This window comes from Cornus florida, unplaced genomic scaffold, assembly GCF_030987335.1.
Source record: "Cornus florida cultivar Cherokee Brave unplaced genomic scaffold, ASM3098733v1 CherokeeBrave_3.0.0_Hap2_Chr08, whole genome shotgun sequence".
Classification (NCBI taxonomy): domain Eukaryota; kingdom Viridiplantae; phylum Streptophyta; class Magnoliopsida; order Cornales; family Cornaceae; genus Cornus; species Cornus florida.
This window is the reverse complement of record NW_026775578.1, coordinates 52,230,724-52,374,902: the sequence shown is the minus strand read 5'-3', so window position 1 is coordinate 52,374,902 and position 144,179 is coordinate 52,230,724. Positions and strand designations below refer to the sequence as shown.

Below are 144,179 nucleotides of genomic sequence, written 5' to 3'. Positions count from 1 at the left end.
GTAACAGAAGGCTGCCAGCGCTGAAGCGACTTGGAAGTTTGGGGTCAATGAAACAAGCATCATCCCAAGGTAAGTGAAGTAGAGAGCATTGTACAAAACATTGTGTAGAAGTACCAAAATACTTTGTCTACCGAGAGGTCGAAATTTATTGCTGGATATGTTATTATCACAAATAAAATTGCTTGAAGAAATATATATGGAATTTCAATAGTCACCTGCAATATAAGAAATATTATGTTCGTATGAAAATATGCAAATTTATTATTATTATTATTATTATTTTATAATAATTATTGTTATTACTTGTATTTTATTATTTGTATTCTTGACCTTTAGAAATTCTAAAATATGCTTATGAACATTTTTGAACCTGTGCAAATGAGTAGGCCCATGAGGAGTACATTCCAGTGAACCTCTCTCTGTATACAATGATGCGCTCAGTAGCTATAAATGGTAGAACTGATGAACAGTTGCCTATTCCCAGGAATTGTACTAATATGAACATTGCTCCTAGGATATTGAACAAATCCTGTTCTCCATTTCTTCAGAACAAAGATAACAAAAATCAGCATTTAAGATGTTAAAAATGTAAATGCGTATAATAGCAGGTTGCTGTAAAAATAATTAAAAAAAAAAAAAAAATGAAAATGTAACTTTTATGTTGTGTCATGAAGAACTGGTCTGTGTTATCTCAGAATTTTGAAAGAAACTTCTTCTTTTTAAATCATATCTCCCCCTAAAACGAACAGTAATAGCAACGTACTGCCTGTTTATTGACATGTTATTATATGCAAATCAGTTGGATCTGAAAAACGATGGCTTACATTTGCTTTCCTTTTTGCCAAAGAAGTGCTCCAAATACCAAAGAAGCCATGGTCATAAATGGTAATCGCGCCAAGTTATATTTGGGACTCCTCCAATAGGTGAGGTGATGTTTCCAGAGACATGCTTTGAATTTTTTCCATCCATTTTGCGAAAAGCGAGTAGAGAAATGTAAAGCATTTGAACCTTGTGCTGGGCAGTTCAGTTCATTAACCAGTGCTTTGGTTTCCCTACATACAAAAGAACGTTATTACCTGATTTATTTATTTTTCTAGGTTTTCGTATATCAACCAATGTGAAAAACCAACATCTTAAAGAGTGTCAATGAGAGTCTCATAAATAATGCTTATGCTTACCGACATAGATGAGACTCTTTGTAGAGTTGGGCAAAGTCTAAACCATGTTGTGCTTCTGAAGATGTACTTGTAACCTCTAACATCCACGCAGGGATGTAATTTTCGTGGATTTTTGGCATTTCATCAATGCTCTGCCATAAAACACTCTAGTTCTTTAGTGATTATGGTTTTCATTTCTCTGGGTTATGATTAAATGCTAGTTATGGAGTAGTTTGGTATAAGTAGTATATTTTCGTTATTGCAATACCACCTTTGTTCTTTATTAAAGGGAAGAATCAACCTGGTTGCAACTATAGAATTATTTGGAACAAAGAAGGCCATTGTCTAGTGTTAGTGTAATTTGCACATTGGCTGCTTTAATTAATATGGAGAAGGAAAACATAAAGTTAGAATGAGGGAAGAGGTGCACGTCATTGTTGCTTACCTGAAAATATTTTATAAGTTCACTTGAATGCTGCCCCAACTCTCCGGAATATATTATTTGTCCTCCTCTCTTCATTAAAATTAGCTGCAAAAATAATAAAAATAATAAATAAATAAATCAGATTTTTCCAATGATATTACTCTTATTTAGTAAGTAATAAGTAATCGTATCCAGAAAAAAAGGCAAACCTAGTGCACGGGGGTTAGATGTACTCAGCCTTACCCTCGCATGCGGAGAGGCTGTTTCCTTGTTTCGAATCTGTGACCTCCAGATCACAATGGAGCAACCTTACTGTTGCGCCAAAGCTCACCCTCTAATCGTGTCCAGAATTAATTTTCTGTTCATTTAATCAGCTGGAGATACTGTAATGAGTACTAGTTGAGGTAAAAGTTGACTCATGTAGTAAATTGTCCCTACCAACTAATTTTTTTGTGATTAGAAACATGTAACTAACAACCTTAAGAGTTTGGTCTAGTTTCCCTGCAAGTGCCATTAACAAAGTGGTCTTCCCACAGCCTGGAGGCCCCAGTCATAGTGTCAACCTGCCAAAAACTATGTTTACGTGAGGTAATTTTGTTTTACAAAGAAGACAACAAAGAATTAATTAGCGCTAATGATAACCTTGAAGGCTTGATGATGCCACGGACATCTTGAAGAATTTTGATCCTATTTGCATGAGAATTGCGTCCAACAATATTTGTGATAGCCTGTTCAACATTATACATCTGTTTTAGTGTCCAATGACCAACAATTCTGGTATAGAAAAATATGCTAAACTGTCAGCTTTGGATGTATTGCATTGCACAAAAACTGTGGTAAAAGTATTTTTCTTACCTAAACTTCTGAGTCATATAAGCAACTGAATTTTACTCACTTTCTAAAGACATTTTTAATAGTTATTTTTTCAATTCAAAGAACGGTCCGACAAACTGCTTAAGCTAAAAATAAAGTTGAAAGGCAGGATTTGATAATATAGGGCAGAGAATTGTGTAAGAGGCCTCTCGTCTCTCTCTTTCTTTTTTTTTTTTTTCTTTTTTTTTTTTTTTAATGGATGTATCTGAAACTTGGAGACCAGGAAACGGAAAAATAAAAACAAATTACTGAACTTCATTTTTTAATGTTTGCCTTGGAAAGTTAAAGGGAAAAATATGAAAGAGAAAAGGAGGAATGTTTGTGACTTTGAATAATTCTATTTTTCTTGTAGAACAACGAGGAAACACCGGAAGTTGTGAGGAAAGAAAATACAAATCTTCATGACGAGTTCTCATCTTAGAAGGACAAATCAAAATAATAAGAAACAAATAGTTAGAATAGCAACATGGTATCTAGGAACATTAACTGGTAAGAAGAATTAATTTATACAGTTGTAATGAGAATGTTTGTTTAAGTGATATGAGTGTTTACTTGGAATAGAGAATGGAATATAAAGTTCATGTTTCTAACCCCATTCATAACGATGATGATGAAACAGAGTATTCTGTTTAAAAAAGATTAGAAAAAAAGCGAAAGAAAACCACTTCCACTGACAATGCTTTTTAGGGTGTTCCATAATGTTGGGAAGGGCTTCCCATGAACTACTTCACAGTCTGCTTCTACAAACAAATTCTGGTATCTCACTTCCACAGTGGGCAATTCCAGTCCAACTCTGAAGAGCGAAGGACAAATTCATTCTATTATATACATAATAACTGCATGTATGAACCTATTTCTTTTACTAGAGACTTGTGATATATTGTATGATTTGTGCATATAAAAGACCAGGTTTTCTGCGCTCATAGCAAGTACCTATTTCTTTTACTAGAGACTTGTGATGGAGTCCTGCCTTCTAATCTAGGCATTAAATAACAAAGACATACATTGGTTTATGTCCTTTCTATAATGGGTGTTGGAGTGTGACTAATTTTTTCATTATTATGCACAAGAGTCCTGCTGCTTCGTCCGAATTCGGCCCAGAAATAATTTAATTTTCCTATGCACAAAGCAGCTGCTCTCAAGACTTGAATTCGTGTTCTTGCACTTTTCAATTTGAGGCTTTAGCATTTTACCAAGTAATGACCCGTTAGTCTAATTATTAAAACAAAAAAAAATTGAAGGTACCGATCACAAGTTCAGGTAAAGATAGGTTCACAATTAATTATTATTATTATTATTATTTTTTCTTTCTATGCAATATGCATGAATGACTATAACTATGACTACGAGTATGACTATGAATGAACAATATATTTAAGGGTAGAAATTAAAGGATGGACAAAATTAAATGATTTATGTTTTCCTGTCAATTCTCTCTCATTTTTCGTAACAACTGGTGATTATCTTGCTCGATTTTCTTTAAGAGCTTCTCAATGAATACATGCCGTTCTAGAGCTCCAAGGTTGGCGATGTCAATCGCTGCCTTACTCATCTCCCCTTCCTTGCCGAATAATCATGTTCTCTAAGTCTTTTGTACGTGGGTAATCTTTCAATTGCAGCCCACTGCAACTCTATTTCGTCGTCATTTTCTCTAAATGGCATTTCATCTAAAGTAAGATTACTATTATTACTCTTCAAACTTGATGCCTGCAGGTGACCAAAGGACGATCTGCTGTTCCTTTCCATCTCTGCCAGCTCTATACTGAGGAATTCTGTGTTATCTGATCTTTCTGTATGCTCTGCCATTCTCTTTTTTTCGTTGACTATATTATAATGTAATGTTGCTTCTTCGCAACTTTGAGTTGTACAGCAAAGGCATGCATTTATAGAATTCTGACTCCCATGTTTGCATGTGTTAGTTTTCTATTGTGGTACTCTTCTCTATATATATATGTATGAGCGTACAGCTCATAAACGGAACAAACATCCGTAGTAGGCTAGTAGCCATTTTGCCTGTAAGTATAGGCAAATTAACTCTGCTGAATAAACAATAGACACACTTATGCATGCAGTGATCTTGATTTTTTCGTAATTAATTAACCTTCGTTTTGTTCAATGTATGCTAAATTTAATGATCACATGACAGTGCTGTGGAAAATTTACGGCTTGAGCATGAGTTGTAGATCTATTTGTAGATGAGAAAGAATACTTACTTTTACAACTCATATTTGGATGGATTTGTGTGTCTGCACTCTCTTAGAAGCTCTCCGTATCTTGAACCATACTCACATGTGGTTTTGACAAATTACACGCTGGTAAATCATTTAACGTTTGTTATTTTGACCATTTCTGAGATTTGGCGACACTCCCTAGCCTTCTTTTTTCAACAGATAATATTGCCAGTCCTTTTATGAAAAACAGGGAATTACTGACTTTTCACACAAAGTCAAAATAATAATTGTTTAACATTCTATTTGTGTGTAATTTGCTCTAATATGAAAGTTCTTTGTAAATTTGTAAGTGACTCTAAATTTTATTGTTAAACGAGAAATGTAAAAATGAAATAAAAATGTGAATGAAAATGAGTTTGCATGCTTATTGCATTTTGGTTTGGATGTTACTAGGATACATATGCACACATAATTGAATACATGCACGTATTATATATAAATGAGTTTGAATGCTTGAGTCAATTTTAGAACTATTTTAAATGTCGAAGTGCCTTCAAAAGTGAGAAATTATTGAATGATTTTGGTCTATTTAACATTTGGTGGACTAATTTAATGAAAGTCTTTCAATCATGACACTTTATAATATATTAATATACTCTTGTAAATATATATATATATATTTTGTTAATCTCGAAGTTTGTATTTAATCGGTCCTCCAATTGTCATCTAGTAATTTCTCCTTCAAAGTACCTAAACATATAGATATGTGGACTAAAATCATATTTATATATACACACACATATTCAATTATTTTTCGATGTTGCTTAATGAAAAGTCCGTAAAATAAATAAAATAATAATAATTATTATTAAAAAAAAAAAAAAAATTTGAAGTCGTTGTTTGAATATAAAAGCAGGCTCTTTGTCGAAATAATATTAAGATTAAATCTGCCTTTGTTCTTTTTCTCCTAACATCTTATATATAGGTTGTATATATGGCACTGCATACACTTTTTATTTTTATTTAGTCATTGATTTTCGTTTAGACCTAGAATTGGGTGATCTATTTTATATTCCTCATGGTTTGCATTTTTATGAATAAATAATAAGATACCTTAAGAACAGATTGTCTATACTTGCTTTTTTGGTTTCTCAAGATTTGGTCAACTTTATACTTTAATAACGTACTTATTCAACATTATATTCACTTAATTTTTTTTTTTTCTTGGTTTGTGAGTTCATACGAGATCTAAAATTACCGAAGAAAAAAATTAAAAATGAAAATAAAAATAAAAAGAGATGCAGCCACATAATTTCCTTATTTACAGGCAAAGAGCAGTTAAAATATGTGTTTTAATTGCTTTCAATCTACTATGGCACTATTGGCTGAGAAATAAATGGCCTTTTGATGTTGAGTGCTACTGATGATAGGAAATTGATGCAAGAGAATGATGAAAGCATAATTCAATCATCTATGTATGTAGAAAATCACAGATTACATTATAGATTAATAAAGATCACAATTTTTATTTATGTTGCTGTATCATCCACATGAACATATAACGCTATGAAACTTATACCAGATATTGTCCATGAACTGAAAACATACAAATCTCCATGACTTGTTAAACAGAAATGGACCAACTACACCCCAAAAGCCCACCACAAATCCTAGTGCCATACTAACATAGAACCAGTCCACTGCAAATCTATGGCCTGTTTTGTCTGCTCCATTTTCAATAGCAGATGGTGTATCATTAACACCGCAGTTGTTATTAACAGGAGGTCCACATAAACTGTTTCCAACATAACTGAATGCATCGAAACTTTGAAGTTGAGTGCTTGATGGTATTTTTCCACTCAAATTGTTGTAGGACAAGTTCAAGTGACTAAGAAATGTCAAACTTGACATGCTTGGAGGGATTTCACCAAAAAGATGATTCATGGAGAAATCAATGGCTTCTAGTTGTTCCATAGCACCAATATTCTTTGGAATTCTTCCTATCAAAAGATTATAAGACAAATTTAATGAATGAAGCCCTCAGAGACTCGTCAATTCCTCAGGGATCTCTCCTGATAAATTGTTATCTGAAAAATCCATGCTCGTAACCAGTTGAAGAATTGTGCTATATCCCGTCATTTGTCCTTTTATTACCAATAATGCATTCTCTAAAAAACCTTCAAAAGAGGATGAAAAGGTAGAATTAGACAGGTATAACATTTTTCTGCTTGACTTTTGTTGTATGGCCATAGAGCAAAAATTCATGAAACATGCTGGTATACTTCCCGAAAAATTATTATGTTCAAGGTCCAAGATTTGAAGTGAACTGAGTGCACAAAGTTTCTTAGGAATATGGCTTAGAAACTTATTTGATCTTAGGATTAGAATCTTGAGATTTGAAAGCCTTTCTCCAATCCATGTGGGTATACTTCCTGAAAATTCATTTTCACCAAAATCAATAGCCACTAAGCTTGTGCAATTTTGCAGCGACAGAGGTAATTCCCCAGATAGGCTATTGTTTCGTAAATGCAACGATTTGAGAAAATCTAGAGATCCCATGGAGCTTGGGATTTTGCCGCTTAGATTGTTATTTGCTAAATTTATGAACTCCAATCTATTGCAGCTTGTCCAACAGTTTGGCAATTCTCCTGACAAAAGATTTCTTTCCAGATTAAGAAGTTGCAGGTTCTTAGATTCATCCATCTTATAGCACAGAAATTGAGAAATAGATCCAGAAAATAAATTGTTCGAAAGATCCAGTGTCTATATATTTGACGACAAACGAGGTAATGTACCATTAAAGTGGTTGGAACTTAAGTCAATTGCACTGAATGGCACAGATGTGGCTAAAAACTCATCTACAATCTCACCATGGATATGATTGTGAGAGATATTTAAATAGATAATTTGAGATGATAAGCTCCAAAACCACCTAGGAATGGTATCCGAAATTCCAGTACGTGATATGTCTAGAATCTCTAAATTTTTCTGTGAGTGAAGCCAATGGGGAAATTGTGGACCTAACCGACATGACCTGAATGACAATTCCCAAAGTTGGAATGGAGGAACCCAATTTGAACTGACACTCAAGAACAATTGATTCCCAGATCCATCGAGATACCTCAATCGTGTGAGGTTGGTGAAGTGGACTTCAGAGATGACACATTGTAATGAATTTTGTGACACAGAAAAACTCTCTAGATGTGCAAGTTCACCAAGACTTTCAGGGAGAGGTCCAGAAAGAGAATTATTAGAAAGATCAAGGCTAACCAATTTTTTAGATTTTTGAAGTTCGGGAAAATGGCCCCAAAGTTTATTGGAGCTTAAATCTAGAGTTTCTATTTCATCTAAAATGCAACTAGACAAAATGTTTGAAATCTCCAGTATATCACCGCTCAAGTTATTCTCGTAAAGTTTGAGTACTTTCAAGTTGCAAAGATTTTCAAAGGATCTTGGCAATCCCCCTGTGAAGAAATTCCATGACAGATCAAGATATTCAAGATGACTGAAATTAGATAGCCACTCAGGTATTGTAGAATTGAAGAGATTGGAGGACAGATCAAGGTGTTTAAGAAGGCTAAAATTAGATAGCCACTCAGGAATTGTAGAATTGAAAAGATTGGAGGACAAATCAAGGTATTCAAGGCGGCTAAAACTAGATAGTCAATCAGGTGTTGTAGAATTGAAGAGATTGTAGGAAAGATCAAGATATCTAAGAAAGGTGATGTTTCTCAGACCGCTTGGAATTGATATATGTAAACCACATGATCTCAAACCGAGATGATCAAGGCCATGAAGACTAAGCAGCCAATCAGGTGGGATGAAGGATTCAAAAGGGTTTTCAGAAAGATCAAGGACGGCAAGAGAAGTAAAATTAAGAATATGTAAAGGAGGAAAGTGATGAATCCCGCAATAGACCAAGTGTAACTCTACCAAAGAAGGGAGCATGTTGATTTCATGTGCTTTGCTGAGGTTCACGTACTCCAGATCAAGGTGCTGCAACAAGGAACTACCAGAAATCCATTGAAGAGTATGAGCATATAGATTGCCCCAACCTTCAAGTCTGAGATGGTGCAAATTGGAGAGGTTCCCCAGTTGATGAGGAATCACTCCTTCAAAATCTCCCCTAAGATCAAGGGAGTGCAAATTGGAGAGGTTCCCCAGTTGATGAGGAAACACTCCTTCAAAACCTCCCCAAAGATCAAGGAAGTGCAACCCAGAGAGGTTTTCTAGTTGAGTTGGGATGACACCTCCAAATCCAGCAAAGGAGAGATTAAGATATCTTAAGCTCCCAAAGGAACCAATGAAGCTTGGAATCTGAATCCCATTAAAATTGTTGCCGCTAAGATCCAAGTAAGTCAGATGCTTCAAATCCTGTAAGGATGGGTTTAGCTTACCTCCCAGAATAGATGCTTCAAAAGCTTCATATTCATCATTACTTAGATATTGGACATTGAATATAGCGTCAAGAAAAGGATTTTGAAGGTGGAGCTCCTGGACATTGCCTGTTAAATTGTTACAGACAACTCCAACCCATTCGCAACAGTTCCCTCCTGATTGATCAGCAACCCATGAGAAGAGACGATTTGAAGGATCACTTAGATCTTGCTTGAATTTCAGAAGGGCTCGTCTTTCATTCTCCACGCAAACCACATGATGAGAGCTGTTGTTTCCACTACAAAAGACCACAATTGTATCAAAAGTTAGTACTACCGAAGTAATCAGAAACACAATTGCAAGATTAATGCTAACATCTGTCATGGATTTTGCCATAATCATGCAAGGATATGAGCAACAGCTAGTAACTAATACTAGCTATATATATATATATTGAACTTATAATACTATATCAAAAGATTTTATATATATTGATGATGATGATGGATGAGAATGGAATTGAAGGAAGATGTGGAATGTATTTATAGCAGCAGGTGGCAGGTGCGAACCATCAAGGGAAGTTTCCTAGTAACCACATACTGTCTTGACTCTCTTTTCATAAAGTCTTTTGCGTGTTGACTCTCTTTATAACCCCACCAAAACCAACAAACACTTCATTAAACTATTCCCCTGTTTTGACTCTCTTTCAGTAATCCAGGGTGTTTTTACCAACTTCTAGAAAAATTTTAATTATTTTGAATACTTGCAATTACCCTTAAATTATTTGAATATTTGTAATCACTTCCAATTTAAGAGTAATAGGAAAATTCAAATGTAGGTTTAAATTTAAAGGTTTAGATTAAACTATAATTGCTAAGATCGTATGACTAAACTTTTTTTATTTATTTATTTTTTTATTTGAAGTTAAATGATTTTAATAGGTGTACACATGGAAATATTTACAATTCAAAATAACAGATAATCTTTTAGAATTATGAAAATAATTTACAATTCTATAAAACTTAATCATAAAAATAGTTTACAATTCTATAAAACTCTCTATTATTATTGAATATTTTCTACCGACAACAGTTTTTACGAGCTCTCTAATATACAAAATTTCAAACTCTCCAGCATTCCACAATATAAAATGTAAAATATATGTGACGTGCTAAAATACTCACTTGATTAACGAACGGGAAGCCGAAAGTAATTGTAATCAAATGTTTTTTTTTTCATCTTAACTCAAGCCTTTAATAGAATACAAAATGTGAATATTTATACATGAATATAATTCTCCAATATACTTTTATTTTTCTTTATTCAAAATTTTTATGTAAAGCTTTGTACAAGCAATCAAAAAAGTTTAAAATACAAAATGCATTTTTTTTATAATGTTTTACCCGAAACAAATGAAGCCTTTTGTTTGATGTTATCAATATGTAAGCTAGACAACAATATTTTAAGCAGCCTTATTGTTTTCTAGTCATTTTATGAACATATTTAATATCAACAGCCAATAAGTTCAACCGAAGCCAAACTGTGGTTTTTATTTTATTTTAGGATTTACTACTTTAATATTTTGCAATTGGGAATTTGGGATATAAGAAAATTGAGTAAATTCCACGTCATCTGATTTAGCTATCTATCTTCGGTTTTGGAAGTGGTGACACTGGAAATCAGTAGTTCTTATTTTGAAAAATTCTTATGAGACTTGCAAAGTCAAGTGATAATAAAAAAATAATAATAATTTGATCATATAATTCTTGTTTGTATCAATTTTTTTTTTTAATGACATAAATTATACAATATATTTATATCACTTTTTTTTATGACATAAATTACACAATATTTTCTAACTTCTCTTCTACTCCTAATTTTTTTTTGAATTGCAACAGTATAATAACAAATACTGTTTTTGACATGAAAAATGTCAAAACACAATACAATTCCTAACAAAATATGTCAAAGCACTGATTTTAAGGCGCATGTTCTTCTTCGAATCGCATGAGCCTCTCCTCAATTATTTCAAAATCCATAAATAATTAATGGTAGGGAGTTTATCTCCAAAATCATTATCCTAAAACGGTAGAATGAGATGTTGTTCAATATCTTTTGCTTATGAGTAATGATAGGGATCTGAGCCCACCACCTAAACCCTACACCACCACTGTCATCTGAAGTTGCAATTCAAATTTTTTTTGAGAAACCAGTGCTTTGACAATTCTATAAAACTTAATCGCTACCATTTTTCTAAATACTTTAGAGTTTTTGCAATTGCGAAGTCTTTGTTAGACATAACGGCTATGTCGAAAGTCTTTGCGTGTAATCTAGGCAACCCGCTTCTATAATTCCACATAAAAAATTTATTTCATTTCAACGTGCCGTTTAAGTTTTAAACAAACAGCCACTACTTAATTGGAGTCTTTCGTAGAACAAAGTAAGATGAGATCATGATATAAGTGTGTGACAATTTCTACCACTTCATTGACTTGGATGGCGATGGTTAATTCTACTTCTTATGTTCTGTTTTGTGACAAATTTGGAGTCATACCCTACTGTGCAAAGTTGGGTACAAATAATTGACGTTATGTGATTGACCAAGACCACATAGTCCTACACTACCTACTAATTTTTCCCGAATAAGGTCCAATGATTATGGAATAATTTCTAATATCTCAGTGACTCTTAATAAAAATAAAACTAGTGTTTCATTATGGTGTCCAATCACTTCACAGTAAGAGTGTTTCCTCATAATTTTTTCTTTTCAAATTTTCTCTACACGTAATGTGATCGATATTTTCTGAAGCAATCTTTCTACAAAATTGTCAAATTTTCTTAACAAAATAGGCTCCATCGGGTGCTAGGGACGTAATTGTTATAGGACGATATATGTCACAATGGGATCCATATCACTCACTAGCTATTTTCCCTATTGCGTCGAAGACTTTGCAATTGCAAAGTCTTTGGATTATATATATTAGACGCGACCTCTTTAACCTCTTTGCAGAAAGTCTTCGCGTGTGATGCGGGCAAAAGGCTTCCATAATTCCACATAAAGTCTTTTGTGTGTTGTCCCACCAAAACCAATGAACACTTATTATTCCCCTCTTTGAACTCTGTTTTGACTCTATTTCACAAGGCTTTGGATTATATATATATTAGACGTGACCTCTTTTCCCTCTTTGCAGAATGTCTTTGCGTATGATGCGGGCAAAATGCTTCCATAATTCCACATAAAGTCTTTTGCGTGTTGTCCCACCAAAACCAACGAACACTTCATTAAATTATTCCCCTCTTTAAACTCTGTTTTGACTCTGTTTCACAGGGCCTTTTGTAGTCGTATTTCAAATTAGGCACAGTGCTTTAAAAAATACTTTCTTTCATGTACGAGGATATGAGTTCCACCTACACCCATCAATAACTAACTAATGCAAAATGACCAATTAAAATGTTCAAATTTTGTTATCACACAAGCTTAACTAATCTTTTCATAACAAATACATTTTTTTTTTTTTAATATAAGGGCACGACTCGTGGATATGAGCTCCTAATAATTTTCTTTCGGTATTCAAGGGTGTTTTTATAACAAATACCTATTGTTCAGTAAAAGGGAAAATAAGAGGGGAGAAAAAACATAGAAAATAATACTTTTCTATATTTTCTTGAAAAATGAATAATAAACTACTTAAATGTTCATTTAGAACCCTCAAATTTTACTTATATATAATAAAATTTTAAACTTATTATTATTATTATTATTTCCACACCCCTTCAAAGAATTATTTGTGCCTACCAAGATTCTATCCTGATTATTTACTATATTTATAAGTAGGTGGTTTCATTGAACAATTTGATTTGTTGGGTGCCAGTAATTAAAATCACAATGGTGTTTTTGTATCCATTTTCAATTTGGTATATGAAGTTCATTCTAAAAATAATTTATTTATTGATGTATTTTTATTTGATGTATGAGACATGCTATTATTTTAGTGGGTATTTGAATTATCATTTGCTTAGGCTAGAGAATTCAACACCACCACAGCCTGCGCGAGTGACTCAATATATAAGTGATCTTTTGAGACAAATTGTAAACTCTAATGTATTAATTTCAACTCTAACAGAATGCAAAATATCTGAACTTGAACGATGCACATAATTTGCAGACGATTACGCATATTTAAATAAATAAAATAAAGCAAATGATAAAGTCGAACGTGTTAATTTTGATTTCCAATAAGATTCATCTCATTCATTGGCTACGATCTTTCCAATTGCACCAAGGTCTTCACAACTGCAAAGTCTACCCATATAAGTTAGACATGACTGTTTTGCCAAAAGTCTTTACGTGTGATCCGGGCAAAACGCTTACATAATTCCATTTTAAGTCTCCATTGTTACACGGAATATAGATTTTAAGTCTCCATTGACGTCTTAATTATGATTTCTTGGTTTGATATTGAAATTCATGGACCAAAGTAAAATGAGATATTGATACAAGTGTATGACAACCTTTACCACTTCATTGACTTGGCTGGAAAATTGCTAATTCTATATATTATTATTTTCTGTCAGTGATAAACTTGGATTCATAGGTGCAAGGTTGGGAGAAAAACTTAATTGAGCAGGTTGGAGCGAGGATATGGTATTACTAGCTTATTAAATATTGTCATGTAGTGATGAGACTCACTAAAATAAAATATTTTTATTTAGGTGATATGATACAATTGGTTGATGGCACAAACAACGAAGTATTAAAGGTGCAAGAAAGTTTTTCTCTAAGTTGGATATATATAAGCGTTTCTTGATTGGTTAGGACCACATGATTCCGAACCACTTAATAATTCAATCTTCCTATGCAAAACTCAAATTTTATTAATGAAATAGAACCCATTCTCTACAGACAGGTGTTAAGAACGTAATTGTCATCCAATGATATATCGATATCACAATGGGATCCATCTCACTTACTCGTTATTATCTTCCTAGTTACACCAAAGTCTTCCTAATTCCAGAAAGTCTTTGTGCGTGGTGCAGACGTTATTATCTTCCTAGTTACACCAAAATCTTTCCAATTCCAAAACGCCTTTGTTCGTGGCGCAGACAAAACGCTTCCATCCATTTCAAGTTTGAAAATATATGGTCTTTGGATTTGCATAAATGAAAGGACCACAAACCCTCATTTTTCGTGTCCATCATTCCATAACTTGCATACTTCATTAGTTCCATGGAATATATATATATATTTCATTTTAGCATTTAGTTTAAGTTTTTATTCATACAGCCACTATTTAATAGGGCTCTTTATTACAATTTCATAATTTGAAATTGCAATTTGTGGGACAAAGTAATATGAAATGATGATAGATGTATGACAATATGACAAATTAAATTTTTAAGATTTTAAATTATATTTATTTCGTAATTTTTAGTGATCTTATTTAATTTTACATGTTCAGTTTAGAATTTGGATTTGTTGCTCTATATATATATATATATATATATGTTTGTTGGGAGCCGGCTGGCCGAAGTGGCAAGAAGGAAAATTAGTAATTGATTTAATTTTAATTTTTTATTTTGAGGTTATTTTAGTGGAGGTGTAGTTTGTGTATATAGTTTATATTTATATATATATATATATATATATATCTTTGGATTGCGTCAGTTGGAAAGGGAAGCAAAAAAGAGAATTGTGATGGTTTTGGTGCGGGACTCGTGAGATATTTTGTGGTTTTTGATTTAGTTGGTTACTTTTTTGAATATATATATATATAATGTATACGTAGTATAATGGAATGAGTGAAGAGAAGAGAGCAGCCGAGATTTAGAGGTGATGGCGGGGCCCACGAATAGACTTTTTAGCAAAATTATTGCTTTGGTTTGAGTTCTCACGGGGCTTTGTATGAGAAGAATGGAAAGATAAGAAAAAGGTGGAAAAGAAGAAAGAGAAAAGAAATGATGATGGGGAAAGAAAGTGGGTGGTGGGATCCACCAAAAATGATGCTTCCTTGATTTTTGTTTTTTTCCTTGTCTCAGTGGTTTTGCCTTTATATTGAAAGAGTTGTGCACTAAGCGAATACAATGGCAAAAAAGAAAAAAATTTAGAAAAAGACAGGGGGAACCGAAAGTTTTGAGGAGTCACAGAGAGGAGCCGAGTTTGCAGAGGAGGTTGGAATTTGAGGCTTTGATGATTCAGTGAGGAAATATTTATTTTTTAGTATAAGATTTTTTATATTTTGAATGGTTTGGAATAATTTTGCTTCAAATAATTTTATTAAATATTTTAATTAAATGCATATATATTTTATTTATACTCATCTGTATATGTTTATCTTGTGAAACTGTTTTATTAAACCTTCATGAAATTTTTGGTATGATTTTTCTTACTAAAACTTTTTTTCTCACCACTCTCTAATTTCAGGTACCGAAGATGTACGAAACTTGCTAGATTCGAGTTTAGGTGGAAGAGTCGTCGTTGCAAGATTTAATTATTTATTTGGAGTTTTTTTTTTTTATGTATATTGAAGAAATTAACTTTGTATAAAAGAAAAAAAAAAATTTTATGATCCTAAATATATTTTGCTGTATTTTGATTTGTATAAATTGAGAATTTTATTAAAATTTTCGAATCGTGACAAAATAGTATCAAATGATATTAGAGCATTTTGTTAAAATTTTTAGGTGTGACAAAAATGATATCAGAATATTTTGTAAAAATTTTTGGGTCGTGCCAAATAACCCCTATTGCTTCTGGTCGTGACAAACAACCTCTGTTGCTTGGCTTCATTGACTTGGCTGGTGGAACGACTAATCTACTCTTTAGTCTTTGATGTTTGTGTTTTGTGACACTTCAAGTCATCATAGCCCACCTTGCAAGTTTGGGTATTATCAAAAGTGTCCAAATAATGTCCAATAGCTAAATGACAAGTAAATGACAAGTAGAATGACATTTTTTTTGTAAATTTGGTGACTATTTAGTAATTTTTCAATAAAAAGAAAAATATAAAGAAAAAAAAATACAAACTATTATTTTTTTACATCGGTTGACAAATGAATAATGAACCACTTAAATGTTCATTTAGGGTCCTCAAATTGTAGTTATACTAAAATTTTAAAGTTTTGTGTGTGTATTTTTTTTTTTTTTTTAGGTGGCACGGGCTTCACCGATGAAAATAGTTAAGTACGGAATTTTAATCAGGCATAGTTTCAGAATTCAAGATATGAAACAAACCAATTGGTCAATTGTACGTAATAAGTAGTGCAAAGGGCCTAATAATTTAAAAACGGAAATATACACACACACAAAGATAGGATTTGTTTGGTTAGATGGAATCAATTAGAAAAGAAAGGAAAAAAAAAACTTTCCAATTCTTTTTTGGAGTTTAGATAGAAGGAGAGAAAAAGTATAAGAAAATTTAGCTTCTTGCACTTGTCTATTTTCTCTCAAAACGTTTCTGTCCAAAACAGGCGAAAATAATATTTTCACGTAAAAAAAGTTCCTCTTTATTCAAAATTCTTATTTCATTCAAAAATTTAATGGTGCAAAACAATTTGCCAAAAAAGAGAGAAGTTTGTTTTGTTGTTACGTTCTTTCTTTTTTAGTGAGTTTCTTTGTGTATGTGTAAGCCATAAACTACTATATAGATGGAAGGCTCATCGAACTCTTTTATTCAATATTTTTCTGATCTATACTTGATAATAATAAACTTGGTAACAACAATATATAATTTTATCGGAAAGGAAAAATAACATGCAATCAATTATTTATTTATTTATTTATTTTTATTTATTTAAGTTTACTCTCTCTCAAACTAATAATTAGTTCTACCCAAAAAAAGTATTATGAAGCCTTATTTTAAATGTAAATAATAGAAATAAAAATTAAACAATTATATTATTAAAAAATTGTTTAATTTTTATTTATTACCCTCATGTGTCATGGTCTTCATTCCAGAATTGCATACTTTATAAGTATACTAGGAATATTTATTTCATTTCAGTGTTTAGTTTCAATTTTTATTCATAGGACCACTATTTAATTGGGTTCTTAATTATGATTTCTTAATTTGAAATTGCAATTTGTGGCACAAAATAAATATGAAATGATGATACAAGTGTGTGACAACCCCTATTTAAAAAAGAAAATGAAAAAATAAAAATTCCCTGTTTATCAAAAGTGTCCATATATAACAAGTTCTGTTTTACACCTTCTGTTTTTCTCTCCTCTCTCCTCATCTCGGTTGTCAACACCACATCTTTGACAAATATAACAATCACCAGATACAGAATCATAAATTCCACACATTCTTTTCCATTCTTCTGCATCTCAAACTTGGAGGAAGGGGAAAAAAATAAGAATTTTACCTGTCCCATCCACAAGGAGGTTAGAATATATCTAAAATAGCTGAAATGTAAAAGAACTCCAAAAAAAGGCTATTACCTGTCCCATCCACAAGGAGTGTTGGAAGGGGAAAGACTAGAAACATACATAACCTTTAGTGCCATTCATGCTTGTTAGTCTGAGCTTTTACCATTGTATCCAATAATAACCCCCAGTGCTCTCTTTACCATACTAATTTGAACTTACTTCATAAATTAGAGGTAATAAAACCAATAATGATGCATAAATAATCATTACCCACCCTTTTGCTCATCTCCTTTTTCACTAGTAACTCAGAATATTAGTAGTTCAGTATGAATATATAACAACAGGTTGCACGCTTGCATGCGTTTGTTTTTGTTGTATATATATGTAGAACTCTTCATACTAAAAGCAAAAGTTGCAATTTTAATAGGATGGCGACAAAATAATGCATGAGTTGAAGTTTTCAGAATTGGGGCTTAGAACAGTTTCAGAAAAGCTGTTCCTGATCTATATTGTAGGACTGGTGTATGTGTGTGTGTGTGTGTGTGTCGCAAAGATATGGAGAACTTTACATACTAAAAGCAAAAGCTGCAACTTGGACACGATGATCTCAATAAACTAATGTATTTGAAAAATGTTTGGTGTCAGGGCTTGGAATGGGTTAAGGATATTGTTCCTGATATGTGGTTGGAACCCAAAGCTGTTAGATAATGAGGAACCACTTTAACTATAATGGAGCCACAAGTGAGTAAAGGCGTAGGTGAAAGTCCAAGCTGACACATGAGGAGCACCTTCGAGGGCACAAGGAAGAGAGTGGGGACTACTTTTGTCGCAAAGATGGCTATATCGCTAGAATGATTATTCCTTTAAGTGTTGAGATAGAAGAAAAACTAGAGGAACTCGAAGATTTAGAGAAAGATGTTACTTTGTTACAGTTTTTGTATCTTTTCATGCACTGTTTTTGTATCAGATTGTACATGCACTATTCTACCATGTTGCAATTGAAATTTGGTGTTTTACTGTTTTTGTATCAGAACTGAAACTAGTTTTACTGTTAGAACTGAATACATGCACAATTCTGCCATGTTGCACTTGAAGTTTGGTGTTTCAATGTTTTTGTATCAGAACTGAAACTAGTTTTTCTGAGCAGAACTTCCTAGCTGTAAATGCAACATCTGAAGTTTGGTGTTTTACTATTTTTGAAGCTAGTTTTTTATGCAGTATTAGGATTATTCAGCTGTAAGTCTGCATTTGGTTTACAGTATGTGATGAGGACTGCTATATCTTTCCTTAGTTGAATCATATTTTGTATGACATGTTTGTTTAGCCACATAAGAGGAGTAACTGGTATCACTAGTTTTGTTGTGTGGTTGAAGACAATGCATTAAAGTCCAAAAAAACAAAGAAAGGAAAACAAAAAAAAAACCAATATATTACAATAGATTACTAATTTTAGAACTCTTCTGGGACCTTCAAAAGCGTATTACAATTGACTAGTACATCACTAGTTTTTTTTCTTCTCTCCAATTAGGTTAGTAGCGCAACACATACACATACATGCTTGTCTAAATTTTTTTTATTTACACACATCTACCTTTTCAGGGATGCGTTCCCCTTTTGATCGCTTCTTAATACAATCTTACTTATCAAAAAAAAAAAATTTTGATTTACTGCTTGTGAATATATTGGTTTATCACTGTTTCAAGAGGTGGACCCAAGATGTATAGTAATGGACTCTTTTAAGTTATCCCTTATATTTTTTAGGTTTGGTGAACAAACTTGGAGCTTGCACCACTGGAGAGTCATCTAGAAAATTTTAAGAGAGGTAGTATTATGGTTATGTGAGATAATTATCATAAATGATTTATATATTCCATAATTTTTTCCAGCTTCTCCGTATCTTCATATTGTCATGTTCCTTTTGTAGAATGGAGGATCTGATGTTGCTTAGCCTTGAACAAGATCCAACGACTTCCTTTTTGTTGTTTTGTAATGATATTAATGTTGGTTTATGAGGGCTTCTATATGTAAACTTTGTTCTAATTTAGGATTTACAATATTGCACTTTTAGCTTTTGTGTTTTTGCCTATGGACCATGTAATGTAATAGCATAATTAAACTTGGAAGCTTGATCCATTGTTATTATGTCATGCCAATATCTTCATTATTAAGGTTATTCCATTTGTTAGTACATCAACCCGAAGTATCAATCCGAGTTGGAAGCCCGAGTTCAACCTGAGCTTAAAAAATTAAGAATGGGTTGGGCTCGGGTTGGGTTAGGGTTGAAGATTTTATACTTTGGGTTGAGCCTCTAACCCGCCCGAGTTGCACCGCTAGTTTGTTACCTCTTGCTCGTGGTCCAAGATGGAATTCAAGCTACATTCAAAGGTAAAAGCATATAGGGAGTTTGGAGAGTGTAGAGTTGGATTTTTCTGTGTAGTTCTTTTTTGGTGTACTCTGCTTTGAGCGTCCTTGAATGAATTTAATTTATATATATATAAATAAAAAAAAGCGTAATCTTCCAGACCAAGGATATACGGGTACGTTGACACTTCTACGTGGTCAGCAAATTAGAGTTCATGCATTCATACACCAAGGTTTTGAGATTTTATGATTTGATGTGGAAAATCCAAATTGATACACATAAAGTGTTAAGGAAACTACCTTTAAAAAAAAAAAAAAATCTAAGTATAGGACTGCAGAATGCTTCAATCAATCGAGGTATCGATCAAGGGCTTCTGAAGTCATATCGATCGATCCACATCTCTCTCAATCGATCAAGCTATTCAAAACAGCAGTTTCATTTTCTGCTTATGACATTAAAAAGCCTCTCTCTATACTGTTTTCTCTTAGGAGGGCTCCCCTTTTGAGCGCCTTTAATGAATTCTTACTTATCAAAAAAAAAAAAAAAAAAAGAGCCTTCTCTCTCTACAACACTGATTTGTCTACAAATACACTACCATAGGACAAATCCATTACACACAGAGACTTTATTTTTGAGAGGTTTTGAGCAAAATTGAGTGCATATTTTTCTTTTCAATTTCATTAGATTGGCGATTGTGGTTTGAGTGTGTTGACAATGTATTTGCTGCGGCGCTGATTTGAACAAGTTCAACAACAGCAGTTATTCAATTAAACAGAGATTGATGTGGCCGACTGGTCATTGTAGACAAAATCACTGGCTGAAGAAGCGAACCGCGTGAGGAGCGGGTCTGTTGAAGAACGGATTGTGCGCATGAAGACTCGAATGGAGCATTTGGTGGATCAGCCTGTGTCAAGAGGGCTTTGGAATTGTTAACCTAGGTGTAACTTCTTTCTCATAGTGGGTTTAGTTTGCCTGGACTAGGTCCCGTCCTCGTAAAATTTTTGTTGTCCTGTCTTCATGCTTTTTACTGCTTTTAGGTTTTACTAATCGAACAGCATGATTTTTAGCATGATGGACTGACTGAATTTCATTACTTAGTTTTAATTTGAATTTGAAGTTCTGATGATTTAGTTAAGAATTCAAAAAATGGTAAAAATTAGGTAAAGTTACAGGACCCATTCACCTCCCTCTAGGTGTAGATCACAGACTTTGTGCAACTCTATATCAGAGCCCAGGGTTCCGGTCTTTATCCCATCATAACCCCTACGTGTCAATCCATATTTCAAAGAACAGAAAATAAAATTATAGATGTAGATAGGGGAAAAAATAATGTTTCTATGGGTGTTTAATGCCATGGAGACACGAAGAACAGTAAATTCCATATTTTTAACAATTTAAGACAGACAAGAGAACCTTTCTTCACCAAATATCTATTGGTCATGGTTTTAAAGACCCAAGAAAAAGAAAATACAGAAATTTTATGGAATGCTTCAGCTTTGCCTAGAATAAAAATCTTGTAAGGGGAGTGGATCATAAACGTGGGTGATCGCATAATTTTACAGGTGTGACATTTCAAGGTCTAGGTCAGAATGCTTATAACAAACTTCATTTTTACAAATAGCATGCCAACAACCAACTTTACTTCCTCAACGAGCCCAACTTTTGCACTGATTTCCTTTCCTTTTGGGGAAAAAGGAAGGAAGGAAAGGAGGAGGACCATTTGGACATGTACCAATGTCACTTCAAAAATTTACGATGTTTGAGAGAGAGCTTACCATCCAACTTCCGCCATCCCCATAAAAAAAGGGGCAAAATGGGTAAATTGCAAAAAAAAAAAAAAAAAAAAAAGGAACCTGAACTATCAATATTTTGCAACAAACCCTAGAACTATTTTAAAGAGCCAAAAAAAACTCCCTCATCTTTCAAAATCTTGCATAATGTCCATGTCGTTAGACAACCTTTAAGTCTCCGTTAACTAACGATGTGAAATTACTAAAGTGTTCCTAATAAACTTGAAAAAATAATAAGAACAAAACAATGTCATATTGAATATAATTAATTAATTTGGGAATCTATTATTTTGTTTTAATTTTCTCAAGTTCAGCATTAAGGGATGTTTAGTGATTTCACATCACAAACTAATGAAGACTTCACGGTTGTTTAAGAGGAGGGGGTTTTATGTACGAATTTAAAAGTGTGAACTACCATCTACTCTAAAAGCTTAAGTTCTTAGAGAAGGTGTAACTTAAATATATAAATCCTTCAACACGCTCTCTCACGTGTGGCATTCTTTTAGTCCAACACGTGTTTTTCAATATTTAAATTAGGGTGACGGTGAGGTTTGAACTTGAGATTTGGCTCTAATACCATGTTAACAACCATCTACTCCAAAACTTAAACTATTAGAGATGGTGTAACTTGAATATATAAATTCTTCAACAAAAAGATAAGCAGATTTTGGGGTTAAAAATAGTTCAAGAGGGTTTGTTGCAAAAGATTGATAGTTAAGAGGGTTTTCTGCAATTTGTCCCCAAAAAAAGGGTAACCTACACTGGCCTCCCTAAGTTGGGCCTAATTAAACAAGGCATAAAATAGAATGGTCTTAACTACACCAGCCTCTCTTATGGATGTTAGAAAGTTTATGGACATTAAGTAATATCATGAAATGTCTTTTATACCCTTATTTGATTTAATAATATTTTAATAGAAAAAATCATGTCAAGCCAAAAGGCTATATTACCCTCTTTTTTTGGTAAATACCATGTCACCCCCTTAGTAATAACCACCCAAACCCCCTTACACTCCTCTCTCCTATCCCTGACTCTGCAATCTCTCCCTCCCCTATCCATCTCCTCCAACAACCGTCACCTCCTCTCACCACTAACACCTCTTCCCACCACTTGCATTGTCATCTCCATCACGACCACCTCTCTCTCTCTCTCTCTCTCTCTCTCTCCACCACCGCTGCCTCCTCCCACCACTTCCACCATCATCACCACTATAACCCTCTCTCTCTATATCCTCAATGGTGGTATCAAACATCACAATCACATGCCAAACCTTAAACCCACTGCATTTCAGATCTCATATCTCCACTATGAACTTGCCTCGTGACAATTTCTGCTTTACAACTTCTGTTTTTCTCTCTTTTCTCTGCTCAATGGTGGTATCAAACATGACAATCACAAGCAACACCTTAGACCCGCTGCATTTCAGATCTCAGATCTCCACTGTGAGCTTGTGTCTTGACAGGTTCTGTTTTACATCTTCTATTTTTCTCTCTTCTCTCCTCTTCTCTGTTGTCAACACCACATCTTTGACAAATTTAACAATCACCAACTTTGGTTCCCCTCGACCATTATGCCCAAATCGATCCCTCTCTAATCTAATTCACTCTCTCACTGTGCCCCTCTCCCCATCAATTTCAAAGGCTTTTAACTTAATCTCAAGGGTAAATTGGTCCGTAAATAATCTGTTCTCCCAACATATTTAAAATGGTAAACTACCAACTATTTATTCAAAAATGTAATAATTTCCATTTCATGATCCTTGATCTTCCACATATTTGATAAAACCAGCTCACCATGCACCACTATAACTTCATAGAATCTACAAGGAGTGAAGCAGAAGAAATCTTAAAAAGAAGTTCATACTTCATAAAAAGCTATTATGACCCAAAAAATGAATTGTAGTCACAGACAAAAGAAGTTCACCATGCACCACTATAACTTCATAGAATCTACAAGGGTAAATTGGTCCGTAAATAATTTCCATTTGATGAGTGGCAAACTAAGATATTATGTACACATAAGTTATCACTTTAAATTAATTTTTTTATGTAAATAATTCATTGTTTATATGAATGAATAAGTAATTGAATTTAAAATATTCCTTGCTACCATTCTTAAAGGTCTTGAATTCTTAAACATCTTGATTTTTTTTTTTTCTCTAATAAATTGATTTTGAGTAATAAGTAATTTGAATATAATTTTTTTATAGTTTAAGATTTGTTCTCAAATTCAATTATATATTAGTATAAAAATTGACATTATCTAGAAAATGGGATCTTCACTCAAATTTACATTTAAATTGTAAATCCTCTTCCTACGAAAAAAAAAAATAATAATTAAATATAATTAAATTAAAAAAAAAATCCATTATCACTCTATTTACAAAAATAAATTTGTTAAAAGTACCTCTTTGCTCAGCCATCCTTCAACTTTTAGTTTATATAGTACCTCTTTGTTCAACTTTTAGTTCATAAGCATCTCCACATCGAAATAACTCTAAATAATAAAAATTTGACATGCTCTAGTGTGCCCAATTGTTCAAATGCTCCTCCACATTTGGAATCCCAAAGGATCAAGTATGATCATATATGTGAGAATGATAGTGTTTTTCATTATTATATTTTTATTGTGAAAAATGATAAATTAAAATTTAAAATGTATGTTGAAGGTCATGACACGCCATTTTTCATTAAAAAATAAAAAAATAAAAATAAGAAGAAGAAAAGAACTAATTTTATAAATAAAAATCAAGTTTTATACTATAAGAAATTCCGGTTTTTAGTAAAAACTCAAAATATACAATTTTATTTTCAAATTACTCAAGATGACTTTACTTTTATCTTTTTGCATCTCAAAAATGAGAAGGATGGATTGTTAACCAAAGAAATCGTGACAAACAAGGATAGTGCGCTGACATTGGAATACTGGATGCTGTACAAAGAAGGAAGTGTGCTATAGATTATAAAAATATATATTTGTTTTTATTTATTTCATTTATGTCTTCATGTTTTATTTATTCATTAAAAATAATTTCAAAATAGTATTTAAAAGAAGTTATCAATCAATTTATTATTTTGTACTTCAAATTAAGAAAATACACATTTCATAATTTTAGAAAAAAACTAGAAAGAAATAACTAATTATTTCTATGTTTAAAAATTGTTACCCCATGAATATCTCGCGATGCCGATTGAATATATGTGTAATGACAAATAATGGAATAGTGTTGGCATGTCTGAAATTTCAATATTATTATTTTTATTAAATTATTATTTGTAATTTTTAGATTAATTAGAGACAGTAGAAGTTTGTATTCAAAATCACTCCCAAAAAGTCATTGAAGGGTATAAATATTTTGGGGCTAATATTTATGTATTATTTAGAGTTTAATTAAAAAACCATAAATGAGGAGGAGAGAGAAAATAAAAAATTATTTTAAGATATAAATTTTGGAAGCCCACTACTAAATTTTTATATTGATTAAATTTTAATAATATTAGAAAATAATTATAACATAATTTATATAAAGAAATTTAAAATTTTGAGTAGGGCTTTTAAAATTTATATACAGAAATTTAACATGTATCTTAATTAGGGTGTAATTTTAGGAATCCTAATCGATTAAGAAGTGCAACACATAACAAGGGCACTATTGTCATTTAACACTCCTAAGGAACAACAATAAAATATAGTCCCCGTCTGCGTTTTCGAGAGCGACGAGGAAATAAAATCCTGGACTCATCCTAGTTCAACTTCTATTAGGATTTTACGAACTTTCTGATTTAGAGAGGAATTGCCATACCTCTACCTCTCTCCTTCTCTCTCTCTCTCTCTCTCTCTAGATATATATATATAATATAGAGATAGGTCAGTACAGCGTCATAAATCTCACTTTCTTCACTTTATTTTTGGGTCGGTTCTCTTTACCGGTTGTTGTATTGGTTTGCATCGGCAGTTGTGAATTAAGATTTTTGCGGACTACAGTCTGGTGAGTTGTTGTGATTATTCATATTCATATGTTTATGCACTTTTTGAATTAATTCATGTATCTCTTTTAAATTTTATAATAGATAACAATATATTTAAGTGGGTCATTACACCTAAAACTAATTCAAACTATATCCTGATTAACTAGTTTTTGTATTCTTTTGTTTTTTCTCAATAATTTAGTTTAAGATTATGATTATTGTAGTCATGATGTAAGTTATTGTGATTATTTAGACGTTGCAGTGTTATTGGTTATGGATATGGGGTCATTAGAGAAGTCAGATTGGGCATGGTTGCCGAAGCACTTATTGGATATGATTCTGGACAACTTAATTTCGCTATCCGATCATGTTCGCTTTGGCGCCGTTTGTAAACAATGGTAGTATGTGGTAATGGAGAACAAAGTTGAATTCTTTCAAAAGAAGTGTTGCACACAAGTTCCATTCTTGATGGTCCCTACGGAAGATAATAAAGATAATAGCGAGGAGAGACGTAGTTTATACAGCATTACTCACAATAAAACATATGATTTTCAGTTACGAGTACCTTACAAAAAGAGGGTTTCTGGTTCTTCACATGGTTGGTTGTTTACTGTTGAAGAATCCTTTGCCTTAACCCTAATCAACCCGTTCTCTGGTGCCACCATTGAGCTTCCTCCTATTATAGACCACTCAGAATTTGAACATGATGGTGGTGATCATGAAGATGGTATGGAACTCGGATTCCAATATGTTGTAACTCCTCCCGAGGTAGAGTTTGAAGTTATGAAGGCTACATTGTTTGCCGACCCTGCTTCATCTCCTAATAACTATATCGTTAGCGCTATCTATGATGATTTCAGAGGTCTGGCATTCATTCTGCCCGGAGACAAAGCTTGGACTTACATAAATCAAGAGAAATGTAAAGCTATCGAAGATGTCATATATTATAAAGGTCAGATTCTTGCTGTTGATTATTTTAGTGAAATCATACCGGTGGATCTTAATAGAAGCATTGGGGAAAGTAAGGTTCCCCAAGTGAAGGTAATTGCACCGCGGATTCGTCAAGGCTCTCAAATACGGATGTATCTTGTGGAATCGTATCTTAATGCACGTATTTAATTTATTCGGAGCTATTAGAGCGGGATCCACTTTTTGGGGAATATGAGTCGAAGCAATAACAAGAATATTTCTAGTGGAACATCTTTCACAATCCCTGGAGAGATGGTTCACTAATAGACCGAGTGTGGAGGGAAAAAAACTCCCTCCAATAAAAAACACACATGTCACCACTATCCATATCTACTGGCCAAGGACATATAAGGCCCATCATGCTCAAGCCCAAGTTGAGGGTATTTACAGCCCAAGATCATTCCATCAAGGCCGAATCAAGAAGCTATCAGCCCAGCTTGTCGTCAGCCCAGATATGAGTATTTAACATCCGGCCTGTTACCCAAGCCCAGCCGGATCAAAATATATTCAGCCCAAGAATGCACAAATCCTACCATTTGAAGAATTTACCATAGAAGGAAAATTCGGATAGGAAGTTCTGTACAAGGCAAGTTTTATGTATGGAAAATTCAACAATGGAAAGAACTCTATTAGAAAAGAATGGTATATAGAAAGAATTGGAGGGCAAGCAACGCGAGTCCTACCATAATTCTGCAATCTTTTGTATATAAATAGAGGCTAAGACCTCCAATAAAGGATCAAGCAATTCCACACTTCTCTACACATTGTTCTTATTTATTTTTATTGTTTTTGAGTGAGTTGTTTTATTTTTCTCAGTCATTATTGGTTGAGCGAAATTTTGCACCTACACCGAGGGATAAGTAATTCGACTCATTCACATCCAGATCATGAATGTTTGGAATCCATATTATGCAAGGAGACATTGCTTGGTATAAATAACTCACTTCTTGGTCTTCACCCCCTCAGTCACTACGAACGCCCCCAATCAGTGCAATGGGATGTGTCTATTTATCTATCTCTTGACTTGAAATGGGAGCAGGTTTGAAAAAGAATCTTAGAGTGTCTAGAGTTGGGCCAGGAGCGGAGATTTACTTCTTGTAGAAAGGTTTCTAAAAATTGATAAAGATGATTGCACACATGCAACTTCAAAGTTTAAGGTTTTCAAGATTCTTTTACAGCAAACAGAGAAGGGTATGGCTAAACGGGTTGAAGTGGAGAGCTTGGGTGGAGACAGCCTATTTCTTGGAGATAACAATTCAATTTGTGTTTTAGCTTTCAAATGGCCCGGGTGCCGGCCGAATTGCATATACTACACAGATGATTATATTGACATTTTAGTGCATCCCCCATATGGGCGTCGCGACATTGGCATCTTCGACATAGAAAATGGAAGCTTTGGGACGCATTACATTCTTGATCCTTCACATAACCATATGCCACCCTCAATTTGGATTGTGCCAACCGTGTTAGGAAATTGATCAGTACATTAATAATTTCTCAAGTTTCTCTTGGTCTAATCATATTTGTTTATTTATTTTTTCTCCAATCTATTTGTGGGTTGATCATGTTTGTGAGACTTACATGTAAATACTACTTGTCGTAGTTCTCATAATCTATTTATGATAACAAAATATGACCTGAGATCAATTATTATTATTTTATTTATTTTTAATTTTTTGTGGGTAACAAGGAAGTGCCTGTCTTTTTTCTCATTCAGCATCATGAATGTCATTCCTTAAAACCAGGGTTGATTGATAATCAACATATTTGTTGTTTGATCTACTGGGAGTGCATTCAAGTAGCCTTATGAGATTAAATGAAGTCGCAAGAGTACCGCATGGCAGTTTCTTGAGGTAGCTTGTGTATCAATAAGTAGTAAGTCGAATATGAATTAATTCAATTGAAAATTCTATGGTTATTTGCATTTATTCTTGAGGACTCATTCATGATACCAGATCTGAGTCTGGTTTAGCTCCATTGATGAGTAGTATAATTGGCTTTATTTGTGATTCTTGTACCGATCTCAGTGTTAGAGGATTTTTCTAGATAATGTTTATATACTCATTACAATAATTCTTTTAAGCATGCAAAGGCTGCTTGGATATTCTTTATTTAGATGAATTGTCAAATTTATATATTTCATATAACTCATATGTAGTTCATTTGATAAATCCCTCGAGCTCGAACCCTCAATCCAGAAAATTTTCACCGTCAATCTGACCCGCATGTGTTAGGAATCACTTCACTTTATCCTTTAGAACTCTAATTTGTTTCCTAGAGAGTTTAATTTGCGTTGATTTTATCCAATTAATCAGTAAAATTTTAGTTGTTTAAAGCTTCTGCCTTTACTTCATATTTATATAGCATGTTTTCAATTCAATTATCAGGTAGAGGTTCTTGAACTTTTGAATTTCGCTCTTAAGAAGATGGCTGGTATGAACTTAGTTGTATTGTATGCTGCTGAGGTATTGATTCTCTGCCAATTTGATCCTTAACAAGTGGGATTGCAAGGAAACTAGATAAGATAAAACTGTCATCAACCACAAAACTATGTGACATTCATGAAAAATTAAATTGTTTGGAGATACAAACAATTTATGTTGATCGTTTGTTTAGTGCTCAAATGTGGCGTCTCTCCTCGGTGTACTCTCTCTCTCTCTCTCTCTCTCTCACACGCACAAATACATACATTTTATGTACCTAATATACATAGTTCTTCATCTTTTGCTCCACTTAGGTCTGTACTCTTAAAATTTTAGATTAGGGTTTTGATCTGCACTATGTTTCTAAAAATTGTATTTCCCTGTAACTGATTAAGCAGCTTATTCATGTATATTGTTGATGTCATTTCATCTTCCTTGATATTTATAGATGATTATGTCTAATGTAGATGTTTCTTGAAACTTGAGGGAATTAATTTTGAATACACACATACATACACACGTCTCCACATATCGGTAGTTATTTGTTTGTGCATTTACTTTAAAATGCAAGGTCAACTGGACCGAACCCCTTTTAGACTTGTCAAGTCTACTTGTATTGATTTTTACATTTGGTCAGTGGGTTTTACGTTGTACTACTAGTTACCAGAGTATCTTTACTTTTGTGCGCGGTCGTGTATAGTTTTCTCAATGATTTTAACAATCTCTGGGTGATATTTAAGTGGCAAATGAGGTGAGCAAATTAGCATTGACTCTCACTTGTTCCGCATGACTAGGATCATGTTGTCAGTACTGACTACTAACTAAAAGAAAATGTTTATTACGACTAGACATTTTTGAGGTAATCTTACCGAGCTAAATGAGTTAAAACTTTAACTATTGCGTCTATATTTCAGTTCCTTCAGTTCATCATCGCCGTGTAATAGTAAATTTTTTTTGCCCTTTTCCAGAACAGAACTTTTTGGTGAAGTTTGTGCAAAGAATGAAAATAAAATATGTGTACATATACCAACCGCCTAGCGGTATTAGCCTCTTACTTTTCTAAACGGAGGTCAGAGGTTCAAGTCTAAGAAAGAGACAAGTGTGTGTGAGTAACAACTAAAAATTATATATATATATATGTAGACGCTTTAATTTTCCACAGCATGATGACATAAATAAGTTGCTCCTTTTATGTTTGTATGTAGACGTTGCCCTGCAATGAAGTTTGCAAACTCGTCGTTTTAGTTACCAAGATCACATGAATGGACAAAGACGGTTCCTTGTTTAAACATACAAGGAGTTTTGGTAAAGGTTAACTTTTTTATTTGTTTTTCAATTAATTATGCATGATAACTAGTATTTGATGGACATGCTTCTACAATATTTGTTATGCTCTAATATTAATTTTAGGATTAATTACAATGACATCCTATAAGATTTGCTATAATGATAGCTATATACAAATTGAACATTTTTTAAACAATGACACCCCCTTAATTTGAATAAAGTTTACAAAGACACCCAATTGAAAACTGAGGCATGTGATACATAATGAAATGACATTTTTATCCTTTGACTTATGTATTGACCTATATAAATAATGAAATTACTTTTCTAACCCTAATATAATATTTATATAAAAATAATAAATAAAAAAATATCAAACCTGTTAAAAATGAGCATGAATGTTAAACCAATAATTTTGTATATAATCCTTAAAATGATAGAACACAAATCCATTAATTTCAAATCCTCGAAACCAAATGGAAACGAATATAACAGAGATCGTCTACATAAATCCTTCATCTCCATTCAGATCAATAACAACTGCCAAATTTTTGGAAAAAGGACTCGTAAACCCTCTAATAATCCATTTCCAGTTTTCTTCTCTCCTGTCTCTTATTTAGAGTAAGGGAAGAGACAGAAAAAATTGAAATAATTTAAACATCCACATAACTCAGGTTCAAGTTTTTAATAACAGAGTTATAGATCATTAGATGTAGATTGAAAGATGTGAACCAACGGCAAGCTCTGGTTTGATCCGGGATTTAATCATCTATGAAGATATTTGGCCCCTTGACTGAAATAGTTCTCTCTCCTCAATAAATAAGTCAAAATAAACATTCAAAGGCAACGACTCCACTCCGAATTTTACTTTAGCCTTAACTACAAGGCTTGGCCTTTCCAAAGGTATTCTACCAGGGCAGCCACCTTTTAACCAAAAAACATATAATTTTGTGTGTGTATATATATATATATATATATAGATTTGGGTTTTGAACTCAGTGAAGTGGTGATGGTGGCCCAAATCTATATATATATATATACGCCTTCAAGATCGTCCAGGCACGACTTCAACGGTGGCCGCGACAGAGGCGGCACTGACACCACCGCAACCTTCACGATCTGAAGAAGCGTGGCGAAGGCTCCGCGGCAATGGCTTCAAAGGTTCTAATGAGGGTTACGCTTCTTTGTTCGGCCATAGATTCGGTCAATGGGATTCCCCTCCCGCTGGACCTGTCGATCGAGGGATCAAAAGGGCTCACAGCCTCAGTGTATGTATATATGTATTGATGGTCTTTAATTGGTTTAGGTGCGACGGAGATGGCTTCGCGGCCGGTGGAGAATCAACGGCCAGCAAGGCATCAAGATATGTGATGACCGACGATTCACCGAGATCTCTTTCGACGTTGTTCTTGCCCAAAACGTATGAGCTTGTTGATGGATCATACAACCGATGACATGATCTGGTGAAACGAAGACGGATCAACCTTAATCGTTTGGAATCTAACCGAGTTCGCTGGAGATTTTGCTGCCTTAATTCGCTAGAGATTTGCTGCCTTAATTTGGAATGGGTATGAATGTTAAACCAATAATAATAATAGTGAAAATAGATGAGTTGAGAGGAGGGAGAGTGTGTGGTGAGGTGTTCTATATAAGGGCAAAATTGTCATTTAAGAGTTTTAATATTTTACATTTTAATTTAATAAAATATTGAAGGGCAATCTTGACTTTTCACCTCTTTTAAAGGACTGTTTGGATCCAAATTTGAACAAGGGTATCATTGTTCGAAAAAAAGCTTAACTTCTATATGGTTGTCATTGTGACAAATTTTAGGGATGTCATTGTAATTAATCCTTAATTTTTAGGTACAAGAAAACGAATTCTGTCAAAAAAAAAAAAAAAAAAAAAAAAAAAAAAAAAAAAAAAAAAATTGGTAATTGCATGATTTCTAAATTCTGCCACCATTGTGAAGTGATTCAGGAGGTAATCACTTTTCTCATATTTCTCAATCAGTTGGCACGAACAAGCATTCATATATGCATAGTTAAATTTTTGTACAAGCTGTACAACCTGTACTCAAGCACTTCACATTCTGTTTCCTGTTCTTCTTTTTTCTTTTGAAAGAAATATGATTGCTATCATTTCATGTCACACGGGACTAATAGAAGCTAAATTAATGTATCAGGCAACACTTTATGTTGTACATTTCTCCATTTATCAAATTTATGAACCTCTGGCAGGCAAGACTAGGGTATGGACCAAAAACCCTAGGCTCTAATTGAGTGTATGTGCAAGATCTGTGAGTTGTCTTAACCGATATTAACTACTTATTGAATTTTAACTAACTTGTTAAAAATTCAATTTTAAATTAACGAAAAGTATTGATTATCTATCAATCTTCATGCTTAACACATGCAACCATAGGTAATCTAAATAAAGTAAAGGAAGTACAATGAACGCACAGATTTTTACTTGAAAAATTCCAACATGAGAAACTACGGACCTAGTCGATCTAGTCCGATCAAAATCCACTATAAGAAGAGATAATATACTAGGTTAACAGTTCGAACCCCATAATCCCTAGTTATTCTTAATACAAACTGATCCACCAAACTCACCTCCGAGGCTTTACGCACACAGTCCACTCCATTAACAGACTTCGCTCCTCTCAAATCTGCGTCTTCAACAGCAATTCTAGTGTCCGAACTAGTTATCTTAACAATCTCAGTTGATTGATTGTTTGTTAGTGTTGATCTCTAATTCAACTTCGTAGCAATTTCGATGTCAGCACTGATATATCACACTAGCCAATCTACTGCAATCTGATTGATGAATGCTTAAACAAATGTATTCACAACAATGCTGAAAATTTCTCTAAATTAATAATAGAGTATAGAAAGTTAGAGAAACAACCGGGCTTTAGTGTTTCAACCCCAAATGGAAACTGTTGTTTAGGACAAATCGGTTGATTAAGAGTTATCAACCAGTAGCCTTCAATTGATCAGTCGGTCGATCAAATTACCATGTTATCTATATTTAGAAAATTTTCAGTTTTTGCAAATTCTCGAAAGCACTTTTATGCAATTTAATTTGTATTTTCCAAAACAAAAACATATAATCATGAACATGAACCATAATTTTGGTGAGTGCATGATGTAGGGGAAGGGAGTAGCCTTAAATAGTTAAGGACTTAAAGAATTCAGATGCTCATGAAAGTTCAAAGAACTAGGGCTGAAATTTGGAGGTTTGATAATAGAAATGTAGGAAATCAAGGGGAATAAAATAAGAGCTGCCTATTGGCATCACACCAGCAGGGTCAGAGAAACATATTATGGTTCAAGAGAGATGAAGGATTTGAAAATAAGAAAAAGTCTATTGGCATCACACCAATAGAAAACAAAATTAAACCTATTGGAATCACTCCAATAGGGCCTAGGTATCACACCTAGAGAATGTCTCACACCCTCAGAATTTGTGAATCACTCACAAAAAAATCTCAAAGATATTTTATTCATTTATTCACTACCTCACCAAGTTTACATCATACCCTTCTTATAGCAACTTATGACCCTGAGATTACCCCATAATTGAGGTAATCAAAAGTTGACTCTGTAGCAAAATAAAAGAAAGTAATCAACCCGTAATTGAGGTAATCATTATTTAACTCCATGATTACCCCATAATTGAGGTAGTTAATTATCATAATTAAAGTAACTAAAAGTTGACCAAATGTCCTAATTATTCAAATATGTGAACCCATTATATAGCTTATGTCAGCTCGAATCTTAGAATCCTCCTTTTGGCACCTTTTATACACCTTTAAAGATTTTTGCCATTGATCAACATCAATTCTCTCCAGCTTGGAAAAACTCGACTCCGACGAGTTAAAGGAATGAAATTGCTTATAAAGGTCAGGAGCTGGATATTAGAACTCACTACTCAGCAATCCAAGTATAATAAAAAATTGGGCGGTCCCTCCATCTACCAAGGAACTTCTGATAACCACTCTGAAAATCAGCTTGTGCTCTGTGTCTCTAATTGCTTATTGCAATCTTCCTTAGAACTTCTGCATGAATATCTTGGATATGCTTACTTAAAGCATTAGTGTCTCATTGCTTATTACAATCTTCCTTTGAACTTCAGCATTAATATCTTGGATATGCTTACTTAAAGCAACAGTTTCAGCACTAGGGTGTGCCTCAATTGGTAAAGGTACTAAGTCAATTGGCTTTCTAGGATGTAAGCCTATCACAATCTCAAAGGGGCTGCACCCAATGGTACTATTTACAGAACTGTTGTACGCAAATTCAGCAATAGGAAGAATTTGATCCCAACTTGTAATATGGTCACCAACAAGAGAATGAAGTAAGTCACCCAAGCTACGATTATTGACATAGGTTTGGCCATCAGTTTGTGGGTGAAAAGAAGAAATTTTCAGTCTATATTCAGCAACTTCCATAATGTCCGCCAAAAATAACTTATAGAATTCATATCTCAATCAGAAACAATGGTGTTGTGCAACCTATTAAACCGGAAAGCGTCTTGAAAAAGAAGTTTGGAAATGTGGACTGCATCGAAAGTCTTAGAATAAGAGATGAAGTGCTCCACTTTCAAAAAATGATCCACAACAACAAATATAGCATCATGTCTTTGACTTGGTCTAGGCAACACAATAACAAAATCACCTTCTGATTCATCAACCTCATTTTAACATCCACTTTGCTGCAACTGTGAAATAAAGTGAGTACATAATACATCAGTTGTACCATGAAGTTTGGATATCTAGTACCATTCCGCAAATAGTGCAGAATTTTGAATACAAAAACCGGTAAGATCTGCTTCCTCAGACGATCGGCATTGAGATAGCTGACCCTGCTTGTAATAGCATGGTCAAATCCCTTCTTTTCTCTGGATTACTTGACCTATCACCTTTGCCAGCAGCAAATCCAACAAGAACTGCAACATTCACAGTAAAATTACTAGCAATCTCAATCAATTGTTGTAAAGACTCACGAGATCTAGGTTTATTTGTAAGCTTTGCCAATGCCTCAACCAAATTGGGAAGTGCTGATACACTTACTCTTGATTCCTGAACCAAAAAAGTTCGTTGAAGAGAGATTGCAAACTTTGGAGCAGCTTTATTCCTCCCAACATCAAGAACATTTTCCATGTGCATGCTGTATTCTGTAAGGTTTAGCAAGTCATTATGAATAAGGCCAAGAATTATAATTGTGTTAAACTTCCTCTCCTCTGACTAAATCATTGGAATAGAAGTACCATCTACCCAAGCCACTTTGAACGGTTTTAGACGTGGTTGGATTGAAAATTTGAGGTGCTTAATCGTGGATGTGGAGACAACACTTGTGCAGCCATCGCCATCAATAATAGGCTTCTGAGCTTGGTTTCCACAACGAACTTGGATCTGAAAATTAGATGTGTGCCACCTATCTTCGTCTTCTACTTTAGGGTCTTCAAGGATGTGCCTCACAACGGAGATGGATGAAACATTCTCTTCATCTTCTTCGCGATAATCAGTGTTGCATGTCTTATTGTCAAGCAGGTTCTCATTATCCTAGTTAGCCACCATACTCTTTCCTTTAGGATCAGCCATGTTATAAAAAATGCATTTAATCCACCATTTGGCAGCATTGTTATTGTCGGTGTGCTGCACGTTCCATCACTTGACTTCTTTGGAATATCTCCAGCGGCATCATATGGCTCATGATGATTCACCTCTAAAGTTTTTTTTTAGAAACTCCAACATAGGATGTAGTGGTGGATCTGCCTTCAAACTACACCATTGCTAAGGGTTTGAAGGCTGTTACTGCTGCCACTTTCTGCCATCATTAGTACCAATGCAAATCCTTGTTCAAGGGCTGCCGATTTGTTAAAAGGCTGTGAAATTCGAGCTCCTATCTTATCGCATCAAGCATTTAATCCTTTAAGTTGTTCTAGAATATATGACAACAACTCAATCTCCTGATTATCATCCATGTTTTATTGCCAGATCGAGTAAACATAATGTCTACTTAGGCTCTGATACCAAAAATTGATGTAGGACAAGGGAGTACCCTTAAATAGTTAAGAACTTAAAGAATTCATGAGGTGAAAGTTCAAAGAACTAGGGCTGAAATTTGGAGGTTTGATAGTAAAAATGTAGGAAATCAAGGAGAATAGAATAAGATATAGAATAAGAGCTGCCTATTGGCATCACACCAATAGGGTCAAAAAAACAGATTATGATTCAAAAGAGATAAATGATTTGAAAATAAGAAAAAGTCTATTGGCATCACACCAACAGTAAACAAAAACCTATTGGAATCACTCCAACATGGCATAGGTATCACACCTAGAGAAGGCCTCACACCCTTAAAATTTGTGAATCACTCCCAAAGAAATCTCAAATATATTTTTATTTATTCATTCACTGAATCCCCAAGTTTTACATCATACCCTTCTTATAACAACTTATGACCCTGAGATTATGCCATAATTGAGGTAATCAAAAGTTGACTCTAGCATAATAAAAGAAAGGGGATAATTTCACTTACCTCCCCTGAGGTTAGGCGTAATTACAGGCAGTACCCCTTATGTTCCAAAAATTACACTGACCACCCTCCAAACTGATCGGCATTTTATTCCGGCCATTGACCATGTTAAATGGCTAAAACACCCTTCAATATTTTATTAAAATTACATGAAGAATATCTTTCTTTTTGAAATTACTAGATTGCCCCTAATGGTTTTGGAGGGAAAAAAACTGACGGCCAAGTCCCATCATCTGCAACCCTTTCATTTCACTCATTATATCAGGCAACCCATTCATTTCCTTTATTTATATCACTGAACTTTTTTTTATTTCCTTTACACATCTCGTATAGCAGGTTCGAGAGAAAATAGAAGAGAGAGATGGAGAAGCACATAGGCGAAGAGTTTGATGCGTTGCCTTTCAAACCCTAGATTTCTAAAGACTTTGACCTTCTGTTCTCTTTGCTAGCCGTTACATAACCCATAATCGTTCAACAACCAAGCATCGGTACAATATTTTCAGAAGTAGGCATCGCTGGTGAAGGTAAGCCAAATTTTTTGAAAAAAATAAGGGGTTTTGCTATTCTTGTTGATGTCTTAGGGTTTTTGCTTTATAGATATATAATAGGTTCCTATTCATTGCTATTTTGTTATGCATGTCTATTTTCGCAGTGATTTTTAGGGTTTTTGTTATAGTTGTTCATAGCGTTTTGTTTCTATATATATATATATATATATATATATATATATATTGCCTAATTTGTATTCTGATTTTGCCTAATTTGTTTATAGTATGAATTTTTTTTTTTTTGAATCTGGATTTTGTTTTATATGCATCCAATTTTTTTTTTTTTAAGTCTGGATATTGTTGGATAGGTTCTTCGACAAGACATAATTAACACTTATATCTGGTATGTAATTATTGTCAGAGATTTTTTTTCGTATCAACACTTATATCAGTTGTTGGATAGGTTTTTTTATATGCATCCTAATTTTTTTTTTTTTTTTTTTTTTTTTTATGCAACGAGTATAGTTGTTTCATAATCTGGATTTTTTTTTTTTTTTTTTTTTTTTATTTACAGTATAGTTGTTCACGATGTTTGGTTTCTAAAATTTTAGTGAAAATTACCATAATGAAATAATTTAGTGAAAATCCATTATATATATAGAATTTTTTTTTTTCCCATATTGATATGTGTTAAGATTACCATATCAAAATAATTTAGTAAAAATTCATTATATATATAGAATTTTTTTTTTTTCTAAATGTTTTTTGTATTCTATATATATAATGAATTTTCACTAAATTATTTCTATATCCTTTTTTTTAGATTACCATATATATAATGAATTTCCACTTACTGTATTTTTTTTTTATAGTTATCCTAATGTTTTTGTATTTTGATTTTTCCATATTAATATGTGTTGATTGAGAAAATTGTGCTGTTATTTTGAAATATGCATGTGATTTTGTTATATGTATCCTAATGTTTTTTGTTATGTGGTATAAACAGATGGCCGATTCTGAATTGCATGACATTATTATGCACTACAAGTCCATTGTGAAAGGAATTTATAATGTTGACCCTGATAGGTACTATTTTATTAATTTGATGGATGATGTTTTACAAGTGTCTTTAGAAAATTTACCTGCACAATTAGGAGTCTCAATTATCATGCATTGTGATTTGCCTAGAAGTCATGAGAAAATGGTAGTGCAGAGTGATGCTGATATGTTACAAGTTTTTAGCTTTCATACTAATCCTTATAAAAAATGTGTTCATATTCATGTTGAGTTAGAAACTGTTGAAAATTTAAACATGGTATGTGAGAGGAATGGTGCTGTGAGGGATGGTGAAAGGGATGGTTGTCCAAGGGGTGCCATGTAAGTGGTGGTGAAAGGGATGGTGATGAGGAAGATGAGAATGATGGAGATTATATATTTGGTTTCAGTTCAGAAGATGAGGAATGGGAAGATGAAAATGAAGGGTATTCTAGTGATAGCGGACTAGTAGATGAAAGTACTATGGGGGGAGTTCAAATAAGTAGTGATGATGGTTTGTCCAATTATGGGTCAGGGGATGAATGTGGATCAGAATCAAGTATTGAAATATTGGGTGATATTGATAAAGAAGATAGGTTTAAAGGTAAAGCCTTTGATCAATGTTTATTTAGGATAGAATTTCAAGAGTTCCAGGACAAAAGATAGAATTAGTGAAAGGTCACATATTTGACAATACTAAGAAATTTAGGGAAGTGTTGAGGGATTATGCAATTCAGGAGTGTTTTAAAATGGTTAGGAAAAAAAATGAAAAAGCTAGAATAAGATGTCATTATGCTGCTCCAAGTTGCCCATGGATTATACATGCATCACCTCTCTTTGATAAAATCACCTATTAGATTAAAAAAAATAAACAAAGAGCATACTTGTGTGAAGGAGAGCACTTCTAGGGAAGCAACATCAACATGGATTACTATGAAGTTTGCAGATAGGATAAGAAAGAATCCTGAGATTAAAATAGCATCTTTGGGAGCTGCAGTGAAGGCACAATATGGAATTGAACCTAGTAGAATGCAGTTGTATAGGGCAAAGAGAAAGGCACTAGAGGAAATTAGGGGTAATCATGCTAAAGCTTACACATTACTTCCAGCTTATGCATATGAAATTGATAAAACAAATCCAGGAAGCTTGGCTAAAATTAGGAGGTTTAGGGCAAATTTGTATGTGAACCCAGTCTTTAGTAGAATTTTCATCTATTTTGAGGCACTGGCCACTGGTTTGAAAAAAGGATGTAGACCATTTATTGGTCTAGATGGCTGCCATTTGAAAGGACCCTATGGTGGTGTTCTACTTGCAGCCACTGCACTAGATAACAACAATGGCCTTTTCCCAGTGGCCTATAGTGTTGTGGAAAGTGAAGGAAAGGAAAGTTAGGGTTTTTTTCTAACACATCTGCAGACTATGATTGGCAAAGATTTTGAGGATAACCCATGGACTTTCATGTCGGATCAACAAAAGGTATTTTCATATTGAATGTTATTTAATTTTTATTTTATTATATTTGGTAAATTTAATTGTTGACATTGTTTTAACTGTTTTATATAGGGACTGGATTCTGCAATTTCTTATATCTTTCCTAAGGCCCACCATAGATATTGTTGCAGACATTTATTTAATAACTTTAAAAAGAAGTACCCTGGTTTGTTGTTAAGGAAGTACTTTTGGAAGGCTGCAAGAGCTTATAACCAAGCTGACTTTGATATTGCTATGGGGCATTTGAGGAATCTTACAGAAGAAGGGTATAATAATATGATACCCCAGGATCTCCGGATGCGGGTTGGCCAGGCGCACGCCCGATTACCCGGGGATATCAAACCAATTAGCAATAAATGAACATATAATACAGTTAAGATAAAACAAGAATAAATAAAACTGCTGAAACGAAACTAGAATGAAAATCCTTTATAGAAAAACCCTCAGAATAAAATTTTATAAATAAATAACTAGTCTGATACAACCAACTTCCCCAATTCTAATACAACTCGGGAATCCATCTCTAATGGACCCCTAATAATAATCCAAACTGAAATGAAAGCTACTCAAAGAACATCCAGAGTAAACCATGGAGAAAAGTCCTACATCGTCGGAAAAGTAAGTAGTAGTCTCTGCTCAACACGATCAAGTCTAAGTTTGGAACTGACAAGTACCTGAAAAATAGAGGTGGGTCAGGCCCACGAACAAGTTCTAACCTACTACAATTCAAGCAGAGACTCGATACGCATATACATTCTAACCAACTCAACAATAACTAAATAGTCCGTAGATATATATATATATATATATATATATATATATATTCACACTACAGGACTCTCACGGGACTACAGGCCCGTCTCAACCTGACTAATAGGCACCATGCAAAATGCACCAGAAGTGGGCATGACTACCTAGACCTAGCAGGGTACACATCTAACCATCATACCCAGCTATGCATCCCAATGCATATACGCTCCCTAGCCAACAACTCTGAGACTCTGGTTCATATCGTGGCACCATAACATAAATATATAAAGTCCGTTTCCAAGTGTGTCATTCAAAAAGTTTATTGACCTGACACCTAGTTATAAGTAGGACTTAACTTTTATAGTTAATCCATCTTATTTCGATATAGGTAGGACTTAGTGTTTGAACTAATCCATCCCCAATATAGGTAGGTCTCAGTATTTTGAACTGAGCCGTCCCTAGTATGCCACCGTCCCATACCGGTGCATAAACATCCATATAAGTAGGACTTAACTTTTTATAGTTAATCCAACTCATTCCAAAATAGGTAGGATTCAGTGTTTTACTAATCCATCCCTAATATGCCACCGTCTTATACCGGTGCATACAATCCATCCACCCAGTAGTTGACAATACAAATATATATATATGTAAATACCAACTAATCTATAACAAAAATAACAAGAGTCCATCACATGTATAACCAGTATATGTGTATAACATGCTTGTTCTGTTCTACCAATACATGATTCTCCAATAGAATTAAAACACGGAGAACATGCATAATCCATTCTGTAATTCACTATGAGCATAATAATAATATTATCATAATTAACATGCTCACTTTAAACCATCCCAAGATATTCAGTAAGTTTATAAGACACAATACTGTATATTTAGCAACTAGGTTCCCATTAAGCATAACAAAGTAACTAAGTTCCAGTAATTGATCATACATGTCATACATATAAACATCAATTTAATTCCCAAAATAGCACAATAGAATATACCAATTCACATGCTACTATTATACCAAACCAACATTAACTGAAGCAAGTCGTTAAATTCTATACGTCAGTTAATCCGTAGCTAGCAGTAGTTAAAGTTTAAGCATATTTGTTCCTACCACTGTTCCATGATTAACATGGGGTAACCATCCATAGTAATCCGCTAAATTAGTTTTTAAGCAATTAAACTCTTCATCTCCAACGACAGTATCCGGATTTTCATATACTGACTTATGTTCTGTATTACCCTGAACAATGGTGTTTTAATACACAGTAATCAACTCTTGAAAGTTATAATATGAACTTAGATCATCTCAAAACACCTCAATATAGCTCTTTCCAGAACTTATAAATCCCAAAATACGAGCACCACAGCCTAAACAGTCGCCCAAAAATCCAAAAAACTGAAGAACTGAAGAGAGACTGCTCCAAACAAGTTGGAGCTGCCTCCAACCTAGATGGAGCCGGCTCTAAACCACTTTGAGCCGCCTCTATCTCACTTTGAGCAGGCTCAAAGTCACTTTGAGCCGCCTCCAAGTCCCTTTGAGCCTCCTCATTCCTCCTCTCTTCATATCTGCTTGTTTCCTTTAACTGTGTCCTCTCCGGTGACATCCAGTTCATCCGTCCTAAATTGCTAAGGCTACTACTGGTTAAAGTTATGTTCCAGTGTGATCCAGAATAGTCTAATGCCTTAGTCATTCATCGACAACAATCGGAACAAGAATTATGCAATTGGAAGTTAGACCGATCAGTTTACCCTTCAAGAACACACACGGTTCTAACTAAATCCACCATGTGAACCAGAGTAATATTAAGGCTTCTCAGAGTGTTATAAACTAATCTCAACACGTTATATAGCAATTTACATGAATTAAACATCCAATTACGTGAATTAATTTATGAGTTAAACACGAAAGATCATAAATCAAGCAGTATAACTCATTACTACATTCAGTTTTAAAACAACAGAGACATGTAAACTAGTTTACTTTTAATCCTTATACGTTCCTGAAGTTGCGTTAGAATGCAAAGAACACAAGCCTAAGGAATAGAGTAGGATTAGAACTTGCCTTTACAGTTTTGGATTCAAAACTCCGTTGCCGTCCTTCTAAGTTTTTCCGATGAAATCTCCGATGACTATTCCACCTCTGTTGCTCTTGGTTTTATCCATGAGCCAACCACTGCTCCTCCTCCTCCTTGGTTCAACCCTAGCCTAAGGCAAAACCCTAGACTTCCTCCCTTTATCTCTCTCTGTAATTCGCCCTGTAATTCTCTGTTATTCTCTCTATTTACAGACTTGTGCTTACGGTTTCTAAAACCCTAAACCCTAGTATTCTTATGTATTTATAGGCTCCAAACAACAATCCTACTCCATGTAAAATTAGAGACAAAAACCCTAATTCCACTAATTACCAATAAGTCCGTAACAGTATAATTAACGCAAACAATTCAAATAATTACAAATAAGTCCAATTATTCAAGTAATAAAATAAAAATTCAATTAATTCAAATATCACCCAAAAACAGGAAACCATCCAAAACACGTAGCCACGTAAGCACCCAAAAATAATAAAATAAATACTGAAAACAATAAAATAAATAATAAAATTCCAATTATATCCCTTTCAAAACTAGGGGTATTACATTCTTCCCCCCTAACAAATGGAATTCCGTCCTTGGAATTCATGAAACTCTGAATTATTTTTGTTAAAATCCATTTCCATTCCATTGTGAATGCTGTCGCTATGCAGGAGCTCCACTGAATTCCAAATCCTCCAAGGAAACTTATGAGTTCCATATCAAAGAAACACAAAAGTTATGCAACACGTAAGTTGTATTGAGCAACTTCCTATCCTTACCCAAATTGTTTAAACAGGGTACAGATCCACAATCCTCCAAGGTACATAGCATAAATGTGTAAAACTTCTATGCGTCTCATCCTAACGTTGTAAATCACGAATCGATAGGCTACCACCTAAATGGAGAAACACCCTCCATGTAAGGCAATGTAATATATAAAACTGACTTTCCGTAGTAACGCACCTAGCTTCCATTATAAAAGACATCCCCAAATCAACTGTTTCCCACTCCCATTTTGATTTAGGTAGTGGCAAATATCTCCAATGAGCTCCGGTTATCCATCGTCCACCTTTCAAACAAGTGTTACTCATATAGGCAGTTATATACATGTCTCGTCCCAAACCTGATCCCGAGAACTGACAGTTGATGTCTTGATGTTCCTGATAACCATCCGAGTGCATTGAGGAGAAGTGTCGATTTTGAAATCGCATTCATTCTGACAACACCAACAAAATGACAAATCACCCGTTAATTCCTTAAGCTCAAACTGAGTAAGGTACACCTCCACGAAGATCAACCCTAATATATGCAGTTGACTTCCTTATTTCCTATGATAACAGCCCGTGTCATTGTTATACAAGCAAAACTACCATTGTGAACGCAACAATGAATCGCAGGATATGAAATATGCGATCGGTTGTTGAGAGCATCCACCTCCCTATTCCTTTTCCCCGGACAGAACTTAATGTAAAATGTGAATCACCACATTGAGGCATCTAAGTTGTCTTGTAATTCCCTCTATTCATACGAACTAATGACCCACCCGTTCGAAATAAACCAGAATTTAATTGATTTAATAAATAAACGAACCAACATCCCAACCAAATCCTGACCCTTTGTAAAAGTTAGCAACCCCTCATCCAAATCAATGAAAAAGGTCTATCAGTTGAACATAGAAAATGTCTACAAGGGTCTCATAATCTCGAATGGTCCATCTCGATCATTTTAGAAATGGTAAACAACTGCTTCATACCATGAATTATTTTATGTTGCACCGGGATGAATAAAGAACTAAGAGATGTGACTCTCAGTCCTTATATCCTCCTTCCCGTTTGTCTACAAAAAGTACCAACTGGTCTGGTACCACCAGCTTTCGTCTGCACCATTGCTTACATCGAAGCATTGTCAAAAGCTAACCCTGCAACTATATCTATGCATCACCAGTTAGTGATAAACTTACCGATAATAAAATTGACCGGTAATTCCATTCATCGAGGGTCAACTTATTATGACCTTTTTTTTTTCACACACACCGTGCACCGCTTCTTTATATAGGTGTTCGGTCTCACCTTCCTGTCCTTAACACACCTACTTTTCTATTATAGGTAAGTGTCAAGCTAACTCCTTGTCTTGTTTCAATTGATATGAAACTTTTCCCATCCTTCATATAGTCATCATCGTCGAAGCAACAGCTAATTGTTGCGAAAGATAACCCTAAAAATTTCCACATTTTATATAGTGTAGAAACTTTGGTTCCTCCTCCAAGTGCATACCAGTAACTCCTCCAGATGACACCCTTGTAAAATCGTGTCTTGATTACGAATAGACTGATAAAGCTTCTAATCAGCCCACTATCCTCTCCCGGCGTCATTCTAATAAGTACCTACCAGTACGAAATCCTCCATCCGAACCATAATGGCATTACAGTGATCTTTACTTACCACATCCTAACGAATCCCTAAAGCATTAACAACCACCATTATTATAGCGTTGTAAAAACAAATCCCTACCAAGCATATAGCATATCAAACTAATCCTTTTAGATTGTTTGACTCGTGTTGATAGTTTAACTATCCCATCCTAAATAGCATACCATATTGATGCAACCCGGGTCCGATAGATTGGCTAGGCCTTTGTATTTCTACCCAATCCTACATCCATACATTCACAAATCCTAGCACATATAGCGCTATTACCCATGTCATTAAAATAATAGTTGGTTGATCACATACTTGTGTCCCCATCCAATCCATACTCCCAATTCGGAATAATTAACAAAATGAAATACGTAATAACAAAACCGAAACACATAACAATCAAAGATGAAACACGTAGATACACATAATACATAAAACAACCAAAATAAAATTCTACTTAAGACATCCTCCATTCCAGAGAAGAAAACCTCCTCTTTGAACTCAAGTTCGCAAAAGTTCATTCCATAGTTTCGTTTATAATTATCCAACCTTAAAACTTATCCATTAACCGTAGCTTAACCGTACAATCGTTTGCCTAAGCAAATATCCGAAGTCTTAACCATCATATTCCTTATACGCAGAATGCAAACCATCTAACATGGCTTTACAAAGCAACTTAGAATGTCACAACCTAATCCCCATACTCTCCAGAATGTGATATAAAATCACGTCTTCGTTCTGATAAGAACTCCATCCGATTCCTAAACTTCTCAAATAACTCCCGGAGAGATGATACAAAACTTTAACTATATGTAATTTTGTTTACACCAACTCCATTAGTACCATTCACTATACTGCTGGTGAATGAAAGCACACTTGTGCGATCCTTTATCTTCAAGCTTCAATATCCCCTTTCTTGGAGATGTTGATATCTCCACCCTTAGGATCCTCTTCAGAATCCTACTCTTCGCTTGTCTCCTTTTCGAGATCATCCGAAGTTGTGTTGGCCCCGACATGCGGTGACCTAACACCTAACACCTACACCCTGATCTATTCTTAGCGTATACTTTCTAAGTAATGCCAACCTTGGAACTAAACCTTCGATCCCAAGTTCTGCTTCCGGCAAAAAAAAACTCAACAACCTACTCCTTTACTCCTTCGAGTCCGTATCGCTTTTGCCTTGAACCCCATCCTCCTCCTAATGTCAACCATTTATGGAATATAATTGACATCAACTCCTCTGAACGAACCGTAAAGAGAGTACAACGAATCCTAATATAGCTCTAAGTTTTAAGAAACGCAACGCAGAAGTTCTATAATGAAAACACTCCTAAGGACACTAGAACCTGGAGTGCTCTGATACCAACTGTGATACCCCCGGATTTTCTGATGCGGGTTGGCCAGGCCCACGCCCGATTACCCGGGGATATCAAACCAATTAGCAATAAATGAACACAGAATACAGTTAAGATAAAACAAGAATAAATAAAACTGCTGAAACGAAACTAGAATGAAAATCCTTGATAGAAAAAGCCTCAGAATAAAATTTTATAAATAAATAATTAGTCTGATACAACCAACTTCTCCAATTCTAATACAACTCGGGAATCCATCTCTAATGGACCCCTAATAATAATCAAAACTAAAATGAAAGCTACTCAAAGAACATCCAGAGTAAACCATGGAGAAAAGTCCTACGTCGTCGGAAAAGTGAGTAGTAGTCTCTGCTCAACACGATCAAGTCTAAGTCTGGAACTAACAAGTACCTGAAAAAAAGAGGTGGGTCAGGACCACGAACAAGTTCTAACATACTACAATCCAAGTAGAGACTCGATAAGCATATACATTCTAACCAACTGAACAATAACTAAATAGTCCGTAGATATATATATATATATATATATATATATATATATATATATATTCACACTACAGGACTGTCACTGGACTACAGGCCCGTCTTAACCTGACTAGTAGGCACCATGCAAAACACACCAGAGGTGGGCATGACTACCTAGACCTAGTAGGGTACACATCTAACCATCATAGCCAGCTATGCATCCCAATGCATATACACTCCCTAGCCAACGACTCTAAGACTCAGGCTCATATCGTGGCACCATAACATAAATATATAAAGTTCGTTTCCAAGTGTGTCATTCAAAAAGTTTATTGACCTGATACCTAGTTATAAGTAGAACTTAACTTTTGTAGTTAATCCATCTTATTTCGATATAGGTAGGACTTAGTGTTTGAACTAATCCATCCCCAATATAGGCAAGTCTCAGTGTTTTGAACTGAGCCGTCCCTAGTATACCACCGTCCCATACCGGTGCATAAACATCTATATAAGTAGGACTTAACTTTTTATAGTTAATCCAAATCATTCCAAAATAGGTAGGATTCAGTATTTTACTAATCCATCCCTAATATGCCACCGTCCTATACCGGTGCATACAATCCATCCATCCAGTAGTTGACAATACAAATATATATATGTAAATACCAACTAATCCATAACAAAAATAATAAGAGTCTATCACATGTATAACCAGTATATGTGTATAACATGCTTGTTCTGTTCTACCAATACATGATTCTCCAACAGAATTAAAACACGGAGAACAGGCATAATCCATTCTGTAATTCACTATGAGCATAATAATAATATTATCATAATTAACATGCTCACTTTAAACCATCCCAAGATATTCAGTAAGTTGATAAGACACAATACTGTATATTTAGCAACTAGGTTCCCATTAAGCATAACAAAATAACTAAGTTCCAGTAATTGATCATACATGTCATACATATAAACATCAATTTAATTCCCAAAATAGCATAACAGAATATACCAATTCACATGCTACTATTATACCAAACCAACATTAACTGAAACAAGTCGTTAAATTCTATACGTCAGTTAATCCGTAGCTAGCAGTAGTTAAAGTTTAAGCATATTTGTTCCTACCACTGTTCCATGATTAACATGGGGTAACCATCCATAGTAATCTGCTAAATTATTTTTTAAGCAATTAAACTCTTCATCTCCAACGACAGTATCCGGATTTTCATATACTGACTTATGTTCTGTATTACCCTGAACAATGGTGTTTTAATACACAGTAATCAACTCTTGAAAGTTATAATATGAACTTAGATCATCTCAAAACACCTCAATATAGCTCTTTCCAGAACTTAAAAATCCCAAAATCTGAGCACCACAGCCCAAACAGTCACCCAAAAACCCAAAAAACTGAAGAACTGAAGAGAGACTGCTCCAAACAAGTTGGAGCCGCCTCCAACCTAGATGGAGCCGGCTTTAAACCACTTTGAGCCGCCTCTATCTCACTTTGAGCGCCTCCAAGTCCCTTTGAGCCTCCTCATTCCCCCTCTATTCATATCTGCTTGTTTCCTTCAACTGTATCCTCTCCGGTGACATCCAGTTCATCCGTCCTAAATTGCTAAGGCTACCACTGGTTAAAGTTATGTTCCAGTGTGATCCAGAATAGTCTAATGCCTTAGTCATTCACCGACAACAATCGGAACAAGAATTATGCAATTAGAAGTTAGACCGATCAGTTTACCCTTCAAGAACACACACGGTTCTAACTAAATCCACCATGTGAACCAGAGTAATATTAAGGCTTCTCAGAGTGTTATAAACTAATCTCAACACGTTATATAGCAATTTACATGAATTAAGCATCCAATTACGTGAATTAATTTATGAGTTAAACACGAAAGATCATAAATCAAGCAGTATAACTCATGGCTACATTCAGTTTTAAAACAACAGAGACATGCAAACTAGTTTACTTTTAATCCTTATACGTTCCTGGAGTTGCGTTAGAATGTAAAGAACACAAGCCTAAGGAATAGAGTAGGATTAGAATTTGCCTTTACAGTTTTGGATTCAAAACTCCGTTGCCGTCCTTCTAAGTTTTTCCGATGAAATCTCCGACAACTGTTCCACCTCTGTTGCTCTTGGTTTTATCCACGAGCCAACCATTGCTCCTCCTCCTCCTTGGTTCAACCCTAGCCTAAGGCAAAACCCTAGACTTCCTCCCTTTTATCTCTCTCTGTAATTCGCCCTGTAACTCTCTGTTATTCTCTCTGTTTATAGACTTGTGCTTATGGTTTCTAAAACCCTAAACCCCAGTATTCTTATGTATTTATAAGCTCCAAACAACAATCCTACTCCATGTAAAATTAGAGACAAAAACCCTAATTCCACTAATTACCAATAAGTTCGTAACAGTATAATTAACGCAAACAATTCAAATAAATACAAATAAGTCCAATTAATCAAGTAAAAAAATAAAAATTCAATTAATTCAAATATCACCCAAAAACAAGAAACCATCCAAAACACGTAGCCACGTAAGCACCCAAAAATAATAAAATAAATACTGAAAATAATAAAATAAATAATAAAATTTCGATTATATCTCTTTCAAAACTAGGGTTATTATAAATAATTTGATAGAATTGCTTGTATCATCCTGGTCTAGGCATTGGTTTGATGAAAATGTGAAAAATGATCATGTCACAAACAATTTAAGTGAATCATTTAACAATTGGGTTGGTGCACAAAGAAATAGTACAATTTTGAACATATTAGAATGGATTAGGATGCAATTGATGGGTAGGATTCAAAAGAGGTATGAGGTGGCATGCAGTTGACAAACATTGGTGACTCCTAACATTAGGAAGAAGTTGAACCAACTCGTAGAGGAATCTAGACAATGTAGTGTCATCTTTGCTGGAGCGGATGAATATGAAATAATGGATGAAACTGGTACAACTGTGGTAGACCTTGGTGCTAGGACTTGTGTATGTAGGGCATGGCAAATTTCTGGCCTCCCTTGCAAGCATGCAGCAGCTGCAATGGCTTACAAGAGAATGAATATTGAGCTGTTTTGTGATAAAAAAAAAAAAAATTAGTAAGGATGCTTATTTGGAAGCTCATGGGGGAATGATACATCCCATACTTGACTCAAAACTATGGCCACCTGCTCATGGTGATCCACTTGATCCTCCTCCACCTTATAGAAGGCCTGGTAGGCCAAAGAAAAATAGAAGAAGAGATGCAGATGAACCTGCAGCAGGGACTAGTCAAGTGAGAAAGTCAATGACCATAAGATGCATGACTTGCAAGCCTCTTGGACATAACAAAAGAACATGTCCAAAAAATACAAATAAGGTCCAGAAGGGAAGTTCTTCGAAAGCTGCAAATGCAAGTGGTCCAGAGGGAAGTTCAAGCACATCTCAGGTAATTTAATTATCTGGTTTAATTTAATTAAGTGTTTTAATAAAAACTGAATTAGTGCATGCTATTTATTCTTATGTTTTGTTTGTTTTTTAATATCAGAGAGTTAAGAGGGGGGGTTTATCACAGCCCTTGGGTGCAAGCAATTCTCAACCCCAACTTGGTAGAGGCACAACTCAAATGGTAACTTTTTATTTTTATTTTTTGCATTTACAGATTTCCTTTATTGGCCATACAATTATTTGAAATTATTGTGGTTGTTTAACTCAGGCAGTTAGAGGTGGGAGGGGTGGTATAAGCAGTTCTCAACCGCAAGGTGTGACATGGAGTTTTGGTGCAAACAGTTCTCAGCCCCAACTTGGTAGAGGGACAACTCAAATGGTAACTTTTTTATTATTATTTTTTTCATTTACAGATTTACTTTACTGGCCATACAATTATTTGAAATTATTATGGTTGTTTGACTCAGGCAGTTAGAGATGGGATGGGTGGTATAAGCAATTCTCAACACCAAGGTGCTACACGGAGTTTGGGTGCAAGCAATTCTCAGCCCCAACTTGGTAGAGGCACAACTCAAATGGTAAATTTTTTATTTTTATTTTTTCATATAGAGATTTACTTTATTAGCCATATAGTTATTTGAGATTGTTGTGTTTGTTTGACTTAGGAAGTTAGAGGTGGGAGGGATGCGTTTATGTCTCAGCCCCAACTTGGTAGTGGTACCTTTTCTGACATGGTAAATTATAGTGTCATGTAAATTTAGTTATATATTTCATTTCATTTTTTTTTTTGAACTCCATTTATTTGTTTTTCACAGGCAATGTGGTAACTGTCATGCTGTTTCAATCCTTCTGGCCTCCCTGAAGAATGTTTTTTGTGTTCTTATTTGGAGCATATGTAGGGATGGCAATAGGGCGGTTTAAGGCTGGTTTTCCATTCCCCATCCCCGCCCCCGCTTAATTTTGGTACCCCCAAAACCGTCCCATAACCGTTTAAGTTTTTACTTCTAATCCCCATAACCGCCCCCGCCCCGCCCACGTCCCCGCCCCCGCCCCATAACCGGTTAAATTTAAAATTTTCCAATTTTTTTATTTTTTGATTCTACACAAGTTCTGTAGAACCACATAAATCTGAGAAAGAAAATGGAAATAGATTCATATCATCGTCGTATCAATCCCACAATAAAATCAGCCATAAAATAAATAAATAAAAGAAACCCCTAAGTTGTCATAGATTGAGAAAGAAAATGGAAATAGATTCATAAAATGGAAACAATAGTCAGAAACCCCAACTTATCGGGAAAAAAATGAATGTTCTGTATTTTAGATAGAGATATTAAGAAGAAGAAGCAAACATATAAAAAATAAAAAATAAAAAAAAACCAAAACAAAAAATATAGAACTATTGCCGATTGGATCTCTATGTATAGAGAGAGAAAGATATACAGCTGGATGAAGACAATATCTAACCCTAACCTAAGTATCTCTTTAAATCCTCCAGACAAAGGTGGAAAACACTGAATTAAACCCATCAAATCCATGTAGGTGAGTTCAATCTTTATTACAGAAACAGACCAAAAAAGGAGAGAGGCAGAAATTCTATGTATAAAAATTACCAATCTATGAAGCCAAGACCTAAAAAGAGTAGCAAATCTGAAGGGATCTTAGAGAAATACCTTTTGGGATAACCTTCGACCACTAAAGAAACCACAGATACTGGGATTTTGTGAAAAATCGATGGTCAGATCTATCAGTGTCGGCAGCCACTATCAGAATATAGCGTTTGAAAGTGAAGTCTGAAACTAAAAGTGAAATCTAGGGTTTCAATATATATATATACATATATAGTGAAGGTTAATTTTGTAAATATATTAAGATGGAAGGGTATACTAGTAATTTAATATATTAATTGGGGCCGGTTTCGGGGCCGATGCGGGGTGGGGATCTGAGTCCCCCACAACCGCCCCAAAACCGGCCGGTTTTTTTTTTTTAACCCCTATCCCCACCCCATTTAAGTAAACAGTTCTCCAAACTCACTTTAAATGGGGCGGGGGCAGGGCAGTTCCCCACCAGGTTGGGGATTTTTGCCACCCCTAAGCATATGTGGATAACTTGTCACTTTTGATATTACTGTTTTGTTTTGATGGCATGTGGACAAGTGTTTGCTCATAGTTAGAGTTGCATTTGGAGCATGTGTGGATAACCTATCACTTTGGGGAAACTTTGCTTGCTACTTGTTGACAATTTTTGGGATATTATTGGATAGGTTCTTAGACAGGATATAATTACATACTTTATACTCATGGTTATGGGTATACTTTTGGTTGTTCTGTGTATGTACATACTTTATACTCATGGGTCATGGGTATACTTTTGGTTGTTTTGTGTATGTAATGAAGTGGAGATAGTTGGATTGAACTATATATAAGCTTTTGGTTATTTTTTGTATGCCGCTATGTTTTGCAATGGAGTTCATATTATATAACTTTCATATTTCTTCTTAATAGACTTATATTGCTTCTAGTTTATATGGAACACACAAGTGTCATATTGATTCAAAAACAGACTTACATTGCTTCGAAACACAGTACAAACTTAATAGCTACTAAAATGTTTTTAACAAGGCTAAGAAAGACAACAACAAAGCTACAATAATGAACATCTTCATTTGTCCATTTCTTGCTTCAATCAGATCCAACCGCCTATTCATTGCTTCATATTGGTCTCTCAAATAAGCAGCATCATCATTCCGTTGAACTTCACCATCTTGATTTGTAGATGATTCATAACCACCTATTGTACCAATGGGGTTGCACCACTCCCATAATGAACATTTTTTTTTTTCATAGGTATAATACAACTTCCCTTTGTTGTGATAAGTGTCGTAAATTGTAACCCTTATTGCAGCTGTTACACCACAATAACAAGTCATACTATTGTACCTCAAATTCCTTGGAGCATTGCCTCTTGCAATATTTGAGCTTGACGAAGACATCTAGTTAAGCAATAATGAAAAGGAAAAATAAAATAATTAAATAAAACCACAAAATATGAGAGATGGAGGGAAAAACTGTAACTATATATATATAGATATGTATATATATATATATAGAGAGAGAGAATTATATATATATATATATATATATATATATATATTGAGAGAGAGAGAATATATATATAGAGAGAAAGAGAATCATATATATATATATATATATTGAGAGAGAGAAAAAAAAAATCATATATAGCAGACCTTGAAGGAGACCTCAAAGGAGAACAGACCTTGAAGGAGTAACAGATCTTCAGCTTCACGTAGAGAAATTTTAGAGAGAGAATTGTTAGAGAGAGAAAGAAGGTAGTATTATGTAGAGAGAGTGTGGGCTTATAAAGATATCATGTAAGGGCTTTTTTGTCTTTTTATTCTGGGTATATAGGTAATTTTAATACAAAAGTAAGGGTTAAAATGCCTTTGCAAATATAGTAAGGGCAAATGTGGTATTACAGGGTTAAAAATAGCTGATGTCATCATTGACTGGCATTGACTTTCACCGGAGGGGGCTAAGTGTTACGACGGAACAAACCTTGAGGGATGACGGTGTAATTTTTTATACGTAAGGGGTACCGCCTGTAATTACCCCTAACCGCAGGGGAGGTAAATGTAATTACCCCTAAAAGAAAGTAATCACCCCGTAATTGAGGTAATCAATATTTGACTCCACGATTACCCCATAATTGAGGTAATCAATATTTATCTAATAGCATAATTAGAGTAATTAAAAGTTGACAAAATCTCCCAATTATTCAAAGATGTGGACCCATATTGTCTAGCCTATGTCAGCTCGAAACTTAGAATCCTCCTTTTGGCGCCTTTTATACACATTTAAAGATTTCTGCCATCGATCTCCACCAGTGCATATGTACATGTCAAATTACCTTTATACCTTTAGTTTCTTGGATTACGACTCTGCCCTTAGTTGAAGCTTGAATTCCATCTTTGACCATGATCAAGAGGTAACTAATTTGACATTAACTTATAAAAATCCAGCTAAGCTAGCAATAAAAATAAAAATATAGACTCTAGTTTTGATCCACGAAATATGCCACCATAAATCCTCCTAACCTAAAGTTACTTTGCTTCTAGTCTCTGAGACATATAGGATTGTTACCTAGGAATATGATATTTCAGAGTACGCACAGTTAATTAGACCTAGAAAGGCGTCATATGGATGTTAATCTGCAACTATCTCTTGAAATTACTGATAAAATGTACTTAAAATCCAGTTAATTAGTATGTTTACAAATATCAAAATCATTCTCAGAAACACACAAGCCAGTAACTAGAGCAAAGAAGAGATAAGATTATTTTTGTGGAAAACCCTTGAAAGGAAATAACCATACAACCTTTTCCAGAATCCACTTTGAGAAAGTCGTGCACAACTAAGTTATCAGATTCCACACCTAGTCGAAGAGTTTGGCAGACGGAAATAAATCACGTTCTTGAAAAGCCCTCAATCGTCTCTTCATCATCCTCAATTCAGCAGCAGAGACTGACGGCGTTGTTCGTGTAGTGTGCATCTGACGCATGTGTTGTTCCAGGTCTGGGGTTGTTGCGAATCTCCTTTGGTTTCACACTTTCTGTGAAAAGCACTTTGATGATGGAGCAGTCCATTTCTGGATTAAAAACTCCGGGTATAAATATTACAGGAACGCCATTGGAACAAAGCTCTCTCTCTAGATGATGATGATGTGTATGGCCTTTTCTTTATTCTACAGGGCTTTTAAAATAATTTTTGGCGGTTATTTACTTAGTTAATTAAGGTGATAAAGCATCAAATGCTGGATTCCAGTTGTTTACCTCACAAATTGGCAGCGGAGTGGGAGCCTATTCAATGACATGGACGAATAAATAAATGACACGTGGATTATTGGTGGGCCTCGATAAACTGATGTTTCGCTGTTGATTCAAGTAACCAAAAAGGAGCTGAATGAATGCCTTGACTGGATTAATGACAATATTGACGTGCCAAAAGCAAACGCGAAGTCTGAAGTGAGTCAGACACTTGGCTTAGGGCACACAGTCCATTTTGGTCCGTTTATAAGGATTTTTAGAACCAAACCACTCGTTGTGGTTCCAAAAAATCTGAAACCGAATCAGGCCAAATCGTGAAAAAAACGAGTTGGGTTGGTTCGGTTCGGTTCGATTCGATTCCATTATTTTAGTTGAAATTTTTTTTCCCTTGAATTGTATATACAATAAAAATAACAATAAAAGCATTCACATTCCCAAATCCAAGACTAAAATAAAGAAAGAAAAGGAGAGAGGAAAATGGGTGAAATAGACCCAAAAGCTGAACCCTAGAAATTAAAATAAAGTTGAATCTTGCTGAAACTTAAAAGAATGGCAAATCCGTGATTGAAAATTAAGAAACTTGATTCGTTGTCGTTGTTGGTTGTTTTTAAGGCGCAAACACGTTGTGAAACTTAGACATCTGTGAATTGAAAGTGAGAGAGAAAGGGAAAGAGTATGAGAAAGGATGTCAAATATGGCTGCGATAAAAGATTGACGACAATGACTGAACTTCAAAGGTTGCATGAGAGCGATTGATCAACAACTGACAACTAAGAAGTGAATGAGGCAACGCGAGCAAAGAAAGAAAAAAAAAGAGAGATAGTGGAGGAATGTTGGAACGTATCCAAAAATCAAAACATTGGGAGAAAGAAAAGCAAATAAAAAAAATATATTAGATAGTGATGAATGTTGACTCACGTTTGATCGTTGTGTCGAAATCCCTTGCAATGTTAAGAGTAGTGTGTGTGTGTGTGTATATATATATATATATACGGTTTGGCCAGTCCGTTCTTATAGGACCCTGATCCAGGACCGAACCAAAAATTCACGGTTCCATTATTTTAGAATCGTGACCGGACCAAACCGTTATGGAACCAGCCCAGACCTCCCACCTCGGTCCAGTCCGATTTAGTTTTTTAGGTTGACAGTTTTTTTGCACACTCCTAACTTGGCTAGGAATAATTCCCAACAAAATCAAATTAAAATAAAAAACAAAAATCAAGAAATAAGAGATTTATGCAACAAATAAATTGAAATATTTTGGTTGAGGGGGAATTCAAATCCTCTACTACCATACCAACATGTCTTTCAATTACAATTTTTTTTCTAATTAATTTCTTTTTATGTTAATTTTCTTGTAGCATGTCAATTAATTTTTCAATCTCTTAATTTCAAGGGAAAATATCATTTGAGTTAGCAACTTCTTTTACAAGGAGCACTTAGGCGCCATCCAATCTCGGGGCCAGCTGGCTAAGGAAATGGACCAATATGGGGCTGACAATAAGAGCGTCTGCATCAACTTCTTTGGATTTTTGCTCTTCAAAAATGGCACTTCAGATTTTGCACAAGTAACGTCAGCAGTTTTGGTCTCCGAAAACAGGCACTCTATCATGCTCTCCGGATTTTCACTCTTCAAAAAAAAAAAAAACTATTTTTTTTTTTTACTTTTTCCTAATGGTTGTATTTATAACTATCATATTTCTAATGGACACATTTTATGTACTAGAATTTTTATTATGTAATAATTTTTTAAGATTAAAAATGATGAAATGACAATATTTTTTGATCAAGCAATATCTTTGCAAATTATTTAAAAAATTAGAATTGATATTATAATTTCCAACAATACATTATTATTATGGATTTAAAAAAATAAATCCAACAATACATTATTACAAGGTTTTTAATTTGTTTTTGGCCCAAATCAAAAAAATTTTGAACAAACAATGCCTAAACAATTTTTTTTTTTTTTTTTAAAAGCTCAAAATACCCCATTTTTTAGGTTTTTTCCAAAAAACTATTCTGCCAATCAGTGTCTTAAGGCACTGTTACTGCCAGTTTTAAAAATAAAATAAAAATAGTCGTTGCACTTAAAACAGCGACATTTTGGATAAAGAAAATTAAATAAATAAATAACCTTGATCGGACTCGGGCTCGCGTTATTCTGTGAGTCGGTTCGTGAGCTATTACGGGCCCGCCCAATTTTGCCAGCCCGTTGCGTAGATTTGGGAGCCCAAATTGCTGAAAAGGCCCTTTGGCCTGCATATGCTCTAAGCGGCCCCACATTTCTGCTAGCAATTCAGCTAGCTAAAAGATGAGTCTCATGTATAGATGGTCATATATGCACCATATCGGATACCTTAAGTCCCAAACAATAGAAAGGCCCCAAAATTTTGCATTTCCTTACTGGTTACAACCTCTTTTAGTCTATTATATTAAAATGTAAGATCACGTTTGTGATCGAGAATTATAAGTAAATATTATTTGCGATTGTTTCATGTAATCTCTTTATGGTATTATTTATTTCCTTTTTTTTCTTTTTTTTGGTTATAAGAAAGTGCCGTCCGTTATATATATCAATATGTGGGGTCCACAAGAAAGTAAGTCAATGATGACACAATGTTTGGCATGAAAAGGAAGCTCAAATTCTATGGCTTATTATGTAAGTTTTCATCTTTGTGGCTTATCATGGAAGCCTCACTTTTTTCCTATAAAAGCCATGCATCTACTACTTCGCTGGATGTAACTTGAACAAGTATAATAAAGTTATTTTACTTTCTCTCTCTTATACTTTCTCTCTCTAAAGCTCTCACTCAATATTACTCTCTATATATATATATTTATCATACGTTATCAGCACGAGCTCTATCCATCTGAGATTTGAAGAAGAAGCTTTCTCTCCCTCTTTCTATCCCTACTATATATCTATTTTGTGATATTAGTTTTGATAGATTGTTGGGTTGGTTTGCTTTATCGGATAAAATAATATTTCTGACTCCAAAGAGTAAGGAAATGTTAATTATGGATTATTATTCATAAAATAAATTTGTTCACTTAAATGATATATGTGCTTACACTATGGTCGGTTCTACCACCTTTATTATTTAATGATTTATGGGCCGGTTTTACCGCTTTTATTGTTTACTAATTTATTTACTATGACTGGATTTACCACCTTTATTATTTAAATAATTTATATTATGTTATTATCTCATTTAATGTCATTTTATTTTATATACTATGCTAAATTATATTTTTATATTGTCGTCACATCTAGTTATTCTGAAAATGTCAAATTTGACAAAGCTGGAATTCATGGCCCTGGATATTTTTGGCAAAAATTATTTATCATGGATTCTGGATGCTCAGATCCATTTGGATGCCATGGGCCTTGGAGACACAATTAAAGAAAAGAATGATGCATCATTGCAAGATAAAGCAAAGGCCATGATTTTTCTCCGGCACCATATTAGTGAGGAACTGAAAAATGAATACCTCACTGAAAGAGATCCACTTTGTTTGTGGAACAATTTGAAAGACAGATATGATCATCAAAAAACAGTTATCCTCCCAAAGGCCAGGGCTGATTGGCTGCAACTGAGGTTACAAGATTTCAAAACTGTGGCTGAACATAACTCTGCCCTATTCAAAATCAGCTCTACATTGAAATTATGTGGTGATACTGTTACTGATAAACTTCTGCTAGAAAAAACATTCACCACATTTCACGCCTCGAATGTACTCTTGCAACAACAATATTGAGAGCGTAGATTTAAAAAATATTCAGAGCTGATATCATGTTTGCTTGTGGCAGAACAAAATAATGAACTTTTATTGAGAAACCACCAGTCTCGTCCAACTAGATCGACACTGATCCCAGAAACATATGTTGCCTCATCCCATGGTCGTGGACGCGGACGTGGACGTGATCGTGGTGGTAGAAATGAATATGGTTGTGGCAAAAATAACTACCACAATAATGAATATGGTCGTGGTAGAAATCATTCTTATTATCGTGAAGGATATCAATCCTCACATTTTCGCAATCAGAGATCCACACCATATCCTCAAAGGAAAGATCATAATGAAATGAGACAAGTAAAAGGGAAGGATGTGGCTCAACCTTCCAAGGCTCATGATAATACTTGCTATCGGTGTGCCATGACAGGGTATTGGCAAAGTATTTGTCGTACATCGAAGCATCTGGCTGATCTGTATCAAGCCTGGAAAACAAAAGGAAATGAATTTCCTTGATCATAATGAGCAAATTGACACCACAAATCTGGAAATGAATTTCATTAATCATGATGAGCCAATTAACATCACCAATCTAGATGTATCAGATTTTTTTAATGATCGTGATGTAAGGATAGACTTCCTGATTGGTGATGGAAATGTCCACACAAGTTAATTATGTTTCTTTTTATGTACTGTCTACTATGCTTTTTGTTGTCCTTGTATTAAAGTTTTTATTTTCTAAGTTTGTATTAAAGGTTTTTGTTATAAAAGATTTTTTTCTGATAAAGAAATTTGCATGAATAGGAATGGATCTGACTAGTTCCAAAATAAATGGTGAAGACATATGTCTTGCAGATAGTGGAACAACGCATACAATCCTTCGAGATCAAAAATATTTTTCCCACTTAACTCTGACAGACGCTAGTGTTAGTACCATATCAGGTCCCACCGACTTGATTGAAGGCTCCGGACGAGCCAACATCATTTTACCACATGGAACTAGATTACAAATCAATGATGCCTTATATTCTACAAGATCTTGGAGAAATCTGCTGAGTTTTAAAGACTTGCGTCGTAATGGGTATCATATTGAGACTGTAAATGAAAGAAATGTCGAATATCTCTACATTACTTCCATTACCTCAGGCAAGAAACTGATATTAGAAAAACTCCCTGTTTTCTCTTCTGGGTTATACTATACAACCATTAGAACAATTGAGTCAAATGTTGTGATCCATAAAAAATCTTGTGACCCAAAACTTTTTATACTTTGGCATGATCGACTTGGTCACCCAGGGAGTACAATCATGCGTCAAATTATTGAAAATTCACATGGTCACCCACTAAAGGATTAAAAAATCATCTTACCAAATAATCATCTATGCACCGCCTGCTCACAAGGTAAGTTGATTATTAGACCATCCCCTTCAAAAGTCATTGTTGAGTCTCCTCCATTTTTTACAACGAATTCATGGGGATATATGTAGGCCAATCCATCCACCATCTGGACCATTTCGTTATTTTATGGTCTTAATTGATGCATCAACACGATGGTTACATGTTTGTCTACTTTCTACTCGTAATATTGCATTTGCTAAACTTCTTGCTCAAATCATCAAATTACGGGCACACTTTCCTGGTTACCCAATTAAGACAATCCGTCTTGATAATGCCGCTGAATTTTCTTCTCAAACTTTTGATGATTATTGCATGTCAGTTGGAATTTATGTTGAACATCCTGTTGCACACACTCATACTCAAAATGGTATGGTTGAATCTTTTATTAAAAGACTTCAGCTAATTGGTCGTCATTTGCTTATGCGAACAAAATTACCTGTTTCTGCCTGGGGTCATGCCATATTGCGTGCTGCATCATTAGTTCGTATACGACCAGCTGCATCATTAGTTCGTATACGACCAACTGCTTATCATAAATACTCACCATTACAACTTGTTTTTGGTCAACAACCAAATGTCTCCCACATACGAGTTTTTGGTTGTGCTGTATATGTTCCAATTGCACCACCCCAACGCACTAAAATGGGTCCTCAACGTAGACTTGGAATTTATGTTGGTTTTGATTCTCCATCTATTATTAGATATCTTGAACCCCTGACAGGTGATATCTTCAAAACACGATTTGCTGACTGTCATTTTGATGAGACTGTTTTCCCACCATTAGGGGGAGAAAAGGTACAACAGCAACGTGATCTTACTTGGAATGCCCTGAAATTGTCTCATTTTGATCCTCGTACAAACCAATGTGAACGAGAAGTTCAGAGGATCATTCACTTGCAAAATGTTACAAATCAATTACCTGATGCATTTACTGATACAAAGAAAGTGATAAAATCACATATACCAGCTGCAAATGTGCCAGCACGAATTGCTGTCCCTGATGGACCTTCTGTCAGTAATGCAGCAAATGCATCTAAAACACGCCTGAAGCGTGGTAGACCAGTTGGTGCAAAAGATATTGTTTCTCGTAAGAGGAAATCACAAAGAAAAGTTGGCACTCCTGAAGAGGCCACAAAAAGAGCAACAGATATTATTGATCAATCTGAGATAATAGCCTTTGATAAGGCAGATACTCTTGATGAGTCTCAGGTACCTAAAAATGATGAAATAATAAATATTGATGAGGCAAAAGCAACAGATGATGATGTAGCCCTTGATGAGGCACATGCTCTTGATGAGGTAAAGGTACCTGAAAATGATGAGATCTCATTAAATTATGAAACGAGATGGAATAGAAATGAAATTGTTGTCGACAACATATTCTCATATCTTGTTGCTCTTGATATTGAAAATGAGGATTCGGAACCTCAAAACGTCGAAGAATGTCGACGAAGAAATGATTGGCCAAAATGGAAAGAAGCAATACAAGCAAAGCTAAATTCATTAGCTAAACGTGAAGTATTTGGACCAGTAGTCCAGACACCTGAGGGTGTTAATCCTGTTGGGTACAAATGGGTGTTTGTACGAAAACGTAATGAGAAAAATGAAATCGTGAGATATAAAGCCCGACTTGTAGCTCAAGGTTTCTCACAAAGACCTGGTATTGATTATGAGGAAACATATTCCCCTGTGATTGATGCAAGGGGTTGTATGTATTTTTTAATTAGATAGATATAGGATATCCAAAGGTAACTTATTTGTTTAATTAAATAATGCATCACCAATGAAGGTATACATATAAATACATGTAAGTATCATTATTAGTATTTTATAATTGTCACCCAAAGGAGTACTATAGTTATACATTGTATTTATATTTTTAAGTTATATATACGTATTGTTAACTCAAAGCATTATTCTTGTGATCATTATATCTTATTATGTTTGTTTTATTATATCTCTTAATACGCATGCTATATCAGTTCTAATTCTCAATAAGACTAACTTCTCATAATAGAATGAGTAAGTTGAATTCAAAATTTAAAATGCTAAATCATCATCTAAATTTTGATATCACTACTATGCATTTTTAATTTTGGGTATTGCTCACTTAATGCCTTTTCAAGCTTATTCCCAAATTTCTTTCTAACTTCTTGAGTCATCAGAAGAATATAATGATTACCTTGCCGCTTAAGTCTTGTCTTCTGCTAAATTAACATAATGGTCGATTCTTTCACTTATCACTTATCTTAATAGTGTTAATTCGAAATGACACATACTGAATAGACAAGAAATTGAGAATAAATTGAACGAAAAAATTCTCATCCACAAGCATCCCTTAGGTTTTTAATTTTGCAGCAATATTAGTCATCTCAAAATTATGTTCATACATTATACGAGTACCAACAACAATGCATAATAGTGATATCAATTAATAATTTTCGTTTTAGATATTTATTTACAATACGAAAACATTCTTATAGTCAAATATTCCTTGACACTATCACTATGGGGAACAATTATTCGCATAACCATAGTGCTTAATTTGTTCGATCTCTCCCAAGCTTTATGGAGAAACCTTTTTTCTTCACTATCTTTATCAGTAATAACAGTAGCTTCTTAATTTTAAATGTTAAATCAAGATTTAAAACATCTAAATTTTGAATTTAACTTACTCGTTACATTATGAGAAGTTAGTCCTATTGAGAATCAGAACAGATATAACATGCGAATTAAGAGATATAAAAAAGATACATAATAAGATAAAATACTCACAACAATAATACTTTGAGCTAACAACACGTATATATAACTTAGAATATAAATACAATGTATAACTATAGTACCCCTTTGGGTGGCAACTATAAAATACTAATAATGATGCTAACGTGTATTTATATGTATACATTCATTGGTGATGCATTATTTAATTAAACAAATAAGTTACCTTTAAATATCCTATATCTACCTAATTAAAAAATACATACAATCCCTTTATTTTCATTTAATCACTTGAAAATCAATTCACTTTGAGAAATTATTTCTCATGATTAAATAAACTCAATATTCATGAATATCACAAAAAAAAATATATATATATATATATATATATATATATATATATATATATAAGCATCATAATTCATGAAATATTACAATTATGTTTACCACTAAAATTAATATTTATCAACCATTATGGTTGGGCCACTTTGGTAGCTACCAACCTTTACATAATATGAATATTAAATTAGTTAGTAACAAATTTATGATTAATTATGTCTATTACATAAATTAATATTCATCAATCATTATGATTGGGCTACTTTGGTAGTTTCCAATCTTTACATAATACGAATATTAAATTAGACAATGATTAATTTATCATTAAGTTACCCATTTAACATTATACACACATACTCATACTGATCGATCTAAATTCAGGTAAGTTCGATCCCAGAAATTTAATAGTTCAAAAATTCAATAAAAATATCTTTTTACTTTATATACATAATAAAATATATTATTTTTATTTTCAAGCTTGAAAATCATAATTGAATCAATTTAAAATTGATTCTCCATTATGTATGTATATTTGGGTACTAAACAATAATTTATTTGCATGTCTAATAAAGTCAAATTTCTAGACTCACACATTATTCTAGAAATTCTAATTTCTAATAAAATAAATATATATATATACTTTATGTATTTAATTATTTATTATTTTTCAGATAATTAAAAATAAAATCGTTCATATCATCAGACAATAATTAATAAAATAATTAGCTTTTTTCAAATAGTAACAAGATGCCATTAAAACTTTTAGCAATTAAATCGGGCTCGAAAATCAAGATACCCAAGTTAGTTTGGTGTTCACAAAATTCATCCATAATGATATTAAAATTAGCATATAATAATACACATATTCCTTTTCAAAATCATGTACGAAAAGGAAACTTCTTCATCTTATTATACACGTGCATACATGCATTATTAAGTAACTGACTTTCATGCAATTACATAAAATTCAAAAATCTATGTATGGAAACCAAAATTAGCGCACAAAACTTGATCCAAACAAACCCACGGAAAATACTGATCAAACCTTATCTGCAATGTGGATTTAAAATAATACATTATTTAATTATGCAATCATCATTATATATTAAATATTATTTATGCAACGTTAAAGAAAAATAATAAGTTCGTAAACCATAAGCTCTAATATCACATGAAAATTTTAATAATTCGTGAAACCATTAATCACAAATTTACATGAATCCCATATCTTAGAACTTCATGATTTTCACATATCCTAGATGCCAACTCTTAGGTAAGATTACCAAAAGGAATGAATGGCCCTAACAATACATACTAGTGGTTGAAATCTTTGATGTTTGGGGTATTGACTTCATGAGACCCTTTATCTCTTCATATGGGTATACCTACATCCTTCTGGCCGTTGATTATGTGTCCAAATGGGTAGAAACCTTAGCCACCAAGACAGCCGACCATAGGGTTGTGGTGAAATTCTTGAAAGACTTCATTTTGTCTCGCTTCGGTACACCTCGAGCCATAATCAGTGATAATGGTTCACATTTCTGCAACAAAGTCTTTGCTAGCCTAATGTCCAAATATGGGATCACCAATAAGGTAGCCCTATCTTACCACCCATAAACTAATGGTCAGGTTGAGGTATCTAACAGGGAGATCAAGCATATCTTAGAAAAAACGGTTAAACCCACAAGAAAGGACTGGAGTCTCCGCCTTCATGATGCTTTATGGGCCTATCGTACAGCTTATAAGACCCCAGTAGGAATGTCTCCATACCGATTGGTCTATAGCAAAGCCTGTCACTTGCCTATCAAATTGGAACATCGTGCTTATTGGGCCATCAAGGCCATGAACTTTGATTATGATCAAGCAGGTGAGCGTAGGACATCTCAACTTAATGAGTTACAAGAACTCTGAAATGATGCCTATGAGAGTTCGAGGATTTATAAAGCTAAAACTAAATTGGAACATGACAAACAAATTTTAAGAAAGGAGTTTTTTCAAGGCCAAAAGGTTCTTTTGTATAACTCCCGTCTTGCATTGTTTCCTGGGAAGTTGAGGTCACGATGGTCTGGTCCATATTATGTACACCATGTTGCTGGTCATGGTGCCATTGAGGTACAAGATCCCAAAATTGGAAAGCTGTTTAAAGTCAATGCTCATTGTTTAAAACCTTTCCTTAAGTTTGAGGCTCATATCATTGAGGACCTTTTCCTCGTCAATCCGGTATATTCGGACTAATCTCTTTTGGGGGAACTTCCCCCATTGCGTCTGGCTGAAGACATTAAACTTAGCGCTCTTGGGAGGCAACCCAGCCAGTTGTGTCTATTCAGTTATCTTAGATTGATTTTCGAATCTTAACCAGTTGTTTCTCACTCCTTCTCGTTAGCTCCGTAACTGTTTAGTATTTGAATATGGTTATATTTTGTTTGGGGGTGCTATATTTATCTGATATGGTTTTTGATTGTTTTCCATAACCTCTTTTACAGAAATTGTACTCCACATCGAACCAAATGAGGTAATATGTTCCAATGTTTCTCTATATATCTCTACCTATACTTGTCCATTTAATTTCCATATTCTTTGGTTCCAACACTAGGGACAGTGTTGTCTTTTGTTTGGGGGTGGGGCAATGATCTTACTTCAATGGAAATTGTAAGTTGAATTGCATGTCATGTCAAATTTGGGTGAATTATTGTTCATGTATGATTGAGAATTGGTATTTTAGGGCAGTTTTGAATCTTTAATTCATGTTTTGGTATATGTGGTCCACATCATTGTCCAGTTTGACTATTGTTAATGATAATTAGTCTCTAGTGTACTTCACTTCTCACAGATGCACACTAGTATCTTTTTGTGGGGTATATGCCTAACCTTCTGTGATATATTACATGTGTTGGATACAAGTTAGTAAACCTTGAAAAGTAGATGTCCTTGGCATAATGATAAAGAAATATGCATGATTAGTTAATACCTTTCACGAAGTAACTGGGCCTCTTGCCTCAGTAAGTAGTGAGTGTTCGCATCAAAAAGTGGAGGGTCAGGAAAAAATGAAAGTGTTGGTTTAGGTTCGAAGCCAAGTTGACTTGAGTTAATAAGCTTTTTGGGGTGTCTTTACACCTAATGCCCTAAAACCGTCTGGTTGGGAGTCATTAGCCTAAAGCTCGTTACATGAGTCATCTAGAAAGCTTAAGGGACTTAAACATTGCACAGCTTGACATCTTAAAAAAAAAAAAAAAGGGGGATGGATGGAAGAAAGAAAGAAAAATTCGCATGTAGAAGTAAAGTCATGAATTCATGCCTTGGTTACTCTAACTTGGAAGGGAATAATAATGAGTTGAAGCTATTGTGATGTGTAATATAAGGACAAAAGGGTAAAACACATAATTGGATACTAGTTCACTTCAAAAGGAAACTAGGGATTGATTGTTATTAAAAATATGTTGAATTGAACTTTGTGTGGGGACCATAATATTATTGCATATAATTAGAGGTTTGTGATTACTTGAGAATATTATTATTTCTTATACTTGACATAATAGCTAACTTGATGATGATGTGTATGTAATGGTTTCCGATTCCATGGAAGTAATTGAGCTAAGTGCAAAGTGTGCACAATTTTGGATGTTTGTGGGTTTTATTTCTAGAATCACGAGGCTATAGCTCGTCCACTAGGGTAACTTAAGAGTTTAAGGCCTTATTGCATATGGTAAATGCAATCGAAAGTAACCTGCGAAAGTGACATATTTTTAGTCAGGAGTCAATTAAAGTAACAATTTTGTAAACTTATCTCTTTTTGCCTTTAATTACTAGAGGACTAGCAAAAGCTTGTTTGGGGGTAATTTGATAAGTGCACAAAACTTGTTATTTTATACTTTATAATAAGTGATTAATTAATATTTTTATTAGATAAATGTTCTTATCCCTGTTTTTCATGCTTTATATGGGCTAATTTCGGAATAAGAAGAAAAGAAATAAAAATAGCAGAAATGTGGGATTATACGATCAATTAAAGTCAACTTAAGAAATTGTCTTTTTCATTAAATCAGCAAAGATCAAGCCAAATTCGAAAATATATCAAGACAGATTGGAAAGCACATTAAGTCAAAGATCAGACCAAATTGGGAAGCAGCAAGATTTTAGGAAGATTTTATTTTATTTTATTTTATTTTTATTTTCACTTCTGTAATTAGAATTTTCTCCTCCCGATCGTTCCATTCTAAACTCTATAAATAGAGACATATGTAGAAGAGATTGATGTATATTGTGAGTGATAGAAAATAATAAAACTTAGAGAATTTTTTGTGTTCAATTTATTTCTTATAATTTTTGTTATAAAGATTATTTTTATTTCTTTATTTTGTTTTATTATTATGCTAGCTTAAACACCCCCTTCTCAAGGGAGTGATAAAGCTACCATGGCTGAAATATAAGTAAATTTAGTTTAATTCTTTTATGAAATTTTCTCTTGCATTATTTTACTCTTCTATTCTATGTTCTTATTTTGATAAAAAATTAGAAAAAAGATTCTTCGTGTTTGCCAATTAATGGTAATTCGGAGAATGCCTATTTCTATTTACCAAAGATATATCAGATTAAGTAAAATATGTTCTCAAGCAATTGTTATTTCACGCTATTATTTTCCTTCATCTTTCTAAGTTGTAATTGGACTGGTGAAGTGATTTGCTTATAATAGAAAAATTTACATAAAAGAAATATACAAATTTATATATATTTCAGCCATGGTAGCTTCATCACTCCCTTGAGAAGGGGGTGTTTAAGCTAGCATAATAATAAAACAAAATAAAAAAATAAAAATAATCTTCATAACAAAAATTATAAGAAATAAATTGAACACAAAAAATTCTCTAAGTTTTATTATTTTCTATCACTCACAATGTACATCAACCTCCTCTACATATGTCTCTATTTATAGAGTTTAGAATGGAACGATCGGGAGGAGAAAATTCTAATTATAGAAGTGAAAATAAAAATAAAATAAAATCTTCCTAAAATCTTGTTGCTTCCCAATTTGGTCTGATCTTTGACTTAACGTACTTTCCAATCTGTCTTGATATATTTTCCAATTTGGCTTGACCTTTGCTGATTTAATGAAAAAGGCAATTTCTTAAGTTAACTTTAATTGATCGTATAATCCCACATTTCTGCTATTTTTGTTTCTTTTCTTCTTATTCCGAAATCAGCCCCTATAAAATATGAAAAACAGGGATAAGAACATTTATCTAATAAAAAATATTAATTAATCATTTATTATAAAGTATAAAATAACAAGTTTTGTGCATTTATCGTAAACCCACGGAAAATACTGATCAAACCATTTCCACAATGCGGATTTAAAATAATACATTATTTAATTATGCAATCATCATTATATATTAAATATTATTTATGCAACGTTAAAGAAAAATAATAAGTTCGTAAACCATAAGCTCTAATATCACATGAAAACTTTAATAATTCGTGAAACCATTAATCACAAATTTACATGAATCCCATATCTTAGAACTTCATGATTTTCACATATCTATAATGTATAAATAAATAGTTAGATATAAATACCTCGATCTGTAATTGTAAAACTCGTAGAGATTAAGGCAAACGTCAAGATTCTTTATGCAAAACAAACAACATACTAAATTGCAATAGTCAAAGCGTGGAAACCGATTTCTCTCTCTTGGCCTTTTGCACACATAAATATTATACGTGTTATTTTCATTAGCGTACATAACTGATGGGAATATGTATTTTTATAAAGGCATAGAGAGGACCAGTTTTCCTTTTTAGTAACTTTAATTCCACTTTCCATCAAAGTAAGGAATAAATAGGAAAATACTTCTCCAATAATTAATTACCAAAAAGGTAATTCATAAGTTGACCAAATAATATAATATTAATCTGATATCTATTTTATTTAACCACCAAATAATATAAGTAAATCACGTATCCAAATCATGTAAGCCACAAATATAAGAAAATATCTTACACTTTTATGAGAGGATGAAAACCTCTAAAGACTTGGTAGCTTGCAACAAGGAGATTGATAAGTCAATGATAGCCTAGCTTTGGGTTGAGAAGAGGGAAAATTAAGCTATCCTTTGCTCGATCCAAACAAGACTTGGACAAAATTCAAGGTGGGATAGACCAGCTGCTGGCTAACATCACTAATTTTCGTAAAAAGAACTCCCATTTGACTGGGAGATAGCAACTTGGAAGAGAGAATATGTGAATAGCTATCAATGTCTGGGTGGACTTCTCAAAGAAATGGACGAGCCCCCCAAGTAATTAATAAAGGATCTTTGATCTAATTGTAGAAAAAGATGAAAATGACCAATTTTAAAGAAAAATGGCCATTTGGTATTCCAGAGAGATGATGATGATGGTTTTAAAGGAGAGAATGGTCGAAAAGGACTGGAATGTCGACTTTTGAAGGAAAAGGTCAGAAATGAACATCATTCTGCCATAATAAATATGTGTGTGCATGTGTGTGTACAATTTTAATGCAAATATGGATGAATGAGCACACAATAAACAAAATAAAAAGACCTCTCCTGATAACTAAAAAGTTTAGATACCTTCTTTTCTATCTTTTTGGCTTTTGATAACTTATTTGCAATGGTTTTCTTCCTCTTTTCTTCAATACACCATCTTTTTTTATAGATTGATGCAGGACAGTTAGCTGAAGATTTTGAAACCCATTTGGACTGTCACAAAGTCAAACGGACAGTCTGATCAGTTTTTATCGAATGATTTTGAAGAATACACCATCTTTTTTTGTAGATTGATGCAAGACAGTTAGCTGAAGATTTTGAAACCCGTTTGGACCGTCACAAGGTCAAACGGATAGGCTAATCAGTTTTTATCGAATGATTTTGAAGAATCCGTTTTTAACTCAGAAAGAGCCCAAGTTTTATTAGAAATGGCCTAACTCGGAGATATCGGTAGCTTTGCTGCCTAGGTAGGGCGCCTTTTGGCCGAATTCAATCATTTAAGGCTCGGGAATGACGTTTTCCCATTTTTAAATATTTCTGGATTTTCGTTAGAAGACTAAACGGATTTGATTTGATTTTTTTTTTTGGTATTTAGTAGTTTCTTTCCTTATTTTTACAGAATATTCTGAGCAAAGTTTGTTTTTGAGTAGTTTCTTTGCGCTGCTAGTTTCCTTACGTTTTTAGAGTTTCCTTCTATTAGGGTTTTTATTTATAAATACATGTACTGTAGAGCAGATCATTCATTCAAGGGCAAACTGCAATGACCTCCCCTGAGGTTTGGACTATATACAACTAAACCAGAGGTTTGCTATTTTGTTGCAGTGTGACCCCTTGATATTTTCTTCATTTTGCAATGACCTCCCCTCCGTACAGAAAATAATGTTTTTTATCAGAAAATTAGTTTAAAGTGACTAAAATGCCCATCAATAACATAAAAAGACATTATTATCCTTGTAATGTAAAAAAATAACAATAAAATTCATTTTAAATGGACAAAACTACCCTTAAACCACTTCACTGCCACCATCCCTTCTACGAACCGCCGTGTGCTTTCAGAGAGAGAGACAGAGAGAAAGGGGAGAGAGAGAGAAACCACTCGCCAATCAAGACGGTCTCTGAGGTTGGGGTTTCTGCAACGCGAGAACTTCTTGACGGAGATAATCGAGAACATATTGCCGGAAGACCTCCAACCGACGGTCAAGATCTGCATCGACAGTCTCCAATCGTCGTCGATCGCGGTAAAAAGATCGGCTGCGGCGAAACTACGACTCTTGGCGAAGAACCGGTCCGATAATCGAGCTCTGATCGGTGAATCTGGTGCCATTCCTGCTTTGATCGGTGAATCCGGTGCCGTTCCATCACTGATGCCGTGACTACTCTCGTCAATCTCTCAACATGCTGCGTGCGCTATACTGAGCTTGTTTTTGATCGACGACAATAAGATGTCGATCGGCGCGTGTAGCGCAATTCCGACGACTGGGTGCAAATCCAGGTTCCTCACCTTTCTGTTCTTCTCTTCCGCTGTACAGTAGGTGTCCAATTTCGGCGACGGGGTGCGATACCAGGTTCCAGATTCTTCTCCGGCGACGGTTGATTGGGTCTGTCGGGCGTCACGGGTAGCATTCTTCTCTGGTCACGGTTTGTTGGTCGATGTTTTGCATCGCTTGCAGGTTCGATGCTGGAATTGTGTTCTTCTCCGGCCGTGGGTTGTTGCGCCGTCGACTGTGGGTGCGGTTGTCATCTTCTTTTCCTCCGGTGAAATGGGTGTCAAAAGTTTGTACGATTTTGTGAATTAGGGTGTTGATTGTGATTGGGTGTAACCGTGTAAGATTTGGTTGGTTTGATTGATTACAGAGGTGGTGGTTTATGGGTGTTTATGCACTTTTTGGGGACGGGAATGGCGGAGAAAGCGATGTTGGTTTTGAGCAACTAGGCGGCGATTCAGGAGGGGAGGGCGGCGATTGTGGAGGAAGGGGGGATTCCGGTGCTAGTCTAGGCGATCAAGGCCAGTTCGGTGAAGGGAAAGGAGTTTGCAGTGCTGAACAGTCATTTGTTAGTGGACAAAAGGGTCATTTGCTATTTCTAGATATTTTAATTTTTTAATAATATAATAGTAAGGGTAGATAAGTAAATTTACTGCAAAATCTGACATGGGGAGGTCTTTTTAACAAAATGCCAACCCTCAGGTTTAGTTGTATATAGTCCAAACCTCAGGGGAGATTATTGTAGTTTGCCCTTCATTCAATTATCAAATAATATATCAGATTTCTCTGAATTCTCTTTTCGTTTTGTGGATTCAAAATATCCACCTTGTGGATTCAAGGTACCCTCATTCTTTTATGAACAATCCTTCTCTTCCGCTAAGTCATAGATATTGCAAGCTTAATGCTTCTCTGTACAAGTGTATAGAGAGAGAAATAAGAAGAAAATAGTGTAGGTAATGTAAAGGAATGTAGAGTGAAGTAAAGAATATATGAGTGTGTGTTTACATGAGTATGTATCTATGAGTATATATGTAGAGAGAGGAGGAAAGCGTGTAGAGAGAGTAATGTGTATGAATATATGATCTTATAAGGGTTTGTGTGTGTGTGCATGTGTGTGTGAATTGTGAATAAAAGGGCTTTATTTAGAGAGTGGAGTGGAAGAATCTCGAAATTCTTATAAGCATTGATCGAGGGCTAAAAATGGATATTGGAAAGCAAAATGAGGTGGAGGGATCAAATTTTGAAATGCCAAAAGTAGAGGGTGGTGCATTGTCACTTTTGAATTTAACTTTTTGGCTAATTACAATATTGCCCTTAATTTTTCAAAAATTACATTTCTTTCCATTTTCGAATTTCTGATCATTTTTTGGTATTTTGACCTCAGGATGATGTCATATATTTTGTCCCCTAATGAAGTTTGAACAACTCAGCATAGATGTGAATTGATTATTTTGCTTCTATACTGAAATTTTTGTCAAAGGAGTGTCCGAACCGGAAATAGCCGATATTTTAATGGTTTTTAAAGTTTTTGGACCTTTTGAATGCAATGATGATATTCATTTATCATTTTGACCGTAGGTTTGAAAGTCAAACTTAGAGTTGACTGTTTGACCCATATTAAAGGGTTTTGGTCCTAGGTGGGTCTGGAAGGGAATGTTGGCAATATTGCAATACTGTTAAAGGTTTTTCGACATTTTTAAGTACAATGGTAATGTTCATTGGTGAGTTTAACAATTGGTTCGAAAAGTAAAACTTAGAGTTGACCATTTTGCCCATGTTTTTATGGTCAATCAAGGTGCTAGAGGTAGTGACCGCGAGGATAGGTGGGTTTTTGGGTATTCTAGATGTAATGGTGGAACCAACTTATTGTTCTGACAATCAGATTGAAGGGTTGTAGTGTAAAATTTTAATTTTGCCCTTTTGGGGATATTGGTGATCGAGCTCGGTAAAGCATGTGACGTGTTTGATCTTACGTGTTTCCTTAAGGTTTTGGGGTGTTTTGTGTACAATGGTGAAGACCGATTTCTAATTAGATGGTTAGATTATCAATTTTTAATTTGTACGCATATGTGGGCCCTATTGATAACTGGATTTGGGAAATTGAAACATCGCTCCTTCCCTATGGCTAATGGAATTTCGGATGGGAGAAGGGGAGGCAAAAATGGGGTGTCTACAGGGTGTACTACTCTGAGACCTCTCAAGGTTTACTCAAATCACTATTAGATTAAACTTTTTTCACAAGACTTCCACTAAAAGCGTGCCAAAGCAATAAATCTCAAATGCTAAAATTACCACTTGAGTTGAAAAAAATAATAAAAAAAAAAAATAAAAAAATAACCCGGTTTGTAAAACAAAGTTATTTTTCCCAAGACTTTCGTTAGATGAAAAATAATAGCAGAAAGTAAAGTGAAAGAAACAAATTTAAGGATCAAAAATGGATAATCCTAGAGTGCATTGCAACCATGGCCCTCGCACATTGACCATTTTCTTTTTTCTTTTTTCTTTTTTCTTTTTCGTTTCTTTTCTTTTTCTTCTTCAATCCTACGTGCTGTTGGATCTTTGTTGTCTTAATAAATTCTCAGAACCCACTCGCGTTTCCCAGCGCGTGAGATACACTAATTTGAAATATTCTTCTTACGTAATAAATACCATGCACTTACGTAGTTTTCAAGGAGCTGGGCTGTGCTCGATTGACATCTGCATCTGCGGGCACGTCATCAATCTCCTCTCTTTCTGTCATTATGTACTGCCTCTCATGACTCGCCATATTTGTGCAAGGAGATCACAAGAATTACTTTAGTTACAAATGATTAGAACACCTATTTATAGTCGCCCCACTAGCTATATTCTACAACTCTTTCACGCAGATATATACAAGTCTACAAATATACTTTAGATTTTTCTACTCCTCTACAAATATTTACAATTTTTAACACACTTTACAATTCTCTAAAAGTCCCTATACTAAAATTCTATTATACCCTACTAACATGATCCAATCTTTACAATTCTCCAAGTCTCTAGAATTTTATTATCACCAAAATGATGGCATAGAGTGACAGGACCTACTAAAATGCACTTTTCTTTGACAAGATATAATTGGTTAATAATACAGATGACATGATTACATGAAATCACTTATGCATGAAAGTTTTTCTCTCATGCAGAGCTAATGCCAGTACTTTGTTGTGCGAATAGGCCGAATTAGCAACACTAAATCATTTTTGGCATGACTCCTCAGCTCACTTGCATGGCGTAGCCTCCTCCACAATGAGGTGAACCGGGACACAAAAGCTTCCTACATGATCTATTGGGTCCACACATCACACAACTGCAATATACGTTATTTTTTTTAACCGCAATATACGTTCATCTGGTCTTTATTTTTTTATTTTTTATCTTTTATTTTTTCAATTATAGTACCTGATCATTCTTAGGAGAAATTTTAGAATATCCGATTGAGTACGTGATAACCCAATCACATGGAAATTCTCTATTTGCCTTAAAAAATAAATAAATAAATAAATAAATAAATTTGAGAATTGGAGTGGGACTGGAGTATCACGTATTGGTACGGGGTATTGTAGACTTTCTACATTCTTAAAATTCTTTGTTCATAAGCCATTTTAGCATCCTCTGTTTCCCTTAGCTTGTAGTATTAGTTCGTGTCTTGCTAGCTTGTTCTTGAAACTGTAGATTTCAATGATGGTTTGGTGTTTAAGTGTTTATTAGTTTGTGTCCGAAGCAGTTTAGTCTTGGGCGGCGAGTATGTTTTGGAAGTCACTCATGGGTATCGATTCTATCAATAGAGAGTTTGCAGAGACCAATATTAGTGGTCTTTCTTTCATTTTATATATATTTATATATATATATATATATTTTAAAAATTTTTGTAGGGTTTAATGGAAGAAGATAAAATAATAATAATAATAATAATAATATTTTTTAGGTTGAAGAGAATGAAAACTTGTACGAGAGGTATGAGGCAATGGTGGGATGAAATTCTGCTTGAAGATGAAGAATACGGTGGCCCTGAAGATACCAACACTCCAAATGCTCATTGTTCTCAATACTGGGAAAGACAGAGGAGTGAGATCAGTTTTGGAAGTCACTCATGAAGCTATTACTTATGGCATGTGCATGGCCGAACACTCTTGGACATCTCCAGTACTACTGCTGAAGCAAGGTCAGCGGATTAAAAATTCCTTGCTGATAAACTCAAGGAGAAGACTTCAAAAGAGTTCAATTGAGTATGAGGAGAGAACATTGAGTAACGCGGCAGACACAATTCAAGTAATAGACACAATTCAAGTGATAGACGCCATTTGGAGAAGACTTCAAAAGAGTTCAATTGAGTATGAGGAGAGAACATTGAGTAACGCGGCAGACACAATTCAAGTAATAGACACAATTCAAGTGATAGACGCCATTTTAGTTTAGGGAAAATAATTCTCCAAATCTCAGAAAATATAAAATTGACAATTCTTTCAGACAAACCTTTTTACTTGAGTTTTCAGCAGGGGTGGCTCAATTAAATTTTAGGCCTTTGGCAAAAAAATAAAAAAGCAGTCTTTCACTATTGTATATTATTTTAATTTTTTTAGATGACTTGGATTGTTCATTTATTGAATTTTCACCTAATTATTATTTTTTAAGCTTTGATTATTAGTGGTAACAATTCTATTAATAGTAGGGGTGCTCACGGATCAGATCAGATTAGGCAGCTCCCAACAGATTAGACAAATCCTAATCCACCACCGATCCGTTATTCCACGGATCGGATCGAATCCGCGGATTGGGTTTTATTTAAATTATCCATTATTATTTTTTATAAAAATTTATTTATTTTTATAATTCACGATCGATAATACTGCTCAAACTATTGGAAGTGGGCCTCTAGGGAGAGATCTCCGCTGCGAATATGTTTGAGCAAGTTGTAGGGATCGAGCGGCGGCAGCACAGGCTCAAGCGCGAATCTACCATACGATCTCTTTCTGACGTTTTGCAACTTGATATCCTTCACGGTGGCTACCGATCCAGATTCGTTGGTCTCTCCGGCTGCGCTGCCACCTTCACCGCCGCGGTTGCCCCTCCTTCATCTTAAGACTTTCTTTTTCTCTTTCAGTTTCGTGAGTTCATCAAGTTAGTCATGAGTCTAAGAAAAATTAAGATTTTAGAGAGAGAAAGTTAGAGGGGCAAAAATACCGATTAAAGGTTAAAGAGAGAATGAAAAACGGAGGTTATTTTGATCCTTCAAAATTTAGCTTACAGGGTTATATTAGTAATTTATACTTTTATGTATTTGTTGACAAAGTTAAAGGTTAAAATGGTCATTTTCTCGGATAGAGGGGTGTGTATGTAAACTTTTGAAACCTCAGGGGTGTCAATGTAAACTTGTACATTGACCGTCCGGTGTTGACCTAAACCCAAATTCAAGCTACAATTCATCTCAAACATGGCCAAAGATCCATAATATGCTCGAGTGTCATTTCTATTCAACATAAATATGTCAAATCCAAAATTTACATCAATTTCCTCCAAATCAATTCATACAAGCATTTCTTCAAACAATGCGTATGCATAAATTCAATGTCTCCCACCAAAGCAATATCAGCCACTGCATTTCTTCCTTTGGTTAAATATAACCTGCAATATGGTAGGGTGAGACTAGAGTCCGCGACCCAGTAGGAATAATTCTAACAAGTGTTCTTAGGGATTTCATACACAAAAGGGAAATGTTTTACAATGATGAAAAACATGGAATTTCAAGCACACATATAGGAGCAATTTTTCCAACAAACAGAATAGAAACTTAGAACAATCAAATAAAAGGATGAAAATATGAGTCAAGAATTATATTATGTTTCCCAACAGAGAATCAAGCTTCAAGCTTCAGCTTATGGACATCAAAAAGCAAGAACAAAATTAGGGGAATCCATGTACAAAGTAAAGCGTTGAGATTTAGGACACAAAATCACTCATAGCAACCCAAGTTAGAAGGACCCTACCTTAATTGATCGTGAAGATGAAAATAATGATGATGAAAGAACATGAAAAATGATGATGAAGATGTGAAAGATGGTCGAACAGTCCAGCTTTTCTTTCCTTTCCTTTCTCTTCCTTCCTCTTCTTCTTCCTAGAAACTCCGCAACAAACCCAAGGCTAGGCTTTCCCCTGCTCTCTTTCTCTCTTTAGCACTCGGTCACGGCTACTTTCCTTCCCTCTGTCTCTTTTCTTAGCCTAGTTCTCTTCAAACTCTATGCGTTTTTGTGTGACACCCATTTTTATAAGGTGTATAAAAGTCTTGACAATGCATGTGAGGGACATGGCATGTGTCATCCAAGTTCTGCTGCCACCTAAAAAGCCCATTAATCCACTCCTCCTAATTCTATAAACTTTCACAATAACTCTAACTAAATACAAAATCTCTAAACAAAAACTCCCACAATTTATAATATAGTTTCCAATAATACCAAATCAACAAATAATTACACTCAAAGCCTAAATAAAAATTCGGGTTATTACACGCTTAGTCTGGACTCAACCTAGACCTAGACTTTTGCTGAACACCGAATAAATAAAAATTAAAAAAAATATTTTACCTCAAAAAAAATCTTTTCGGATGAAAATATTTTAGGCAGCCTAAACATCAATCATCTTTTGCTGTCATCTTCCTCTCTCCACATCTCGACCCAATTCGTCTGAGCTTCTTCAAATCCTAGAAGCGAACCCTTCTTCTCCGGATCCCAACTCGTAGACAGAGTCCCATATGCAACTCCCAAAGTTGATGCTCCAAATGTGACAAAAGTGGTGAAGAAAGGTAACCAAAGTGGCACATCCCACACATGTTGTTCCTTCACTATGTCAAACACTTGCAGCATTGCTATACCACTCACCAATGGAACCCCCACATAAACCAAGATCCTAACCACCATCCTCTCCATCACAATGTCCGGCATCTTCTCATCTTCGTCGTCGTCATTGTTATTCCCGTAGCTTTTTCCGGTGACTGTCCCATTACCAATACTGATCTTCTCTGTCCGCGTACTAGCCGGTTTTCTGTTGAAGCCTTTGGCGCCCTCAGCATGCAGCTTCCATGTTTTTGCGGGAAGGTAGGGATTTTTTAGGGTTTTGGGGTAGAGGGTTGGGCTTCTTGGATTCCATGGAGAAGGCTTGGTAATGTAAAGAGGTTGTTGTTGTAGAGAAACCATAGTTTTCATGGCTTCTTAGGCTTTGTTTCTCAGAGTATACCAATCATGCCTGCAATGTTCTAATTATTTGAAATCTTATCCAAAACAATGAATGGTGGTGACTTTGTCTCAAGGAGATATAAGATTCTATCTTGTTCTATTTTTGAAGAATTTTTAGTCTGTGCCTATTGAAGACAGACAAATTTGCCTTCCCATTCAAGGCAGTTAGTGTTACTACAATATACTATAACCAGCCTCACCAGAGGAGTAAGTTGAAGGCTATTTTTGTCATTTCAACTAATACATTACAGAAAAGATGGCTCATTCTTACCAAATCAAACAAAAATATTTCATAACTATAGTGTTTATATAAGAGGATTGAGCTAATTAATTAATGCTTAGTGAAGCTTTAATTTGGATTAAAATGTTAATTACTTAATTTGAAATTCCAGTGAAGCTAAAGTCTCTGACGTACTACTTACCTAGTCTGGAGGTTGCTTCTGGCTCTCTACACTTGAGCTCCAACATAATACTAAGCAAGATAGAATAACAATTTGAGGGCAAAAAGTGAGCTTTGATTTATTGTTTTCTTTTCCCTAAAAGTTAGATGAAGCCGAATTTTATATAATGTTTAAAATTTTATAAATCTTTAACATACATACATACATATATATATATATATATATATATATATATTAGTAAAAAATAATGTTTTGTAACTTATGGAATTTTTGATTTCATATATTTTTTAATTATTTTATAGAAATTATTTTATTTTATTTATATATATTATTGTCTAATCAGATTTTCTTTTATTAAAAAACTCATAATAAATAGGTAAATATAGAGGTTATATGAGATAAAGTTCTATTTTAAAATTAATTAATAAATATTTTTATATTAAAAAATAAATATTGAAATTATTTTATTTTCTTTAAATATATCCTTGTCTAATTAGATTTCCTTTTATTAAAAAAAACTCATAATAAATAGATAAATACATGTTATATGTTATAGAGTTTTAAAGAAAATAAAATAGCTAATTTGGGTAGAGTTTAGGTAATTTGTGTTAGTGATTTATAGAAACTCTTTTAAGATATCCTTTTTTAATGTGATAGAGTTTTATTGAAAATAAAATAGTTAATTTGTTGTAGTACAATTTTATAAAATTATTTATTTTCTTTAAATATATATATCCTTGTCTAATTAGATTTTCTTTTATTAAAAAACTGTAATTTGTGTTAGAGTTTTAGAAAAATTATTTTATTTTTTTTCAATCAATTAATATTATTTATATTAATAATTCTTCTCTAATTAGATTTTCTTTAATTAAAAAACTCATAATAAATAGATAAATCGGTAATTTGGGTTAGAGTTTTATATAAACTCTTTTAAAATTTATTTTATTTTCTTTAAATATATCCTTGTCTAATTAGATTTTCTTTTATTAAAAAACTCATAATAAATATATAAATATAGGTTATATGTGATAGAGTTTTAAATAAATAAAATAAGTTATTTGTGATAGAGTTTTATAGAAATTATTTTATTTTCTGTAAGTATATTCATAATAAATAAATACAAGTTATTTGTGATAGCATTTTATAGAAAATAAAATAATTAATTTGTGTTAGAGTTTTATAGAATTTATCTTATTTTCTTTAAATATATTATAGTCTAATTAGATATAATGTGATTGAAGTTTTATAGAAAATAAAACCGCTAATTTGTGGTAGATTTTATAGAAATTGTTTTATTTTCTTTAAATATATTATTGTTTAATTATATTTTCTTTTATTAAAAATACTCACAATAAATAGGTAATATGTGTTTGAATAAATCTTTTAAAAACTCTTTTTATATCAATTAATAAATATTTTTTTATATTAATAATTCTTGTCTAATTAGATTACCTTTTATTAAAAAAAACTCAAAATAAAAGAGAGTTTGTGGTAGAGTTTTAGAAAAATTATTTGATTTTTTATATTCATTAATAAATATTTTTTATATTAATAATTCTTGTCTAATTAGATTTTCGTTTATTAAAAACCCAGAATAAATAAATAAATAGGTAATTTGTGTTAAAGTTTTATATAGAAACTCTTTTAAAAACTCTTTTTAAATCATTAATAAAAATTTTCTTATATTAATAATTGTTGTCTAATTAGATTTTCTTTTTATAAAAAAAACTCATAATTAATAGATAAATAGGTAAATTATGTTAGAGTTTTATAGAAACTCTTTTAAAACCTCTAATTTATATCAATTAATAAAAAAATTTATATTAATAATACTCGTATAATTAGATTTCCTTTTGTTAAAAAAAAAAAAAAAAAAAAAAAAAAAAAAAAAAAAAAAACTCATAATAAATAAATAAATAGGTAATTTGTGTTAAAGTTTTTTAGAAACTCTTTAAATATATCTTTGTCTACTGTGATAGAGTTTTATTGAAAATAAATAGATAATTTGTGTTAAAGTTTTATAAAAATTATTTTATTTTCTTTAAATATATCCTTGTCAAATTAGATTTCTTTTTATTAAAAAATTATGAAAAAGGATAATTTGGGATAGAATTTTAGAAAAATTATTTTATTTTACATATCATTTAATAAATTTTTTTATATTAAAAATTCTTGTCTAATTAGATTTTCTTTTATTTTAACTCAAAATAATAAATAAATAAATAGGTAATTTGTGTTAGTATTTTATAGAAACTCTTTAAATATATCATTCTCTAATATAATAGAGTTTTATTGAAAATAAAATGGGTAATTTATGGTAGAGTTTTAAAAAAATTATTTTATTTTCTTTAAATATATCCTTGTCTAATTAAATTTCCTTTTATTAAAAAAAACTCACTATAAAAGATAATTTGTGGAGAGTTTTAGAAAAATTATATTATTTTCTATATCAATTAATAAATATTTTTTATATTAATAATTTCTTGTTTAATTAGATTTTCTTTCATAATAAATATATAATGTGATAAAGTTTTATAGAAAATAAACCGCTAATTTGTGGTAGATTTTATATAAATTATTTTATTTTCTTTAAATATATTATTATTTAATTGTATTTGCTTTTATTAAAAAAAAACTCATAATAAATAGATAAATATGTAATACGTGTTAGAGTAAATCTTTTAAAAACTCTTTTTATATCAATTAATAAATATTTTTTTATATTAATAATTCTTGTCTAATTAGATTACCTTTTATAAAAAAAAAAAACTCAAAATAAAAGATAATTTGTAGAGTTTTAGAAAAATTATTTTATTTTTTATATTAATTAATAATATTTTTTTATTAATAATTCTTGTCTAATTAGATTTTCTTTTATTAAAAACTAATAATAAATAAATAAATAGGTAATTTGTGTTAAAGTTTTATATAGAAACTTTTTTAAAAACTCTTTTTAAATTAATTAATAAATATTTTTTTATATTAATAATTGTTGTCTAATTAGATTTCATTTTATTAAAAAACTCATAATAAATAGGTAAATAGGTAAATTATATCCTTATCTAATGTGATAGAGTTTTATTGAAAATAAAAGGGTAATTTGTGGTAGAGTTTTAAAGAAATTATTTTATTTTCTTTAAATATATCCTTGTCTAATTAAATTTTATTTTTATTAAAAAAACTCATAATAAAAAATAATTTGTGGCAGTGTTTTAGAGAAATTATTTTATTTTCTATATCAATTAATAAATTTTTTTTAGATTAATAATTTCTTGTCTTATTAGATTTTCTTTTATTAAAAAATTGATAACAAATAGATAAATAGGTAATTTGTGTTAGAGTTTTATAGAAATTCTTTAAATATATCATTTTTAATGTGTTTTATTGAAAATAAAATAGGGAAATTATTTTATTTTCTTTAAATATATATCCTTCTCTAATTAGATTTTCTTTTATTAAAAAACTCATAAAAGGTGATTTGGGTTAGAGTTCTAGAGAAATTATTTTATTTTATTTTACCTATTTAAATTTAATTGGTAATTGATTTGTGTCAAAGTTAACATATTTGAAATTGAATTATGAGGATAATATGTGGTGAATTAATTATTTATGCACCAATTGATTTATTTCAATATTATATGAACCAATTAATTTATTAAATATTTTATTATGCATTAACACTTTTTTTTACACAGCAAATAATAATTAATTTATTAATTTATAAAAATTGAGTTTATCAATTTTATGAAGCAAATAATAATTAATTTATTAATTTATAAAAATTGAGTACAATCCTCTGATCTTTTGTTGGTTGGATTCATGTGCTGACGAATCTTGATCTCGAAGGACACGATTTTAGATGTGCTTGTTGTTCTTCGTCTTCAAAGAATTTATGAAACAAAACTTCTGTATTATCCTAAAATCATGAGTCTCTAAATTTCTGCCCCTTTAGATTTCTAGAATTCTCAATTTCTGTACCCTTCCTCCTTCATCGATGCCTCTATTTATAGGCTGATGACATGTGTCCTCTTTTGATAAGGACATAATCATAATTGAGGCGGACTGAATGTCATTATCTTTTATAATAATGGTATAGATATAGATTTTGTGTTACAGGTTTATAGAAACTCTTTTAATAATAGTATAGATTTATTAAGGAATTTGTAATTTAAATTTATAGAAGCTCTTTTAATAATAATATAGATTTATTAGGTAATTTGTAATTTGAAAGTCGTGATTTATTTTATTAGGTAATTTTTTTAAGAAACAAATAAATAAATAGGTAATTTGAATTTTATTAGTTAATTTTTAGAGTTTTATATCAATTAATAAATATTTTTTTATATTAAATACTGAAATACTGAAACACTTTGTATATTTAATAATAGTATAGATATATATGTGTGTGTGTGTGTGTATATATGATCCTTCAAAATAGAAAAAAGATAAATCACATCCGCCATATTTTCTTCCACTCAATCTATTCGTTTAAAAATTGTCTAATTTGCATACTTTTTCTTTTAAAACCATCTCTACAATTAAGGAGTATTCAAGCATGCGAGTGCTAATAACTTCTATCTGGACAATGTAAGTAGTCACAATCCCATATAAAATCTTAACATTAATGGTAATTTCACGCTTATCATCCCAGTAAAATTGACAAAAATTTCATAGAATCTAAGTAGGGAAGTATAATGAATTTTAACCTGAAGTAAAAATATTGTTCGAGCACTTAATTACAAAATGTTTGGATGTAAAGAATCCTTGTCCGTGCTAATAGTAGCCATATGAGTGCACAAGGAGGGAACAAACAACCGCTTCCAAAGGGACTCAAGCGCATAATCATAACAACGCCATATATAGAAAGAATAAACTCTAATCCCTCGTTTGAATAATCATACGTTGTAGAAGGGAAAGAGGTAGAAAGAACATAGGAGGAAAATAAGAGAGAGTATTTTTCTAAGGAGAAAGTGGAGTGGGAAATGGTCAAATATGAGAGAAGGAAGAATAGATTTGAAAGTTCAAAAAAAAAAAAAAAAAACATGTTGTTTGGTTGCAATTTTTTGAAAATTCAGTTAATTTTTTTTTTTAAAAAAAAAACAAAATTAGAAAAGAAAAATTATTACTTTTTAAATTTTTTGAAAATAATTTTTTGTTTTATGAGTATTCTATAATTATTTTTAAAAATTGAACAAAATAGTTTCTAGTTTTTTTTATTTTTTTGCCATGCTTTTATTTATGTAAAAATAACAAGTTTTGAAAAGTTGTGTTGTCATTTTTGTCAAAAACAAAATAGTTTAGTAACCAATATGGCAATATCTACTGTTGAATTTTAAAAAAGAGAAAACAGAAAATATGTTTGGTAATTTTTTCTGAAAAGAAAAAATTGACGCTTTTATTTACTATTATAGTATAATTGAAAATTAATAATAAAAAGTAATATTTTTAATTTTGCTATTCGAGTATAATTAAATATTTTTTTAATTTTATTTATTACTTGAGTATAATTGAAAAATAATAAAATAATATTTTATTTATTATTTGAGTAGAATTGAAAATTTTTAAAATAACATTTTTTATTTTATTATTCGAGAATAATAAAATAATATTTTTAATTTTACTATTCGAACATAATTAAATATTTTTTTAATTTTATTTATTACTTGAGTATAATTGTAAAATAATAAAATTATATTTTATTAATATTCGAGTATAATTGAAAATTAATAAAATAATAAAATAACATTTTTAATTTTATTTCCGTATAATTAAAAAATAATATTTTATTTACTATTCAAGTATTATTGAAAAAATAATATTTTTTAATAATAAAAATTAATAAAATAATAAATAACAGTATTTAAAAATCAAAACAGAAATTCAAAACTTCATTTTGGAGTTGTATGCGTCACAGGTGGAAAAAGTTTTGAAATGTGAAAAGTCAAAATAGGGTTACCAAACCAATTTTATTACCCTTAAAAAAACAAAAATTTGAAAATGAGAACAGAAAATCAAACGTTAATAAAGGAAGGAAAAGGTTTTCCTTTCTTTTCCCTTCTCCTCCCTTACATAACATTCCCGTAAGTTCCCCCGCCTAGGAGGGAGTTAAAAACGCAGAACAAATGAGAATAGAACCATAGCCCTCCATTTGGGGGAAATTCAAGAAATATCTGACGCCATGGACGACGTTGATCGTTTGTTTGAGTGCTTCAAATGTGGCGTTTCTCCTCCACGTATTTATCTCTTTCTCACATTCACAATACACATACATACATTTTATATACATATATACGTAGTTCTTCATTCTTTTCTCCACTTGGGTTTTCTACTCTTAAAATTCTAGATTAGGGTTTTGATCTGTAAATTTTTCCTAAAATTGCATTTTTCCGTAGCTTATTAATTACTTAGTCATGTACATCGTTGATGTTGTTGCATTTTCACTTATATTCATCGATGATTATGTCCAATGTTGATGATACTTGAAAATTGAGGGAAATAATTTGAACACACACATACACAGTAGTAGTTTGTTTATTATGTATTTACTTTAAAATGCAAGGTCAACTGGGCCAAACCCCTTTGTGGATTTGTCAAGTCCCTGTCAGTACCTACAATGCTATCTTTGAGATGGAACTATGAAGCTGAATGGTGGCAGATGTTCCAAATTTAGGGATTCCAAGTATTAGATTTAGCCGCCAAATTTTTGAACTCATTGGTTTGCTCCCAACTGAATTTAAATGTTATATGTGTTGTTGCTTGTCAAACTTTGTTTCTGGTCTGTCTGCTTATCATATTTTACTTCTTGCTACTCATCTTTACATTGATGTGAGGCCGTGCTTAGTTTTTCAATTCTTTTAATAAATTCCGAGTGATATTTAGTGCGGCAAATGAGGTGAGAATCTACAAGAAGCCCCCAAATTAGCATTTTCTTAAACTTGTTCCACTTGACTAGGATTATGTATGTTGTCAATACTGAATTGTGTTGGTCAAGTGATCGATAACTAAAAGAAAATGTTTCATTACGATAGGTGTTTTTGAGGCATTCATACCCAGCTAAATAAGTTAAAACTTGACCTCTTGTGTCTAAATTTTAGTTTCTTCAGGTATGCATCAACTGTGTAACAGTGATTTTTTATTTTTTATTTTTCCCTTTTCCAAAACATAACTTTTTGGTGACGTTTGTGCAAGGAATGAAATGAAAATATGCTTTTTCTCTATACTTCTTCACAACACAGTGAAATAAATTAGTTGCTCGTTTTATGGTTTTATGTTTTTATATAGATGTTGCACTTCATGTTGTTTATTTGATTTCATAAAAATAAATTATTGTGTTGTATTTCAGAATCTGCCTTGCGAGAAAGAAAAGTAACCACAAAGAAGTTAAAGAAAGCGAGTTCAACTCAAGAAGATTATTTGAATTCTGGCAGTCCAGCTTCAACTTCAGCGGGAAAAAACCAGCAAAATGCAGCAGATGTGCAGCACTTTATGCAAAAAGTATATAACACATTTCTTTTGTTTTATGCTTATTTATTTCTGTGCGCCCTGTCAGTTATTTTGTCTCTTTGACTTGTTGGTTACACATGCAGTGCCTTATTATTAGACTACCACAAATCTTAATTGTACTTCTTAGTTCTTACCATTTTTCTTTCAGTTTGATTTGACAACAGCGGAAGTGAACAATATTAGTCGTGGGAAGCAGATTTCTCCAGTTGTATTTTATGGTTCTCCACACGGTGTCCCTCCAAAAAGACCATCTCGTTTATTGCGATTATTACATGAGATACACATTGATTTCACTGAACAAAATAAATTAAGGTAATATGAGATTTTGTGCTATAACTTCAATCATTTTTTATGCCTCCATTCACTAGTTGGTTAAATGTGGTTTTATTTCTTCCTAGAAAGGAAGTATGGGCTACATTCCCAAGGCAAGACGAGGCAATGAAGTTTGTAAAAGAGCATACACATGCTCGTCTTTTTAGTTACCAGGATCATATGAATGGACAAAGAAGGTTCCTTGCTTCAACATATAAGGAGTTTTGGCGAAGGTTGCCTTGTTTTTTGTTTCAAAATTATTTATGCCTAATAAATAGTATTTGATGGGCATTCTTCTAAATTATTTGTTTATGCTGTGTTATAAATATTAGGTACAAGAACATGAATTCTAAATTCCGCCGCCATTACGAAGTGATTCAGGAGGTACTTCTGTAGTTTTTATCAATCAGTTGGCACAAACAACCATTCATATGTACATGTACGGGAAATGAGGAATATGTATTCTGACTGGACTTGTTTTGTTTCTGCTAGAGCCTGTACTTAAGCACTTCATATTCTGTTTCCTGTTCTTCTTTATGCTTTTCAAAGAATTATGATTGCCACCAGACTATTAGAAGCTAAATTAATGTATCAGGCAACACATTATGCTGTTGATTTCTCCACTTATCAAAGTTAACTTCTGGTAGGCAATGACTAGGCATACCAGCTTGATGGAAAGTAATATCTTTGGACAATGGTATTATTGCTGGACCCTATACCTATTTGATCAGGTAAGGACCAAAACCCTAGGCTCTGATTGAGTGTATGTGTAAGGTCTGTGATATAGACCTCGAGGGGGTGAACAAGTCTTTTTACCTGTCTTAACTAATATGAACTACTTATTGAATTTTAACTAGCTTATTGAAAATTCAAATTTAAATTGACAAAATATATTTATTATCAATCAATCATCATGCTCAACTCATTCAACCATTAGTAATTAAAAATAAAGTAAGGTAAGCACAATGAACACGGAGTTTTATACTTACCGGAAAAAATAACAGTTTTACGTGAAAAACTCCCAACGGGAAAAACCACATGACCTAGTCTAGTCAGATTAAAATCAGTACAAGAAGAGATTACTAGGTTAACAGTTCAAACCCCATAATCCTTAGCGACCTCTTAATACGACTGATCCACCAAACTCACCTATGATCCTAGATTGACTATAACCCCATATCTACAGTCAATATAGGAGTCCCTTGTAGTTTAAGAAGTAGTCATTTTAGAAATATTCTTTTAAAGAGTTTCCAAAAATATGATTCTGCACAGGTTGATCTAGTGACTCGCATTTGTCAATTGATTGAGATTTCAATTGACATGTACTTTCCAAGGTTTGATTGATTGAGCTTTCGATCGAGCTATTCTGGACTTACAATATAAATTTTCAGGGGAATATCTCGATAGATTGAGGTATTGATCGAGCTATATATATATGTGTGTGTGTGTGTGTGTGTGTGTAAAAATTAGGATAAAAACCTTAATTTTGAAAAACATGTACAAAAAAATAGATTGATCCTTTTTAAACATCAAATCTAGGTCGTAAATGATCTCTAAGTCTTATTTTACCTTTAACCTAATATGTAATTTAAATCTTGAGATATTTACAGCATATTCTTTGTTGATCTACATCTCCATCATCTTTTGTGTTTGTAGACAAACGACTCACGACATTGACACACATTATGACCCAAGTTTTCAGTAGGATTTTGCGAACACTACTCATAAACCTAACAGTCTCTAAATGTGAAACTGAATTTTGAGTCATCAGATCACATAGGAAAATATAAAAACTTTAGAAGTCACCAAAGCTGCAGTTTATAATGTTTATTGGCCCTTACTATTTTTTCTTTTAATGTTCTGAACTCTTATTTATGTAAAACCATACTTACTATTCAGTTTTTATTTAGGCCACAACAGGCAAACATTTTTATTATATCCTCGTTCTTATAAAAGATTTTGTGGTTAGCTACTAAAGAAAGGAAAATGTTGTAATTCTCTGCATTGCCTTCTTGGTTATACTGTTTCACATTTGGGTAGAAATATGATGTTGTTCATGTGTTATTATGTGTTGTTGTCAGGGATTGCCATGTCACCTTTATTTCGACTTGGAGTTCAGTAAGAAAGACAATGCAGAAAAGAATGGAGATGAAATGGTTGATCTCTTGATATCAGTTATCTTTGAAGCCTTACTTGAGAAGTACTCTGTTGAAGGAAACCAGGAATGGATTGTAGAGCTTGATTCTTCTACTAAAGGTACAAGTTGTTACTTGCCATGTGATTAGCAATCTTTCTTTGATTCATTGTCTGCATAGTTTTCTGTGCAGATAAATGTTATGAAATTTTTAGTACAGTCACCTAAAAAATTGTATTGAATGAGTAGGTAAGCTTATTGTTTTTACCCTTGCCTAACTTAGTCCTTAAAGTTAAACTTTTCCTATGCTAGGTTCCATTTTGACTCCAAATTTTACTACCAGTCATTTGAATCTCACTCTCAACCATCTTATCGATCTACATTTAAACTCACTAGGTACATGCTTTAGACCCTATGGTGTTCTAAAGATTGTTCGTTGCTTTCAGTAGCCCCACACTTGCATAAGACCAGTCGTTAGAAATTTTTGAAGGCATTTTCCTCTCTAGCTTAGCCATATTTCAACTTTTTGCTGGGCTGGCCTCAATTTTTACTCGCTCATTATTTATAGATTCAAAGAGGGGGCCTTGAGACTTTTTAGATTGCTAGTAAACTCATCGTCGCTTAGATTACTTTCAATTTTTTATACTCAAATCAACATAGCTTTTGTCGTTCCCAGCTAGTGATACATTGTACAAGATTTATAACCATTAAGCAAATGCCCAGGCTCTTTTGGGCCAGTGAATCTCAAGTCCAAGGGCTGAGTGGCAGGGCAAGTCCAATGGGGTTATGTTATAGGACTAAATGAGTTTAATACAATGGAAGCTTACCCAGACGGATATGAAAGAGAAATTTCTTGGATATCATTACTAGTAGTTTGATGACTGTTTCTCTTGAATACAAGTGTTGTGTTTTATCGAGCTTGGTCTTTTGATTTTTTCCGTTAATAATTCTTGCTTGCAGAAAAATTTTCTCGTCATTTAGTCATCCACATACCAAAGAGTGCTTTCAAGGACAACTCACATGCTGGTGCATTTGTTGCTGAGGTATGTATTAGTAAGAGGCATAATTGCTATTAACATCAGAAAAAAATTATAAATGCTCATATTCAATTTCAAACTGAAGATATTGATAAAATCTGCTAATAGTTATTTGTGTTTAATTTAATGATTATAGATTTTCAATTGTGATTTTAACCTTGTCAATTAATTCTGTCCTCCATGCATTACGGTTATATAATGATTATATATATTTTGCAAATTCTACATCATCCACACCTTCTTTTGGCTGCCTATAAGAAAATTCGCTATTCTGTTCCTAAGATCTTTTATCATCTCTCCTGTGGAAATATCAATTGTGGTTACTGTTTAATGACATCTATCAGATATGCTCAAGGATTATTAGTGCGAGGGAAAGGGATGGAAAGTATGAAGAATTGTTTATTTCAAAAGACTCATGCTCTGGTGACATCCCTTGCCAGCTTTTTGTGGATACTGCAGTCTATTCTAGAAATCGATGTTTTCGCTTACCTCTATCATCAAAAGCAGGGAAGAATTCTTTTCTTGTACCGACAGAGCGTTTTAAATGTAAGGGCATGGTATGGCACTCCTTTCTATGTAACATTCATAATTAAATTTTGCATGGATTTTAAATTTTTAAGTCAATCAACGTTGGCAGTGTCTTTAGATGGATAATTTTTTAGTAATTTTCCTTCAATATTATAACTAATGTATGCTAATAATTTACAGAGCGAGGAAGGCGTATTCATGGAATCCTTGATCTGCAATATGGATGTTGACTGTGAGAAGCTTCTAATATGCAAAATGGATATTGATTGTGTTAAGGCCCTTCACTTTGACACAGAGGTACTTTTGGGTCTCCGGTTAAAATTTTCTTATTTTGTGATCCTTTTTTTTCTCTTTAACCTGTCTATTGATGTCAAATGTATGGTACTCGTAAGACATTATTGTTTACTTTGAAGAATATTGTATTTGTTGCATTGAAGCGCTGATTTATTCAACAATTGAAATTCTTCTTCTGCAGATAAACAGCAATTTCCATGTACAATCTGCTGCTTCTCAAGAATTTGCATTGAACACTTGCATAAATGATGTTTCGAGAACTTATTTGATGGGAAAATCACCATTCCCAGCTTTGGACATGTTCATAGAATCTGTCGCTTCTATCGGAAATGTATCAGGTTGTACCTTGTTCAGTGAAACATATTTTGCCTTGCAAACATGAAAATATAAAAAATAAAAAAGTCTTGTTTCTCTGTCATATTTTACACATTGAGTACCTAATTTGGCTTCTATCTTGCTATTACTCATTTACTTTAGCTATAACAGTGTGCTTGTTAGGCAGTGCTGTCTGGCAAACTACATTTTTCTGGTAGACAATGAGTCATGGGTTTCTCAAGTTACCCAGCCAAGGAAACTATATTATCTGTTCTCTATAATCATGTTTAAGTTAAAAATAAGCTTCTTAAACACTTGTTTAAGCATGTTCCACTGAATTTTCTTACAAGGTCTAATAAACATTGTGCTTTTATAAATCTGGAAGACCCAAAATCAGCAGCCTTTCAAATCCTGTTGCTATGAGTTTGTGCATGGTCAAGAATGTAACCTCGATTGTTCTCTTTTCCTTTATGAGGGGAAGTGATTTATCTTCTTGTGTGTATCTTGAAGGGTTATCCTTTGGCTGTCTTTGACTATAAATTCCTGTTAACTTATTGTTTAAATGTGAAATGCGTCTCCTTATATATTTTTTATTTGTTGCAATTCTAGGAAAAATTCGAAGTTGGTATTGGTTCTCAGAGTATGCATTGATGGTCTACAGCATGTCAAGGAATAGATACTGTGAACGAATTGGTAGACAGCATAAGAGTAATCATGGTAAATTTATTTGTTTCACGATTCATATCCTGTGTGTTTTTTTAAGCCATAATCTGACTGAACTTATATTCAGTTTGTATTGTTATCCAGAATTTTACGAAGCAGTACATATGTGTTTCAATAGCATCTGATTTTTCTGTATACATATACATATAGTAGATATTTATTGGGGTTGGTTGTGTATATATATTTCATAATTAGGATTTAGGATTTATTTTGTCGTCTCATTATACCCAAAAAAGAAGAGTTTTATGCATCTTACTCTAGTACCTTTATGACCACCTTGTATATTGTTAATGGCCTTACAGTTGAAGGCTGGAAATTAGAATACATGACTTAATGGGCAATGTGTGTGAAAAACACTTGGTGAGAAATTAGCAAGGGTTGCTTAAAGTTCTAGATTCTATATTTCATTGATAGGGTGCTGATCTTGCTGGAGAAAAAATCTTCATTTCATTTGCTTAGGATCATTTCGTGGTGATATTTTCCATCTCTCAGGTGAAGAAGACCTGATGGTACTTCCTCACGTTCCAAAGTAGAAGGTCGAGGGTTCAAGTCCTCTTAGAGGCAAAGTGGGCTTGTGAGTGAGTTTCGTGCCAAGGTAAAAAAAGAGTAACACCTATAATACTGGGTTTTTGGCCCTCCACAAGTAGCACATGCCCGGTCATACTTTAGGCCCATATTCTGGATATGAGGTCCCAGAGAGATATTCCAGAGGAATATTGCTTGTATCTTTTGATTCCTACTCGAAACACTTGACTGCACTTGTTTTACACTTACATTATTATTTCGAAACGCTTTATATCTAAGATAATACTGGCTAATGTGCATTGTTTTTTTTTTTTTTCCTTCTTCTTCCCTTCTTCAGTGATGTATGTTGTTGACCTGCAAAGGGCTGTTTATTATCAGAAATGCTATGATCCTGATTGCAGAGGTGGAGAACAATTATATCTTGTTTTTAGCTTATTGATTGTAGGACAATTTAACACTTAAGTGATCAATTGCTGAGTTGATGAATGGTACAGGTTACCGATCCCCATTGCGTCCAATTCCAGTGGATGCCGTTCCTGATTCTAGAATTTTCTTCAAGTCTGTGGGGCATAATGAAGGATCCATGGATAATACCCTTCAGTTTCAATCTGTCGAAAAAGGTCAGGAACATATACCACCTTACAGTAATGAAAGCATTATAGACAGCTGCAAGAAAGACGGGTGGTGGCTCGAAGCTATAAGTTATGCAGACAAAATTGAGAATATGCAAAAAACACTGGATCTCAGTGGCATGGTTTGTAACTTTTCTTTCCTCAATGTCTAGTTCTATTGTTGCCAGACTTCATTTCAATGCATATCTACATGCGAAATGACTAGTCCATGTAAATGTTTATCTGAAAATATTTTCATCAATATTTGTGTTATTACATTAAGTTCTTTTTTCTCTCCCCTGAGGTTAAAGCTTACTTTCATGTCATTTACTTATTTTAAATAGTGTAGTTTCGTTTAGATATTCTTGAGCTCTGTCCTTAGACATAAAAACTTGAGGTTCGCTCAAAATTGTGCCTATCCTTCCAACACTCGTCTTTCTGTTCTAACTTAATTCTTCCTCTGTTACTGGAACAGGATGAAATACATGACTATGATGAGGAAGACTGGTGGTTGGCGGTTGAAAGGACTACATCCCAGGCCGAATTAGCATACCAGGGAGATGCTTAACTATTGCAATGGTCAGTTGAAAAATAAGTGCAATTTAATAGCTGTTACATTAATGCCAAAACAGTAAGCAATTAGAGATAATAAAGATGTCGAGTATGTCGGAGTTACCTGCTGTCGAGTATTATCAGATAAGGGGTCCATGGAAATAAAATAAATAAATAAATAATGCTCCTTATACAGGCTTCGATTCATGTATCATAACCTCTATTGATATGTTTCATGGGACTGAAAACTCTTGTAGAGTTCAGTTCCGTTATGGATCTGCAGATCCCTATTGTAACCGACTTGTAGATTAACTTGGTGAGGTTTGTAAATATGTTTGGACTTTGGATCACTTCCCCACTTCAAACAATATTTGTTAGCACAAGCTATACACTTGACAGATTGACTATTCAGTCAAGTAGAATTGCTTACTTTTATGAAACAACATGCAGGATACCATATGCTTTTCTGCATTTTTATGTCTGATATTCTATAATTGCAGAAATTGTACCTTCGTGAGGATTGTTTTAACTTTTCTACCAGGTTGTGATAAGGAGGCTATTACTCGGTGCTGGTTTGTCTATGGTGGTTCATGACTATTCTCCGGTGACATTGAGTTTTTAATCTTATTCTAGTGTAAAATTTGTCCATCTAAACTTTTACCTTTCAGCAAAAATGTCCTATATCCGAATAAGCAGTGAGGTAAATTTGATATGATTGCAACTGAGGCAAAGAAAAATTGGTCAATCATTATCCAATATATAATGAAGTGAAGAAAGTTTACAAAGGTATTTGAAGGATGAGAAGGTGAAGTTGGCCCGAATTGTGAGGGGCAATATCTTCCAATGGCGGTGCATTTAGGAGTCTTCCCGTTTTTCAGAATCTGAAACCGAGGAGAGTAATTGAGTATTATGTATGCAAAATATGGAGCGAGAAGGAAGAGACCACTGGTCATGTGCGTTTTGATTATCCAGTTGCAGTAACAGTATGGAAGATGAGTCCTCATCTAAGGTTGGAATGGGGTGCTCCTGGTGACTCTTGGATTCAACGATGGGTCTTTCTCGTGAACTGATGGGAGAGGGCTGAAGATTTGTTGAGCTTTAACTTGTTTTATTTGTTGGCAGATTGGGAAAATGAGGAATGAATGCGTCTTCTGTGGAGACGAGTGTTACATGATTCTCGTGATGTTTCAGAAAGAACAGTGTTTTATTACCAAGAAGATGGTCGGCACAGGAGTGAGCAGGTGAAACAATGCTCATCTTCTTCTCCAAAGCAGAAGGATCCACTGGTTGGTTGTCTCGAGTTAAATGTTGATGCATCAAGCTTTTGTTGAAGTGGCAAAATTTAAAAGTAGATATTGAAGGAGACTGCTATTGTAACAAGGGTCATTTTGTCCCACATCGGAATCGGATGGGAAAGAGATTGGGTATAAATGGGTGAGTATGCAGCTTTATCTAACAGTTCGAGCTTTTGGGTAAATGTGTAAGCGCCCACCCTCTACAGTTTGTATCAGAGCCAAATCCAGTCTTTGATCCGGTGTCACGCTCAGAGCCAAACCCAGTCCTTGATCCGGTGCCACGCCAAGCGTCCGGGTGAGTCCACCCGGGTAGGCAGGGTGGTCCAACCGCAACGAGGGCGTTGCGAGTTTGGGTGGGGGAGAATGTAACAAGGGTTATTTTGTCCCACATCGGAATCGGATGGGAAAGAGATTGGGTATAAATTGGTAGGTATGTAGCCTTACCTAACAGTTTGAGCTTTTGGGTAAATGGGTAAGCGCCCACCCGTTACAGCTATCCAGTTGTGGCGCTCACCCGTTACAGCTATCCAGTTGTGAAGCTCACGGTGTTATATAGATTATGTGAAGGAGTTGCTGGCTTTTACACGAATTGGTTGTAGCTCAACGCGAGCAAGTAGTATGCACTAGCAATTAAAAGTTCTATTTGGCTAGATTGGCTTTGCAATGTGTTGCTTATAGAATGTATCTCATAGTATTTATTTTTTTTATTTTTTATTTATCAATAATATTGTTTGCTATTGAAAGGAAAATAAAGGGCAAGTTTTTTTGCCCACCCGAGCTCAAACCCCTTCCTCTTTTTATTTATTTATTTTAAGTTTCGGTTTTTTTTTTTTTTTAAATTTCAGCTTCCTTATATTTAAATCTTAATCTATTGATATTTTAAATAATTAATTCTCTTAAGAGTAAGAGAGTTTGTTTTGCAATGTTTACAAAATAAAATTGGCTCCATGTTCAAACTATAATTTCAAGTCTCTGAATACTGAAGGATCAGTGTGGGCTCCGACTTGACCCGGCTCCGGAGTCAAGTCACACCCATGCACGGAAGTCAGTCAAACCTTTCAGATTTCCACATGCATTTTTCCATTTCTCCTCAGGCTTTCGAGCACTCACCAATGGCAACCAGAGAAGACCCATCAGCCCACACAACACCCAATAACGCCGCCGCCATGACACCACCAATATTCATCGACACACCCACTCTCCGCTCACTCCTCTCCTACAAAACCCTAATCCACCACCTCCAAACGTCTCTCCCCTCCGCCTCATCCACCATCCAATCCCCAATCCGCCAATCCCACCAAACAAGCCCTTCCTCCTCTCTCCTCCTCATGCCCTCCTGGTCTCTCTCCTCTTCCCTCCCTTACATCGGCGTCAAACTCGTCACACACCACCCCCACAACTCCACCCTCAACCTCCCCGCCGTCCACGCCACCTACGCCCTCTTCAACTCCCTCACCGGCCAACCCCTAGCCTCCATGGACGGCACAGAACTGACCCTCCATCGAACCTCCTGCGTCTCCGCCCTAGCATCAATGTACTTGGCCCGTCCCGAATCACAAACCCTCCTCATGATCGGTGCTGGCTCATTAGCCCCACATCTAATCCGGGCCCATCTCACAGCAATACCCACTATCAAGAAAGTGATCATCTGGAATCGAACGCTCGACAAGGCTAGAAAATTGGCCCAAACCATGTCTAGTGATGATCAATTGAAAGGTTTGTGTTTCGAGAGTAATGGGTGTTTGGAGGAGGTGGTGGGCGCGGCGGATATAGTGAGCTGCGCCACCAATTCGGAGACGCCCCTGGTGAACGGAGCTGATTTGAAGGCGGGGACGCATTTGGATTTGGTTGGGTCGTTTCAGCATTCGATGAGGGAGTGTGATGACGAGGCGATTAGGAGGGGGAGAGTGTTTGTTGATAACGCGGCGGCGATGGAGGAGGCCGGCGAGCTGGTGGGGGCGTTTGAGAGGGGTGTGATTTCGAGGGAGGAGATTGGGGGGTGTTTGGTGGAATTGATCAGGGGAGAGAAGGTTGGGAGGAGGGAGGATTCGGAGATCACTGTGTTTAAATCTGTTGGTTCTGCCGTGGTTGATGTTGTTAGTGCTCAATTGGTGTATGAGACTTACATGAAGAATGATCAGTCTCATTAATCAGCTAATCTATTGCTGTTGGCAAGTTGTCCATGTTCTGCTTATATTGGAACTTTGTGGAGTAGAATAATTATCAGATTCTGAGAATTTTGTAGAAATATTGATCAAACTTTTTGTTATGAACGAAATCATGTATGATTTTGTGTTGATGTTCTCGTGTTGTAGAATAATGATCAGAATCATGGCCTTTTTTTTGCATATATGCCTTTATGACATCATCAATTTGACATATTATATCATGTTATATGTATATGTATACATCGTCCAATGGAGGGTGAAATTTTTGAACCAATGGAATAATCATGCAAGGTGAAGATGTTCCATCCTAGCTATTGTTTGATAAATATAACTATGCCTGGTGAAGAAAAATCCTTGTTGAAATGTAACGGACTTAGACGATTATAGATGTAAAAATCTCCTTATCATGGTTTACCTATTCGTTGTAAACTCGCCGAAAAGATTAAGAAATCTCTTCCTCGCGTGTACTTTTTTAATATTAAAAATAAATTGAAAAAGAAAAAAATAATAACCAACTTTTTAAAGTTAAGTCAAATTGATACATCAACTGTAAGGAGGAAAGTTCCTTAGTCAAATTGTTATCAACTGCGCGGAGGAAATTCCTCCTTACAGATAAAGATGTAAGTATTATTCATATATACATTAGATGCACAATGCTACAATTTGGGAAAGACATTGCATGTACAAGGGTCACTCTTTTCATTAGGGTGGATGAAATTCCATCTGTTCCTTAGTCATAGTTTGGTATCAATTTTTTTCCTTAATAATGTCAGATTCTTAGTCAAATAGTTCAATCCACCTCAGAAGAGGTGCCAATATATACCTCCCAACCAACCAGACTAGCATAAACACATGGGATCATGGTCTGTAGTTTGAGTCAAAGGTTAACAAAAGAAAGGGCAAAGCAATGGACTTTCATTATGGTTATTTTGAATTGAACAAATACATAAGCCGGAACTGAACCAAAAAAAAAAAACTGCTTTATCGAGCTCTCAGCCTACAGAACATACAGAATTATAAACAACAATTTGGTACTCAACATCATCACAATTCTGTTTGTTGAGCTTCCTTCTTTTTTTCCGGTCTGTGTTGGATCCTTGGGAACAATATATCATTCAATTGTTTCTCCGCACTATACACTGAAGAGGCCTGCAAATAAAACAGTTCAGAAGGAAGAAGAAAATTATCATCTATAGGTCATTCTTATGCTTGGGCATCTAACATTCAATTGTTTCTAACACTGAAAAAAGAACCCAAAAATAAATAAAAAATGACCAGAAAAAAATAAATAAATAAGAAAGGATACTTTTGCTTTTAATTTTTTTGTGGCTTTTGTTAACATTGCATACAAATAGTTCCCCCTAGTTTGTTGGCATCTAATGTTTCCTTCCTATCATACTTTTATTTAACAGTCTGTATGCTAATGCAGATTTCATGTTGGTTGCATTGCAGTTTTGTGTCTGCCACCTCTAAAATCACAAACTTATTATCAATTCTAGACGGTAAAAGGTGTGCGGAACATGCATGCAGAATTATATGACAAATTTGGAAGTTTTTAAGGAAACATGAGGTGAGGGATAAACTAATACCCGCTTTTTAAATGCAAACCTCAACGTCTGAACTTGTGTTCCAGAGCAAACTCTCAAGTCAAAACCCAGGGTATCTATACCAATGAGTGTCGCGTCCTGTCATAAATTACCATAAAGGTTAGACATATGGGCATATGGCATATCAATTTCTATCAAAGAAGCTCACTCAAACATTTGGCAATCAAAATAAAGTTTTTAGTGTTGTATGAACTTTCCTTGAGTTCATGTAATTCCACAATTATTATAATATCAAAGAACTAATATCTCTTTCTGAACACGAAATTTCAAAAGTTGCATTTACAATGTCTCAAATTATTTTGCACAAAATTAGAGTATAAAAAAGAGATGAGTGTTGAAAAAGTTCAACAACGGTTCACTTCTCCCGGTGGTAAATCGTCATCACCATGGAGCTGTGACATCTTTCCAAATCCTATCAACTGCCAAATAAAAAATAATAATAATAAAAAAAGAAAAAAAGAAAGACAGCTTGACCATATATATATATATATACACACAGGAGGTGTTAATTTCCAAATAACAGTAGCAAAACCTAACTTTTTTCATTATCTGCATTTGATAAGAATGTGAGACCATTTTAATACGTTAAGAGTACGAGCAACGACTTGGACCTAGATGCCGATGAATAGGTAGATAATATTGTGAACTTGACTAACTTTTTGAATTTATGTTAATTTTTATTTGAAATTCAGTTGCTTTGTTGCGACGATTGATTTTTGAATTATGGTTTATATCTGTAGATTTCAATTTTTCATAAATCACAATTATGCATATATAGAAAGGGGTCAAGTGTAGAAAACACCCCTAAAGTATGGTTACAGTGCATATCACACCCCACACGTGTAAAAAACACTCCTAAAGTTTCAATTTGGTGCAAATAGGTCCCTCTGACAAATTTAAACCCTAAGTTGACTAAATTACCCTTACTGAAACATTTTGTAAAATGTATAAAAATAAATTATTTTGTAAAATGACCGAAAAGGACACTATTAGAAGATGCCCCTCTCATGCAAAAAACACCCCTAAAGTTTCAATCTGGTGCAAATAGGTCCCCTGACAAATTTAAACCCTAAGTTTACTAAATTACCCTTACTGAACCATTTTATAAAATATATAAAAATAATTCATTTTATAAAATGACCGAAAATGACACTATTGGAGGGGCGCCGACAATGGACAAGTAAAGATAAAAATATAAAATAAAAATAAAAGTATAAAAGAAAAGTAAAGATAAAAATAGAAAATAGAAAATAGAAAACAAAAATAAAGTGTAAACTAAAGAAAACAAAATTTTTCCAAACTCCGAAAACCAGTGCACACTGATATTGGGATTTTTTTTCTTTTTTTTTTTAAATAGTGCTGGTACGAAAAAAATTAAAATAAAGAAAAAAAAAATTTAGTAGAAAAGAGTAAATTGGAATTTCAAAAAATTCAAATCCTTGTTCTACAAATTCTTAAAGTTTTAAAAAAAAATGTTAAGAGATATATATAGAGAAAAAAGTTTCAAAAAAAATATGTATATAAGGTAATGTGCACATAACACTCCTATACTATGAAATAAGATTAGCAGCATATATACCCCCTTGGGCATTTTCGGAAGAGTAAGAGGGCAAAACGGGTATTACAACACTAATTTATGTCACAGGGGGTATTTTTGCACAATGTGAAAAGATTAGGGGTGTTTTTTGCTTAATTTTTCAAATAGGGGGTAAAAGTGCTACGCGGAATATACTTTAGAGGTGTTTTCTGTATTTATCCCATATAGAAAGTAAAGTAGAGAAGAGCGCACACGATACGTGGAAAACTCAAATAAAAAAAAACCACAGGACCTAATCCAGCATGGCACAATCCCCTATACGAGTAAGATATTACAACTATGTTAATGGTTCCCTCACCCTAGAACCCCTAGTTACCTCTTGGAATTAACTGATGCCAAACTTTCCCAAACAGTCTCCAAGCCATCCGCCCGCTCGTTAACAAACTTTGTTCCTCATGAATCCGCTTCTCCAGTGATTATTCGCGCTTTCTGCTTTGACAATTGATCGGTTGAATTGCATCAGATTGTTGAATTCCTCCTTAATGAACACTCAATTTCATATATTGTTTTCTAAGGACACCCTAAACTGAGTCAATTGGGAATTCTCCTTCTCTCTCAAGGATTCTCTCTCTCTCTCTCTCTCTCAAGATGATTAGAGACTTCAAAACCATACCTAGATTGACTATAACCCATATTTATAGCTAATATAGGCAACCCAACATTTAAGTAGGTAGAGTCCATGAAAAATTTCATTTTGGGAGAGTTTCCAAAATAAAAAACCATTGGGTTTGATTGATCAACCTTTCAATCAAACTCCACTTGACTGACAATCCATCAACGCTTAGATCGAGACATACTGGTTCTCAAAAATAAATAAATGAATAACAATTGCAAAATCTCGTTGGTCGACCATTCAATTGATGGGTATAGGGAGACGTTAGATTGATCAAGCATTGAATCATTAAACACTGTTATCCAGTTTAAAAAAATAATTTTGAAAAATGTGTAAAACGATAACTTTGAAATGCCGTTTTTCAAAAACAAATTTGAAATAACTTTACGAGTCTTACCAAGATCAATCTAGGTCAATTTAGGTCCTTCTAAGGTCAATTTAACTTTGGCCTAGATTCGTGATTGAGGATGCATCTCTCCTGCCTTGTTCTTTGCAATTTTGTGTCTGCCTTGTCTTCAATGAATGTAAACCAACTCAAGACACTTTGACACATTACAAGACACGTTTTGAGTAGGAATTTGCCAACACATTACACATATATCTAACAACATCAATAACTTGGCTACAATTACATATCATTTAAAAATTTTAATTGACAAGCTCAAGCATGTTACCTCCACTTGAATACCCTTGCATCTCCAACAGATTGATTTGAGGGCCTGCATGGTCTTTTCTCCACCAGCTTTAAGACGAGATATAATTTTGGCAGCTGAATGCGCAATAGCATCAGGCCGAGCTTTCCCAAAATCTTCTACCTCAACCAGAGTCTGAGAAGAAGTTGAACAAAGAACATTTTTATTTTCCTTTGTTGGTCAGAAAAGGTAATTGACACCTACACCCACCCAACCCCTGTGGGTGCCTTCATCACTGAGCAAAACAAATAAAACGAGAATCTTATTGCAGAAAAGTAAAGTTTTTCTTTTCTTTCTTTCTTTTCTTTTTTTTTTTTTCCTAGGCAGAGAAACAAGAAATGGTATAAAATGAGGTAATAAGCATCTATTCTAAAACACAATCAATCGATATATAAAATATATGGGCAAAATTGCTAGAGTGCAATAGGGTATGGATTCAGTATTTATTTCACATCTCCACATATTCTCAGTTGTTTAAAGGTATATTTCTCAGGCCAACTGGTTGATATAGAATATACTAAAGAATGCTCATGACAGAAGGTGCAAATTTATTATCTGAAGCATCATGTAAATGATGCTGCATGAAACTTCACTCGATTAATTTGCTAGACAGGTGGACCGTTACATTCAACAGTAGCAGAGTGCATAGATGTTACACTTGAATGTCCAAGATAGGCTATAAGAAAGCATATTTCAATTACGGCACAAAGAATCTCTACTTGGTTTCTGAGATTTCTGAATAGCATCTGTGCTTTTGTCATTGAGCCAGAATGTCCAAGGCTCTTATGAATATTCATAATAACAAAATGTGCCAAGGTCCAAAAGAAGCTGACAAGTGGTCTATCTATCTAAGATGCCCCAATGAACCTCAAGATGTACCTGATGTCCATGCGCAGAAATCAACTGAATCTTAATCATCTCTAGCTTGTAGAATGAAGTTCCACTTTGCAGGCTTTCGTCCTTCTCTGAATCCTCTGCCCGATTTGCGCTATTTTCAGATGGCCCTAGCTCATGTATTTGGCCATTAATAATGCCAAAGTATTCCACTTTGTCTTGTACAATTTCCCCAACCTGAGTTGTGTCACAATCACTAGACTGTTGATCAGATATATGTTTCTGGATGACAGAGTCTTCTTCAATAAAGGCAGGTCTTAAAACGCCTTGAATAGCAAGACCAGCAGGAGGCTGGTCCATAAAATCTATTGGATCGTCTGACACAACCTGTGATTGAACAAGTTCACCCAATAAATAGAATAGTAGAAAGAAAACTGGCACAAAGAAGAAATGAGTATCAAAAAGAATGGTGAGATTTGTACATTACTTGTGTAATGGTAAACAGCTGGAACTCAATAATCCCTTTAAGAATTTATTTTTTACGCCATCATAGTATGAAAATAACACTTTCTTTTTACTCCATCATAGTAAAAAAATAATACTAAGGACAGTTACCTCAGCCACCTTTTTGGCAAAATACATTGGATGAGAAGCACGCATGGTCTCCAATTTTGCCCAGTCCCCAAGTGCTTCATCAGCTCCCTCATCATCAAGAATGGAAACCCAGTCCTATACGTAGGCATATAAATTAAAATGAGTAATGGCATTTAGTTTAAGTCTCAAACGAGAAAAGTACAAGAACTAAAACAAAAAGTTGCCACCGTTTCATAATTGTCATCCTCATCGCTTTCATTATCGTCGTCCTCATCATTGTCATTGTCAGAACCACTATCTTCATCGTCAATATCCTCTATACCAAAATCAATCCCTGATTGACCTAATAACTCCATCTCACTAATCATTTCTGAAGTATCCAGGCCTATTATGACTTGCTGCATGGTGTTGAAAACAAGTAAGCCTCCCAAACAGCTAAGGGATGTTCAGATGCACCTTGTTGTCTATTATAAATTACTAACAGGAAAAGTGTTTTTCATTGATTTTATAGTTTCCTAAATTATTTTTCGATAAGAAACAATAGATCAAAGATAAGCATGCCCATGATGTTGGTGCACAGGAAGGGGAGGTGGGTGTTGTGTTCATCAGGCAAGGAACTTGTATGTCTCAATACTTTCAGTGACAATCATTTGGCTAAGCAAAAATAAAACCAAAAAAAAAAAGTAGAATAAACCAAGTCTAATGCAAGTTTTTGAGAAACATAGGAAAAAGAATAGGAGTTCATATATATATATATATATATATATATATATATATTAATTATTAAATTAGGTCACTAACATTTATATATATAATCTAAACACAGTATTAGCATGTCATAATTTAGTAAAGATAGATCACAGAAGACATGTGGAGAGAAAGAGAGAGATGTGCAGAGAGATGGGGGGGGAGGGAGAGAGAGATTCACCAGTAAACTAATTCAATAAACAAATAATTAAGTTATTTAACAAAATGTAATTTGCTTTACAAGTATTTATGATACATGTGTTTACAAAGCATAAGAATCTAAGGCTTTGTTAAAATTAAAGGAATTGGAAGGTAAAGAAACAAAAATAAATGGAGGGATAACATAACTCATGTTTGGTTTTAAAATGGGGAAGGAAAATATGAAAAGGAGGGATAAAGAATTTATCTATATATATATATATATAGAAAAGTAGGGATAAAGAGAGATTGCTTAACCACTCTTAACACTGTTTTCACTATCCTCCTAAAAGTGTATAAATCGAAGGATTTTGGGGGAAAGGAGAAGGAACTTAGTGACTAGCCCTTATGGCCCTTTCTAAGCACATGATAAAACATCCATTTCCTTTCCTTTTCCTTCATAATCTTTCCAAAACAAAGTGAAGGATTACCAGTATGCTTTCCTTACTTTTCCTTCCGTAAATATACTTTTCCTTCCGTAAATATCCAAACACGATGAGGAGTTAGCACAACCCATCCCCATCTTTTCTTACATATTTAATGCTATAATTTCATGTCCCTTCTGTTTATCCAAAGAATAGTATACTATTGATGACAAATATCCTAGTATACACATCCCATGCATTTGAGCAAAAGATAGAAGCTATATCAGATGAGTGATGTAACAAAAATAGTCGCCTGAACAAATGTTCTGTGAAGAAAGTGCTTTCAGTTAAAATAAAAAAATAGAAACTAATTTAGCTCCAATTGTTCCCATGGTACGTTGACTTCCTAAAAGTTGCTCATGTTACTTATCAAAAAGAAAACATGTTGCTAATTTAATTCTAAGAACTGATTTTTATTTATTTACTTATTTATTTTGTTAGATAAAGAAATCCTCAATAACGTTAAATTCCTCTATTTGCCACTATCCTTCCCCAATTGATCTCGTGATTCTCACAAGTTTCAATTAGTTGAAAATAAAACAAACGCAACAAGAAGAAAGAGAGTCATCCATAGCTGTTTATATAAATATGGTTTAGTGGCAGAATAGAAGGTCCAACAAAATAATAAGACTATATGACAATGATAAAAGGCATTGCCTTGACTAGAGCTAAATAAGATAAAAGATTCATTTAAAAGAAACACAAGAAATAGGTTCCTCAAGTTGCATTTAAACTCAGTTTTGAGTTAAATGACAACCAAAACTTAAAATAATAAAAATGAAAAGGTCTTTATGCATCATCCACACCACCTTAAGATGAACACAGTTGTGTGAATGCTTATGTGCATACATTGGATAAGTGAGTTTGCTAGAAGTCCACATTCCATACCACATAATTATCCTCAGATGCTAAGGTTCGAAGAACGTCCTCGTCATTTTTCACCTGAAAGTATATATCTGAAAACAAACCAAAAGCAAAGAATACTTCAATAAAATAAACAAGGCTAAAGGTCATTAACCAGTGCTACTCCCGCCAATATAGGGTGTCGGGAGGCCGCCGACCACAAATGAAGACTAAACATAAGAGTGACTACATCAAACACCCAACTTACATCCATGTTCATCAGTTACAAAAGGCAAATCTGGCCAGAAAATGTTCTCATGAACTTCATCATCAATAAAACCTGAAAACATTAGCGTCGCTTTGCTGTTTACCTGACAGTGACATGCTAGAAGCAGCATTAGCTATGTGCAGATAGCCAGGCACACAATTGATAAAGAAATGTGGAGCTGAAGAGATGCCACTAATTATGATTAAGACAGCCAGGCAAACAATGTCCCTTTTATAAATTAATTCAGTAGGTGAACTCATTCCAAAAAAAATAACTACTTATACTCAACCCTTGTGTAATTATATCCTTTTTCCATTAACTTTCCCGGAAGAATCAATCAAATTAGATAATGTAAAATCCCCAAGATAGCAAGTAGCACTTTCTTTTTGTTTGATTTAAAAGAAACTCCTTCTAGAGGCCTTATGAAGTTATTCATCTTTTTTTTTTTTATTAATTTTATAATTAAGCAAATTCAAAAAAAGGCATTCAAAAGGGGAACGCGTCCCATCACTTTATGAATGTATTCATCTAGAATAATTTATCATATTTACCATCACTTTTGAGCTCATTTAGGACCTGTTTGGACGTCCATTGAATTCAAATGATTCTGTTTACCATTTATATGTCATCATAAAAAAGTATATCGTGAATGAAGCCATTAATAAAATTAAGGAACTTCAGTACAATTCTTCCGGTCATTTTTAAATTTTCTCAAAAGTGAAAATCAAAATTTTTAGGCATAACATTTGAGATCGGTAGCTATCCTTCTCAACGGGTGTCGCTCTTACGCTTCGAGCGCACTCTCGCTCTCACGCTCCACGCGGTCTGGCTCAAAATCTCACTATTTATGACTTAATTCTGCCGTTCTCACGCTCCTGCTCTCGAATTTGCTCTCGCTCTCGCTCCCGCTTTATGTGACTTAGGGCTACCGTTTCTCAAATGTCATTCAAGATGATAAAGTTTTCCCTTGGGATACTATGTAGGAAAGAAAAAGTAAAGGGTGTCAATTCAAAACCAAAGGGACATTCAAACAAGTGCTCATAAATGAGTTTATGACATTCATTTAAGACCAAAAGAATTCATTCTTCCTTAAACACACTTCACATGAATGCTTGATCCCTAAGAACTTCATAATAAAGGTTCAATTGACAAGTAGAATTCCTTTCTTAAAATCACTCTCAATTACTTAAAAATGTATAAATGGCAGCAATACCTCAATGATGGTCTTAGTAGTTTCTGCAGGGGTGAGTCTAGCCTCTTCACCCTCCACTGCTTCTGAATCCGAAATGTCCTCAAATGGATGGTACCGCGACGGCTTTGGCCCCAAAGACGAACCCGACTGCTCATCCGCAGATGCTCTAACCCTACTTTTGATCAAATTGATCTTTCTCGTGCAAGACCCATCATTTAATCTCGGAAACTTATTCCTGTCAATCAATTTTAACAAATATTGTAACTGATAATCCCATAAACAAGCTCAAACCCACAAAAACAGAACATTAATTTTCGTTGTTTGTTGAGAAAATGCATGAAAAATAAAAGGAAACTGAATTTAGAAATGGATTACAACATGAGATACAGGCAGGTTCTTTTGAGTTTTTTATTATTAATATTAGTATTTTCCTGGATTTTTCCTGGCAGCCAAACGAAAATGATGTTTGTTTGATGTAATTGAAATGAGGAGTAGTAAGTAGTGTGTACCAAGGGATGAAGAAGCTGGAGGAATGAGAGAGGCGGCGGCGGGAGGTGGGGTCGAATCCGCCGGCGGAGAATCGGACGGCGGAGGGCGGTTCGATCATCATCATTTTTGTGCGTTGGTTGCTGTGGAGATCTGTAAGTGCTAATGTTCTTTGTTTTGTTATTGCCAATGCGCCTATATTTTGTTATCCGATTGGGACTGGGGCGTAGTTGCTGAATTGTACTGGTATATGCTATTGGGGGTATTTATTCTCTGCGGTGACTCAACATTACATAGTCCCTACGTCTCGCCAAGTAAATGAGTGGACATAATAGATTGCAAGAAGCTAGGACTACAGCCCAAAATTGTAGTGGTATTACTGAGAGAACTTAAATGGTAAATTACACGGACCTTTTTATTGTTTGTCATAATTACAGATATCTTTTTTATATTTTAAAAAATTATTCAAATCTTTTCTAAAAATGAAACTAATCTACACAGACCTCCTTTCTGTTACTGTCAACCCAAGTCAATAACGGATTTTACTTATGTCATATACTAAATAAATTGAAATTCACATATTACCCTCCATCTATCTCCTCTCTCTCACACATATAAATGGTATTATAGTCCTTTACTATAATAATTTGAGGGATTTTTAATAAATTAGACAAATCTATTAGTGCATTTGATAGTCCGTCACCGAGAAGAGGTCTATGTAAGTAAATTTCATTTTTAAAGGAAATTTAAGTAATTTTCTAAACTACGTGAGATATCTCTGTAATTATAATAAATTATAGAAGAAGTATGTATAATTTACTCGAAACTTAATGCCAGGACTCAATGAAACTTTAGCAATAATGTATCCTCGAATTGAAAACATGTTTGTAAGAGGTTATAATATCATAATTTGGTAGATGTATCATTTTTATTATTATTATTATTATTATATAAGTAAGTACCAACATAATCATGCCGAATTGAAAGGTTATACCATTAACCTAATAGTCCAGATAGAAAAATTATATCACTGACCTAATTGTCTAGCGGTATGCACATAAAACCAACGAATTCAAAAAAAAATTCATTTTTAAAGTAAATTTCATGGTATAGAATCAAAGTAATTTTAAATTTTAGAAAGTTTACTAATAAAATATGTTTCTACGTAACCACGTCATTCCTTTCTTTTTGACCTCATATTCAATTGGTAAAAAGAAAATGCTTCTCAACATTTATAACAAAAATGAGGCCAACTAATCAATTTGAAAAGAAATAAGGATAAACATTATTGAGATAGTATACTGTGAAATTAATGTGAATGTGTTTCCTCTTTCTCTATTTATTCAACCTATTTTTTCAAATTAAATAACATTATTATTTGTAAAAATTAAAATACATTTATGAGAATGGGTACTTTTGTTACTAGTACTAGTTACTCCTATATTTCGAATTTGAATACAAATAAGTTTTAAAAGTTTTTAAAATATTTCCAACTACGTTCCAAAATATATTAATAATGTTTTTTCCTAACATTGTCCTTTCTTATAAATGCTTTAAATATTCTTTTCTTATTACAATAGTAATAATACTAACTATATCATTTACCTCTGATTTTTTAACTAGTATTAATTTACAATAATAATGGTTCTGATTCCCACAAAATTAACAACTTTTAAAAATATTTAACGAGTTATTTAAATTCAATCAATTGTAATAAAAAAACAAATATTAAAACAAGTCCAGAAAGCTCAACAAGTTTATTCGATGAGGTGTATTCATGTACAATTAATGAATTATTTAAATTCTTCACTTTTTTTTTTTTTAGTTGTATTGTTTAACAAAAATGTAATTTCAAGAATTAAAGGTAAATTTATATAAATTTGACTATGTTATATACATATATATATAAATAAACAATAAAAAATATATCAAGATAGCATAAAATTTTCTTAGAACTTTTTTACACAAGAGTTTGACAGTATGATATTTCTATATATATATATATATATATATATATATAAGGCAATGTTGGAAGAAAACCTAAACCAATATAAGTGGAATTATGAAATTTATTGGAAATATTAATTAAAAGTAGGATGAAGTTGTTGTCATAACAATTTTTTAAAGACTTATTCATTCTTATAATTGAAAATTACGACTAATAGGTAATTTTGCGTCTTTATTAAAAAGAAATAGGAAAAAAAAAAAAAAAAAATCTAAACAATTTTTTGTTCTTATTTTCACCTGTTTGGGGCCGCGGTATAGGGAAGATCTTGGGAGGAGAAGGGAAAGCAAAATCTGAGGGGTAAAAGGAAAATCTGAGATAGCGCAGAAAATAAAAATATTCATTCGTGAATGACACGGTTGACGACACCTCTCTCTCTCTCCCCACCATTGACGGTTAGTCTCACAACGTTCTCATCTGTTTCTCTCACTACTTTTCCCTCTGCTTCGAGCTTACTCCGGCGAACTCCAACTGCCGACTGGTAACACTTCATGCCTCTCGTTACAAGCGCAATTTCTATTCTTTAATTTCCTTGTTATGAAAATTTTGATAAAACTCAAAAATCTCAAAATTTCTTGTTATTTTTGTGTTATTCCTTCTATATTGGTCACTGAGAAGTTTTAGAATCAATATTGACTGCAATTACTTTACAATAGAATTTTTCTTGAGGATTATGAAAGGATTTGAAGAGGCTGTTTTAGGTTATCAGTTGAATTTTCCAGTTATTTTTTCCATAAATATTTATACAAAAATTATAATGTCTCTCTTTTACAAATTTACAGGATGCTTAGTTTGAGGTACCCAGCAGCGATTTTTACCAGAAGATTAGAGTCGATTGAATTTTCCAGGAGTATTAGTAGCGTTGTGGTGAGCTTTCATTGTATATAGTTCAAGAATTGTTAAGTTATGGGTTGCCAATTAATAATACTATATACTCAGTTAAACATGCAACTTTAATTTAATTATCCCTTATTTGATTGAAAAATGATGGTAAATGAAGTGCTCAAGTTTGATCCTATATAATTCCGAAGTAGAATGGCCAAGCCATATGTAATCATATTCATTTTGTAAGTTAACCCATCGATCAAAAGGCGAACAATTTATGGAAATTTGAATCCCTCTTTAGCATGCCAATTATGCAGTCGGGGATGTGTCTCCTGCTATTAGCATTTGGTTCTTCCATCTTTGTTGAGTTGTGGATTGGCCATATTCGCATTCTGAAAACAATTGTCAATGGGGATGTTGTAGTTCTTCATTTTATTGACTCCCTTCAAAGTTGACGATTGAATATCCTTCTTTCAATTTTTAAGCCGTGTTAATTCCATCATCTGAAGTAATGCATCAGGTAACATGATGTGTGAAGAGGCGTTTCAGGGGCTGTTGACCAACTAAGTCATGATTCTCACCATTGGCAGTGGCATTGGTTACATGATTATCATCAAGTTCCATGTTCTGTTAGATACAGTATTGATCATTTCAACTAAGCTCCTTAAATATGATCTATGGTTCTTATTGTAGTTGCATGTTATCAGCTATGTGATTCATATTATGGTATTCACTTGATATTGGGAGGTGTGTTTCCCAGGCACTGTGTGTACTGTTAGCTTCTATATTATATTATTCGCAGAGTATGTTTTTTTAGTAGTGATAAGTGACCATTGATGAAATAATTGGTTCTTATCAGGTACCATGAGATCAGAAAACCTTTCAACTTTAAAAATCACAGCCTTTAGCGTTTGGTTTTTGAATGTTTATATTTTAAGAGGTCTAGTCAATGACATGGCTCATGTTATGAAAATTTGGGATCTTATAATGGATATAAGTAAGCAAAGACACTAGACTCACCACGAATTTTCTTTATCAAGGGACTTAGTAATATCATATCTTCTACCAATGGGCGATTTGGCTCGTCACATTCTATCTACTCTCAGAGAGGCAATTCCTGAGATATTAAGTATTTAGAGACATTCTTTTTCTATTTAGGTAATATAAAATTATTATACAGGCTTACAAGTAAATTAATTTGCTTTTAGGAATAGTAGATTTTTGCGCAGCTTGATGTTGAGTGGTTGCTTTAAGACTCCAAAGTATTCTTTTCTTTGCCCAAAGAAGAAATGGGACCATTTTAACTGTTAGTAGTTCTCAGGTATGTGCTGCAAAAGGTCCTCGACCAAGATATCCTCGAGTATGGAAAACCAATAGGAGAATTGGGACCATTTCCAAGTCAGTGAAGTTTGCTCAATGTGTAAGTTCTTTCTTTCTTTTTTTTTTTTCTTTTTTTTCACAACTTAGATATATTTTAGAATGGTTATGCTAATTTTTCTTGTGGGATGAGCACTTCAGGAATAATCTGTGAACCTGAACTTGTGATTATGTTTCATATTTTGTAATTAATAGCTTTTGTTGGGGCTGTGCTTCTATAGGTAAAGGATTTATCAAATGTCAAAGAGGAAGTATATGGGGCTCTTGATTCTTTCATTGCATGGGAGTTAGAGTTCCCCTTAATTACAGTGAAGAAAGCTATAAAGCTCCTTGAGACTGAAAAAGAATGGAAGAGGATAATTCAGGTATTATCTATTCAGCTAACCTTTTGTTCCTTTTTTCTGTTGGGTTTCCTCGGAAATGATATCTACATATTAATCCGATTACTATGGGGATGTAGGTAACAAAATGGATGTTAAGCAAAGGTCAAGGAACAACAATGGGAAGCTATTTTATATTGTTAAATGCTTTAGCGGAGGATGGAAGACTTGATGAAGCTGAAGAGCTGTGGATGAAGTTATTTTCAGAGAATCTGGAGAGCACACCTCGCATGTTTTTTGATAAAATGATTGCTATTTACTACCGCAGGGAAATGCATGAGAAGATGTTTGAGGTACCTTGACGATTTCATCTTTTAAGAACTTTATGATATCATAAGAAATGATTTGTATGTATTGTGATTTCCTATCTACTTGTTATTTCCCTCCTTTTAAAATCTCATTAGATATTTAACCCGTGGACCCTCTACTTTTTGGTTCCTGCCTGCTTTGAAGTGACATGATGATTTTATAGTAGAATACAGCTATCAACGGATTTGATTATTGAGTTGAACTGGTTTCCTTGGATCTGGTGGCGATAGATTGACTTTGGATGATTCAATTGAACTGATATTTGTAGAATACTCATCCTACATGGGCATGTCTACCTATATTTTTATACATGCATATACATATCTAGTGCTGTTTGTGTATATTTCTTAACAAACGGAAAAATCCTAATTTGATAGATTATGTAACCATCAAATGGATTCGATGTTTTTCTCTAGTCAAATATAAGTACACTCAGATGCAGTCTATATACAATCTGTGTTAATATTTAATAGCTGTAGTACAAAATTTATGTACCTTGGGATTTGGAAGTGCAAGGTTGTTTATTCTTACTCATATCTGCACACTGGCTTTTGCCTTATTCTGTAGATTATGCCAAAAATTGTGTGTAAAACATATTCTAGGGTTCAATATGATCTGACTGTAGCAATTTTTTGTTTGTGTGGTGTTGTGTCCACTTTTCTAAATGAGAGACATTTGATGTCAACTGCATAGAGATTATAGGCTGAGATTCACGCTCTATGCTTGTGAATGTACCATTTAATTAGTTATTGTTAATAAATTCTTGATTCCTGCCTTTGGAAGCTTACTCAGCTCTGCTGATTTTGAAAAAATCAGAAATAATAATAAGATTCCAGATTAAGTATTTGGTTCTTTTTATGCCTTTCTAAGCTCGTGCAGAAACGAGGTCAATTTCATAAAAAATCTAAAATTGCTTGGATTAATGTGTGACACTTGAGAACATAAACATAATCTTTATGCAGTATGAAGTGATGATTGTGTATTAAAAATGTTGCAGTATTTGGCTCTTTTTTGCCTTTCTATACATGAAGTAATTTGCAATTTCTTGATTTTTCATACCTGTAAGTCATAAAAATTATTATTTTGTAAATGCTACATTATCTCATGACCTTTATTTAGTCCAACATCTGTAAATCCTGTTCTTTACAATTAACAATCTTCCTTCCTGCCCCTCCCAAATTGGCTTTGATACTCATGCAGCATATAGTTGGCAAAATAGTTTCGCAATCAAATTTTGGAGCCTCTCACCCTCCCTTCTTGGATTCAACTCAAGCGTGTTTCTTGGTTGATATAATGTTCACTGGAAAAAGCGCTACCAGTATTTAGTTAAATTGCCCTGAAAATTCCGTTTCACAGTCCATATGCTGCAAGTTTTGAAGAATTTCTGAAAATTGGCCTTTGAAGAATTAGTCAAGGGTCTAAATCTTCATATTCAAGCCCAGATGCTGCAAGTTTTGAAGAATTAGTCTGGGAAATCTTCATATACAAGCATGAGAAATTTGGTTTGAGACTGAGGGCAGTCATGTCATGCAAATTATGCCAAAAGTTAGATCTGACAACTCTATCTCTTCCAGCACCCTCGATTAATGGGCCCTCACCGGATAATGGTCATTGCCTTGATTGCTTTGATTTTTTTTATATCTTTGTTTATAACCCCAAACTTAGACACTATTCATATCATCTTTTTTTCCTTCTAACATTTTAAGTTCTTGTGGCAATTAGTTAAATTTCACTGCATTTAGGGACATAACGTGGTTATTTTCTCTTATAGGTATTTGCTGACATGGAAGAACTTGGCATTCGACCAACTACTTCAATCGTTTCAAATGTTGGAGATGTATTTCAGAAGCTGGGTATGTTGGACAAATACGAAAAATTGAAGAAGAAATATCCACCATCGAAATGGGAATACCGATACATTAAAGGAAAGCGTGTTAAAATTAGATCAAAACATCTTCATAAACCCGATGATGCTGACAAGGCCGAAGATGGGTTTGATGAGGAAACTAACAAGAATTCCAGTGGAATGAGTAAGGATACTAGAATAAAATCAGATGAACTGGATGATGAAGCTAATCCACATGATAATTCTGAAGTAAGTTCAGATGAACTTGATGTACCTTTAAACTTTTCTTAACTAGCCAAAGATTCTTTATGTATCATTTCCTAATGTCATCAATTTTCTCCTGTTTGGGATGGGGGAAACCCTCATGGATTCTGGGTTGGGATTTGTTATTTATTATTTTATTTTTTTGAAGGGTAGGGATTTGTTATAACTTATATTATTCCAGATAAAATGGGAAATGATAAAACAGGACATTTTATGGTTGAGATGTCCTGGGGTTGGTGATTATAGAAATCATCTGGGATCTACAGTCAAGGTCCATCTTGAAGCAAGATAACACATATTACCCCCACTTTTATTTATTTATTTATTATTATTATTACCCTTTTTTTTTTTTTTGGGTGGCTACAATTCGTGCCGAGGTTCCTTTTGGGTACCAGAAGAAAAATAATAAATCATAATAGTCATTTACTGAATTGGCTTCACTCCCAGAAGATATCATGTGTTAGTCCTGTGCTAGCTTGTTAGTTTAATCTCCTATTTCAATTACTCCAAAGAATATATATAAAAAAAAATAAAAAAAAATAAAAACAAACAAACAAACAAAAAAACAAAAGAGTCAAAATTTAATTCCTTGTGCGTGCAGCCTTTCAAAGTTTTAAGAGTTTTGGTTAGCTTGGTACTAGTAGCAGTTTCTATATTATCTCTTCTTAGCTGACAAACCTAGTCATTCCAAAAATCATGAATTGAAAACATAAATACCCATACAGTTAAAAACAAAGTACACATTAGTTATCTTGTCCTTGGATTTGCAGTAACATCATCATTTTTGAATTCTTAAGCTACTTCCATTTTTTTTTTTAAATAAAATAAAACCAATAATACCATGCATTTTCTCAATAATCAGAAACTCAACCAATATGTTCATTCACTGATCTGGGGTCTATCAATTATTTGAGTAAAAGAACATATGGCCAAAAAAAAAATTGTAGGTGAGTTCTATTCAATGCAAAGAAATTGCACTGCAGAAAAAGGCAGGTGACTCCATAGACGAGTGCTAGAACTACGGACTTTTCGGCTATATCAAGGCTAGGAGATTTCACCAAGGCTAGGATCAACACAATGATAACAATATTGCTGTGGTGGTAACATGAAGAAACAAATAGCCTTTTTTTCTTTTCTTCTAATCACTGAAAAAGGGGCATTTTATTCCTCGTCCGAACCCGAACCTTTTGACCTGCGGCCTTTTCCTTGCAAAGTGCCGTTGGCAGCAGCGCCCTTCTTATTTGTATCCTGCTTATCATCCTCCTCATCTTCACTGTACTCACTCTCATAATCCTCGTCATATTCCTCTTCTTCAATCTCTTCTTCCTCATCGATCCCATCCTCCAAAACTGGTCCCTCCTCTGCCACATGACCTCCCCTTGTGCCAGCCCGAGTCCGTTTCAAAACTTTTACCTTTAAGTTCGTCTTCTTGTCACAGCCAACCCAAGAGTCGCACAACAAGTAACTACTCAAATTGTAAGTCCCCTCTGCTGGGGCTGGAAACTTGCCCAGTACCAGTCGCGACCCACCCTTAACCTTCTCAACTGTTTCTCTGATAGCCGCACTAGTTTCCTTCACAGTTGCTCCTGACCCTTCCATTGTCTCCTCAATTGCTTTTGAAGCAGCAGTTATTGCCGCAGCTTCATCCATGAAGATAACCTTCTGGGAAAACCAAACATTATTTGAATTGGGGTCTGCAAGCAGAAACCAGAAATTTTCTTCCTTGTGGAATGGATAATAGGGGGCATGGGGGAGAGCACCGACCAAACCATTAGCACGGTTAAGTGTCACCCAAGCCTGAACCGTGACAATGTCACCCTCTTGAATACCCTCTTCCCCTTCAGTCTCACAAGTAACATCCATTGTTATGGAAGGCATCATTTTAAGTACCATCTCTACATCTTGTACTTCAGCAGCAGAGAAACCAGCTAATTGAGAAAGCAGCTCGGCACGCTCCTCAAGAGTCATGTCCCGAAGATCCTGAAACGTACGCACCTTCTGCAAAGAAAGAAGAATTGAGTTCAAAAGGAAGGATAACAAAAAAGTTAAAATAGGAGGGGGAGAGAGAGAGAGAGAATAATTTTCTCATGTCTGACTATCAAACTAATTTTAATCAGTCCCAATAGAAGGATAAAGTTCCCCATCACCATACTCAAATGAGTAGCTGTCGCATGCTAACTTGAGGACTGAATGTTGAGACTTCGGAGGCAAATTCTAATTCTTTTGAACATTAAAAATAGGGTCTGGACTCCCTAGTTGCCCCCCTCCCTTTTTTTTTTTTTCCTTCCGTGAAACTCGAATTCCCTTAACCTCTTCTATCAGTACACCAACTCACAGAAAATATTGAACAATATCGAAACTATCTCAGTAAAATATTATCATGCATATTCTCCTACATTTCTCCCAAGTCTTGACTGCATAATCTATAGATCACATTCAGATGCTTATATTGGTAAGATCTTATTCAAATTTCTTTATTTTCATAACTGAACCAAAGCACATCCCGGAGCTTCTAGAAGCTACTAATGCAAAATAAAATAAGAGGCATAAAATGTTTAAGCATATGAACTGTAAGTTTATATGCCTGCACAAGCATGGGTAAAGTCTTCGGTTCATAATCTACCGTAATAGATAAGAACATATCTAACAGTTTTTTATTTTAAGATTAACTTTACGAGTCGCACTAAATATGATTATTTTTTATGTAATGACTGCAAAATTACTGTTTTCTAACTAAATGCTACAAAGAATAAATATAATATATCATCATCACCATCCTTACCTTTGTCCCATATAGCTGGGGTCGGCCACATGAATTCTCTTTTTCCATTCTTTCCTATTACACACTATGTCTTCTCTTTAGATTTAATTTTTTGAAGTTGTTTCTAACTTTCTAATTACCTCATCACACATAAGTTATGGTCGGCCTCATTTTCACTTGCCTTCTAGCCAAACAACTCTTCCTCTTTTAATAGGTGCATCATCAAATCTATGTTGAACATGGCCATACTGCCTAAGTCTATTTTCCCTAAGTTTATCATCTATAGGTGCTATACCTAATGTACACCTCACATGCTCATTATTTATCTTATCTTTTCTAGTTACTCTTATCATCCAATGTAGCATCCTCATTTCCGCTACATGAATGCGTTGTGCTTTTTTCAAAGCCCAACACTCTGCTCCATACAACAATGCTAGCCTAATAACCATTATATAGAATTTTCCTTTTTGCTTGTCACAAAGGATACCACCAGCTTTTTCCTCCAAATACAAAGAACGAACCTTAAATATGTGTTAAGTGTCGTACGTCAAATAGCAATGTGCACTATTACTTTGTCCCACTCAGCTACTCTATTTAACATTTATGCTTTCTTCAGTACGAAGGAAGGAAGAGGGGTGGAGGGAAGATAGGAAGGAAGGAACAAACTTCTTTCGTTCAGTAGAGGGGAGACAGAGAGAAAGGATGATAGGCATCCTTCCTCCTCCACAAATTTTCATCCCTCCAAATATGGGCTGAAGAGAGGAGGGAACACAAGTGGGGCTATTAAAAAAGTTTTATATTACAATACTATCCTTCATAAATTACAATAATATAGATAGTGTTGGGTATAATGGTAAAAACAATTTAAAACTCTCTCATCCTTTCTCTCCTAATGAACATAGTAAGTTGTCAGCTTCGTATCTTCTCTTCCAAACAATAGAACAAAAAGAGGGAACGATACAGTCTCTTCTCTAGGAATGTCTCATCCATCCCTTCTTCTCTCCCTTCCATCCAATTTTTTCCCTTCCTACCGAACGAAGCATTAGAATCAAACAAAATGTAGGGTAGTTAGGAGACAAAATGTTAATAAAATGGGTGTGGCAGAATTTTGAACGTTAAAGATGAATGTGTGGCAAGTTAAGAAGGATAAAATTAGAAACGAACATGGTCGTGGATGGTTGAAGTAGCGCCAAAAATTATATGGGTGTGGGTGAGGTTCAGGTTGAAGTTCAAAAAAAATTAGGGTTTACAGAAGTATATGCTACTGAACCCATAAAAAAACAGGTATTAAGGTGTCTCAAATCTTATTAGTTAACTTTCCAGTTTCAAATGTGGCAATCACAGCTGAATGATGAAGCTCTCCCAGTGACAAAGATAAAAAGGCACATGATATAATTGCTCTCCTTTGTGGCAGGATGAAAAATGGTATGTACTGAATTACCTTCCGGGCTAGTTTTTTTATAATAGCCTCATTAAAATGCGGCAGCTGCAGAAAAGGTGCAATGCCTTCAGTGGATCCACCAGCTGACTTCCTTGCACTGAGAGGAACAGCCTGCATCACATACCACCAGAAATAAACAACAGTACTCTAATGTAGACTAGCAAGAGAACATGAAGTCCGACTTTAAAAGATGTGAATAGCACATGGTATTATTTATGTGCGCATGTTACAAACAATGTAAAAAAGGAAAGGGCTCTACAACAAGATGAGATGCATGGAGATTTGAGATTTTAGAAACTTAAATCAAAATTTGTTAAGTTCTTACTGAATAAACATCAACATGCAAAGCATGCATTCAACAATCAGCTTTTCTTAGGAAAATGGAACATGTTTATACAACAGCGACAACAAAAACAAAATTCAATGCTTATAAACAGCATGGGCTCAAGGACAACAAATAAATTGGAAATTGCAGCATTATTTTTATTCACGGTGATAAGGGTTGAAAGGGTTGAAAGGGTCGCAGACAAAAAACATCCCTATGGTATGCATATAGAGTGTATAACCCCCTATACACTCTAAAAACTCCCTAACATTCAATTTTGGAGCAAACAAGGACATGAATGCTAAAAAGACTAAAGTGTCGCTCTATAACGAAATAAAAAATAGGTAAAATACTAATTAAATGTAAAGTGTCCCTCTTTTGTTCTTTTTTTTTTTTTTTCTTTCTTTCTTGTTCATCATCACTGCCTTGCTGCCGGCTTCCTCTCATTCCGGCAAGGTCGCCAAACCTTGCAGCAGCCTGGTCTCTACATGTAAGCAGCAACTCGCAGCTTGTTCCTCATCGGCAGGCAACCCAAGGTCGCTGCCCTTCTTCTGCCGATCAACCAGATCACTGGAGTGCGACCTGGTGAGGTCGCCAACAGTGACCCAACTCCTCCACATCGCGACCCACAGTCGTTCCTCTCACTGTGACACACCAGGTCACCAGCAGACGACCTGGTTTAGCTCACCAGACTGCACTGAGCCGAGTAGCTCGAAGCTTCACCAGACTGAGGAGCTTGCTGGTTTAGTCGACGAAGCACTCTGTTAATCGAACTGAGTCAGTATGCTCACCAAACTGAGGCATGTCGTTTGATCACTGCACTCGGTTGGGTACTGTAGCTTTTCCACCACAAATTATAGGAAGATAGACACACAATTTCAAATTATAGAAAATAAGACAATTTATATAAATTCAAATTATAGAAGATAGGCAATAAACTTGTAGAAGACAATAAACTTACAAAAGCTTGATCAGCTTTGCTTCTTATTGAATAGAAAGCACTGGAAGAAATATTACAATAGAGGAGATAGAAAAGAAAGTTGTTCCTTAACAAGGGTAAGGCCTTCCCTTTTTATATTACAAAAGGTCAGATTTCAAAATAACAATTTGAGATCCGCATAGTGCTGGGGAGTGTAATGCCAGAAATAATTGCAGTCGTTCGGTCCACCACTATGTTCTGTGTGAAAAGTAGATTCTACTTTGTTTATCCTATGGTAATAAGTAGAGCAAATAATGGCTTGGTGGAGTCACTTATTTGAGGCCTCGCATTCTGTAGAAAAACTACTGTAGACTTCATTGTCTTTTTGTGTCGACAATCCATAGTCAAGAATTTCTTTTGATTAGGTGAATGCTTTTCAGAAAGATGTCGGGTAATAGCATCCCAAAAATCTCCAAGGATTAGAGTTGTGTCGTCATCTTCCTCATGAGGATCCTGTGTTTCACCAGCTAAGCATTTGAACTTATTGACTTCTTGGGATTATATCTCTGCATGGACCAATGCTTTCTTTTACCAAAATTCTCAAAAAAAGCATACATAGCTTTATAAAATATGTCCGCAATCTATTTGGACTGAGTTTCCAAATTGGATTTTTTTATAGTAGGAAATATATGGTCCTGATCTGGATATTTTAGTAGAATCACTCGGACACTTATTTGGGTCTTGGCAACAATTCCATCCTCAATTACGAGGACAACGACGCAGTCCGATAGGGAAATCACCCCTACTTTTCTTTACTGAATTTGGAATCCCTTGGATTTGGAAATGGGATTTACAGTGGAATTTTGATGCTTTAAAACTTCCCATTCTCCAAAGAATATTTTCTTATAGATGGTGCTCTGGTTTTCCAATTGAGGAAGTTTCCCAGGTAATTGAAGCCCAATATTGATGTAGTAGCTTCTGCAGAGCAATTTGACTCTCTTAATCCTTTTGAATTAGTTAAAAGGAATGTTTGCCAACAAAATCAAAATCAATCCCTTTCAGAATCCGAATTAATGATTAAATGTATGGATTATATGAAGACTCAAATCATTAATTCTTTTGGGGCCTCCTCTTCTGCATTCAAGGATGATGCATCCATGGCCTCACCCACTTCTGCAACCAGCCAAGAAGCCAATAAGTCCAGCTGCTTAGCTGGTGAAGCACAGGATCTCGTGAAGAAGATAACGACATGACTCCAATCCTTAAAGATTTTTGGGATCCTATTACCCAACATCTTTCAGAAAAGCATTCACTTAGTCAAAAGTAATTCTTGACTACGGATTGCCTTTACAAAAAGACAATGAAGTCTACAGTAGTTTTTCTACAGAATCTGAGGCCTTAATAAAGACCTAACTCAGCAATCAATTAGCAAGTAATTCTCTCTCTACCGACATTTCAAGGCAAATACGTGACTCCAACAAGCCATTATTTGCTCCACTTATTACCACAGATAAACAAAGTAGAATCTACTTTTCAAACATAACATAGTGGTGGACCGAATAACTGCAATTATTTCTAGCACTACATCCCCCAGCACCATGCGGATCTCAAATTGTTGTTCTGGAATTCGACTTTTGCAATATAAAAAAGGAAGGCCTTACCCTTGTTGAGGCACAACTTTCTTTTCAATCTTCTCTGTTGTAATATTTCTTCCATTGCTTTCTATTCAAAATGAAGCAAAGATGATCAAGCTTTTGTAAGTTTATTGTCTATCCTCTATAATTTGAATTTATATAAATTGCACCTATCTTCCTATAATTAGTCAGCGTCAAGCCCTTCTTTGCTCATTTTTCAAACTTAACGGATTTGTATACACAATATAAAGGATAGGGGTGTTATTTGACCAAAATGTAAACATTAGGGGTGTTTTTCTCACTTTGCCCGAGTTGAAATCTTGACACCACCCTCCTTTCAATGCCATGCCAACAGTTTACCATTCTGCTATAATGGTTTTGGCAATTGTACCACATTAACTAAAATATAACCTAACAGTCGCCTCAAAACCACTCCACTCAGAAATAGGAAAAAATAAAAATACAACCTAGGGTCTAAACATGTACTTGGAATCAGTAATTATTTGCTACCAAGAATAGTTAGGTATTTATTAACAATATATTAGCTAGAAGGAGCAAATCCAAATAATGGAATATGTTAAATAAAATTAAGGGCAAAATGCGAAAAAAAAAAAAAAAAAAAACCCTGAACTATGGGGGTTTTGCAACTATCCCCCCGGAACTACAAGAAACCCCCTGAACTTTCAATTTGTTGCAATTTGCCCACTAAGACCACCAGGGAAAGAAAAAAAAAAAAAAGGACGAAGCTACCCTTCCTATCAAACGGCGCAGTTTGCTTATAATACCCTTTCAGCTCTATACACACATACATACATATATATATATATATATATGTGTGTGTGTGCACTATTCATCTTCTTCACAAGGCATCAATCCTGTTGATTTCAGAATCCCGTAACAAAAAAAAAAAGTCCTGTAGCACAACCTAGTATTGCAACCCAATCCTGCAAGGCAACCGAAGGCAACGCTGAGTTCATCCTTGCCGAACTCACCGCCAGCCCATCCCCGCCGGATCCATCACAGTCGATGTTCTCGGCTACCGTTCCATCCCGCCAAGCACCGCAGCAAGCCACTGCCGTTCCATCCCGCCGCGCCGCGCCGCAAGCTCACAGCTCATCTTGGATTGGTGGGTGCTTCACTGAAACATTGCTTTAATTCACAAAGATTCTAGTTCCGACAAGAAGTTTTTGACCATCACCGACCAAACTGACAAGGCAAACAAGGTTGCAGAGACCATTACTGGTGAGCTTCAGTTCCGCGGCGGCTTCCCCCTACCCACCGCTCCTTCCCGGAACCGACCCAGCACTGGTCCGGCCTCCGTTCCTCTCCTCCTCTTAACGACGATGGCTTCGCCCAAATCAGCCGCCATCCTTGGAGATCCATCCCCTCCTCCGACCTCAACCCCCGTCGCCGTCGCCACAACAGCACCACCACTTCCACTAGATCCATCTCCTCCTCCCTCAATCCCCTGTCGCGGCCACTACAACAGTACCACCACCTCCATACAAAAATTTGCCCCAATGTTTTTCAGATCTATTCCTTGTATATATGTGTTTATATATATATATATATATATGCGTGTACGCATGAAATTATCAACGACTAGAATTTGTTTGGCCGGGTCTCGCCGGATACCTCGTTGGCACCGTTTCTGGGTTCGTCGGCAGCAAAACGGGACTGGGATATTGTTTTGACCAAATCACGATGTTAAAGCCATGTTTGGCTTTGTTGCTTATAAGGACTGGGATGGGATACTGGAGTCAAACTATTAGAAATTAAGGGCAGTCTTGTTTTTTCATGCTTCTAAGGGCAGTATGGTCCTTTAAAAGTTGCAGATCACCCCATCCGGCCAATGTCCGGTGAGAATTAGCCGTTTTTTTTTTTTTTTTTTTTTTTTTTTTGCATAGTTCAGGGGTTTTTTTTGCATTTTACCCTAAAATTAAGAGTGGTTTTGACAATGTAAAAAAAAATGTATGTTCTGTATGTATAACCGTGAATGTGTGTTGGTGGGTGGGGGCTTGGGTGGGCATTTGTGTGTGTGTGAGAGAGAGAGAGAGGGGAGAGGAGAGGAGGGGGGATGTTGATATTCTTGAACCACACTTAGGATTTTCACACATTACTCAAGAATGATTTGCATTATTAAGCGTACAAGTAAATAATGCGACTCTACCTCTAAAACAATAGATTATTTATGCTTCATAGAAAAACAAATTCTCATGCATTATGTTCCAAAAATCAGAAAATGTTCATCATAAAGACTTTTGGTAATAGAAATACAAACCTGAATGATACACTGAGAAAGCTCAAGAACCCCAATTGCAGGCCTTAGCCAACCATGACCCTGAGCAGTGCGTGGTATAACTGCCATCTGCAAACAGAGAGTACAACATCAGTTATATTATGGACCTGTTCCAGTTCTTGTGCACATATAGAATGAATAGGAGGTTAAAGACCAAGTTTTTTATAATATAAGAATACAAAGGTTGATATGGAAGTATAGAACAGAAACACTCTGGCACATGAGAAGCTAAATGCAGGAGATCGAGTGACATGAGCATACAATATAGCATCAGTGCAAATAACCACTTAGCCACGGACTAAAATCCTCAGGATTCAACATGGTCCTGTGTAATTTTTAATTTAATATTCTTACACATCTATCTGCCCTTGACCACAGAATCTTGTGATTTGCTCCTCATTCTGAACTCAAAAGATGATGAACGGGACATCTTGCTGCCTTAAGTTAGAAAACATCAAGTAGGGATAATACTAGGGCTGAATTCCTATATTTTTCCCTGATACGCCTAGGAACATTTCCAAGAAAGAGAAAAGGAAAACCATCCTATATTCCCTCAAACTAATTCCACTACAGAAGTCTCTTGGTGAATGAAATAGTGGAAAGGTTATGGTGGAAGACTGGAGAATGGGTCATGACCCGAGAGATTGAAGTGCACATGATCTGCACCTACTATTGGCGAGAAGGAAAAGATAAATAGAATTAGGGATTTTTGTCAATTAGGGTTTACATATTTTTGTTTATTATTATTATTTTGGCAATGTTTTAATTCCAAGGATGTTTTAGTAACTTAATATTTAGGGTTTTATTTTAGATAGTAGAGTTTGATTAGGGTTCTACTTTGACGCCTATATATATGTCACTTGTGACATTGAGTAGAAAACTTTTGATGGTTATGATGAATATTGAATTGAGTGATTACAAATAATTCTTCCCCCACTTTCATCTTCTATTGCCCTATTTCTTCTTCTTCTCCCTTTCTCTTCTCTTCTTTCTTATTCTCACTCTCAAATCAATATCAAATAAGCATTATCCGTTTTGCATCAGTTTGGTATCAGAGCACTACTCTATTCAGCACCAATTTGGTATCAGAGTACTATCTCCTGCACCAAAGACTCCATGATTTTACTCTTGAAACTGCATTTGACATTATAAAAGTGAATTTCACAAAATGGTTCAAGAACAAGGGTTATGGAAAAATAGTAAATACCCTATTGACTTCTTTTTTTGAACGCATGTTCAAGAACATGGTAAAATTTGGTTCCAATAAACTAAATTTAGCAATATGAAAAATAGGTACCCTTCTCTTTGTTATTTTTCCTTCTAAAGAAAGTAAATATCTAAAAGATGAGCTGAAATCTAATAAGAGATTCTTGGGGGGGAAAATACTGGAGGACCATCTTGAATCCATGATTTAACTTACATAGGACTGTAGGGTATGCTAAATTTTATGTTTTACAAGTAAATACTAAGTCCGTGGGTTTCAAAATGTTGTGTTATTAGTTATCATGGATCCATTACTTCATGTAATGGTCAACGCTGCATGACTACATGAGAACATGGGTTGACTCTAAAAGCAGCCACTTTGTGCAAAAGGTTAGGTCTAGGGATGTCAATTTAACCTGCCCCGTACACCCATATTGGGACGGATTTGGGATTATCCCTAATGGGGTTAGGGGCGTGTGGAAAAGAGTTTAAAACCCGCAAAGCCCCAAACCCGCCCCAACTAATAATAAATATATTATTAGATAAATATTATTTCATTAGCTATGGTTTTTATTTTTTCTTCATTTCTTATGATAATTTTAAGTTTTAACAACATTTTTGTTATTATAATTGTTAAATATTTGACAATACTTAATTTTTTTTATAAAACTTATCTTAAATTTGTTTAAACTTGAATTTTTTTTTTTTTTTTTTTTTTTTTAAATATGTATATCGAGGCGCACTGAATCCGATGCTATTTGGGGCAGGCGGGTTTGGGAAAAGATTTTTATTTGTGGGACGGGTTTGGGAAAGGGGTGCCTGGTCCCGTACCTGCCGTGTTGACATCCCTAGTTAGGTCTATACCCAATCATCAGCAAACGCAAAACAACATCGGGTAATAGTCTTTTATCATTAATTATCACTGGTTAAAATAAAATCGCAATGAATTCTAGAATAACCTCAATCGACTCTACCTCTGTAATCTATAGAAGTCTACCCCAATCGTGCTATGTTTAAAGCATGCTGGTACCATATTCCCGGTTCCCATTTCACGTAACAAAGCGATCCTCAAGAACTATCCTTACTTTTTTTTTCCCCCGGAAGGTAAGAACTATCCTTACTCGTATCAAGAGAAGTACTCTATTCCTCTGAACGTTTTTTGAAATTTTTAGGGATATTAAGTTCATATATATGTATGACTACCAATTTGGGAAAACAGGTCATTTACACACATCTTATTAAGCAGCTAACTATACACTTTTCCCTGATCTTATTTTCCATCAACAATAAAAGAGCCTTAAAGTTGGAGTGACACTTTCATTATATGCAGAAAACTGTGCAGGCTTAAAGGAAATGCCACAAATCATCATCGCCAAAATTGGAAGTGTGCTTGGGGACTTTAGGGTACTGTGAAATCTAAGCAGAAATTACCTTCATCAGCTCTTCAAGAAGGCGAGGTGCCAGCTCTAGCACACGTTTGAAGTCACGTTGTAATTCTGGGGATAAAGCTGCAGTTTCACGAGTTAATTGGGCTTGAATCAACAACTCCGTCTGAATAGAAAAAGGCAGCAAGTAAGAAATTGCAAATTCATTGTGAAGAAAAAAAATGCTATTAATAAAGCAAAAAATCAGTGGAAATTCCAACTCTAGTTGGGTACATTTCTCTCCCTATTAAAATTTCCATTAAGGCGCGCTACCTTGACTAGTGCTGGGTGCTGCTTCCAGAACTTTGCTTGCTCTTGTTTGATGTTCTTAAGGTCTAGGTTCAACTCACTTCTAACTAACACAAAAAGTTTTTGAAGGGGTTCACCATCAGGCCTACGAACTGGAATCTCCATGTATTCGGCAGCTTTAATGAAGACATCCATTACTTTGCTGTAAGAAAAAAGTTACCAAAAAAAAAACATTATAATGGATATCGTGCATAAGGTGCAGTGACATTGACCGATCAACGGGTGCCCAAAGACAATTAAGAAATTCAGTGTTGGGAAAAATAAGGAAAAGAAGATGAGAGAATTTCTCAAAACCCTCTTCTTCAAGTACAGATGCTGGCTGGTCCAACCAGCTATAAGTAGATTATTAGCCAAAGGGGGGCGATAACCTAAATCAGTAACTGATATTCCCAATCCAAATTACAGCATGGCCAATACAAATTGAACTCAATATAAAATAATAAGTTGGCCATATTGATAAAAGTATGCGTCTACTTATTATTTAAGAAGTGAAACACATCTATTAATAAGTGAACACATCTATTAATAAGTGAAACATCTATTAATACTTTAAACTACGCCAACCTGGCATTTCTAGGTATGACTTGCATCAGAAAAAGAATGCATGTTCGTTTTGTGACATACTCAAACCTATCTAACATACAAACCAGTAACCAATATGTCCTGCAAGATAGAACGTCTGTGCGTGATGTTAAATGGCACTTGAAGTTAAATAAGAATCACTTATAGAATAATTATTAATGACCGTATATTCAAAATACCTTGGGGCCAAGGAAGGTTTCATGTAGTAATAATAAGCAGCCAGTGTTTGATGCATGACGTAGTTTCCAGAATATTTTGACGACCTGGATAGATATACAACAGCTATCACCAATGGCAATAAAATACAAACTCCAACAATCCAAAGTAAAAGAATCCCGCCAGATGCCCCATCAATGTTCAGTAGAAATTGAGGGAGAGCTATTCCCATTTGAAACCCCTGCATCAAGACACCATATCATTAGGTGCCAAATAAAGTACTAATTAGTTCTAATAATTAATTCATTCCAAATAATCATAAAGTGCTAGAAACTCCATGAGACCAAAGTTAAACACCTGTCTACCATCTGGATGTCCATATTTTTCAAAATTCTCACGTGAAATTGGATCTGTCAGAGCCTGATAAGCCTTAGATATGTACTCCACGAAATAGTTGTGGGCCTCTGAAAAGTAAACGAAAATGAAAAGCAGCTATTATTATTAAGCATGTCATTCATAACAAATGTCAGATTTGTTCTTAATTCAAAGTTAGGACAGAACACATAAATTGAAGAGCTAAAACACCTTCAACCTGGATCTGGATTTTTATCAGGGTGGTATTGAATAGAGAGTCTCCTATATGCCTTCTTTATTTCTGAGTCAGAAGCTCCGGGTTCCAATCCAAGAATATTAAATGGCTCAAATACTTGAACCTGTGTTAAAAGCAAAAGACACATTGTGCCCAGTTAGAGGCAATAGTTACGTATTCCATCATTGAACATCATGAGTAGTCATAGCTTCAAAACTTGGCCAACTTGGACTCAGCCAGAGTTGAGTCCAAGTAAGGCCGAACTCTTGGGCAGACAAAAATCACTACAGACTTGGCTTCTCAATCTGACTTGACCAATATGGCCAAGTATTGACCGAGACAGCCGTGATTTGGCCAAGACTGTTGTCTCGGCCAAGACTTGGACTGACTGAATTTAACTTTGGTCAATATGGCCATATTTTGGCAAAGACGGCCTTGATTTTCGGCCTGGCTCAAAAAAACCTATTGTTCAATTCCCTCTTTTCTTTTTCTTTTTTCCAAATTTTAAATCCCAAAAAGAGAGAAGAAAACCAAAACCCCCACCCTACCAAAAAATAGATTTACAAATCAAGACACAAAATAACTCAAGAATTTTCGGTAAATTTACATTCTAGGTGTTCCAAACTCAATATTAGTTAGTAAGTCTTAAAATTTTAGTAAAATACTAATATATTTATATAATATAATTTATAAACAACATATTATGCATATAATAAAGATTTCTTTTGCATAAAAAGTGACTTGCAAACAGAAAATTAATAAAATTCATTGAAGAATATTGATTCATTATTTAAAAATAGAAACAAGCAAATAAGTAAGAATTATATGTGATGTATAGGATTTCTGTGTGCCAACTACAAGTACACTAATTTCCACCTCCCAAGTTATTAATGTATATGCTTTTGTGATATGACACGTTTATTATTAAGCTTATTTTAATATGTATTTGTGGGTTGTGGGCATGAATTTAGTACCAAGTATAAATATTACATCCGATAATGCTAGCAAAACCTTAAAATTTAATTTATACGCAACTACTCATATGAAATCACCTTTGAATATTTAATAAAATATTAAAGACATGATTTTACTGAATACTGTAGTTAAAACTTGCGTATAAGTTTGTTTTTGATTATGTCTCTTAGTTTGTTGAAAACATTTCTCGACTGCAACAGTCAATACCAGTTGCGTAACCCCCGTAACAGCCCAAGACCATGACACTGCTACCGTGACCACATCGGCAGCCGCAATTGCATTCAAAACCTTGTGAGTAGCAGGACATAAGGACCTAGCACAAAGATCTGACTCACTTCTTCTACAAGAAGCGCTGGAAAATATTACTTTTAAATCGAGCATGGCTATCACATGGTCATATATAATATAACTATCAGTGGCTTCTTTGTCTTGATAATTCTATCATTGCTTTATCTTTAAATGGAAATATTTACCTCGCGACTTATATGCTTGATGTAATAAACAAGGATGGCCATGATGACCCAAAGCAGCACTAATGTCATGTTACTACATGTTGAAACGCTTGAGATCTGCAAAAGTAGGTCCAAAACAGAGCAAATATGTACAAGATCACAAGATAGTCATAATACTTGGTAATAACTCCCTAATATGATGAAGAGAGTGAGAACAGAATTAACATTATGAAGAGGATCTTACACGTTTAAAAACCGATTTCCGATACTTTCCCGATCGTGAGCATACAGAACACTCACAATGGATGGTCTTTGTCTTCTTTGAGGCAGCACGACATAGTTTCAGTATTGTATAAGGCACCAGAGGGAGAGCAATTATTGTCAAAATGAAAATTGGGAATAATGCACTATTTTCTTCTGAGGCGGCCATGGGAACCTTTTGTCTGCAGCTTCTTGTATATAGATATTATTCCTACAAATGAATTCTAAACATTACCAATAGATTTTAAGCAGGGATGCAACAATTAGGACGCCATGAAGTCCGGTAGAGACATATGACTTGATGGGTCATAGCATCATGTACTAAAGCAATTTTAAGGAACTTATGACCTCTTAGGCATAATAATTCAACATCAAGATTTAGCATAAATATATGCTCTTCTTCAGATTAAAATATGCAAGTGATATTCCTTGGCAAAAGGGTCACTGCCTGCTTTCGGAGGAGGTTAATAGGAAAAATTAGATGCTAAGAAATAGCTATCTAACTGTTTAATTTATTTTTTGGATTCTTTGGGGCCTTGAACCCGGGTTCCTTTGTCCACAGGACGTGTTCCCCTATTGAACGCCCTTTTTAATTTATTATTACTTATCAAAAAAAAAGAAATAGCTATCTAACTGACACCCATCACTGTATTTTCATCTTTGGATTCATTTTCTCTTTCCTTCTTTCGAAAGTTCAAGCAAACACACACACCCACTGTAGATTTTTGGCCCCACCGGTGCTCGAACACTCAACCTCCCCAAAGGGGGAGGAGAGCTTATACGATCTAGAGTAAAAGCCCATTGGTATTTTTGGATTCATTTTCTCCATTGAAAAAACACACACACACATATATATATATAAAATAAAGAAATAAAAAAGGCACACAAAATAAGTTCTGTGACGTGTGCTATTATAAGCCAGCATCATCAGCTGAGACTAAACATGCTGTGCTCAAACAATTTAAATACAAATGTCTTGCATCAAGAACAATATAATTGACAAAAAGAACAAGAGGCTATCTAGATTAATCGATTTCTTTTTTTAGCAAATAAGTTTCCAAATGATAAATTATTCATGAGGTTCAATGAAACAGATGCAACTAAAATTGATAGATACATTACACTTAGAGAGAGATATTTAACTCAATTTAGTTTAAAAATCAGAATCCTCTTCAATTTAAAATCTGCAATAGATTTCAGATTTTAAAAGATTCCTTTAAGAAGCATACACTGCCCACTTTCAGACGAAGTTCATAGGAAACCATCTTTGCATTTACATCATCAGGTTTAATCTCTCCAATGAAAAAATCAAAGACAAAATTTAACGTGCAGTCCTCAAACGATTCAAATATTAGTAACAACATATCAGCCTAATTAAATTGACTCGTTTCGTTCTTCTGTGGGTATGATTAGCTACTGAATGCTAAGTTACCCATGAGTGCTTCTAAATTGAAAAGAAAATCTAGCAAAGCACAAACACAATCAAATGTTTAAAATCTTGATTGGTCTCAATCTTGATTATTATCAAATCATACCCATAAGAATCTCAATTGAAACAACAGTGCCTAAACCATACAAATCGATCGAGATGAATAAACAAAATTCCAAGATGAACCCACTAAATCCACTGCAAAGCCCATCAATTTCACGATCTTCAAACACATAAATCAAAATCAAACCGGTATTAAGAAGAATAATCAAAACCCAGATACAATTCACAAAGAAAACTAGCTCATCGTGTTCAGTTGGACAATTGAAAATCTTAGGTTCGATCAAAACAATTCTATGTATACACATATACGTATGAAATTACCTAGAAATGGAATTGGAGACCAGAGATCTGCTTCTTCAAGAACCAAAAACTGTAAACCGTACGAGGGCGCGAATGTTGTGAGAGAAGGAACAATACGGGGGCCAGAGAAGGAGCTTCTCTCGGTTTATTAGGTTCCAGATCCAGAAACGTAAACGTACACGGTCCAGTTCAGTTTTTTATTTTCCCATTTTAGCCCTGAATATGGGCCAAGTGATGTCATCAGCCAATAATATATATCTATTTATGGTAAACAATTAAGAGAGTATTTTTGTCCATGTCATATTTTGTAGTAATTTAATGTAAGATAGATTGTACATCAGGTCATGGGTATGAAATTTTGACCTGAGCATACCAATTAGGGATTTAAAAGTCTTGTCAGCAAGTGCAGTGGCTCGATAGAAAGGGTTTGTTTCAATTAACACACTAGTGCACATAGATTTGTTTGTTTTAGTGTATCTAAGTACTTAGAAAGATAGAGAAGAATTCTTAATGATAGTAAGCGATACAATGTTTTCTTTTGTTTTCCTTAAATATTTTATATAAAGGTGCAAATGAACCGGTTATTCATCAATTGTTTAAATCTCGGTTGGAGCGCGTTTGTTAATCAAATAAGTTGGGCTTTTTAAGTTCATTTGATAAACTATCAAACGAGTTATTTTAAAATAAAATTGAACTTTACAACTTGTGAACATAAATTTATATAGGCTCATTTATATTTGTAAATATATGTGTAGACAAAGGCGGAGACAACATGTGCCCAGGCCACTTGTCCATGCTGCCCCATTAGATTTTTTTTTTTTTTTGTTTAATACATAAATTTGTAAAAATTAATAAAATGTCCCCCTAAAAATAATTAAATGGCCCCTCTGCCCCTAAATTCATTAATTTTTATTTTATTTTATGTGTATAATTTGTAAATATTTATAAAACATCCCCATAAAATTTATAAATTATCTCCCATAAAATTATCTATTTTTAAAAATATCTTTAATTCTTTATTCATTTTCTTTTTTATTCTTCAAATTTCTTTTAATCATCTTCAAAAACTTTTACATTCTCTTTCTACAATTAAAAACTATTTTTTCCTTCAAAATTCCCCCATTTTTTTTTCTTTTTATTTTTTTTTCTTCTTAAAAAATTCATTTTTCTTCTTAAAAATTTCTTTTTTCTTGCACTCATGCGTAATTTATGTGCAATAACCTTCTTTTTCTTTTTTCTCCTCTTATTTATTTTTTATTCACTTATTCTAATGCACTATTGTTACACTATTATATTTTAGACTTGTTTGAAAAAAAAAAATTTATTTTGTCAGTGTTAACATGCCTCTCCTTAACCAAATTCCTGGCTACGCCCATGTGTAGACACCCTATTTTGCCCCTCCCTTTTCGGCTAATCCCCAATAGAGTTTCGGTCATCGGGAAGTAATTTCGACACCACTATCGCCTTCAGAACGCCCAAAAACCTATGAAAGCACCTAAGGTTTGTCTCGTTCGAAAGTCCATGGAATCCGATCGTTCTCATTTTTAAAAAAAAAAAAAAGGGCAAAATAGTCATTTCACATAAGAGCACGCTAATCAAAGTATTTTTCAAAAAAGGGACCCCGCCAATGTGTCCGAACAACCCAAAACCTCGTGATTGACCCCATAGTCAAAAGAACCTTTTAGATAAAAACCCCAAAGAAGTGTATAGCCAACCATAACCATGACGTGACTAGCCTACTTTTAGCACAAGATGACACAAATGCACCTTTAGATGTAGCTGGTCACAAAAACAACTAAAAGTAGCCCGTCCACACCCGTAGTGGTGGTTATTCAACTTTTAATTACTTTTTGTACAAAAAGTTGTTTTCCTCATCTATAGACGTGTCTACCCTTGGAAACAATTAAAAGTTGCTCAATCGCAGTGCTATAGGTGCAGTTATGTCTGTTCACAGTAAAATTACTTCAGTACCAAGTCTCCCCAGCTCTCCAGGAGACTTTATAAATAAAGGCACACCTCTCTCATTCAAGAAAAGGTTCTCTACCCATAAGGTAGTGTTGAGGAAGAAATCTGCACGGCCCGGTACAACGCCGTTTCTTGCAAAACAAAGAACAACTAAGTTGGGCGCCGGTGTGGTGCCAGCCGAAGACCCTCCAACAATCAAGTTAGTAGGGGTTTTGAAGAGAAAAAAATATAATCATAACCAAGTTAGATAGGGTTTATTCTCCTACATCCTTCCCTATATTAATGATCTTCTTCCCGATCCAGTCTGTTGAGTATATCCCGCTTGTAAAGATTTAATTTATTATTAATAATGGCCTCAATTATCCTTGTCAACTGAATGTTGGCATCCTTATCGTAGACAACCATCATCCTATGGAAGTTTAAGAAAACTGGCGGCTGGTTAATATTTGGTTATTTCCATCATTTGGTCAATCTAGTGGGAGTTTAAGATATTGTAGTTTCTTTTGCAGAAGAGTAATTTTTAGTATTTATTCCATTTATTTTAGACTTCATTCCACTTTCTTTAGTGGTTTCAGTTAAAGCTCATATTCCCATTTTTTCAGTCATTCCCACTCATTTAGTTATTTCTCCTTTGCAGGCCTTTCTTTCAGTTTTCAATCTGGTTCCTAAAACTGTTTAGCTTATGAGATCTTTTAGAGCTTGGAAGTATGTTGTAGTTGGTGATTTTGAGGTGTATGATGAATACAAGACAAAATTGATGTCTAAGTGCTTAAGCAAAAGTTAAGTGTTGATTTCTTTGAGATTTTTCTCCAATTTCATTGAAGGACTCTTTAAGAGTCATTCTTTCAGTATCGCTCATTTATGGCTTAAGCAAGTTTTACAGCAGTGGTATCTCAATTTTGATACAATGATTATTAATTGTAGGTTCAAAGAAAATGTTGTGGATAAATGCATATACCTCAAGTTTAGTGGAGTCGTTTTGCTTTACTTATTCTATATGTTGATGATATTTTGCAAGGTAGCAATGACATTCATGTGATACATGATATTAAGAATTTTATAGAAAGTGTTTGGCATGTAGGACATGGTATGTCATTGATATTAGGATGCATAGAGATCACGCTATTGGAATACTTGGGCTTTCTCCAAAGGCTTATATTAATTAAGTATATGAAAAAAAAATTAAGGGTGACCAAACGTAGTAAGCCCATTAACGTAAAGTACATTTTCAAGCGTGAGAAGGTTAAGGTTTAAGTGCCATAAAGATTTCCCTATATGGTTACAGAAAGATTGTTGCAGATCCTCTTACTAAAGGTCTTCAGCCGAAGATAATAAAGTATTTAAAAAGCACGTGATTCGGATAGGTATTTGAGTCATTATGTTATGATGTCCAATATTTCTTTTATATATGCTACATTGCAATTAGTTTCTTTACGCCTTGTGGTGACAATTATTTTTCCTCCAGTTTACACCTTATGGTGACAATTATTTGCATGAAAAATAAAGTTATGATGCATCATTATCGTTATCTTAATATATATGGTTTATGCACGTGTTATTGTGTTTATTTGATAGTAGTAGTTCACTCACGAGGTTGTTTGGGATAGATGTGAGATTAGTACCACATCGGTAAATCCAAACTAATTATTAAAGGTTGTCTGTGTAGCGACCGAAACCCGTGGGTCCGAATCGTTACCTAGGTCCTTACCAGAACCCAAGGTCACCTAAGTCAATCCCTATCATGACTAGTGTCAACACATCATTATTGCGTCATAATATGCATAAAAAAAGGCTCTAAGCAACTATTAAGACTCGAGGTTACTCGTATCAAGAGAAAGAACAAAGTGCCACAAACCAACAGCAAACCGGTCGACCGAAGTGGAGCTTCAGCCGCTGAAATAGCTCCTATACCGGTCGACAGAAATGGCGGCCTCACTTACTGTTTGGGCCAAAACTCACCGACCGGAATGGTCATTTCGGTTGATCGGTACAGGAGCTATTTGGGCCGGCCGAAATGACCCTGCGAGCTGTGAACCTGCTACTAGCCATTTCGGTCGGCCGAAATGACCCTGCGAGCTGTGAACCTGCTACTGGATGCAAGAATGAAGAACCACCTCCTATTCACTTGTAATAAAAAGTTTACATACACAATACATGATCCAAAAATGATTTACATGAATTATATCAATGTTATCACAGGTTTACAGTCCACGAAACAAAACCAAAAAGTTTACAAGGACCCACAATTTATAACTCTAGTACTTGATGCTTAAACTTTACAATAAGTCTAGTACTTGATACTTAAACTTTACAATAAGAGCTTAGTTCATATTTACATGAAAAAGACAGTAAAACAAAAGTCTCAATCCCGTCTAAAGCTATAGTGGATTGTCGTCCGCCATTTTTTTTCCCGAACCTGAAAAATGTTAAGGTGAAGGGGTGAGCATAAGCTTAGTAGGAGGTGCCTAAGGCACATCTCTTAAGTCCTCGTAAATCCACACAATGAATATGAATAAAGGAATTGGGATCATGCCACTTCCGGGAAGAATATAATCACAATAGCAACATCAATAATCTGAGTTATAAATGAATTATGTCGTGCAATGGGATGCAATGCCATATAATGTCGCTCCCCATTTCCAAAATCGTTTCCATCATCATTTCCAAACCGTTAGTGAAACCCGTCCCATGGCAACTCCATGGTGGCACGAGAGGAGGATTGACTAACTATTCCTGACCCATGGCAACACCATGGCGTCATTTGGGGTCTAGGTAACTTAACAACGCTAAGACGATCTCCCTACTCCCCTCTAGGTCACACTAACGCCACGGTCCCTAAACAACTCCTAGGCGGACGAGTTTTCATAAACCCTTTCCAAAACTTTTCCCCAAAAACACCTTTTTATTTCTTTCAAAACCTTGTTCCCATTTCTTTCCCAATGAAGTGCATGGATGCTTCATGCTTCACAATGTCATCCCAATTAAAAATTTCATTCTTTCAAGCCAAATATTCACAATATACATGCCTTGTAGAAAATCATAGAAATATACTTCATGATTCCAAAACATAAAATTCAACACATAGAACACAATAGGCATGCAATATAATCATTTAAGTATGTTTTCTCATACAACACTACCTAATACACATAATCGTATACAACATTTGAGACATTTTAAGAGAATCAACACAAATATAACATGCTAGATACAAAAACAAGAAGAATAATTCACAAAGGTGTAAGAATTTATGCATTAGAAGCCCTTACCTCAAAGCTAGATGAAAACCCCCAAAAATTCCTATATTTTTTAATTTCTCAAGGGCGGCCAAATGGTGAATTGCTTATATCAATGTGTAGACCTCAACGAGCTCTCCGGTTTGTTGTAAACGACACCAACAAATTCTCAAAAATAAGGGAGATAACTTGACTCAAAATTTAAAGAAAGAAAAAGGAAAATGAGAGAAGAGAGGGAGAGAGAGAAAAAGTGAGGCCATATAATGGCCTCTTAGCCACAAAATTAAAAGGAGGTAAGTGGTGGTGGGTACCACCACTAAGAAAAATATTTTTAACTTAAATTCCCACCACAAAAGTTATATACATGCACTAACTATGCTATAACCACATTTGCAAATGGACCCAAACAAAACCCCCGTACTCAACAATTCCCATGGCAGGTCCCACACGGGACTTTCCGGCCCGAAAAAAGAAAAAATGCCGAAATAGCAATCGATGCATTTTCAAGAGTCCTGAACTTAAAGAAATATCCCAACCAACTCTCGGACACACTCGGCACACCCCACGGTGTTCGGCACACAAAACGAGGAAAGACAAAAATGCCCTTGGAAAAGAATTTTCTGAAAATGGAAAATGGCAAAATTCAGAAACATTACAGTATAGGAGTGATATTTCACTCATGCAGTTGTTTAGGCTAGATAAGAGATTGACACCATATCGGTAAATCCATATATAAGATTTGTCTGGGAGTGGTATTTCACTCATGAGGTTGTTTGGACTAGATGTGAGATTGACACCACATTGGTAAATCCAAACATAATTATTAAAGTTTTCATGTGGGAGTATTTCACACTTCATAAGGATAGCATGGGCTAGATACGGGATTGGCTCCATAACGGTAAACCCTTACACTGAACAGAAGGTTAGTAGTTTGCTGTAATATGTTTAGGTGACATACTAGAATGGTATGAAGCATGACGGGTAGTGAGGTGTGTGTAATACCCCTAATTTTAAAAGGATAGTCCTGATATTTTAATTAATTATTTAATTACATTTTAAAAATTTCTATTGTTTTATTTGTTTGTTACTTAAATTAATTGGGGTTTTAATTATATTTGTTTGTTAATTATTTGTTTTAAATTGAATTAAGTTAGGAGAATTAATTAATTAATTAGAGTTAGGGTTTCTTTCTGCTTGTAATTAAATCGTGCCTAAGATTTGAGCCGACACATACAGTTCGTGTCTAAGATTTGAGCCGACACATACAGTTGGTTTAGGATTTAATTTAGGGTTTCTAATAAAGCATATAAATATCTAAGTATACGTCTGTCAAGGGTTTGTTAACCCTATTCACGTAACAGAGAGAAAACATAGTGAGCAACAGAGAAAGAATTGAATTGGAGAGAAATAGATAGTGAACTTTGAGAGGTTTACAGAGAGGTTCAAGGAGGAAGGGGTGGAGTGCTTCTGGGTTGAACCAAGAGCACTGGAGGTGTTTAACGGCAGCCTAGGACTTTGACGAAAACTTAAAGACGGAGGTTTAAGATTTCTAGACTGAAATCTAAGGCAAGTCTCTGTTCTACTCTTTTTCTTTAATCTGTGTTCTGTGCATGCCTAGCTAGACTCCAGGGGTTTAACTAATGATAAAACGAAATAGTCGTGCATGCTTAATTGGATTTAAACAGAGGGTTTCATGATTTTGTATGCTTCTTCATGATTTCGTTATTTCTGTGATCTTTATGCATGAACTGTGGTTTGATTTGAAACTTTGCCTACTAAAACACTTAAAATAATTTAGTATGGACGTATGGGACTTAGGTTGAAGCTTAGGGGCCTTAACAATGAAGTTTTAGGGTTTACAGAGGCTGAACAGATGAAGAAGAAGACCTCAGCACTAACTGAGGCGCCTAAGTTCGCAACAGAGGCGCTTAAGTTAGCAACTGAGGCCCCTAAGTTTGCAATTCAGCCCCCTAAGTTAGCAACTTAGGCTGCTCAGTTGTAACTTAGCTTGCTCAGTTGGGGTTTTGGTTTTAAATGCCCAGTTTGGGTTTTTTGTGCACTGTTTGGACTATACAGAGGGTTAACTCCTCGTTTAAATTGTTTTAAATGTTCTATAAGATTGTTATGGACCTGTAATAACAAAGAGAAACAATAGTTCATAAATGGAATAGGGATTGGATAATGTGAAGCTCAGGATAAATCTATACGTTGCACACCGTTTTGCTAGTTATGTTCCGGAACTTTGCAAAGTTTTAATATATGATTTAATGATATATATAAATCATGTTTTATAGTGTTTTAAGTATGGTGATTTAATTAAACCCAACTATACTTAGGTTGGATATAATTGGTACTTAAATTGTTATTAAACGTATCAATTCATGGACTATGTTGGAGGATGTAAATACTTAAATTTAATATAGCAGTTTACACTACTGGAATTGGATTTTTGGCTCTATATTGAATGTCTGTTAGATGTATACGCATTAAATTTAATTTGTGCATATTCTGAAGTATAGTCGATGACTATTTAATTACTATATTATCAACTGCGTTAACTAGAGGATTATATATATCGGTATGGGACGGTGACATACTAGGTATGGACTAGTTCAAACACTAAGTTCTACCTAACTTGGATTAAGGTATGAATTAATCATATATGTTAAGTCCATCACCTACTTGTGTCATATCAATTGAGAATTGAATGACCTACTATGGGTTCAGGATGGATTTGTTATACATATATCAAACCACTACACAGATGGGTGGTATTTTGTATTAGGAAGAGTACAAACTTTATATATATATTATATGGTGCCATGGTATGAGCTTGAGTCTCATAACCATGGTTAGGGCGCGTATATCACCTAAGATAGATAACAGGAAATAGGAGTTGTTTTCTGGTAGGTCAAGGTACTCATGCCCACCTTAGGGTGCGTATTTGCATGTTGCCTTCTATTCAGGCTGAGACAGACCTACTGGACTAGCGAGTGTCCTATAGTGTGTACAATATACATATATGAACTACTCTAGATGTTGTTTAGTCTTCCTAGGATGTATCTGCGTATCAGATTACTGTCTGGATTGTAGTAGATCGGGACTTGCATGTGGGCCTGACCCACTCCTTTATTTTTTCAGGTGTTCATCAGTTCCAGGGTTAGAGCTTGGATGTACAGAGCAGATACAGATATTCATTCCTCCGATTATGTAGGAATCTTCTCCATGTTAGTTTTGGATGTTATTTCTTTTATTTCAGTTTTGGTTTGAGAATTTTAATAAGGGGTCCAATGGATGGATTCCCGGGTTGTAAACTTATGGAGTTTTGGATTATCAGATTTGATTAATTATGATACAAGGATTTTCTTTTAGTTTCTTTCAACTTATTATTTTATTTCGTATTTCACTTTGTATTCCGTGTTCTTTTTAACATATTAATTGTTCGATATCCCTCGGGTTTGGGCCTAGGCCTGATCAACCCGCGTCTCAGATCCGAGGGATATCACAGTGTGTGATACCCCTCGATTCTAGAGTCACGGGTGATCAAGTTCGAGCACAGATCCGAGGGATACCAAACAATTAATATGTAAACAAGTAGGAATAAAAACTGAATTAAGAATAAATTAATAATACGTTGAAAGAAATCTAAAATAAAAATCCTCAAACTTAAATAATAAATTAATATCATTTAAATCCTTCAAATCCGTACAACTCGGGAATCTATCTAGTGGACCCCTAATAATTCCAACTGATAAAATGTTTACAAAATTAAAATCCAAAACTAAAGTAAGAAAGAAAATCCTATGTAGTCGGAAGAGTGAGAGTCTGTATCTGCATCAACACAATCAAGCTCTAAGCCTGGTACTGACGAACACCTGAAAAATAAGAGTGGGTCAGACCCACATGCAAGTTCCAATCTACTACAATCCGTACATAAACCCGATATGCAGATACATCCTAGATAGTTCAACAATAGCTAAAGTAGTCCATATAGATATAAGTACACACTATAGGATGTTCACCAGTCCACATAATCCGTCTCAACCCGAGTAAAACAACAAGGGAAACATCATTAGGCCTAGTTATCCATCCTAGGCAATATACGCACCCTAACCGTGATCAAGAGACTCAAGCTCGTATCACGGCATCGTAAGTATATATTTAAATCCTTCCTAATACAGAAAAGTAAAACAACCATCCATTATGTCGTTCAACTGTTTTAGTTGACAGGACATGCATCCATGTAGGAATTAACTGTTTTAATTAATCCATTCCGTATGTATGAAGGGGTAGGACTTAGCTTTTTGATCTAATCCATCCCTGATATGTCACCGTCCCATACCGGTACATATAATGCAAATGCTCCAATAAATGATGAACACACATTTGGACATCAAATCTATCCAGAAATAAATATAATAGAAATCTGATATATGTAAGGTTATATTACACATCCAGTATAATCATTAGTCCTCCTTTTAAATTGTTAAAGTAATAATGAACAATTTAAACCATTCGTATCCATATAATTGACAAATCAGAAATTATAATCGTTTATCAATTAAAACCATCCAATAATATAATGAAAATCAGAATATATAACTTGAACACATTATATCAAATCCCCAAACTTCTTTCATCCTCTTCCATTTAATCTGCTCAAACATATTTAGCAATTTAAGCTTTCACCATCCTTGACAACATGCAATCTATTATGTAAATTTCATGATGTCCCTCTGATCCTCCATTATAAATCCAGAGCTTTGTATAATGAATACTCAGAAGTATAAGCTACGCATAATAAATGAAATCCGAAAAGCATTTAGTTTGCTAACATAATAACTAGCAGTTACCATTTCCATACTCCCTGACGGCATTCACTTTAGTATCCATGTTTCATGATATCTATGACTATAGCAGAAGACAACATCCCTGGGATTTCCATATGTTATATATTTCATTTATATAACATCACAAAAATAACTTTTATTTTAGTCTGTTTAATTTACTAGTACAACACTAGAAATTAACCCTTCCACCCTCCTTTACTGCATACTTAATTAATATTTAAAAGTCATGACACCCACTTCCATAGCCTAAACCAATAATTCTAGGTCTTTAATAAATTAAATATATCATTTTAAAACCTCTCCATTAAATTTGCTTAAACATCACGACAAGCAATTTAATTTCTTCCACGCCGTAAACCGCATGTAAATTTAATTTTAAATCCCATGTTGATTAAGTTCCTAACATGAATTAATCATTTTTGGGTATAATTAATCATTCTTGGGTATAATCCTACTTAATTACAACATTTAAATCCATCCAACTAAGTTTAAACAAACACTGGAGCCCTGAAATCTCAAAAAGGCCAAAGAAATACGCTTACAGTGTATTTGCAAAAGAGGAGCTGGCTCCAATTTTAGGTTGAGCCGGCTCCACCCACATTGGAGCCGCCTCAACATTTTGTGGAGCCGGCTCCACTTCAATAGAGCCGCCTCCATTGAAGGGTGGAGCCGCCTCCACTTCCCCAGCCTCCGTTTTTCCTTCTCTACTTCTTCTGTGTTGCCTTCTTCGCGTCCGGCAAAGTCTCAGTCCTCTGTCCCACCTTTGTTAAAGAATTTTAAGGTTCAATTTAAGTCCTAACAAGCCTAGAAACGTCTCCAATTCTAGTATGAATTACTTATCAAAAGCTTTAACCATGATCGCAACAGTAGTTTATGTTTTCTCCGTTTGTCTTCTTCGCTTCCGGCGAAGTTCTATATTCCTGTCCCAATTGTTTTTAAACTTCTTAGGGTCTAATTGACATCTAATTAATCCTACAAACTCTTCCCATCCCAATATGAATTAACTTACAAAAATTTTAAAAAAACATACTTAACACAGTGCATGCAAGAAACCAATTCCAGTTATTAATTGTAAAACAAATTACAGTCCGTTAAAAACATGCATCAACCATCAGTTTTAAAAGTTAAATTTAATTCCTAGAGACTATAAAGGATGCACATAATACAAGTTTACAGGAAGGAGATAGAATGAAACTTGCCTTAAGATTCCGGTTTGAAATCTTCACCGCCGTCTATGGAGTTTCTGACGAACGGACGACTACCGGCAACCTTTCTACTACTCCAGTTCTATTCCACCATCAACCTCTTCCTTCCTCTATGGCACACCTTCAGTCTATAGCTGAAAGCTCTTTATTTTTCCCCTCAAACCTCTCTATTTCTCTCTTCCCTAGTTTTCCTCTGTTTTTCTTCTCAAGATACTATGTCGTGAATAGGATTTGTAACCTAGCAGACCATACTGTCTTATATATATATATAGGTTCCTTCTAAACCCTAATCATAATCCCAGCCCATTAATATGTTGGCTACCATATTATACATAAATTAAACCCTCAACTTACATACAACGCACATAAATTATATAAGCTACCAAAAATTATACATCAATTTAAGTCACGAATAATCAAATAATAAAAAAACAATTAAAATTAATTTAAACAACACCATTACCAATTAAGCAAATAAAACCATTAAACACATAGCCATATAAACATATTTAAATGCACACAAATCAAATAATCAATTAAAATGCATATAAAATAAATAAATAAATTTCAGTTATATCCTTTGAGAATTAGGAGTATTACAAGGTGTGCGTTTAAACTACATGCAGTTTGCACATCTCATGAAATACAGTAAAAATCATTATATTTACTTGAATCCTAGATGGAATCGGTTTTGAGATCATGGAACTGTTTAGACTAATATATTACTTGTCTACGCATTCATGATCCACTGTTGATGAAGTGTGTGGAGGAGAGTATTCTAATGTATCAATCCATCTATTTCAATAATTATATTTTTATAAAACAAAATGAGTGGCCATTCGACTTTTCTAAAGTGTGTTGCAATTCATAGTGTCATTTTTATAAAACTTATAATGCATGGATCAAGTGGGAGATTGTTAAAAAAATTTATATATAAATAATAAAATTTATTTTATGATCCTGTGCACCATATTTTATAAAATAGGATTGCAATGTAATTATTGATACTTAATGGATTGGGTTGTACTTTCCAATTTGGTGGTCTAATTGGGAGTATGATTATATACTGTTAGATTGTGGTTTTTCAACTTTTTTTTTGTGTGATTTAATTCTAACCATTGTTATATAAGTTTCCATGATAGGAAGGGAGACTTAGGTGTATTTATTTGTAGAGAAGTCATCCCCCTGTTGGTTGTTATATATAAAGGTTTTAAAACCCTTATTCAGCCCTATCGAAGGACAACTCTCAGTCGGGGGTAAAACATTCTAATGTTTTACAGGAACTCACAGAGGATTACATGGATATTATAAAGATACTATGTGGTTTAATTATCAATCAGGTACGATATCTAAATTACTCTTTAATTAATTAAAGTATTCTTGATTTCTACATTGATTATTGAATTAAAACCCAATAGGTTGCTGCATATATATATGTGGTAGATAGTTTTTGGATAACTTTAGAGAGAGTTAGTAGTAGAGACATAAATAATGATTTTAGAGAGAGCAAGTTTGAGAAAGAGAGAGAGTGTGTGTTTAGTTTCATACCTTCATTTTAATCCTCTTGTGTTAGTGAATATGATGAATAAATAATAGGTGGAGTTTGAGAACTCTATGATAGTGGAAGGCTGAATGGGGAGATCAACAAAGGCTGTGAACTTTGGAGCTCCCATGTTATTGTTTCCTAAAGAATTGATTGGATCGGAGGTGAAACAATGGAGAATTGGCATCAAAACAAACGGCGATGAAACATTCCAAGAACTAGT

General features: G+C 34.2%; 10 protein-coding genes across 20 annotated transcripts in view; 4 read left to right on the top strand and 6 right to left on the bottom strand.

Moving 5' to 3' along the window:
* The window catches only part of LOC132271723 (pleiotropic drug resistance protein 3-like), a 2,253-nt gene extending 453 nt beyond the window's left edge, over positions 1-1,800 (bottom strand). For both annotated transcript variants that reach the window (XR_009469775.1, XM_059773184.1), the window contains exons 1-4: positions 1,179-1,800; positions 825-1,052; positions 371-542; positions 1-215 (exon numbers count right to left, since the gene is read on the bottom strand). The exon at positions 1-215 is cut by the window's left edge. Coding sequence is in view for 1 of the 2 variants with exons in the window: in XM_059773184.1 (XP_059629167.1) it covers positions 60-215; positions 371-542; positions 825-1,052; positions 1,179-1,297 (675 nt within the window). In the remaining variant the exon portion in view is untranslated. The remainder of the gene's footprint in view (positions 216-370; positions 543-824; positions 1,053-1,178) is intronic.
* Positions 1,801-6,099: 4,299 nt separating this feature from the next.
* Positions 6,100-7,328, bottom strand: LOC132271721 (receptor-like protein EIX1). The gene has a single exon (XM_059773183.1). It carries the CDS (start codon positions 7,326-7,328, stop codon positions 6,666-6,668), a length of 663 nt encoding a protein of 220 aa, XP_059629166.1. The 3' UTR covers positions 6,100-6,665.
* LOC132271720 (receptor-like protein EIX2) lies at positions 6,125-9,404 on the bottom strand. The gene has a single exon (XM_059773182.1). The coding sequence runs from the start codon at positions 9,402-9,404 to the stop codon at positions 8,289-8,291; it is 1,116 nt and encodes a 371-aa protein (XP_059629165.1). The 3' UTR covers positions 6,125-8,288.
* Positions 9,405-38,061: 28,657 nt separating this feature from the next.
* Positions 38,062-53,095, top strand: LOC132271719 (uncharacterized). 2 transcript variants are annotated; one of them, XM_059773181.1, is made up of 7 exons: positions 38,062-39,713; positions 39,801-50,260; positions 50,360-50,440; positions 50,528-50,638; positions 50,727-50,837; positions 50,925-50,993; positions 51,075-53,095. In XM_059773181.1, exons 2-7 carry the CDS (start codon positions 49,964-49,966, stop codon positions 51,084-51,086), a joined length of 681 nt encoding a protein of 226 aa, XP_059629164.1. In that variant the 5' UTR covers positions 38,062-39,713; positions 39,801-49,963; the 3' UTR covers positions 51,087-53,095. The 2 variants fall into 2 exon arrangements, with proteins under 2 accessions (XP_059629164.1, XP_059629163.1); XM_059773180.1 differs by lacking the exon at positions 38,062-39,713 and having other exon boundaries at positions 39,774-50,260; positions 50,925-53,095.
* Positions 53,096-76,749: 23,654 nt separating this feature from the next.
* Positions 76,750-78,613, bottom strand: LOC132271718 (uncharacterized protein PAM68-like). Its single transcript, XM_059773179.1, has 2 exons — positions 77,888-78,613; positions 76,750-76,931 (listed from the first exon to the last, which is right to left on the bottom strand). The coding sequence occupies exon 1, from the start codon at positions 78,503-78,505 to the stop codon at positions 77,939-77,941; it is 567 nt and encodes a 188-aa protein (XP_059629162.1). The 5' UTR covers positions 78,506-78,613; the 3' UTR covers positions 76,750-76,931; positions 77,888-77,938.
* Positions 78,614-85,013: 6,400 nt separating this feature from the next.
* On the top strand, positions 85,014-95,558 carry LOC132271715 (uncharacterized). 8 transcript variants are annotated; one of them, XM_059773170.1, is made up of 16 exons: positions 85,202-85,651; positions 86,279-86,430; positions 86,588-86,751; positions 86,838-86,984; positions 87,084-87,135; positions 87,399-87,482; positions 88,833-89,007; positions 89,846-89,928; positions 90,267-90,479; positions 90,631-90,747; positions 90,926-91,082; positions 91,669-91,776; positions 92,645-92,710; positions 92,802-93,061; positions 93,394-93,497; positions 94,012-95,558. In XM_059773170.1, the coding sequence occupies exons 1-15, from the start codon at positions 85,582-85,584 to the stop codon at positions 93,484-93,486; spliced, it is 1,941 nt and encodes a 646-aa protein (XP_059629153.1). In that variant the 5' UTR covers positions 85,202-85,581; the 3' UTR covers positions 93,487-93,497; positions 94,012-95,558. The 8 variants fall into 8 exon arrangements, with proteins under 8 accessions (XP_059629155.1, XP_059629159.1, XP_059629153.1 ...); XM_059773171.1 differs by having other exon boundaries at positions 93,971-95,558; XM_059773174.1 differs by lacking the exon at positions 94,012-95,558 and having other exon boundaries at positions 90,267-90,345; positions 90,430-90,479; positions 93,394-93,964.
* A 197-nt stretch (positions 95,559-95,755) lies between these two features.
* Positions 95,756-97,199, top strand: LOC132271717 (protein SAR DEFICIENT 4). Its single transcript, XM_059773178.1, has one exon. The coding sequence runs from the start codon at positions 95,800-95,802 to the stop codon at positions 96,913-96,915; it is 1,116 nt and encodes a 371-aa protein (XP_059629161.1). The 5' UTR covers positions 95,756-95,799; the 3' UTR covers positions 96,916-97,199.
* A 630-nt stretch (positions 97,200-97,829) lies between these two features.
* On the bottom strand, positions 97,830-107,269 carry LOC132271714 (uncharacterized protein At3g49140-like). Of its 2 annotated transcripts, XM_059773167.1 has the most exons (10): positions 107,053-107,267; positions 106,565-106,778; positions 105,352-105,454; positions 105,129-105,196; positions 103,098-103,268; positions 102,892-103,005; positions 102,322-102,663; positions 101,425-101,577; positions 98,523-98,618; positions 97,830-98,082 (listed from the first exon to the last, which is right to left on the bottom strand). In XM_059773167.1, the coding sequence occupies exons 1-10, from the start codon at positions 107,154-107,156 to the stop codon at positions 97,978-97,980; spliced, it is 1,470 nt and encodes a 489-aa protein (XP_059629150.1). In that variant the 5' UTR covers positions 107,157-107,267; the 3' UTR covers positions 97,830-97,977. The 2 variants fall into 2 exon arrangements, with proteins under 2 accessions (XP_059629150.1, XP_059629151.1); XM_059773168.1 differs by lacking the exon at positions 103,098-103,268 and having other exon boundaries at positions 107,053-107,269.
* Positions 107,270-109,285: 2,016 nt separating this feature from the next.
* Positions 109,286-114,849, top strand: LOC132271713 (pentatricopeptide repeat-containing protein At4g21190). The gene is made up of 6 exons (XM_059773166.1): positions 109,286-109,515; positions 109,817-109,901; positions 111,181-111,279; positions 111,458-111,601; positions 111,697-111,909; positions 113,697-114,849. The coding sequence occupies exons 1-6, from the start codon at positions 109,385-109,387 to the stop codon at positions 114,060-114,062; spliced, it is 1,038 nt and encodes a 345-aa protein (XP_059629149.1). The 5' UTR covers positions 109,286-109,384; the 3' UTR covers positions 114,063-114,849.
* Positions 114,850-114,860: 11 nt separating this feature from the next.
* On the bottom strand, positions 114,861-131,333 carry LOC132271712 (dnaJ protein ERDJ2A-like). Its single transcript, XM_059773165.1, has 11 exons — positions 131,179-131,333; positions 129,349-129,576; positions 129,126-129,221; positions 127,681-127,801; positions 127,446-127,552; positions 127,112-127,329; positions 126,315-126,492; positions 126,049-126,168; positions 123,397-123,483; positions 118,238-118,348; positions 114,861-116,033 (listed from the first exon to the last, which is right to left on the bottom strand). The coding sequence occupies exons 2-11, from the start codon at positions 129,532-129,534 to the stop codon at positions 115,197-115,199; spliced, it is 2,061 nt and encodes a 686-aa protein (XP_059629148.1). The 5' UTR covers positions 129,535-129,576; positions 131,179-131,333; the 3' UTR covers positions 114,861-115,196.
* Positions 131,334-144,179: the final 12,846 nt, after the last annotated feature.

Coding starts and splice junctions, on each gene's coding strand:
- LOC132271712 (XM_059773165.1), bottom strand. CDS start 129,534: ATGGCCGCCTCAGAAGAAAATAGTGCATTATTCCCAATTTTCATTTTG. Junction 127,330..127,445: donor GACATCCAGATGGTAGACAG/GTGTTTAACTTT, acceptor GTCTTGATGCAG/GGGTTTCAAATGGGAATAGC. Junction 126,493..127,111: donor AAACCTTCCTTGGCCCCAAG/GTATTTTGAATA, acceptor TTTTTCTTACAG/CAAAGTAATGGATGTCTTCA.
- LOC132271719 (XM_059773180.1), top strand. CDS start 49,964: ATGATACATCCCATACTTGACTCAAAACTATGGCCACCTGCTCATGGT. Junction 50,261..50,359: donor GAAGTTCAAGCACATCTCAG/GTAATTTAATTA, acceptor TTTTAATATCAG/AGAGTTAAGAGGGGGGGTTT. Junction 50,838..50,924: donor GTAGAGGCACAACTCAAATG/GTAAATTTTTTA, acceptor TGTTTGACTTAG/GAAGTTAGAGGTGGGAGGGA.
- LOC132271714 (XM_059773167.1), bottom strand. CDS start 107,156: ATGATGATGATCGAACCGCCCTCCGCCGTCCGATTCTCCGCCGGCGGA. Junction 106,779..107,052: donor TCCAGCTTCTTCATCCCTTG/GTACACACTACT, acceptor ATTGATTGACAG/GAATAAGTTTCCGAGATTAA. Junction 101,578..102,321: donor TTTCTGCGCATGGACATCAG/GTACATCTTGAG, acceptor ACTTCTTCTCAG/ACTCTGGTTGAGGTAGAAGA.
- LOC132271721 (XM_059773183.1), bottom strand. CDS start 7,328: ATGGATGAATCTAAGAACCTGCAACTTCTTAATCTGGAAAGAAATCTT.
- LOC132271713 (XM_059773166.1), top strand. CDS start 109,385: ATGACACGGTTGACGACACCTCTCTCTCTCTCCCCACCATTGACGGTT. Junction 109,516..109,816: donor CGAACTCCAACTGCCGACTG/GTAACACTTCAT, acceptor ACAAATTTACAG/GATGCTTAGTTTGAGGTACC. Junction 111,280..111,457: donor CAGTGAAGTTTGCTCAATGT/GTAAGTTCTTTC, acceptor GTGCTTCTATAG/GTAAAGGATTTATCAAATGT.
- LOC132271717 (XM_059773178.1), top strand. CDS start 95,800: ATGCACGGAAGTCAGTCAAACCTTTCAGATTTCCACATGCATTTTTCC.
- LOC132271718 (XM_059773179.1), bottom strand. CDS start 78,505: ATGAAAACTATGGTTTCTCTACAACAACAACCTCTTTACATTACCAAG.
- LOC132271720 (XM_059773182.1), bottom strand. CDS start 9,404: ATGATTATGGCAAAATCCATGACAGATGTTAGCATTAATCTTGCAATT.
- LOC132271715 (XM_059773170.1), top strand. CDS start 85,582: ATGGTGGCAGATGTTCCAAATTTAGGGATTCCAAGTATTAGATTTAGC. Junction 85,652..86,278: donor CCAAATTTTTGAACTCATTG/GTTTGCTCCCAA, acceptor GTTGTATTTCAG/AATCTGCCTTGCGAGAAAGA. Junction 86,985..87,083: donor TATAAGGAGTTTTGGCGAAG/GTTGCCTTGTTT, acceptor TATAAATATTAG/GTACAAGAACATGAATTCTA.